This window comes from Oryza sativa, chromosome 9 (assembly GCF_034140825.1).
Source record: "Oryza sativa Japonica Group chromosome 9, ASM3414082v1".
Lineage (NCBI taxonomy): Eukaryota > Viridiplantae > Streptophyta > Magnoliopsida > Poales > Poaceae > Oryza > Oryza sativa.
In genome coordinates, this window is record NC_089043.1 from 24,055,724 (window position 1) to 24,177,619 (window position 121,896).

The 121,896-nt window shown below is 42.0% G+C and overlaps 17 protein-coding genes and 1 long non-coding RNA gene across 21 annotated transcripts in view; 8 read left to right on the plus strand and 10 right to left on the minus strand.

Annotated features, from left to right (window-relative positions):
- The window catches only part of LOC4347516 (squamosa promoter-binding-like protein 18), a 5,673-nt gene extending 2,015 nt beyond the window's left edge, over positions 1 to 3,658 (plus strand). The window contains exons 2-3 of one of the 2 annotated variants that reach the window (XM_015755387.3): positions 1,805 to 1,935; positions 2,626 to 3,658. In XM_015755387.3, the coding sequence (XP_015610873.1) occupies positions 1,805 to 1,935; positions 2,626 to 3,449 (955 nt within the window). In that variant the 3' untranslated portion in view covers positions 3,450 to 3,658. The remainder of the gene's footprint in view (positions 1 to 1,804; positions 1,936 to 2,625) is intronic. The other variant, XM_015755388.3, reaches the window with a different exon arrangement.
- A 4,939-nt stretch (positions 3,659 to 8,597) lies between these two features.
- Positions 8,598 to 14,981, plus strand: LOC4347517 (MADS-box transcription factor 8-like). Its single transcript, NM_001422804.1, has 8 exons — positions 8,598 to 8,898; positions 11,505 to 11,583; positions 12,228 to 12,298; positions 12,876 to 12,975; positions 13,047 to 13,088; positions 13,183 to 13,224; positions 13,920 to 14,083; positions 14,573 to 14,981. Exons 1-8 carry the CDS (start codon positions 8,714 to 8,716, stop codon positions 14,634 to 14,636), a joined length of 747 nt encoding a protein of 248 aa, NP_001409733.1. The 5' UTR covers positions 8,598 to 8,713; the 3' UTR covers positions 14,637 to 14,981.
- A 3,042-nt stretch (positions 14,982 to 18,023) lies between these two features.
- Positions 18,024 to 20,415, plus strand: LOC4347518 (L-ascorbate oxidase). Its single transcript, XM_015755566.3, has 3 exons — positions 18,024 to 18,414; positions 18,518 to 18,610; positions 18,922 to 20,415. The coding sequence occupies exons 1-3, from the start codon at positions 18,151 to 18,153 to the stop codon at positions 20,287 to 20,289; spliced, it is 1,725 nt and encodes a 574-aa protein (XP_015611052.1). The 5' UTR covers positions 18,024 to 18,150; the 3' UTR covers positions 20,290 to 20,415.
- A 6,112-nt stretch (positions 20,416 to 26,527) lies between these two features.
- LOC4347519 (uncharacterized) lies at positions 26,528 to 28,608 on the plus strand. The gene is made up of 2 exons (XM_015795806.3): positions 26,528 to 27,070; positions 28,323 to 28,608. The coding sequence occupies exons 1-2, from the start codon at positions 26,704 to 26,706 to the stop codon at positions 28,361 to 28,363; spliced, it is 408 nt and encodes a 135-aa protein (XP_015651292.1). The 5' UTR covers positions 26,528 to 26,703; the 3' UTR covers positions 28,364 to 28,608.
- A 1,219-nt stretch (positions 28,609 to 29,827) lies between these two features.
- On the minus strand, positions 29,828 to 32,346 carry LOC4347520 (peroxidase 73). Its single transcript, XM_015756488.3, has 3 exons — positions 31,953 to 32,346; positions 30,591 to 30,782; positions 29,828 to 30,496 (listed from the first exon to the last, which is right to left on the minus strand). Exons 1-3 carry the CDS (start codon positions 32,184 to 32,186, stop codon positions 29,927 to 29,929), a joined length of 996 nt encoding a protein of 331 aa, XP_015611974.1. The 5' UTR covers positions 32,187 to 32,346; the 3' UTR covers positions 29,828 to 29,926.
- A 496-nt stretch (positions 32,347 to 32,842) lies between these two features.
- Positions 32,843 to 33,520, minus strand: LOC136351761 (uncharacterized). Its single transcript, XR_010734897.1, has 2 exons — positions 33,404 to 33,520; positions 32,843 to 33,275 (listed from the first exon to the last, which is right to left on the minus strand). It is a non-coding gene; the product is annotated as an uncharacterized lncRNA (long non-coding RNA).
- Positions 33,521 to 33,780: 260 nt separating this feature from the next.
- LOC4347521 (transmembrane emp24 domain-containing protein p24beta2) lies at positions 33,781 to 36,604 on the minus strand. Its single transcript, XM_015756491.3, has 5 exons — positions 36,511 to 36,604; positions 35,148 to 35,361; positions 34,704 to 34,890; positions 34,519 to 34,626; positions 33,781 to 34,101 (listed from the first exon to the last, which is right to left on the minus strand). Exons 2-5 carry the CDS (start codon positions 35,352 to 35,354, stop codon positions 33,968 to 33,970), a joined length of 636 nt encoding a protein of 211 aa, XP_015611977.1. The 5' UTR covers positions 35,355 to 35,361; positions 36,511 to 36,604; the 3' UTR covers positions 33,781 to 33,967.
- Positions 36,605 to 38,879: 2,275 nt separating this feature from the next.
- On the minus strand, positions 38,880 to 41,088 carry LOC4347522 (60S ribosomal protein L7a-1-like). Its single transcript, NM_001422805.1, has 7 exons — positions 41,008 to 41,088; positions 40,787 to 40,834; positions 40,491 to 40,692; positions 39,770 to 39,939; positions 39,528 to 39,656; positions 39,335 to 39,427; positions 38,880 to 39,230 (listed from the first exon to the last, which is right to left on the minus strand). The coding sequence occupies exons 1-7, from the start codon at positions 41,008 to 41,010 to the stop codon at positions 39,099 to 39,101; spliced, it is 777 nt and encodes a 258-aa protein (NP_001409734.1). The 5' UTR covers positions 41,011 to 41,088; the 3' UTR covers positions 38,880 to 39,098.
- Positions 41,089 to 46,428: 5,340 nt separating this feature from the next.
- LOC9270862 (protein SMALL AUXIN UP-REGULATED RNA 9-like) lies at positions 46,429 to 47,398 on the minus strand. The gene has a single exon (XM_015756492.3). It carries the CDS (start codon positions 47,155 to 47,157, stop codon positions 46,741 to 46,743), a length of 417 nt encoding a protein of 138 aa, XP_015611978.1. The 5' UTR covers positions 47,158 to 47,398; the 3' UTR covers positions 46,429 to 46,740.
- Positions 47,399 to 48,624: 1,226 nt separating this feature from the next.
- LOC4347525 (uncharacterized) lies at positions 48,625 to 51,292 on the minus strand. The gene is made up of 2 exons (XM_015756489.2): positions 50,636 to 51,292; positions 48,625 to 49,514 (listed from the first exon to the last, which is right to left on the minus strand). The coding sequence occupies exons 1-2, from the start codon at positions 50,814 to 50,816 to the stop codon at positions 48,907 to 48,909; spliced, it is 789 nt and encodes a 262-aa protein (XP_015611975.1). The 5' UTR covers positions 50,817 to 51,292; the 3' UTR covers positions 48,625 to 48,906.
- Positions 51,293 to 51,501: 209 nt separating this feature from the next.
- Positions 51,502 to 54,049, minus strand: LOC107278067 (bidirectional sugar transporter SWEET11). The gene is made up of 5 exons (XM_015755897.3): positions 53,798 to 54,049; positions 53,596 to 53,632; positions 52,767 to 53,139; positions 52,141 to 52,260; positions 51,502 to 52,039 (listed from the first exon to the last, which is right to left on the minus strand). Exons 1-5 carry the CDS (start codon positions 53,832 to 53,834, stop codon positions 51,725 to 51,727), a joined length of 882 nt encoding a protein of 293 aa, XP_015611383.1. The 5' UTR covers positions 53,835 to 54,049; the 3' UTR covers positions 51,502 to 51,724.
- A 3,207-nt stretch (positions 54,050 to 57,256) lies between these two features.
- Positions 57,257 to 61,834, minus strand: LOC4347526 (probable protein S-acyltransferase 7). The gene is made up of 5 exons (NM_001403898.1): positions 61,388 to 61,834; positions 59,452 to 59,634; positions 58,684 to 58,983; positions 58,261 to 58,494; positions 57,257 to 58,159 (listed from the first exon to the last, which is right to left on the minus strand). Exons 1-5 carry the CDS (start codon positions 61,475 to 61,477, stop codon positions 57,641 to 57,643), a joined length of 1,326 nt encoding a protein of 441 aa, NP_001390827.1. The 5' UTR covers positions 61,478 to 61,834; the 3' UTR covers positions 57,257 to 57,640.
- Positions 61,835 to 66,169: 4,335 nt separating this feature from the next.
- Positions 66,170 to 68,072, plus strand: LOC4347527 (double-stranded RNA-binding protein 5-like). Of its 2 annotated transcripts, NM_001403899.1 has the most exons (3): positions 66,174 to 66,663; positions 66,748 to 66,967; positions 67,059 to 68,072. In NM_001403899.1, the coding sequence occupies exons 1-3, from the start codon at positions 66,418 to 66,420 to the stop codon at positions 67,664 to 67,666; spliced, it is 1,074 nt and encodes a 357-aa protein (NP_001390828.1). In that variant the 5' UTR covers positions 66,174 to 66,417; the 3' UTR covers positions 67,667 to 68,072. The 2 variants fall into 2 exon arrangements, with proteins under 2 accessions (XP_015610736.1, NP_001390828.1); XM_015755250.3 differs by having other exon boundaries at positions 66,170 to 66,663; positions 66,748 to 68,028.
- A 15,706-nt stretch (positions 68,073 to 83,778) lies between these two features.
- Positions 83,779 to 90,882, minus strand: LOC4347528 (peroxisomal nicotinamide adenine dinucleotide carrier). The gene is made up of 12 exons (XM_015795736.3): positions 90,689 to 90,882; positions 88,108 to 88,196; positions 87,920 to 88,015; positions 87,762 to 87,836; positions 87,483 to 87,613; positions 86,894 to 86,948; positions 86,263 to 86,418; positions 85,774 to 85,842; positions 85,580 to 85,687; positions 84,889 to 84,957; positions 84,304 to 84,358; positions 83,779 to 84,066 (listed from the first exon to the last, which is right to left on the minus strand). The coding sequence occupies exons 2-12, from the start codon at positions 88,186 to 88,188 to the stop codon at positions 83,870 to 83,872; spliced, it is 1,092 nt and encodes a 363-aa protein (XP_015651222.1). The 5' UTR covers positions 88,189 to 88,196; positions 90,689 to 90,882; the 3' UTR covers positions 83,779 to 83,869.
- A 1,621-nt stretch (positions 90,883 to 92,503) lies between these two features.
- LOC4347529 (multiple organellar RNA editing factor 8, chloroplastic/mitochondrial) lies at positions 92,504 to 95,579 on the minus strand. Its single transcript, XM_015756999.3, has 4 exons — positions 95,167 to 95,579; positions 94,315 to 94,412; positions 94,154 to 94,219; positions 92,504 to 93,370 (listed from the first exon to the last, which is right to left on the minus strand). Exons 1-4 carry the CDS (start codon positions 95,535 to 95,537, stop codon positions 92,715 to 92,717), a joined length of 1,191 nt encoding a protein of 396 aa, XP_015612485.1. The 5' UTR covers positions 95,538 to 95,579; the 3' UTR covers positions 92,504 to 92,714.
- An 8,444-nt stretch (positions 95,580 to 104,023) lies between these two features.
- LOC4347530 (NAC domain-containing protein 83) lies at positions 104,024 to 106,254 on the plus strand. The gene is made up of 3 exons (XM_015795918.3): positions 104,024 to 104,779; positions 104,880 to 105,199; positions 105,717 to 106,254. The coding sequence occupies exons 1-3, from the start codon at positions 104,614 to 104,616 to the stop codon at positions 105,972 to 105,974; spliced, it is 744 nt and encodes a 247-aa protein (XP_015651404.1). The 5' UTR covers positions 104,024 to 104,613; the 3' UTR covers positions 105,975 to 106,254.
- Positions 106,255 to 108,033: 1,779 nt separating this feature from the next.
- On the plus strand, positions 108,034 to 114,353 carry LOC4347531 (pyruvate dehydrogenase E1 component subunit beta-2, mitochondrial-like). The gene is made up of 14 exons (NM_001422807.1): positions 108,034 to 108,250; positions 108,401 to 108,487; positions 109,691 to 109,771; positions 109,843 to 109,869; positions 109,969 to 110,031; positions 110,148 to 110,234; positions 110,670 to 110,795; positions 111,207 to 111,340; positions 111,417 to 111,489; positions 111,687 to 111,752; positions 112,158 to 112,196; positions 112,307 to 112,431; positions 112,511 to 112,625; positions 113,905 to 114,353. Exons 1-14 carry the CDS (start codon positions 108,212 to 108,214, stop codon positions 113,971 to 113,973), a joined length of 1,131 nt encoding a protein of 376 aa, NP_001409736.1. The 5' UTR covers positions 108,034 to 108,211; the 3' UTR covers positions 113,974 to 114,353.
- A 1,472-nt stretch (positions 114,354 to 115,825) lies between these two features.
- On the plus strand, positions 115,826 to 121,677 carry LOC4347532 (uncharacterized protein At2g33490). Of its 2 annotated transcripts, none has more exons than XM_015756759.3 (10): positions 115,826 to 116,099; positions 117,111 to 117,183; positions 117,617 to 117,691; positions 117,953 to 118,024; positions 118,107 to 118,175; positions 118,827 to 118,855; positions 118,933 to 119,140; positions 119,247 to 119,480; positions 119,971 to 120,979; positions 121,454 to 121,677. In XM_015756759.3, the coding sequence occupies exons 2-9, from the start codon at positions 117,136 to 117,138 to the stop codon at positions 120,976 to 120,978; spliced, it is 1,743 nt and encodes a 580-aa protein (XP_015612245.1). In that variant the 5' UTR covers positions 115,826 to 116,099; positions 117,111 to 117,135; the 3' UTR covers position 120,979; positions 121,454 to 121,677. The 2 variants fall into 2 exon arrangements, with proteins under 2 accessions (XP_015612245.1, XP_015612244.1); XM_015756758.3 differs by having other exon boundaries at positions 117,963 to 118,024.
- Positions 121,678 to 121,896: the final 219 nt, after the last annotated feature.

The following is a 121,896-nucleotide window of genomic DNA, read 5'->3' on the forward strand; positions in this document are numbered from 1 at the left end:
TGTGGTCAGCTGCAAAATTTAAGAGTAAAAATGGAGTTCCAACACATTAGGTAGGTAGTTTAGGATCTATGTGATTTCTTTTTTTTTTTTTTTGCTTTGAGGAGTTTAAGAATCAGAATGTCTCTTAGTTAAGTAATACCCTGGTTGATTAGGCCCCATTTCTGACATGTTTGCCTAGCTCCCTTTTCTGCTTAGATCTTTCCTTTCTGAATCAGTGACCAGATCCATACAAGTTATTTCACTTTTTTCCGTGGATCCTTGTGCAACAGTATTTATTATGAGGGACTGTTGATTTGTAAAGATGATATTGAACATGCAACCTGCTTTATATTATGGCTTGCTTTGCTTCAGGTTATTAGCTATGCTCTTTATTTAAGTTGTTGGGACCAACAAGGTTGCTGTTTGAAAGCTAACTACAGTCTGTATAGTGCATTCAACCAGATAACCCTTACAAATACCAATGTCTACTCAATGGTTAACTAATTACAAATCAGATAAATACACCCAATAGGTTGCCTTACCCCTTTTTGTGTGTTTTGGGGTTGGTTTGTGTGCACCTTTTCAAATTCGATCAGTATTTTTTGGGTAAGATATCAGTGAAATTTTGACCGATTTGGCTGTACAGTAAAAGCTATATTTAATTTTCAAGAGTATATCTTGTTCCAGGAATATGAACATCATCCTTGTTATTTGACTACTGAACTGAAATAAAACAGTTGTTAAAGCATGGTCGTCCTTTTCCAGCTGAATCATTTGCTTCCACAAACAAAAAAAAAAAAGAAAATCCTTTTCCTTCAGGACATAACAACTACTGTAGCTGCTTTTCTAAATTAGTTCCAAGCATAATGCTTACTCTTACCAACTGAGTATAATGTGGTCCACTTTCTGCCGATATGAATCCTACTCTCTGGAGCTAATGCGCGCCTCCAATTTGTCAATTTTTTATTTTATAAAAATACTACGCAAGCCGAGATCTTGTATTAGGTTCATCTCTAGTTCAGTTGTGGACTTTTTGTGATGTCCTTTTACGTTGTTGAGCTATAATGAGCAAATTACCTCTGCATCATGTTACCTTTAACACAGTACAAATATTATCAGCCAATCATTCGCCACCTCCTGAAAAATTTATATCCTGTGGGGACTCCTTTGCAACGATTAATTGCCCTCTCCCAGATGCCCAGTGGAGCAAAATTAAAATGCCATATTGCTTGCCAGTCTTTATCAAGTATTCCTCAGTGCTCATTGCAAAAAAAAAAGGTGATCCTCATGAAGCAACAGGCTGGTGGGATGCATACTGCCATATACCTGCTGGAACCATTATACCGTGGTCCAAATGTCCCAGAGGCCAAAGTTGTACTGTTTTTTTTTCTCTTGTGCTTGACAGGCCAGTACAAAACTTTTATATAACTGAATCCCCATGCATTGAAATTATTAGCTGACACATTGAAATACGATTGGTCCAGCCGTGTACCATTTTATTTAATTGAAGCTGGGTGCTATTATTGAATATTCAGCAAATAAATACACGTATCATTCCTCTTCTTTTAAATAGCATCTGAGCCCCATTAATTTTGAAGTATTCGTATGTACTGTATTATTTATCTCTGAGATAAAACAAGTACATCTGAATATGTTTTTGCTTCAATTAGAACTCACACTACCTTTTCAGCATTAAAGCAGCTCTATTTTATTTTCCCTTTCACTTCCTAGTATAACAATCAAGCTTTGTTTTATAAAGATTTATTAAGTACTAAAAAAGGATTTTGATGTTTGGAATTCTCATCATAGCTTTTCATTTCTGTAGGTTTCACTTGCTTGGGGAGTTTGATGAGGCTAAGCGTAGTTGTAGAAAACGCTTGGATGGGCACAATCGACGCCGCAGGAAGCCACAGGCAGATAGCATGAGTTCTGGCAGCTTTATGACAAGTCAACAAGGTATTCTTGTTTAAAAACTGTTGTTTTGAAGAGTATGTTGAATGCTAATGACATAGTTGAAAATAAATTATGTAATGTCCTCTCTTGCTTAAACCAGAAATCTGAGCTGTAAAGCAAACAAAAAGTAATGTATATCTAGACTCCACCAATATGCCACTGCAAATTATACCCCAATTGCTCATAAAATGTAGCATGTAGAACCGAGGTTCAGTAATCTACCTGATACTTACGTATTCCGCAAGTTCTACTAGTTTCCTCCTGTGTAAATCGATGATAGGTTTGCCTATATATTACATGGAGCTTAGAGAGCACAATGCAACCCTTATGTTTCAGTTAAAACAGCAAAAAAAATTATATCTTGTTGTGCATAGTATTATGTTTCAATTGATATTTACCTTTCTGATACTATTGTCAGATTTATTATTATTATTATCATATATGAATGGGTTATTGTGTTTAGTGGGCATGGTGAGTTAATCACTCAAACTTAATTCAAGAATTGGAATCTGAGATGAAATTCCAGATACCCACATTAACTGGAGCTTTAAAGTTAAATCAACGGACTGAATTTCTTCTTCCACACCGAACAATTTAGTAGCTGTTCTAGGGCTTGTTTCATTCATTCATTTATTTATTTTACATAATGGAGATTTCATTTCGTCGGATTTGTTTTAATGACGGCCATTTTAGTTCTGTATTCAAATGTAGGGACAAGGTTCGCGTCCTTCACTCCTCCAAGACCAGAGCCAAGCTGGCCTGGGATCATCAAATCCGAGGAGACCCCATATTACAGCCATCATCACCACCCTCATCCGGTGATGACCAGCCGGCAGCCGCATTTCGTCGGCTCGCCGTCGTCGGCGACGACGGCGGCGTTCTCCCCCAAGGAAGGCCGGCGGTTCCCGTTCCTCCATGAGGGCGATCAGATAAGCTTCGGCGGCGGCGGTGGCGCGGCGGCGGCGGCGACGCTGGAGATCTCGGTGTGCCAGACCACCGTCGTCGCGCCGCCGCCACCGGAGAGCAGCAGCAGCAACAAGATGTTCTCCTCCGACGGGCTGACGACGGCGACGACGACGACGACCACCGCCCACCACCACCACCACCACCACCAAGTGCTCGACTCCGATTGTGCTCTCTCTCTTCTGTCATCCCCGGCCAACTCCTCCAGCGTCGACGTCAGCCGGATGGTCCAGCCGTCACCGGCGGCGGCGGCGGGAGCCGAGCACCACCACCACCACCAAATCCCCATGGCGCAGCCGTTGGTCCCCAACCTGCAGCAGCAGTTCGGCGGCAGCTCGCCGTGGTTCGCCAGCTCGCCCGCCGCCGCGGCCGTCGCCGGCGGCGGGTTCGCCTGCCCGAGCATGGACAGCGAGCAGCAGCAGCAGCAGCAGCTGAACGCCGTGCTGGTGCCGGGCTCCAACGAGAACGAGATGAACTACCACGGCATGTTTCACGTCGGCGGCGAGGGCTCCTCCGACGGCACGTCGCCGTCGCTCCCATTCTCGTGGCAGTAGCTTAATTAGTAGCCTTCCCCAGTAATTATCATTAAGAGTTAAGAGTATCAGTAGCTGTTCCTCCCGTAATTAGTAACTACTACTACTACCTGTGATGTGCAGTGTTATTCGATCTCTTCTTGTGGTGCTTCCGTTTTAGTTACCTTACCTCTCTGAGCAGCAGCAAAGTTTCACAGAAATTGGCAGAGAATGGAGATTGATTCTAATCATCGGGTGAACGTCCATCCATTAGTTGCATATCAACTATATCAACTAAATAGTTATAAATTTATTTTTAAAAAATTAACTAGATAGATTAATATGTAATATATCACTATACAAACATGTAATATTAAATTTAACTTTTACAAGCTGTAACAAAATTGAGAAATTTAACTGCAAATATATATACACTACTTTGAGTTTTATTTGTTGTTTATGTTACAATTTGTAGAAATTAAATTTTAATTTACATGTTTGTGTAGTGATATATTACATATCTTGTCAATTATTTTTTAAAAAAATAATAATAATTTAGATGACATGCAATAAACGGGTGGACATTCACCGGTGATTAAAAGAGAAATTAAATTTGAAAATGTACCGTTCATTCAATTTTTTCTAAGGAATATTTGGGATGCAAAAAATTATGCAGAAATATATCATCGGTGTCGCACTTCCGTTGCGCGAAAATGACGCGGGAATAACATCACGGATGGTATCGCGCGGCGAAAGCGCGAGACCGCACGGTCTCTCGCGGAATGGAAGAGTGAGACTGCAGAAGCCATCTGTGACATTGTCCAATGGGATCCATTTGATTAGTGATCAAGTACTTAATTAACAATTAACTAATAATAATTAGTGATTAATTATCATGATTAGTGATTAATTAATAATCAGTATAATTAACCGCTAATTAAATAGGCAAGGCACGATATCTCTCTTTGCTTGAGCGATAGCGTTGATTGTTTGAGCGGTATCGTTGTTTGCTTGAGCGAGACCGCACGGTCTCGCACTTTCACTGCACGATACCGGTCGTGAAATCATTTATGCGTCATTTTCGCACAATGGTTGTACGAGACCGATGGTATATTTGTGCTGTATCCTAAATATTTCTAACAAAAAATAATTGAATGAACACTATATTTTCAAATTTAATTCATTAAAAGAGTATAGCGGCAGAGAATTCCATGGAAATTCCTGTACAGAAACTTCACTGGCAGCACTGCAGCAGGAGGAGGAGCTCTGTTCCGTCTGGGCTTTTTCTCGGCCAGTGGTAATTAACTCGGCCCATCTGCAGCCCACGTTAGGTCGTCGTCTTGGGCCCATGTGACATGAGTCACATGACGCCAATGGAAATGGCGCACAACTGCACAAGCACAACACGACACGGTCGCTGCGTCGCATACACACACATAATACTGATTGAACTGATTGATCGTTGAGACGTTTGATTGATGGATTGATTGCAAGGCAGCAACAAGCAAGCGCGAGTAGTTTGTGGGCAGGCACCGGGCCGGACGGGACGCGCCGATAGATCAAGCATTCAAGCTGCCTACTACTCCCTCCGTTCCATAACGTTGTAACCTAATATATGGACTATATGGGAACTATATATGTCCAGATTCGTAATTCTAGGATAAATCATTATGAGACGGAGGGAGTAGTACTAGCAAGCTAGCCAAGCCATTTCGTGGCTTTTGCCGTCCAAAATCTACCGGGATTTTTTCACGCACACACGGCTCTCTCCCTGCTCTGGGTCCGCGTCCTCACGTCGATCGATCCATCCATGGATCAGCCGGCGGCCGGGATCGTTCGTCGCGCGTCCATGGCATTGGGTACGACGATACATCGAACGGACGAATACCATGGGCCCGGTACGTATCGACGATCGCGGCATGATGGCATCCGATCGATCGACCCGGTACGTGTCCGTCCGTCGTACGTACTCCGTCACGCCGGCCGGTCGCGATCACCGATCGATCAAGTCGCGCGCGAGATGGGACGATATATATATATATATAGCCCAGATTAAAATTGCCTGCAGATATCTCGTGAGCACCCGGTCCGGACCGTTGGGCTCGCAGGTGTGCCTGCCGACGACGCGATGACGGGGGCTTCAGGGTCTAGTCAAGCGCACCAACCATGTTGTTGCGTGCGGGGGATGGGTGTGGGTGGTGTAGCTTTTTAACACCCGCAATGGTAAAGTAAGTTGCTTTCTATAAAACAAAACATGTACATCTCAGTAATAGACTAGATTAATAGTAAACCACCTCAATATTATGTCTACATGGGTATCTATAGATCTCTCATCCATTACATCGTTTTTCTCTATAGACTATCTCCATGTTAGTAGAAAGCTTTACTCTCTCTCTTTCTCTTCATTTAACCTCTTCCAATTAGAAAAATATGATGACATGGATCTCTTGTATAGAGCCTATAGATAACCATTGCGGATGCCCTTATATCCTCAAGTTGGAGAGAAATTTTCTGCTCACTTGAAACGAGAAATTTCATTAGCATATAATTAATTAATATTAATAATTATAAACTTAAAAATGATTTTTCAAACAACATCTATATAGAATTTTTATTTTTTTTAAAAAAAAACACACCATTAAATAGTTTGAAAAAAGTGCTAATGAAATTGAGGAATTTGAAGAAAAGAACGGCTCAATTTGCTGAGCTATTATTCCGTATGTGATAGTCTTGCATACCCATGTTTAATTACCTTTTTTTTTTTGAAATAAAGAACCACCTTCCACTCGTTTACTGCAAACCGATCCATTGAGAACCGTTAAATACTGATGAATTTTGGTTAACACCGTACGAAAACCAACTAATATTGATCGGTTTTCACAAACCGATGACCAACCATTTTTTGCGAAATGCCAAATCCTGGCATGCCTAAGCTGACCTGAGCTTGTAGTTTTCAAACGAACCGTGTTAATTGTGGTATATAACACATTGGGTTGGCTACTGTATCGTACATAATTTTGTTGGGGTTATTTCTGCATGCGTATACGTACGGATTAGTTGTAATTAAGAGGAAAAACATGCATGTATAATATAGATATACCTAGCATGCACCATTATATACTTATTAATCTAAGCTTTAAAGTGCAAATGATACTACATATTGAACATTCAACTTTATTGTATTGATAAATTGAACCGGATATATCCACAAGCACAAAATTTGCAATGCACTTCAAAATTAATGTAATCTTTGCACGCTACTCCCTACATTTCATATTATAAGTTGATTTGACTTTTTTTTTCAAGTTTATAAAAAAAATTAGCAACATCTAAAATATCAAATTAGTTTCATTTAATCTAACATTGAATATATTTAGATACTACGTTTGTTTTATCTTAAAAATGTTAGTATGTTTTTTTTATAAACTTGGTCAGCCTTTGAAATGTTGGACTAGAAAAAAAGGTAAAAAAAATTATAATGCTGAATAAGCCACAATTTAAAAAGTTTACAGGGACGGTTTAATTCATTGACATTTCACATATACATAGCACATGTCAAATTCATATGTTAACTTTTCTTTTTATAAACTGGACACCCCGTGCCAACAGTCAACCCCTAATTAAATTAACCACAACATGAATACATCATTAATTTTATAACATATACTAGTTATTTTGCTTTTCATATATCTCCCCCTCTTGCTAATTTGAGTTCCCAGCATGCATGGATACTAATTAACTTAACCAAAATTAGTTAGCCTGCAGCCTAATTTGTCCATCTCTAGCTAGCTAGTTTGCACTTAACATCTGTGATACGTTACCACACCAAAGTTACATACACATTAATGATTAATCCTTTGATCAGTTCCTATATATCCCAGGTAGAATATATATCGATCTCTTCAGAATCACGACCAATTAGGTAAAATGAAAGAACATACACTCCTGCCTAGCCAAGACTTCAAACCTTACACACACATATATATCTACTACTGCAAGCACTGCAACGGCAAAGTTCTCTGCAGGCAAAGAGATATACCGATCGAAGAAGCCTCTCTCTATCCAAACCCAAACAGCTCCATTTTGTCTACACGAACTATGGCAACTTGGCAACCACATCGCTAGCTAGCTAGATATATACTATGCTACCTTGGTTCATTTTGCTGCTTTGATTTGCAACTGCAACCCAAGAGAAAAGTTGTAAGGGTCTGTATGGGGATTTTCTGACCGCTGTATCTTCTCTCAAAATCATATTAATCCTCTCTACATAGTCTAGTTTTTCATCCAAATTCTCAAAAGCTCTAATTATAGAATCTAAAAAATTAACTAGAAAACAGAAGCTGAGAAATCCACATTCTCCATATTCTCAGAAGCTTGATACTAACTAGCTATTTCCCAAAATCTTAGGCCTTATTTAGTTGGGGAAAATTTTTGGGTTTGTTTGTCACATTGGATATACGGACACACATTAGTATTAAATGTGGTACAATAACAAAACAAATTACAGATTCCGTCAAAAAACTGCAAGACAAATTTATTGAGCTCAATTAATCCGTCATTAGCAAATGTTTACTGCAGCACCACATTGTCAAATCAGGCGCAATTAGACTTAAAAGATTCGTCTCGTAATTTACACGCAAATTGTGTAACTGGTTTTTTTTCCACATTTAATACTCCATGCATGTATTTAAATATTCGATGTGATGGGTGAAAATTGTTTATTTTGGAAACTAAACAAAGCCTTAAGCTCTCCCAACAGATCACCCACCGGCTCCTAGTGGACACAAGAAGGGTATTTTTCCCGAAACCCGAAAACTCCGAGGTTTCAAGTGCAAAAGCGCCCAACTCTACTCACTTTTCCCCAGCTTTTCCGCGCTTAATTTCTCGACCTGTCGAATCCTCAGTCGCCACCGCTGCGTCGACGAGGAGAGAGAGAGAGAGAGAGAGAGAGAGAGAAAATCCAAAGCAATCAGTGAGAGACGCATTGAATTGGGTCGGAGATTAGTGCGAAATTAACCTAGATAGCTTTGCCTTTGCGTACGATGGATCGATCGAGGCCGCCTAGGGTTCCGCGTCGTTCCACCACCTTGCCGGAAATGGCAATGCCGGGTAGCCCCCACCGCCGCTGCCCACCCTCTCCCCCTTCCCTTTTTAAACCCCTCATCCCCTTCCCCCTCCTCCTCCTCCTCCTCGCCTTAGCTTTCCCCTCTCTTTCGCTTCGCGAGATTGGTTGATTCATCTCGCGATTGATCGAGCTCGAGCGGCGGTGAGGTGAGGTGGAGGAGGAGGAGGAGGAGGAGATCGGGATGGGGAGAGGGAGGGTGGAGCTGAAGAGGATCGAGAACAAGATCAACAGGCAGGTGACGTTCGCGAAGCGGAGGAATGGGCTGCTCAAGAAGGCGTACGAGCTCTCCGTGCTCTGCGACGCCGAGGTCGCCCTCATCATCTTCTCCAACCGCGGCAAGCTCTACGAGTTCTGCAGCGGCCAAAGGTATATATACATGGACGCACTGGGCGCGCGCCTCGATCTGCTATAGCTAGATCGGTAGCTGCTTGCAACGTAGCTAGCTAGGGTTTCTTGCGCGCGCCTGCGCCTCCAGATCTGGAGCGCACGATGGTTTTGTGAACTTCTTGGTGGCGATTTTGCGGGGATCTGGGGCTGCACATGGTGGATCTGCGAGTGTGCTCGTGTTTTGGTGAGTTTTGGGAGGGTTTGGGAGAAGGAAGTTGGTGGAATTCTGTGGGAATAATTAGGGTTTTTGTTCGTTCGATCGGGTGCTAGCTAGCGTAATAGGGAGTGGTGAAATACGTAGATCTGAGGGTTTCTGATCCCGTGGTAGTAGTGGTTTTGAGATGGCGCGCTTAATGGTTTTGAGTTTGGTTTAATTGCGATTAATTTATGTGCATGCATGGGATGGGACATTCAGGATTTAAGCCTGGATCAGCAAGTCGATTTTTACGGAGAAAATTAATCGTTGGAAGCTTCGAATCTTAATTTTATCGATCTCCTAATGGAGGGTATGCGAGTTTCGAATTCCCTTGGGATCTGTTTTTTTCCTCAATTTTTAGTTTTTTGAGGGGCAATTTTTTTTAGGGTATATATGATTTTTTTTTTTTGGGGGGGGGGGGTGTGTGAAGGGATCATGCATATCATTAGCCATGTACCGGATGTGTGTCTAAACAAACGTTCACTGCATGAATTCCACGGTTTGGAGGCAGCATACCTTACAAGATTTGGGGGTTTCACTTAAGATTTTGTCTCTTTGTTTTTTTAAGGGATGGCCGCGGGGGAGTATTGTTTTTCAAGTGAGTTATGGTTGCATCATTAAAGGCAACATCAATAAATATAAAGTCTGTTTCTCCTGAGATAAGTATATGAAAAATCATATACTACTATATATATAATTGTCTTTCAGAAACACAGAGCGTCTGATTGGCTAGGCATAATTCACAAGCCGCATATAAGCTAGTTGAATTGATTTTGAATTAGAAAACATTTTTTTTCGGGGGGAAGAAAACATTTGGTATTGTGTTTAGAGATAAACAATTAGTTAGGGTAGATAAGTCAGGCATTCATGAGCTTCATTTCATATTTGAATCATACATTTTCCAAACTTTAGAAGGTTAAATTTTCTTGCTCATTGTATTGCACTGATCATTTTAATAATATCTTCTATAGTGAATATTACATCATTATATATTTTAGATAATGATTACATTATTATATGCTCCGTTGCAGAAAAAACCAACTTTTTTGCCAAACCTGGACATATATAGGCTATGTCCAGATTTATAGCTAGAAGTTAGGGCCTCATCTTTTACCCTATGAATTATAAGCCAATATCAAATTTTGAATTTCGAAACTTGATTTAGAAGTTGATTTTTAATGTTTTGTCAATGTAGATTGTTTTTCAGCATTAACTTTTAATTCGCTAAAGACACATATACAATTTTACTCACAAATTATATTTTGGTTGCTAATAAGCCGTTATGGCTTATAATCAGCCGTAAGTATATGGGGACTTTAGCATTCTTTTTCTTTTTTTATGGAGGGAGTACATGCTTGCCAATTTTTATAGTTATGTTTAAATGGTTTCCATTATACCTAAGTTACTAAATTAAAATTAATACGCCTATAAAATTCTAACATTAAATATATTCACAAATAAGAGTACATGATTTCATTGACCAGGGAATTCAATTTGGATATGGGGTGAGTGAAACATCCCTCCTCTGCTCCTCGGAAGAAATCCTGCAAGGGAGTACACAATATTCCTAGGACTCACTTGAGTATCTGCAGGGTACAGTTAGTGACAGCTTTCGATTGTCATTCGATTGGTCTCCTCAGCTCTCGTAGCTGAGCTGTCAGTACAGAAGATTGGTCTTCATCAGATGTCTCTTCTAGTTCTAGCTAGAGCTAGTTCAGTGGAGTATTTTATGCCGACAAATTGATACTCAACGTGTACTGTAGATCCTTTTCAGAAATCTGAATTCACGACTTGTTTAAACAAAGGCTGTGTTTGGATCCAAACTTCAGTCCTTTTCCATTACATCAACCTGTCATATACACACAACATTTTAGTCATATCATCTCCAATTTCAACCAAAATCTAAACTTTGCGTTGAACTAAACACAGCCAAAAGGTCACTAAATTGACGCGGTAGAGGGGGGGGGGTGAGCATTATAGCTGTAGTAGTAGTCTGCGTGAAGTTATGCCATTTCATTGTGTGTCGTCTGAACTTGATATCTCTCTTTAAAGAGTGTACTCCATTTTCTTTACAAAAAGTGGCCTCTAGGTTGATATCATGGACATATATAAAATTATAAATCAACTTGAAACTACCGATGCAAGAATTAAGATAAAACGTTATTGTTTCTTAGAAATTGTCTCCAATTATGCAAGCACCTTCATCCGTGTCATGGAGCTAATGTTCATGTTTTGTGAGAAACAAGATTTTTCATCTACTAATTAATCGATGTGGTCCCCGGAAAAGAATGTGCCCTAGATTGTTAGTATTTAGTTATGGGCGAACTATATATGTTCCTTTATTTCGTTTTTCCATAAACATAGCCATTTGTGTTTTTGAAACTTGCAGCATGACCAGAACTTTGGAAAGATACCAAAAATTCAGTTATGGTGGGCCAGATACTGCAATACAGAACAAGGAAAATGAGGTTACTAGATTCTATTAATATATTTTAATTTTTAGTGAGTTATGACAAGCTTTTATGGATTTAAGTTGATGCATAGACTAGCTTTGTGTTCTGATTAATCGATCTGTGTCTCACTGGATAATACTTCAACAATTCGATTCATGCAGTTTAATTGATTGATCCTAGATATGCTGCTTTTAGTATTATCATTAATTACCAACTATATACACGTGTTGAATAGTACAATTAAAAATGAAGTCTTAATTTAATATATTCGCTGTGCTTCTTAATGTATGTGATGTTGCTACAAGACTCAAAATTTAATGAAAAATGAGAGCACTGCAAAAGGTTGCATATGAAAGAGTGCTATAACTAGAATGAGTATTGTTGTTGTGTTTCCACATGTAATAACACTGATTTACAACTCTAATTTGTGCTAGCTGAAATGTCTAGTATGTAGATCTGAATATAAAACAGAAAAGCTCCTAGTCACTGGTTATTGACCATGATATGATAGATGGATTCATGAATTAATATCACTGTTTTCTAATAAATTGTTCATTCATAAGCCTAATTTTGCATGTGAAATTATATTATTTTGTTTTCACATAGAATCTCTAAATTGTTTCCTATTTCTTTGTACTGAAGTTAAATTTATTTTTCAGTTAGTGCAAAGCAGCCGCAATGAGTACCTCAAACTGAAGGCACGGGTGGAAAATTTACAGAGGACCCAAAGGTAATATCAGGCTTCCACTTATGAGTTCAATTTTATCAAAGACGAAATGGAGCACAGTTAATTGGTTTCATTCATATATATGCAAAGTAGATAAATTATTGTGTATTGGGGCAAGAACAATTATGTGTACACTAGATACTTTTTGGCCATTTGGGTGAAAAAAAAAACTATATTGCATGGAAAAAACACATATGACTAGTGTTAACAAGAGTGAAGTAATATATGTGAACCAATGAAGGTCCTACCGCCGTCTCTATTATATAGGGTTTACAAGTGGTAAAACAGTAATCTCAGGGAGAACTAGCTTAGAGAATTAGATGCGTGCAGTAGTATATACTGAAGTTGCTTAGAGAATTAGATGCATGCATCAATCACAGTGTAAAATATACAGAACTAAGGCCCCGTTTAGATTCCAACTTTTTTTTCAAACTTTTAACTTTTTCGTCACATCGAATTTTCCTACACACACAAACTTCCAACTTTTTTGTTCACATCGTTCCAATTTCTTCAAACTTTCAATTTTAGTGTGGAACTAAATACAGCCTAACTTAGTAGATCTTTCTGTTGACAATTACAGGAATCTTCTTGGTGAAGATCTTGGGACACTTGGCATAAAAGAGCTAGAGCAGCTTGAGAAACAACTTGATTCATCCTTGAGGCACATTAGATCCACAAGGGTAATTTGTTAACTGTTTCTCACATATGTTTCAGAAATGTTGAAAAAAATTTAACTCTAATCTTGTTGCAGACACAGCATATGCTTGATCAGCTCACTGATCTCCAGAGGAGGGTACAAGCTTGACATAAAACTTACCAACTATGTATTTCAGGCAAGAAAATTTATTATTTCCAAAACTAACTTTATATACCTAAATCATTTTCAGGAACAAATGTTGTGTGAAGCAAATAAGTGCCTCAGAAGAAAAGTAAGTTTAATTCCTTGTCCCGTTTAAGTTTCATGCATTTACTTGATCTTAAGATTCTGCATGAACTAAGTATGTGGTTTTAAAAGTAATTTATACACTTCACTTTTATGTGTGCTTGTTCAAAATCAAAGCCCCGCATCCATGTAGTACTAAATTTAATCTGATCAGGAATTCAATGTGTAGATGTTAACATCAGTGTTTAGTTAGCACTTTATATATTCCTTCCACATAAACTTACAAACATGTGAACATATAAAATATGGTTTGTAAGGGCGTATAACAGAAACTGGACAAGTTTGTGTACGTTGATGCATATTAGTTTGTAGGATGAATTGTATATATTACAAAAGAACATTTGGTATTGGTTATTTCTACATAACGAATACGTACATGAAGCTTCGTAGACAGCATATTACTTCAACTGCGCATATTAATTAACATAAGGATCTCTCACACGTAAGCAATGCATATTAACAATTGATCAAGACGAGGTCACACTGTTTTCGGTTGCGATTTAGGCATTTAGGTCCGTTTTCCTGGCATCTCTTCCTCGGATATATATATATCTCCTGGCTAACGCCTGCTTACGTAGCTCTGTGAAATAACCAAAATGATGCTGTGAAATGAAAAAAAAAAACACAAGTGAGAAAAGAATAACGAGCACTACTAATGTTTGATTCGTTTGCGAGGAAAAGCTGGAGGAGAGCAACCAGTTGCATGGACAAGTGTGGGAGCACGGCGCCACCCTACTCGGCTACGAGCGGCAGTCGCCTCATGCCGTCCAGCAGGTGCCACCGCACGGTGGCAACGGATTCTTCCATTCCCTGGAAGCTGCCGCCGAGCCCACCTTGCAGATCGGGTATAAAATGCATGTTACTCATTTCAGCTTCATGATCGTTTCTCTGATCTCATTAGTTCTTGAAACCAATTGTGTATCCAGTTTAATTTTTTCATTATTACGGGAAAAGCTTGCACGTACACATATATACCACTACACACGCGCGTACACCCACTCACGCATACATCCGTGAGTAAGCTTTTTTAACACATGCTTAAGAGATATGAATGGTGTTTTTCTAGCCTTACTAGATTACTAAGGAGGTCCACTCAATCGTGCGTATCTATTTTATTCTGTGCTAAAAAAAGGTATGGAATGCTCTCTACACATGAACTTGGGCCGAGTTTAGTTCCAAAATTTTTCTTCAAACTTTCAACTTTTCTATCACATTAAAACTTTTCTACACATATAAACTTTCAACTTTTCTGTCACATCGTTCCAATTTCAACCAAACTTCTAATTTTGGCGTGAACTAAACACACCCTTAACACAATTTGATTCTCTTCGTAGGTTTACTCCAGAGCAGATGAACAACTCATGCGTGACTGCCTTCATGCCGACATGGCTACCCTGAACTCCTGAAGGCCGATGCGACAACCAATAAAAACGGATGTGACGACACAGATCAAGTCGCACCATTAGATTGATCTTCTCCTACAAGAGTGAGACTAGTAATTCCGTGTTTGTGTGCTAGCGTGTTGAAACTTTTCTGATGTGATGCACGCACTTTTAATTATTATTAAGCGTTCAAGGACTAGTATGTGGTATAAAAGGCCGTACGTGACAGCCTATGGTTATATGCTGCACAAAAACTACGTATGGTACAGTGCAGTGCCTGTACATTTCATAATTTGCGGTAAAGTTTATTGACTATATATCCAGTGTGTCAAATATAATAAAATGTCGAGGTTTAATTACCATGCTCATGTGCATTCTAGGTTCTTTATATATAGGAGTATTAGGTTAACTGATTAGTTGTTGTACATCATTGTCTAAAAAAATAGCTGTCGTTGTACATAAATTGAGCATGCTGGTCTGCATGAAAATTAAGGAAAAGAAACATGCAAGTAGCCCAGGTAGTTGGGCTGTCAAGCAGTCGTACTTGTCCGAGTCGCAGATAGTTAGTTGACCCGAAACTGTGATTGCGAACGTACGAGCGAAAATGTAGATGCAGGCATTTCAACTTGAGTGATTTGCTTTTTATTCATATATATGGTTCATTTTTTTTAAAGATGGCTTCGACTGGATCTCGTCTTCGTTAAGCATGCGTCCAGGACCAGGAGTACATGCATTTTGCATTCAGCCCTAACCAATACTTTTTACCAATTAAAGAGCAGAGCAGGCACGACACGCATAGACAACGGACATGGATCTTCGCAGTACTACATTTGCAGTAGCAGTGGCTGATAGGTGAACCCGATCCTACATGTCAGTGGCTGCTACTGTAGACAATCTCCACTGATAGACAACGGGTACAACTCGTAGTATTAATTCAAACGCCAAATGCATTAATGGTAGTTTGCTTATTAGTACTAGTTTGCATAACGAAGCGTGTATATATATTTATACTTCCTCCGTTTTATGTTTTAATTTGGACTTGTCGTTCCAGAAAATCGTACGAAGTCATAGCAAATTACATTGCAATTCTTCTTAATTACATATTAATCATGTTTTCAAAGTAAGAATTAGAATTCCTTATAAGAGACTACTACTAGCATGGTTGTGTTAGAGAAAGGTAAGAAGAAAAAAGCATTTAAAAAGTGATTTGGAATATGAGAATGACAAGTGTTTTGGCATAACTTTTAAATGGTAGAACGACAAGTAATTTAAAACATACAAAGTACTAGTCCCTTCATTTCATATTATAATTCGCTTCGACTTTTTCTAAGTCAAACATTGTTAAATTTGACTAGGTTTTATAGAAGAAAAGTAACATTTTAAACGTCAAATTAGTTTCATTAAATCTAGCATTTGAATATATTTTGATAATATGTTTGTTTTGTGGTAAAAATACTATTATATTTTTCTACAAATCTAGTCAAACGTAAAAAAAAAGTTTGACTAGGAAAAAAGTCAAAACGATTTATAATATAAAACATAAGAGCACCCGCAATAGTAAAGTAAGGTGCTCTCTGTAAAACATGTACATCTCAGCAATAGACTAGATTAATAGTAAACCACCTTAATAGTATGTCTACTTGGGTATCTATAGCTCTCTAATATATTGCCTCGTTTTTCTCTATAGACTATCTTCACATTAGTAGATAGCTTTGCTCTCTTTTTTCATCTCTTCCAAGTAGGAAAATATGCTGACATGGATCTCTTGTAGAGAGTTTATAGATAACCATTGTGGGTGCCCTAAGTAGTACTATCTTTTCTTCCTGTCCAAAAAATATAAAGCACTTTTGAGCTTCTATACGTAGATTTAAATGAGAAATGGCTATATTTGATTGAGATAAGTGAGTAGGTAAACGCTCTATTTAAGATAAATTGTAAAGTTAATATATTTTGACGGAGGGGAAGTAGCATTTATGAAACCCTAGTAGAGCTACGCTTCGTTGACCACACTCCTCGAAATAAACATGATATTTTGTCATGGAAATCATCACCGCGAATTAGTATATGGAAATGCTAGATACTACGCGTTGTTACGGAATATGCATCTTTGATCTATTATTAAGAACGGTAGAATAGTTGATCCAGATGATGTTGTTTATAAGAGACAAGAGACAATATGATCCATAGGTTGACCATGCTAAGTCTACAAATAATTGAGACGATGTATCTTTTGTAAAAAGAGGAACACAATTAAGATCATTAATTAATCATATAAGTATTAGAAACTAGTATTAAAGTAATGTGGCTTTATAAGAAAAAAGAGAAATAGTATTTATGAATTGCACTAAGTGAGCAACGTATATAAGTATAAAGAAATATATAGGATTACTACTAATTAATGTTCATTAGGACACGATATACTCACTCTAACTTCATCTGTCTAATAGAATAAGGGCCCATTTAATTTAGATATAAAACAGAGAAATTTTTTAAAAAATTAATCTTGTAGGAAAATTTCTTTGAAACAAATGATTGAATTATATCCTATCCTTCAAAAATCCTATGGAGTAAATAATGATTTTGGAGGAAATTTAGCAAGAGCTCCAACCTCTTGAAAACTTTCTTCGATTATATCTCTCTCATTCGATTCTTGTATTTCCTGCGGTCTAATCAAATGGTTATTTCTGTGTTTTTTCTACGTTCGGTAGTCCTTTGTTTTGCACTTATATTCTTATTAGAAACATGTGTTTTTTTTATTTCTCCGTTTTTTTCATTCCAGTGATTCAAGTGGAGCCTAAAGTTTATAAAACTACTAGTACTTAATATTCTGTTTAATTTTAAACGTATGCCAACGTTTATTGACAAACTATTAATTGACAAACTATTGATAGTCAATGTTTCAAGATCTTGATAAAATCTTATGCTAAATATCAGATACTCCCACTTGACTGTGTTCTTTCCCTCATGTTCCCAACTCCCCCTCTCCCGTTTTTCGCGCGCACGCTTTTCAAAATGCTAAATAGTGTGTTTTTCTTTTAAAAAAATTATATATGAAAGTTATTTTTAAAAACAAATTAATCCATTTTTTTAAAAAAATTACCAATACTTAATTAGTCACGCGCTTATGTACCGCTCCGTTTTCATGGGAGATGTTCCCAACTGAAACGAAACTAGCGAACACAGCCACGCACACGCTTATGATCTGACGAAGTACCATGCCCCCACACGCGCACACGAGCCACGGCCCGGCCCACCGTCGAACGCTTCAACCTGAGCTCTGTAGCTGCTTCATGCTTGACCTGGTAGTAAAGCCCCAGCCCCCAGTTATGAACGCGCGCGCAAAATCACACCCACTTTGACGCGCGTAAACTATATAAATCCACTCGATGCCTCGAGGCAGAGCAGTGCAAAGCACAAAGCGCGCACACACACACACCTCGCCGATTGCTCACGAAACCGATCATTTCCAAGCCTCTGATCCGTCGCAAAATCCCAATCCTTGAGCTCGATCGTCAGCTTTGTGCGCGGTGATGAGGACGTGGCGGCTCGCCGTGCTGGCGTGCCTGTGCGCCGCCGCGGCGGCGGCGCCGGCGGAGGCGAAGACGCACCACCACACGTGGAACATCACGTACCAGTACAAGTCGCCGGACTGCTTCAGGAAGCTCGCCGTGACCATCAACGGCGAGTCCCCCGGGCCGACCATCCGCGCCGCCCAGGGCGACACCCTCGTCGTCACCGTCCACAACATGCTCGACACCGAGAACACCGCCATCCACTGGCACGGCATCCGCCAGGTCATTCTTCATCTTCGTTCCATCCCCCTCGCCGTCGCCGGCTCGCCGGCGATCATGTGTTCGTCCGTGTGGGTATTGTTCTAACGGCAATGTGTCGTCGCAGATTGGCAGCCCGTGGGCTGACGGCACCGCCGGCGTCACGCAGTGCCCCATCCTCCCCGGCGAGACCTTCACCTACAGATTCGTCGTTGACAGGGTAAGCAGCTACTCCCTCAGTTTCAGATTACAAGATGTTTTAACTGCTTCAAATTTAACTAATTTTATAAGTAAATATAGTAATATTTACATTACCAAATTAGTTTTATGAAATTAATAATTAATTATATTTTATAATAAATTTATCTTGGTTTAAAATTATTACTATTTTTTTAATAAACTTGGTCAAACGTCTTATAATCTAAAACGGAGGGAGTACGTGCAATGATCGATCGATGCTTAGTTCTTTGCTTGGATGGTTGGATGAGCAAATTTTGATTGATTTTCTGGGTGTTTTTGTGATGGTTTCAGCCTGGAACGTACATGTACCACGCGCACTACGGCATGCAGCGCGTGGCGGGGCTGGACGGCATGCTCGTCGTGTCGGTGCCCGACGGCGTCGCCGAGCCCTTCGCCTACGACGGCGAGCACACCGTCCTCCTCATGGACTGGTGGCACCAGAGCGTGTACGAGCAAGCCGTCGGCCTCGCCTCCGTCCCCATGGTGTTCGTCGGCGAGCCCCAGTCGCTTCTGATCAACGGCAGAGGCGTGTTCAACTGCTCGCCGCCGGCGGCCAGCAATGGCGGTGGCGCGGCGTGCAATGCGTTTGGCGGCGAGTGCGGGTGGCCGACGCTGTTCACCGCCTCGCCGGGGAAGACGTACCGCCTCCGCATCGGCAGCCTGACGTCGCTGGCGTCGCTGAGCTTCGAGATCGAGGGGCACACGATGACGGTGGTGGAGGCCGACGGGTACTACGTCACGCCGGTGGTGGTCAAGAACCTCTTCATCTACTCCGGCGAGACCTACTCCGTGCTCGTCACCGCCGACCAGGACCCGTCCCGGAGCTACTGGGCGGCGTCGCACGTCGTCAGCCGCGACCCCACCAAGACGGCGCCGGGCAGGGCCGTCGTCAGGTACGCCTCCGCCGCCGTGGATCACCCGCGCACGCCGCCGCCGACCGGGCCACGGTGGAACGACACGGCGAGCAGGGTGGCGCAGAGCAGGTCGTTCGCCGCGCTGCCGGGGCACGTCGAGCCGCCGCCGGCGAGGCCCGACCGCGTTCTCCTCCTCCTCAACACGCAGAGCAAGATCGACAACCACACCAAGTGGGCCATCAACGGCGTCTCCCTCAGCTTCCCGGCGACGCCGTACCTCGTCGCCATGAAGCACGGCCTCCGCGGCGAGTTCGACCAGCGGCCGCCGCCGGACAGCTACGACCACGGGAGCCTCAACCTCTCCTCCCCGCCGGCGAGCCTCGCCGTGCGCCACGCCGCGTACCGCCTCGCCCTGGGCTCGGTGGTCGACGTGGTGCTGCAGAACACGGCGATCCCGCCGCCGAACGGGCGGAGCGAGACGCACCCGTGGCACCTCCACGGGCACGACTTCTGGGTGCTCGGCTACGGCGAGGGCAAGTTCGTGCCGGAGGTGGACGGGCCGGGTCTGAACGCGGCGAGCGCGAGGGGCGGCGCCGTGATGAAGAACACGGTGGCGCTGCACCCGATGGGGTGGACGGCGGTGAGGTTCAGGGCGAGCAACCCGGGCGTGTGGCTGTTCCACTGCCACCTGGAGGCCCACGTGTACATGGGCATGGGCGTGGTGTTCGAGGAGGGCGTCGACGTGCTGCCGCGGCTGCCGGCGTCCATCATGGGGTGCGGCCGCACCAAGGGCCATCACTACTAAAAACTTGTGTTATCCAAAAAAAAAAAACTACTAAAAACTTGTTGTTCTTATACTTCATGGTGACGAACGTCCAACAGCTTAGTCATCATGTGTCAAAACATTACTATAAGGGTTGGGATTTGGGAAGTTTGTTTTCATTAATTTTGTAAACATAGTGACCACATTGGTCAATTGTTTTAATATTGAATAAGAGCATCTTCAGTGTGAACATTAAATCAATTTTAATGTATATTGAACAATGTATATTTGTAGCTGTCGAATCGTATTTATCAGAGGACAAATTGAACTTCGAATTAGAATCGAATGGAACGAGTAAAAAATTATTTGTTGTGTATGCATGCATGAAGGACAGACTAGTGATTGGCCGATTCTTTTTTGCTGGTCCCACAAATCGATTGTAATACTGCAGTTACTAAACTGAAGTTTTGTTTGGCTGGTTGATCGGACTGGTCGAACCAAACACTACATATTATGCCCTAAGAATAAGGGATCTTCCGTTTGTTTAATATTCTTGCCAAAAAAAATCATGACTGATAAGTATAAGCATAAGCGAAAAAATTAAAACCGTAAGCATTCTCATTGATCTTTCGAAAATATAAGACACTGCTTCAAATTTCCCCAATGTTTATGGTGAAAACAGAGTGCAATCAGGATGTTACTCCCCGTGCGATTTCGAGGCAAAACTCCAACAGATAGACTTCATCTCCAAGCTGGATTGTGCATCGCTTCAGGTGGCTCGATGAAACAAATCTGAATCCAAGAATCATCCACTTCATCTGCACTAAAACTGCCATCAAAACGTAGGGCCAGCCCGTGCGTATTTTTGCAGTTAACCCCCTTTGATCTTCGCCGCACGATATATAGATCGGACGCAACTCGGGCCCATATGGGATTGCTAGCTTGGGCCGGGCCGATGGAGCAAACAGTAACTCGGGCCATACGGCCCATGTCGATTGGGCCGGCAGCCGGCTAATCATTAGTTGGGCCGGAACGGGATTGCGTGCGTGCGGCGGCCGACGACGACGACGGCTGCCTCGTCGTCTCCGACGAGCTCGCTCGCCATGGCACGCTTCGCGACAAGCACTAGAATCAGTTTGCACTTTCTCCGGCGGGAACCCACATGTCTGGAGACCGAGACCGGCGGCCGCGGCTTCAGAGTTCAGAGTTCAGACAACGAGACCATCACCAAACACTGACATCGATCTGCGGTTTTGGACGGCAGTTAATTCCTACAGACGGCAGCCTTCCCAAATTGGCAAGTTCGGCTGTGTCTGGGAGTCTAAGGTGGTGTTTGGTTGGAGGGGCTAAATTGGGACTAAACTTTAGTCCCTCTCACAAAAATATAAGTCGAGAGACTAAATTTAGTCCCTAGTTCCCAAACACCCCCTAAAGTCCCCTTGAATCATAAGAATTATAAAAAAAATAGGAATAAAAGAATATGATTCTAGTAGAAATGTAATTGTAAAATAGAGTATTATAAAAAAAATAAGAATAACCGTTTGATTGAACTACATAAAAAATTATAGGAATTGAATAAGAGACAAAGACTCAAAAGGAATTTTAAATGATATGATAGGATACAATCCTTTATTTAAATGCCTTTCATAAGAATTTTTTTCCATAGGATTAGAATTTTCCAAAAATCCTACATTATTCATGCAAATCTAAGAGGCACTAAGTTCTCAACTCTATTCTCTCGTTTATGCACACACGCTTTTCAAATTGCCAACCTTGTATTTTTTTTAAAAATATGTTTTAAAAAATTATATTAATCTATGTTTAAAAACAATTATCTAATACTTAATTAATCATAAACTAATGAGTTATTCCCTTTTACATGTGAGAGGAATTAATTAGTTCCCAACTCAAACTACCGAACACAACCGTCGTAAACGCACGCTTTCGTCACCAAGCTGATCAAAATGCAGGGTTGCCGCGAACGTAGTGTTCCTGATGAGTTGTACCAAATCGGTACGTTGAGGCTACAAGGCTACAAGCTGATCGAAATGCAGGGTTGGCATGAAAGTAGCGTTCCTGACGAGTTGTACCAAATCGGTACGTCGAGGATACAAGGCTACAAGCTGATCGAAATGCGGGGTTGGCGTGAACGTAGCGTTCCTGACGAGTTGTACCAAATCGGTACGTTGAGGCTATAAGTAGATTCACGGATCGACCCACTTATATGCTCTCAGTACGTGCAACCCGAGTTCAAAGTATGCCCATGTTATCACCATGTGCAAGCAACAACGACGTACACATCCAGCGCGGTTCACAGTTTGCGTTGCCCCGGATTGCCCGGAAACTAATCCTGTGGTGACTATTTGTACAACCTAAGAGCGAGTACAGTAGCAAGCTACAAGTCACCTGTAAGCACATGTGCAGTAGAGAAAGAAGGAAAGCGAGCTTCAGATTTGTAGCCAGCTGCAGCACAGACTCTAATACATTGTGTGTGTATGAGATGTGGGACCATATATTAATAGTGTAGTATATAACTATTGTATAAATAAGCTATTAAATTGGCTATAGATGAACTAGAGCTAATAGTTGGCTATACTATTAAACTTGCTCAATATATAGCACTATCTAGAACGATACTACTACTACTCCCTCTGTCCAAAAAAAGACAAACCTTAGGTTTCGGTGTCCAATGTTTGATTGTCCGTCTTATATGAAATTTTTTTTATAATTAGTATTTTTATTGTTGTTAGATGATAAAACATGATTAATACTTTATGCGTGATTTGTCTTTTTATTTTTTTTTCATAATTTTTTAAAATTAAACAGACGGTGAAACGTTGGACACGGAAACCCGGTTTTTTTTTTTTTGACGGAGGTAGTACAATATGTCGCAGCCATTAATGCACGGCGGCACCCGTACGTACGTCGTCGCCCACGATTTCCTCGCGTACCTGCTGCTACTGTCTCCTCTCATCATCGTTGTCTCAAACCGAATGGGACTTCCTCGCGTGTAACACGTTGCAACAAGGACAAGAGAATCAAGCTAGATCGGGGTACATTATATTATAAACAACGTACCTCGATCGCAATCAGTGCTCCAGCTTGCATTCTGTAACACTACCATAGATCGAGATGGTAACAACTCCAACCCTCGCGTTGCACGTTTAGATCATATATTAATTAGATTATATTAGACAAGGACGGTCCCTAAGTATATCATCTAGCTAGATGCTTAAACCTTCAGAATACATTTCCGAGTTTCTGAACTTGTCTTCGGTGCGACGTCGATATAGATTCAAACGAATTCCAACCCACTCTACTTCATGAGCTGACGTGATATACTAAACGTGACATATCAAAGTGATGCCTAGCTATGCGTTAATAGTATTTTCTTAATTTTATCTTTTCTCGCCTTAGCTTTCTCCTCTCCACCTTAATTTTTTTCAATATTTTTTTATTTTATCTTTTGTCCTCTCTACCTAAAAGGAGAAAAACATGTTTTTTTTTTAAAAAATACTAATGATCTGTAAAAGTCACCATGACATGCTACATCACCGTATGGAGTAGGATAAAGCTCATTTGATCATATATTATATCCAAAACAAGTTTGATAATTTGAAAATATATTTTAAGAATTTAGAGATCTAGATAATATATCTGCACACAAGTTTATAGCCCGTTCGTACACTTAACTCTTAGAATATATAAGTATTTTTTGTAAAAAAAAACAATGCACTTCGGCAGATCTTTGCTGTGTATTAGCTTATAATTCCTGTTACTTCATCCGTTATAATGCTAGATTTAAAAAAAAAATTGGAGGGAGTTGCGTACTGTCCGAAACACGAATGAGCAAGCCATCTCTGAAATGAAGAATAGAGACGATTGATAATAATGCACATGCACCATATCACCACGTGTTTTGTGCATAACACTGCGTCGTCAAAATTACCAAAGGGTGCAGAGAACAGGAGATACCACTAATTAATTAAGACCTGTGCCAGCATTTTCCTTGTAAACCGCGATCTACTTCTTCCGTCCCATAAAAAACAAATATAATATCCTTGATAGTGAGATTATGTCAAAAAAAAATCAATAATTTTAAACAGGAGGTAGTACCATACATAAGAGAGGTGGTTAAATTTATGATGCCTTGACATTCAATTTCATATCATAATAATTTTGCAGGTCCAAATAAATCTATATTATACTGCTGTAATATCTTGCAAGCCTCAAAATATCAATTAATTTGACACCGGAGAGAGTAGCATATCACAAATCATTCCTTGGTACGTGAGATTCTGTCGAAAACATCAATAACTTTAAAACCGGAGGGAGTACCATAAGAGAGGTGGTTGAATTTCTGACATTCAATTTCATATTTTAATAAATTCGCAAGTCCAATAAATCTATAGTACTATTAGAATGTTTTTTTCAAGCCTCCAACTTCAACTAAATTGACATCGGAGGTGTAGCATTACAATTAATCATTCCTTGGTATATGAGATTCTGTCCAAAATATCAAATAGTTTTGAAACTGGAGGGAGTACATATATAAGAGAGGTGATTAAATTTATGAAACCTTGACATTCAATTTCATATTATAATAAATTCGCATGTCCAATAAATCTATAGTACTATTATAATATATTTCAAGCCTCCAAACATCAACTAATTTGGCACCGGAGGGAGTAGCGTCACAATTAATCATTTCTTGATACGTGAGATTTTTGTCCAAAAATCTCAATAATTTTAAAACTGGAGGTGAGCACCATATATAGGAGAGTGGTATTCGCAGGTCCAATAAATCCACAATACTATTATAATATTTTTCAAGCCTCCAAACTTCAACTAATTTGACACCGAGTGAGTAGGATCACAATTAATCATTCCTTGGCATTGTGAGATTTTATCCAAAACATCAATAATTAGGGAGTACCATATATAAGAGAGGTGGTTAGATTTATGAACCTTGAGATTCAATTTCATTATAATAAATTTGGATGTCCAATAAATATATATAGTACTATTGAAATATATTTCAAGCCTTTAACTAATTTGACACCGGAGGGAGTAGCGTCACAATTAATCATTTCTTAATACGTGAGATTTTTGTCCCAGAACATCAATAATTTTAAAATCGGAGGGGGACACCATATATAGGAGAGTGGTATTCACAGGTTCAATAAATCTATAGTACTATTATAATATATTTCAAGCCTCCCAAGTCCAAACGTTAACTAATTTGACACCGGAGAGAAGCGTCACAATTAATCATTCCTTGATATGTGAGATTTCTGTCCCAAAACATCAATAATTTTAAAATCGGAGGGAGCACTATATATAGGAGAGTGGTATTCACATGTTCAATAAATCTATAGTACTATTATAATATTTTTAAGCCTCAAAACGTCAACTCATTTGGCACAGGAGGGAGTAGTACGTGATATTCTGTCCAAAACATCCATAAATTTTAAACCAAAGGGAGTACCATAAGAGAAGAGAGGTGGTTAAATTTCTGAAACCTCGACATTCAATTCATGTTATAATAAACTCGCAGATCCAATAAACCCATAGTACTATAATAATATTTTTCATGCCAAATCGGTTCATATCATTTTTTTTAAAAAATAGTGATTTAGAAACTAATGATCGTCAACGTTTTATCAAAAGTCCGACCGTGTCTTACTCCAAACATAAAATATTTATAATCGAAGATAGTATACTTCATTTGTCTTAAAATATTACAATAAACTTTGAAGTAGTTTTGGGACAGAGAAAGAAGTACTCCCTCCGTACTCATAAAGGAAGTCGTTTAGGACAATGTTTAAATCAAACCTTAGAAATATAAATCATGAATAACTCTCAAGTTGTTGAATTTGAAAATGTAAAAATTATATGTATAGATTTTTCTTGAAAAATACTTTTATAAAAGTATAAATATATCACTTTTTGAATAAATATTTTTATAGAAACAAAAAGTTAAAGTTGTGTTTTGAAGACCGTATTGCTGTTCTAAACGACTTCCTTTACGAGCATGGAGTACAAATTTTGAGGTGTTTTCCATAAACTTGAAACGTTGTGATTCAACAAGTGCTAGTGCAAATTTGACCGCCAACGCAACCAATCAGTTGCACAGTTATCCACGCCAACACCGGAAATAACTGCCGAATAAACAAATCCAGCCTACCATTATCCTCTCGTAGCGTAGACGTCTCCGCCCATTCCCAATTTCCCATTCCCCCCTCTATTTCAACATCTCCCCCCATGTCTCTCCTCCCCCATCTCGCCATTTCAATTCCACCAACGCGAGAGAGAGAGCGATCGAGAAGCAAACCCGACCCGACAACCAATTTCTCCGACCCAATTCGCCTCCTCCAAGATTCTTGCGCCACCGCCGAGGAGGCGATCGGTTCTTGATTTCTTGAATTCGATTCTTGAAGAATTCTTGGGGGTGGTATGAGGTCGTCGGCGACGGCGGCGGCGGAGGCGGCGGAGGCTGACCAGTCGAGGGCGATGTACGAGCTGTGCGCGCTGCTGCTGACGGTGCTCCGGGCGTGGCCGGAGGAAGGGGGCGGGCGGGGGGCGGCGGCGTGGCCGCGGCAGGTGACGGCGGCGGGGGTGGCGTCGATGCTGCTGGGGGCGTCGGTGGCGCTGATGCTGTGCGGGTCGGTGACCTTCATGCTGGGGTTCTTCCTCATGCCCTGGGTCATCGGCCTCGCCTGCGTCTTCCTCCTCGTCGGGTTCGTCACCAACCTGTCCGTGATCTGGAGGGCCATCCTCTGGCCCGCCTCGTGCTCCTCCTCGCCCAAGGTGGCCTCCACATGTACGTGATCTTGGCCGTTTAGGAGTAGGGCTCCTACATGTTTGGGGACAAAAGGGAAGAGGCTCCTCTTTTTACATGTTTGGGTTAGTCAGGATTGGGGAATTCACTGTGGATTCATGCGTAATTTGGGGGGTAAATATGATGATTGGTGGTGTTTCTTGGCTTTATCAGAGTTCAAAATGCGCTAAATTGAGCGCCTTTGCTTAAATTATGCCCAATTGTGAAGCATCTGTCATACTTTGGGTGCTTCTCTGAAAATTGAGATATGTGTAGCTTCTGTATTTAAATTGTGGTTTTATTAGGATTGTTGCGTTGATTTAGTTCGGGAGGACATCATTCCAAATAATGTGAGCAGCTTGTTGTCGTAGTTAAAATAAAATTGACGCGATGGTAAGAAGTGGAAAGGGTCAGAATTGGTGGTTGTCGATGCAATCCAGATGATTCTCAAATGTTTTGGATCTCTAATTTGATGTAGAGAGGCTGGCTATAGCTTCAGGTTGATGAAATTCGATATTGAAAGGGCGTAAGGGACTAAATTGCGTCGGTGAGCACCGACCATATGAACTGAAAGGGGGAAAGGAGCTGTAAACATATAGAGTCAAAAAGGGCCATATAACAATGAAATGGATGCCTGAGCGCTTTCGTGCTTGCTAAGTAGGAGACCAGAAAGCTTAAGTTTATAACTTTGTTCGTTTCGACGGGATACAAGCTGAGTTTCTTAGGAACAAAGGAGCTTGAGAGGAACTAAATGCAACTAGTGACAATCGAGAAGAAGAGCTTTCTTAGATTCCCAGGAAGAATAGAATAGCCTAGTTAAGCTTGACCTAGTGTATTCCTTTCACCTTTCAAGATTTCACTGTCAATGCATCTAGAAAAATTGATATAGCTAGTTAATTGTTGAAATTAGAAAATACTTTATATGGGTGTAATACAGGTGAAGCTGAACCTCAATTTCCCTGCCAACCTTGATGTGCTTGTTCCTCACAAACGAACAGTATTCTACATCAATTTTCTGTGGTAAATTAATGCGGATGTATTAAGTTCACCATCAAGATCAGCTATTACAACCCAAATAAGTTCAAATATGATATCAGTGCAATTCCTTTCTTGGTCCTACTGACTGTAAACAGTATCATGCCTATATCACTATTATCATCACTATCATGCTTTTAAGAGTTGTTGTCTTTATTGCATTCATACCTATTTCCAACGTTATCGTATAACAAGAGCTTTGGATTGTATCTTCTGGCAGGGTATATATTTTCCAAGCCTCCATTCATGTCCTACATGTGAAGTTGAATGAGAAGTAGGTTCTCATGGAGGTGTATACAAGCAGAAGAGTTTGGGCGGCATTACGTTGTTGCCATCCTATCTTTTCCTTCCCGGACAACATTTTTACCATGTAACGCCGCAACAAGCTTAGATGGTTTTATATATTATAATTAGGATGGCAAGCTTTAACAGAAAACTTTGTACATATGGAAAAAGAACGGTTTGGTTTTATTATTTATTACATCTATCCTATAATTGTTTCAGAATTGGAGAGTTCTTTTCCTTCAAGGTTTGTATCTTGTTTTTGCTCAACTGGCACTGTCAGACTGATTGTCTCCAATCTTATGGAGCTGCTCTGTTGCCTCTGTTTTGGTTAGGATGGTTACTCTGTCTCAAGGGCTCTGTTTTGGGAACCAGGATTTTTCTTGATTCATGCCATAATTGAACTATTCGGTAATATAAAGGGATTTTGGCAATGTATTTGCACTTTCAAGATCTCTTATATTTTAGAACGGGATAGTATTTCGGTATGAATTCAGGCATTCTGGACATGACCTAACACCTGGATCCTTGTTAAGACAGCAAGATCTGAAAGCTCTGTATATCTTCTGATATCTGAACCTGAAAATGGTTAGTAGCATCTGATTGCTACTGGCAACTGTCCATGCATGCTGGAAGCGTTGAGTAGGTCCCAAGATGGCCCGTGTTCAGACAACAGCAAGGAAAGGTTTGGGTGATTAGGTCAAAAGTATGGGTCTTGAAAGCAAGAGGAGAGCAACCCCAGGAAGCAAGCAGTGGCCATTGCCCTACCACCACAAGAAAGCTCTGCCAGTTTTGTTTTCTGAAGCTACACGTATCAACGTCAGGCAAGCGGCTGCGAACGTCAGATTTGCGCATGCCGTTGCGCAGACAGAAAGAGAGAGAGAGAGACTGTTGTTAACTTATTAACCGTAGCTAACATTTAAATTTTAAAACTAAAATATTTTAGTGTTGATTCAGATATTTGCATCGAAGTTTATCTTTGGGTATTGGCTTTTCAAACTATTAAGAATGGTAATAAAAGGTTTTATCCATAAATTGTTTTTACCATCCGTTTTAAATTGCTTGGTTTGTTCTAAGTCAAGAATTTTTATATTTAATCATTAATTTCTATAAACTCGTATAGTTTAACATCTCAATATTTATATTTTTAGATTCACCATGAGAAATATTTTCATAATATATAATTCATGTATTGTTAACTTATACGGTTTTCTAAAAATTTGTAGTCAAATATAGATATGTTTGGTTTAGAACAAACCTAAAACGACAAATAATTTGAAACAACAAGAGTAGCTTATCATCCGTGGCTTAAACGATCAAAAATTATTTTCGGTTGTTTTCAGCTGTGGCTATTTTGAATTTTAATTTAATTGTAGAGTTAACTTAAGAGGCATTTTGTCGCTTTCATCACTCAGCCATGACTTCTGGACCGAAAACAGAAAGTATGAAATTCTTACCTTGAAATGATTTCATTTTTAATATACGATCAAATCCCCAATTGCTACAACTTACAAATGTCGCAGTGCAGCTATGCAACTATGTTCAGTTGAAAGCTGTGCAGTCTCTTCTGATCTCTCCATGCTTCCCGGACTTGACTCCGACCCTGCCAAGCTTGACCATGGCCTCCTTGAACGCCTCGAAGAAGAGCGTCTGGTTCTTGGCGAAGCCGGTCACCGCCGGCCGCGACGCGGCGTCGGTGTAGAGCTCCTGGTCGGAGGTGAACAGGCCGAGGCCGCCGGCGAGGTTGGCGTAGTAGGCGTTGTCGAAGGCGGCCGGGGTGATGGGGTCCATGTTGACGGCGATGGTCGGCGCGACGTCGCGCGGGCACGCCGCCATCAGCTGCCGCGCGTACGCCGGGTCGTAGGACGGGTCCACGCCGCCGCCGACGCGGCCGTACAGCCGGCCGGCGAAGCGCGTGCAGTGCGCGAAGCCGACGGTGTGCGCGCCGGAGAGCGCCACCATGTCGAGCACGGTGAGGTTGTTCTTGGCGAATATGGCGGCGAGGTCCTTGACGCGCATGTCCGGGCCTGGCAGCTTGCCGGCGACGCCGCCGGACTTGGAGACGAGGCCGTCTAGCCGGCCAAGCTCGACGGTCCAGCGTGGGCCGGACGACTGCAACGCCATTGATTGATTGATTGATCGACCTTGTTAGAGGCAGCAAAGCTTTCGCCATGGCAGGAGGAGGAGGATTGATGGGATGGTTTACCATGGCGACGACGTCCCTGGCGGCGATGGCGAGGATGTCGGCGCAGGAGACCACGCCGGGGCACTTCTTCTCGACCGCCGCCTTGGCGCGCACCACCGTGTCGAAGCCGTCGCCGGCGAGCGACAGGTTGTCCGGCGAGTCCTTCTCGGCGTCGTTGCCCCGCGACGCGATCATGACCGACGCGTCACACCCCTGTCAGAAAAGGTTAAAATTCCCCCAAAATAATTTCAGTGCCAATTGAAAACGTACGTAACTTCAATTTTCAAAGTGATCAAAGCATTTGCACACCTATCAAAAATTTAAAGGTCTGTTTAAACTGAAGCCAAAATAAACCTTACCAAATTTTAACAATATTATCAAATTTTTGTATGATTTCTTATGTATTTACTGGAGTTTGATAAAGAAATAAATGGAAGTATATATTTAACAACTTTATAAAAAAATATGGTTTGAAATGACATCGATCTAAATAACCCGGAGTATGAAATCATCATGAAATGGGAGGAATGATGACGTGGACGGCACGGAATTCCGTGTCCGCCACATCGGATACGACAACGTGGCGCCTGGTATTCCAGCAGGGATTCAGAGAAGCATCTGTCGTGAGCATTTGATTACGCAGCCCAGTTGACAGAAAAGGGTCGTGCAGTCACATGGCAGAAGCGACGAGTGCGTGATTTGGAGCTAATCCAGTTGCCATTTCGTACCATTAATCTACTGTTAATCTCTCATTATCTCGTACTACTACTCCCTCCGTTTCATAATGCAAGTCATTCTATCATTTCCTACATTTATATTGATATTAATGAATCTAGACATATATATATTTATCTAGATTCATTAACATGAATATGAATATGAGGAAAGTTAAAATGACTTATATTGTGAAACGGAGGAAGTAGCTTTTCTCTCCTTTCCCTGAGACTAACAAACCAAATTTTGACATGATCTCTGATGCAATTAAATGTAGATTAATGCTGAAAATTCAGAGACCCTCATGCTGCTCATGCTGCTAAGCTGAATCCTGAATGCATCAGGAAAGCAGCTGAAAAGTTTGTAAGCTTTGCAAGTATGCAAATGCCTAATGCAGAGTAATGCTGAAAAATTCAGTGCATCACAAGCAGCTCTGAAGCTGCAAAAGCTGCGAAAATTTTGCAAGGATTTTCAAATGCCAAATGCAAAGCTAACTACTCGCCGAAATCAAACCGAGGCTATCAATTACGAAAGAAATCAAGAAACCTAGAACCAGAAAATCTGAGGGTGCAAGTGCGACTCTGAAACTCTGACGCCTCCAATTCCGGTTTGAAATCTGAATCAAGAACACGAGGGTTGGTTGGGTCAGTGCCAGCCGCCGCTGCTCACCTCGACGAAGCAGTCGTGGAAGAAGAGGCGGAGCGTGGCCGGGACGGTGACGAAGGTCTCCTTCACCTTCCTCGCCACCACCGACCGCACGACGGACTCCACGCCGGGGCACGTCGACCGGTAGTGCTCCGGCGACAGCCTCGCCGCCTCGCCGCCGGCCGCCGCCGCCATTGCCACCACCACCACCACCGCCGCCGCCGCCGCGACGCCGTACAGGCTACCACGTCGCTCCATGGAGGAGGAGCTCCTCGAGCTTGTCCTTCCTTCCAATGGGGGAGGAGGGATTAAGCTAGTGGCCAAATGGGGGAGAGGAGTGGAGTGGAGTGGAGTGGAGTGAAGAAGAGAAGAGACAGGAATGGTGGGGGTACAGTACAGTGGTGGGCAGTGGGGAAGAGTGAAAGGTGGAAGAGCTTTTTGTTGATGATAATTGTATAGTATTAATTAAATTGCAAGGTGGTGTTAGCTAACTACTTCCTCCGATATAAGGCTGTGTTTAGTTCCACGTTAAAATTGGAAGTTTGAAGAAATTAGAACGATGTGATGGAAAAGTTAAAAGTTTGTGTGCGTAATAAAGTTCGATGTGACAGAAAAGTTAAAAGTTTGAAGAAAAAAATTAGAATCTAAACAGGCCTAAATATTTGATGTTTATGATATGATTGTTTAGGATATGATTCAATCGAAATATTTATAATTCCAACCATCAATTTTATATCAGAATAAGTTTATAAAATCTAATAACAAGTTTGTAATATTTATGAATTTGTGTACATTTTGGTAGGATTTGTTCTGTAAAAGCTAAGATTTAAACTGAACAAACAATGGCATTCGTTTCTCTTGAACCATGACAAAACTTGACCCGGTTTTCAGCCTCAGATTCATCCAGAGACTGATGGCCTTGTCCCTTGAAACTATGCAATCATCACTGCATCAAGGTTTTTGTTGAGCTTAATAACAGCAGCATGAACTGTGGATGAACAGTGAGGTAGTGTTCTGGTGGAGCTCACACACTCATGAAAAGGTTTCACAGGTTTAGAACTGATTCAAAGAACAAATGCTGATGCCTGATTTCGTGTATCTGAAATGCAACTTTACAAAGTACAGGGCTTCAGGCTACTAAATTACTGACAAAGTTACAACTGATTCAGAGAACAAGTGCTGATATCTGAAATGCAACTTTACAAAGTACAGTGCTTCAGGCAGAATTTACTGAAAAATTCAAGATTATTGGTTATCATCCTTGATGTTGATACGTGTCACGGGCGGCTGTTATGTTTGGTCAGAGATTCCAAACTCGATTGTCAGTGACTCCATGTACCAACCAAACTGGACATTGAAATGCGAATACCAGAGTTGTTATGCTTATCGGCTCAAGCAGTAGTGCCAATCATTATTTGTGAAATCATTATCCATAACACGAAAAAATCCAGTCAGCAAAAGAATTTAGGACCAACCAGACTGCACATGGCTTCCAACTGTATCCTAATCAGATGGTGTGATGTTAGCAAGAAACCAATTTGGTGTCATCTCCTTGGATTTGGTATCGTCTGAGCTTTTCTACCTCCAGACAGCTAAATACAGAAATAATACAGGCTCAATAAACGTTGAATACTTCATACTAAATGGTTATCATCGAAATATGGATTCTGAAATTGTGAAACTAAAGTAGAATGCTGATGAGCTGAAGTTTAGGAGTCTTTGTCAGAAAAGGAATTCTTTCTTCATTTTCTTTCTCAATACTAGCACTCCTGTACCTTGATCGCAAAAAAGGTTTTAAAGCAGTGCGTACCGTGGAAATACTTAGGACCTAATATACATGTGACGATAGATATAATGCGCTGAAATGAATCTGATGAGGCGGCAAGTTACTGCAGCACAGTACTGTAAATAACTGAATTACAAAATTCTGAACAAAAATGCTAAATATCTGAGCAGGATGTAACAGATATTGTAAACACATTTTGCAGCATTGAAATACAGTTGGGTTGGTGAGTCTAAGGAGACCTACTATCAGAGAATTAGACCCTCGATGTTCCCAGCTTTCGCTCAAAGAGGCGATGCAGTAGGTAGACCTGCACAACACTGGCTGCAATGAGAGCAGCTGATTCAAAGAATGCCTTGTGAACTGCCCTCCTACTCATGTTCTCGTTTACTGCATCAGATAGACAAATATAGTATTACAGTTTTAGCATCAAAACACGTTTATGAGATACTGTAAATTTTGCTTTTGACAGAACATGATATTTACAAAAAAAAAGGGAAAAAAAAGAAAAAGAAAAGAAGATGGTGTGTGTTCTCATGTTGTTCATCAATGTAACAAATATTTATCAATTTCAAGATGTTTGGTAATGTGGCATGTGTGGCGGTCTGGTCCAAAGGTTGACATAAAAGGCTGGAGCTCCTAAGGCAGGACAGTTTGTCGGTAGTACAGAAACAGAAAAGTTGAGCATTTGCTACAACTCATAAGTTCTATTTATTACAAGATAAAAGAAAACAAGAGATCTTCACATATTACAATTTCGAAAAAGTACTAGTATTTAAAGGAGAGAGTAAGACACGAGGAACATACATATTGCTTGCCGGTCTGTTTGGGCCTCCAACCAGTGCTGTTCAAACTGAATGTTGTAGAGGGCTTCATCCAACTTTGCAATTTGCTCAAACAAGGCGCTGAAATGTTCTACATATTTCCAGAGTAAAGGAATCAACCACATGCTCCTTGCTAGACAAATTTAACAAAACCAGAAAAATGCTTACCATCTTTGGCATGCTGGTCATAATACGAAAAGTGACTAACAAGTACATCAAAATCTACAGTTTCATGGTATGGGGATTTATTGGTGAAGCAGAAGCGGTGAACGCCTCTCCTATGAACTATGAATTCAAACTTATCGCTGATCTTGTCACGGGAATCATGGATTTGATTACCATTGGGATCTCTAACCTGCCATATATCAAAGTTGAATCAGTTTTGGATGCGGCATAACTGGAAAGTTCTCAAGGGCTCATGCAAGCATCAAACAAAACATGGAGTCCATATGCAATCCTCCATGCCCATTATCAGACTACAAGAACGGAAATATCTAGCCAGCTATTGTTCCTTATTAAAAAATGAAAGCAAGAATCTCACCACACTCTACAATTGTGGAGTATTTACATGGATGAAGATTGGACGTAAGAAAAAGAAAAACAAGATCATACCACAAGATCCACGCCATCCTCGGTATAATGCCATGGCGTCTCTGCCTTGATCACAACAAAGGATACATGAACTGTATCTCCTTCATAATCAACATTATGAGAGAAGCACTCTTCCCTATCGATCACGAAGCGAATAGCTGCAGCAGGGCGCAAGAAGGCCAAGATACATAGAACCAACAGAAACCCCAATCTCAAACTCCCCTCCATTGTCCTACTGCAAGAAACACAAAGCCATAGAATTTAGACAGTATCAACATAGGATTACAGAACTACTATCAAATAGCTGTAACATTCTACCCAAAAAAAGACGAGTGAGGTTATTAGCTTAAGAGAAATAAGAACACACAACTGCAGTCTCCCAAATTCACATACTATATACTCCCTCTATCCCATAATATAAGGCATGGTCAAAGTTAACTTATAATTTCTCATATCCTAGAAGGTTTGTAGCAACAAAATTATAACCATATGAAAGTAATTTAAATCTCAATCTAATGATATATTTTTTAACAAATAAAATTCATTTAATATTATACTAAGTGTAGCAACAAAATTATAACCATATGAAAGTAATTTAAATTTCAATCTAATGATATATTTTTTAACAAATAAAATTCATTTAATATTATACTAAGTGTTGGTTAAATGTTTTAAATGTTGAATCTTGAAATGTGTATGCGCCTTATATTATGGGATAGAGGGAGTAGTTATTAAAGGGTTCAAATTCAAGCAGCAGGTAGATAGTGCGGTATTCAAGAAATAGCTCACTGACTCACTCCCTACGACAATGCAGAGACAAAATACAAAGGTAGAATTACTAAAAATCACGTGAATTAGCACATACACACAAATTATTTGTCTCATTCTCACTATTAGACGCACAAGTAAAATTCCCACATCACTGAAGAAGTACGCACTTCCCATGACCTAACTGTAGCAGGCAACAGATGCACAAATCCTCCTAGGGTAAGAGCTAAAACCTCCCATCTAATTGGGGCATAAGAGCAGTGGCAAATCAAGGAGCCGAGCATTCCCGCCAGATCTAGAGAACTCTCCAAGAATCGGCGCGATATGCCCTTTGTCCGCCATCCACGGAAGCAAAATCCAGTAACGAACACGCGAATCACAAACGGCGCATCGAACCGCAGTAACAGAAACAAACAACGAGCAATCTCCCAGCAAGCCTGAGTAGCTCCGCCTCCTCCCAAGAACACAAATCTTAAACAAGAAACCAAACTAGTAAGTCGTAATCTTTCCACCCAAAAAACCGGCTGATTCGACCAGCGACACGCGCCCGGCGCAATCCAGAAGTAGCGAGATCGAACCGAGCAGGCATTGATGGGGATGGATCGAGCTTGCTCACCTTGGGTCCGTCCGTGGAATCTCTGGCGATCTTGTCCCGCCGCTTCTCTTTTCCCGGGGATTTCTTGTTTGCGAGATCAGAAGAAGAGGAAATTAGAGAGCACGGGAACTTGTCTTTACGTTGGATTAACGGCTTGATCTCGTGGGCTTTTTGGACTTTGTGGCGAGAAGCGAGTGAGGAGCACGTGGGGACACGGGACCCAGGCCCACCTGCCGGTGACAAGCTGATGCGTATAATGGGCCGGGAAATAATTGAGGGAATAAGTTCATCGGCCGTCCCTCAACTTTACACCGAGATTTTTTAAAGTCCCTTAACCACAAAACCAGAAATCTCCACCCCTAAACTATACAAAACCGTTCACTCAAGGTCCCTAGGCAGTATATACGGGTGGTTTTACTGACGTGGCATCCTAGCCAGCAAAAAAAAATTAAAATTAATATGTGTGGCCCACATGTAAGTGAGACAATGGTGTGGGTCTCACATTTCTTTGTTTTTTTTTCTTTTTCTCTTCTCTTCTCTCCGAGTTCTCTCGAGTCTCGAGCAAGCGCGGCGACCGGGGGGAGAGAGGTGGTCGGCGGCGGAGCGGGGACGGCGGCGGCGGAGAGGAAGAGAGAGGTGGTCGATGCGATGGCGGCGGCGGGAGCGGAAGAGAGATGGCGGTCGGCGCAACGGTGAGCTCGGCGGCGGAGATGTTCGAATGTGCTGGGTGCTCGACCACGGGCCCCGCCGCCGCCCGACGAGCGGCGCGCTCTCCCTGTCGACCCTCTCTCCCTCCCCAAGGCGATGGTGCTGCTCCGCTGCCGAAAGAGTTGCTGCCTCCACTGGATGAACTACCTTAGCCCCGACCTCAAGTGCAGCAACTTTCATCGACGACGACTACGAGCTCACCATCAAGCTCCATGCCCTTCTCGGCAACAAGTAAGCAAAACAAATTTCAATGTGTTGTCATCTGCTCCGGTTAGCTCTTCTTGTGTTCTTGGTGCTGATTGATTGGTTCTGCAGGTGGAACAGCACATCAAGCGCAAGCTCATGAGCCAGGGCATCGATCCGCAGACGCATCAGCCGGTTAGCGCCGGGACCAGCGTTGCCGCGGCAAGCGAGCTGACCACGACGACCAGCACTGTTAGCTTCCCATCCCTGCGTGGGCGCCGGCGTGAGGGAGCTCGAGGAGGAAGGAGGGAAGGCTGGGAGGGGTCTTCCTCGAAGTCGTCGTCTCCGGCGGAGGTCGAGTCAGCGGCGGAGGTGAGCTTGAGCTCCGCGTCGAGGAGCACCGCGAAGTCATCGCTGCCGCTCGACGACGACGAGGAGGACGGCGACGGCGACTTGGCGGCGGGGCTTATGGCCGAGGGCAAAGGGTGTGCTTTGGTCGGTTGGGGTGGGCTGGATGCGCCTCCGTGCTCGCCCACCTCCGCTCCGCTGCCATGCTCGCCCTCCACCGCTCCACCCGCCGCCGCGCTCGCCCTCCGCTTCTCTGCCCGCGGTCGTGCTCGCGCTCCACTGCTCGGCCTGCCGCGCTTGCGCCCGCCGCCGCTCCGCTGGCGCTTGCCCTCTGCTGCGCCACCCGCATCTGCGTGCGTTGCTCCGCCTGCCACCGGCCTCCCTCACTGAAGAAGAGAAATAGAGAAGAGAGAAAAGAGAAGAGAAGGAGAAGCGCGCCTGCCGCTGGCCTCTCTCACTAAAGAAGAGAAATAGAGAAGAGAGAAAAGAGAAGGAGAAGAAAAGAGAAGAAAAAAATTTTTTTGGCTAACTAGGATGCCACGTCAGCGAAACCACTCATATATACTGCCTAGGGACCTTGAGTGAACGGTTTTGTATAGTTTAGAGGTGAAGATTTCTGGTTTTGTGGTTAAGAGATCTCAAAAAATCTCGCTGTTAAGTTGAGGGATCTCCGGTGAACTTATTCCATAATTGAGCTCCAAGTAAAATCTTGGGCCAACTGTCCAAATTGGGCTAGGCCTAATCTAGAGTTACTACTAGCCCAATATAAACTTACGGTTTCGGAATTTTTTGCGAGCTCGCATCTTAGATTTATGTATATCCATCAAAATTGACATTTTTCGTATGACTTTGACTTTCAACTAATGCAAAACTACCAAGAACTTTCGACATTACAAAAAATTAAAAAAATAACATGTTAGCTTTCATAATTTTGCTTAAATTAAATGGCTGTAAGGCTGTGAAATGAACTTTATGGGGCTATTTACTTTGATGAAAAAAAACCTTACCAAAATTTAACATTACCAAAATTAGGCAGCAAACTAAATATATCCACTTTTTTTTAGGTAACTTTACCAAAATTTGATAAGGCTGAAAATGGCATCAAAGTGATCAAGCCCTATGTTCAGGTTCAGCCAAGGCAAACAAACGAGTAGCAAAACACACAGCATAAACTGCGTAGAAACCAAACATTGTAAAGCTCTGATATCTTGCATAGTTTCCCAACATGGTCCGGTGAACAGAAAATATATGAAACTAGACTTCAGAAAACCACAGCACTGTCGCATGGTGCTAACTGAGTTCCTCGTCAAAATCATTACACTGAAAAATGAAACTACAGGGCGAGCTCAACGGCGGGGGGCGAATATAATTTAGGTCATCCGCTGGGCGGCCTCCTTAGCGAGAAGCTTTTCCCTGGCCTTGGTCTTCGCCTGCGACTTGGAGCCCATGACGCCGCCTCCCCACTTCTTCCTGACCTCGTCGAACTTGTCGTTGAAGTTCGCCTACAAAGTTATGGTTCACCGAGTTAGCAATGAGGCTAAAGAGCAGAGCACTGGATAACATGATGATCATGAATGAGAGAACAAGGGATGCCGTGGTTTCTTACCTTGATGGCCTCCAAGATCTTGCTGAACTCAAGCTTGTCCTCGTTCTTGACAGTGGTCAAGCACAGAACAGATGCAGTCTTCTTGTGAACAATCTGCATATGATCATTTGCGAAGGTTGAGCTCCGCTTTCTACTAGCATCTATACTTTCAATAAGTACATTCAATTTGAGTATGGAGAGTCAGGAAATATACCGATCCAAGGCGAGCTTTGCCCTTAACGATGCAGTAAGGGACCTCCATCTTCCTACACAGGGCTGGAAGCCACACAACCAGCTCAATTGGATCAACATCATGAGCGATGACAACCAGCTGGGCCTTGCTCTGCGCGAGAAGCATTCAAATTATCAGTAAAGTGCTTGATTATATGTTCCCATGAATAAGTCTCCTTGATGAGTGACTAACAAAGAAATGAACACATTAACAAGCTCCTGTACCTGCTCAATGAGGTAAGTCACGTGGTTAAGACCATACTTCACAACAATTGGCTTCTTGGCCTCAACGGTTTTCCCTTCAGCCTCAGCCTGGGCCCTCTTCAAAAGCCTCTCCTTCTTGGCAGCCTTGTCCTCAGGGCGGTACTTGAGAAGCATCTTAAACAGGTTGGTTGCTGCAAATAAAGATTTACATCAGATATTTTTTATGCCATTAATTCCTCAACACAAATTAACAATTTAACAGATGAGTTTCCTTGCTTCATTTTTGAAATGGTAACAACTAAGAAATTGATAACACGATCCTACATAACAATGGTGTTGAAGAGACAGCGTTGAGTCTAATCATAGTGATAAACAAACAGAAACATGATAAAAACTGACAACCACCATATACTGCAGCAAAACTTCAATAGTCTGCTTTAGCAATTTTCCATTCTTAAAAGCACCACTTTTGACACAGGGTTAACATTCTATCCTAGAATAAAATTTGGACAGAGAGCTACCATGCCAACAAGAATACCGACACAGCCAGCATTAATTTGAGATAACTATGTTCGACTAGAACACCCAAAAGGTCATCATAAACTGAAGACACATTCATCAGCTAGTCACTACAATTACAAACCTAACAAGGAAATGACATTTGTAACACCTAACCAGTTCGGCCAATTAGCGTTCCAGGTGCAATCCGACATGATGAACGAACTGAGATGTAGATATATACCGAGGTTCTTGTCGAGGGTGCGGGTGAACTGGTTGAGCGCCGGGGGAACCTTGAGGCGCTGCTTGAGGATGCGGCGCTGGCGCTGGATGCGCACCACCTTGGGCCACTTCACGAACCTGTGCAGATCCTTCTTGGGTGGCAGCGCGCCGCCGATGCCGAACTGCTTCGGCCTCTTCTCGAACAGCGGGTTGGTCACCTTCTCCTGCAAGAACCACCAAGCAAAACATCCAAGTAAATCACAAGCCCCCCAACAACGAAACAACGTAGATTTCGAGCAGAGAGACGGCGAGCATTACCGTCTTCTTCTTCGCCGGCACCGGCGCCCTGCCGCCTCGCTTCGGTGCCTGCAAGATTCGCCATCCAAAATCTTACTTAGAGCATCCCAATATTCACACACAAAATACAAAGCTACAAATCGACGCTGCAACTGAAGAAAAAAAAAATCTAAGCCGGCGGATCGCAAGATCCACGGGAAGAGAACCGCGGGGGGCAACTGGCACCGGAGACGGGAGCTTACCATTTCGCCGGAGGCGAGGGTGGAGCTCTCGGGAGGCGGCGAGGCGGGCGGCGGAGGAGGAGGAGGAAGAAGGCGGCGACTGGTGGTGCGAGGAGGAGGTGGTGGTTTTATAAAGCAATCGTCGGGGAGACGTGGACGCTTCGTGAGCGTCGGATGCGGCGTGGGGGGAGGAGGTGGGCTGTATCCGCCGTCCGTTGCCAGGATTAGGGTTTAGGAGGCGTCACTTGGGCCGTGGGCCTCGCGAATGGAGTGTGAGGTGGTGGTATCTACTGGGCCGGGCCGTAATTGATTGTGAGTCCAGCCCATTTGTTTGGTACTTTTCCACGTAGACCCCTCGTGTACTTTGATATTGCGTGTTTGCCCTTCCGGTAAACCCAATGGCGACGGCGGCGGAGCGAGGCGGCGACGGCGAGCCGCCGGGGAGAGCGATTCGCAGTCTTCCACCGCGCGGGGATTCCCAGGTGAATCTCCCTCGCTCTGTTCGTTCTCTTCGCAGATCTCAAGTCATCAACAACTAGCCTTCCATACTCGTGCTCTGTGTACTGGTAGGATCATAGCGCGCTAGTATTCATGCGATGCGATTTTTGTGCGGTTTGCTTGGGGATTCCGACAGTTATGTCTTGCGATGCATTGCATCTCCCCTGGTGGTCAGTAGGATTACTTGGTTTCGGGGAGAAACTGTAATCGCCTGGTTTTTATTGCAAGTTGTAGATTGGGACTTTGGGAATGGAGGTTCCAGTAAATATTGGTATTTTTACCTATTTTCAAAGTTTGTTGAGGCAATCGTCCAAAATTCTGAATAAAGTTCTATGCCTGGGAACCTGTCAGGGACTATTGAATTTAGAGCTTGATCAAATATCTTCCTATGGGCCTCACTGAGTCACTGTTTCTTTTTTCTCGAACGCGCAAAAGAATTGCACGTCAATATATCAGAAGAATAGAATGTTTGTTACATGACGCAATCAGTCAGACCGACTTATACCAAGAAAGGGGAGAAAAAAGACTAAAATAAAGAAGAGACAAAAGACTACTGTGACGGCTACACACAACTCCAAATAGCTTGGAGGGGGCAGAGCCACTACCTTCCCAGGAGAACCCCAAAATTAGCGATACCAGCTAAAGACCAAAGGTGGCCCTCAGAGAGGATGGACTCAAGGACCTCCGAGACCGATGACAATGCAGAGTCGAAAACTCTGGAGTTCCGCTCTTTCCACAGTTGCCAAGAGACTAGGAGGACCATAGAATCGAAACTGGCCCGGAGATGCCCCGGCAAGCAAACCCTAGAAGAAGGCCACCAATCTTGGAGACAGCTACCCCAGAGAGCAGAGAGGCAGTCCAACCAAGAGGCGACAGCACACGGAGCCAAACTTGCAGAGCGAACACGCAATCGAGGAGGATGTGGTTCGCTGTCTCAAGCTCTTGACCGCAGAAGGGGCAGGCCGAATGACTATCCAAGCTGCGCTTTAGGAGGAGGTCGGCCATCCAGCAGCGCCGCTAAAATGCAAACCAGAGGAAGAACTTGCATTTAGCAGGGCCCTTCGCGTGCCAGAGAAGATCGGCACAGGCAAAGGAGTGCTGGCCAAAAAAGAAGGCCTGGTACGCTGAACGCGCAGAGTAGCGCTGGTCGCTCGTCCAACGCCAAACAAGACGGTCTCTGACACCCGGCAAGAGCTGAATTCGGAGCGCAGCATCCCAGATAAGAAGAAACTGGGAGATGACAGGGACAGTGAGGGCCCCGCGGATGTCCGAAACCCAGGAGTTGTTCGCCAGACCAGAAGCAACCGTGCGCGAACGGAGGCGCTGTGGCACAGCGAAGAGGAGGTCAGGAGCCAAGGAGGCCACTGAGTGGCCTCCATCAATCCAATGGTCAGTCCAGAAGAGCATAGATTCACCATCCTCCGGCACGAAGAAGGTGGACGCCTCGAACATGTCGGAGACAGACTGCTCGACCGGGGCCTTCAAGCCATCCCAATAGGGATGCCCGGAACGCTGAAGCCAAAGCCAGCGAACGCGCAAGGCGAACCCTGCCAACCTGAGGTTAGGAATTCCTAACCCACCGAAGGCCTTAGGACGACAGACATTCGTCCAGGACACCCGGCACTATCCCCCATGAACCGAATCTGTACCTGTCCACAAGAAGGCGCGTCGCTTCTTGTCAATGGCCTTAACAACCCAGGCAGGAAGGCCGATTGCCATAGACACATGGACTGGAATGGAGGAGAGAACAGACTGGACCAACATGGAGCGACCAGCAAGAGTAGTGAGACGCCCCTTCCAAGGTGGTAGGCGATGAGCGACCCTGTCCACCAGTGGCTGAAGAGCCGCCTTCGGCAACTTGCGAACGGACAGCGGAATGCCGAGGTAGGTGCAAGGAAAATCAGAAATCGAGCAGGGGAAGCAAGAGTGAACCAGCTCCAGGTCCTCATCCGAGGAGCGGATCGGAGTAATCGAGCATTTGGCAAAATTGGTGCGCAACCCGGATGCCGCACCAAAGACCGAGAGAATGCCCTGGATGAACTCGAGATCCTGCCGAACCGGGGAGAGGAAGAGGACCAAGTCATCAGCGTAGAGGGAGGCGCGGTGTCGCAAAGCGCGATCATTAAGCGGAAGGAACCCGCCCGAATCAGAGGCTTTACGAAGCATCGCATTGAGCACTTCCATGACTAGAATGAAAAGCATAGGAGAAAGAGGGTCTCCTTGCCGAAGACCCCTCCGGTGAAGGAAGCGCGGACCCGGCACCCCATTGATCAGCACCCGGGAAGAGGAGGCGCTAATAATGAGGGAGATCCAATCACGCCAGCATTGACTGAACCCTAGATGGGCAAGCACCTCAAGCAAGAACGGCCAGCTGACCGTGTCAAAAGCCTTCGCAATGTCCACCTTGAGAAGAAGGCGGGGAGTGCGTCTGGCATGGAGAGCCCTTGCCGCGAGCTGGACATAGCGAAAGTTGTCATGAAGAGATCGGCCTTTGACGAAGGCACTCTGATTGGCCTCCACAAGCCCGTCGAGGAGAGGAGAAAGACGGGAGGCCAAAATCTTAGAGAACAACTTCCCAAAGCTGTGAATGAGGCTAATCGGACGGAAATCTTGAACGTCAACGGCCTCATCTTTCTTAGGAAGGAGAGAGATGAGGGCATCATTGAGGGAGGAGAAACCCTGGCCGTAAGCCAAGAAGAGGGAGTTGAGAGCCGCCAAAACCACTGACTTGATCACTGGCTAGCAAGTCTTGTAGAACCGACCCGTGAACCCATCGGGACCAAGCGCCTTGTCAGAAGGCAAAGACTTAACCACCGCCCACACCTCCTGAAGGGGCCGTCCAGCTCCCCAAGCTGCGCCGGACAGAGGCCGAGGGAGTGGAGATCAAGAGCGAGCTCGCGCTCAACGCACGTCCCCATGATGGCGCCAAAGTGAGAAGAGGCGAGCTCTTGAAGCTCATCATGGGTGACGGCAAGCTAGTCCCCGTCTCTAAGACGTGAGATGAAGTTCTTCCGTCTTCGGGCTCTGGCGTGAAGGTGGAAAAACTTGGTGTTGGCGTCACCCTCCTTGAGCCAAAGCAGACGCGAACGCTGACGGGCGATGGTGCGCTCAAGAGAGGCAAGCCCAAGGGACTTCAACTTTAGGTCTCGTTGCAACCAGGTCTCCAGGGGGGAGAGAGACCGGTTCTCCTGCGCGACATCGAGACGGAAGATGAGCTCCTTCGCCATCTGCAGCTGGAGGCGGACGCTACCGACGTGACGATCACTCCAGCTCTGAAGGCGCTTAGCCGTGTTAGAGAAACACCAGGCAAGCGCGGGGAGGGGGGGAAGGTTAGCAGGAGGTTGCCAGGCGTCCTGCACAACTTGGAGGAATCCCTCAAACTTAGGCCAAAAGGCCTCAAAGCGAAAGCGCTGCGCCCTTGGCGAGTCAACGCAGGAATGAAGAAGGAGAGCACAGTGGTCAGAGGCAACAGAGGAGGCCGCCTGAAGGAGGTTGAGAGTCACTGTTTCTCAATGAGTATTGAATAAGTGAACTCAGTTTCAGGAGTTGCAAGGGTGTGTACTTTGTGTTTCTTCACCAGAACTTCTGTAATTGCGATATCTTTGTAGAGCAGAAACCACGCAACCGCAGTCTTGGTATGCCTAATCTGAATTACTGCACATGCTTTAAAAGTATGCGACCATGTAACTGCATTCTTCTTGTAATTTGGTTACAAATTGACGGCTTCAGAATCCATATTCTGAAGACATTCTAGTGGTGAGGCAAGTATTGAAAACCAGGACTCTATGAATTTGAGGTAAAGATCCAAAAAACTCATCTAAAGAGTGAATATTTTACCCACACCTTGCTTAAGATCACATACATGACACAACCAGCAGCCTGTTTGATTTGCCAGATTTTGTTATGCCAGATTGTATAATTTTCACAACCATTTTCGCCTCCAATCGAGTATAAGAAAAAAACTTCTCGCCTCCAACACTTGTTCTTTGAAAGGTCAGCCCGTTTCATGTAACAAGACATTTTCTTCTTGCTGCTTGATTTTATTTACCGAGTCTTAGACTGAGTTGTAGCTTTTCGGATGATACTAGGGCTAGCGAAACAATGTGGCCCCTGTCATTTGACTCTACAGATGTCAAAAGTACAGGGAACCTAGCCATTTTAAATTCTATGCTGTTGTTTTCGTTATCCAAGTTAACACTGAAACATTAGTTGTGCCCAGGCTTTTTTCCTTTTAGGGACATCAGTTTGCTGCTTTCGTGGTTGGCTGTTTGCCCTTTTCAACAGTTTAATGTCGTTTTGTAACCTGAACTCTCTCTTTTCTTCTTAATACAATTCGGTTGGTTGATTTTCGGCCGACCCAGCAAAAAAGAAAAGTTAATCATTAACTGCATATCATATTACATTGAAATTTTCAGATTTGGATTTTTTGACAAAATGTCCCTCAAGTGCTGCTGAAAATAACAGCATAGGTGCTGCCTCAGTAGATGTTAATTGCTGAATACTTGTAGTCCCTTATGTTGATTCAACCTTCTAGCAAGCCAAGCAAAGCACCAGGAGGTATGTGCAGTGATTCACTAGATTTTTTTTCCTTTTTTTGAATTCAATCTTCTGTACATGCTGGTTAGTACTGGTTCTTTGTCCATTGTTGACCCATTTTTCCACTCGTCACCGTGTTTCTGCTGTGTTGCTTGCTAATTGCTATCTTGACTTATTATTTGGTTTTTGAAGCATTGAGTCTTTTTAATATTATATGTATTGAATAGTAGACTTAAAGAAGCTTGGTATAAAAAAATAATGAATACATGCATGACAATTGACAAGTGAACTGCAGGAGGCCAAAAACTACAAACTTATCAATGTGAGATGCATTCAAATATGCAACCTATTTATAATTCTAAGCATCATTCCACCATAAAACATTCCAAGTTAGGGAGATTTGTATCATAAACATTCAAAGCTTGGGAAATCTGTATCATAAATATCCAAAGCTAGGGAATTTGAATATATAACATTTGCATCAACTGATCAACAGTTACTGCGACCTAAGAGATACACATATCTTCTGTGAATATGAGCTCAACAAAAGAAAAACTCAAGCCCAAGATCTGATCAACTACTAGTACTAAGCACTAACCTCTTGTTGCAATATTCATGATTTGCAGATACATTAATTGATTTAGGTGGATTTATCATCAGAGCCACAAGCTCAAGATAAGTCGATGGACAAGAAACACTCCACTGCATGTCTGCACCGTCCTACGACCGGCCGGCGAGGGCAGGCCGGCCGCCGGGGACGAGCAGCCGGTAGGCGGAGTGCCCTCTGGCGGCGAGGCCGCACCTCCTCGCCGCCACGTCGCCGGCGGCCGCCGTCTCCTCCTCCTCCTCCTCGATCTGCTCCAGCACCCTGGCGAACACGGCGGCGTCGCACGGCAGCTGCAGCGGCCCCGCCGCCGCGTACCCGAACGCCTCCTCGGCCTCCTCCAGCAGCGGCCGGAACAGCGGGTGGTTCACGCTCGCCGTCCGGACGACGAACCGCTGCCGCGCCGCGCCGACGTACACCGAGAGGCACCCCTCCGCCGGCCTCCTCCACGCCGGCGGCCGGCACCGGTCCAGCGTCTTCATGATCAGGCCCCTCCGCCCTCTCTCCGCCATTGCCAGCTTCTTCTCGGCCATGCCCACGCTCACGTACGTATACAACAGCTTCCTCTTTTTAGTTAGCTAGTGATTACAAAGTTGCAAATGCTCCTTCTAATGGTGGCACATCGACAACTTGTTTACACATTTAGTGAAAGGATTAAGCAAGAACATGTGGGAAGGTGAAAGGAGAGGTGGTGAATGATATATATAGATGGACCAAGCAAGGTTCTTGGTCCAAAGGCCATCTTTTGGATTGGGGGCAGATATCCATGGTTCTTGCACAATTAATGATTTCATATATAGAATTTAATTACAATTAAAGAGTAGATATATTGAATTGAAGTACAATTGAAGATTGCATATATATAGAATTTAAGTACAACTGAAGATTGCATATATAGCATTTAAGTACTTGGTCCATGGATGCAGTGATTTAGTAGTATACATGAGGTACGGCAGCACCGGAAGGTTAATAACTGGAGCAGGAGTTGCAAGTGTGCAAAGAGTGACGCCATGGCCGACTTGGAGAGGCCAGTGGCGTCATGTCAATAATGCATTAGATTTAGCTATAAACACCTCTTGACCTGTGTGCATGATTGTACTTAGAATGGAGGTGTCCAACTCCCCAGCCACAAGGGTTGTTTAGCCTAAACAGGATTCTTTGTTCTTTTTCTCACCCAATGCAACGCTCCAAATGGTCGGTTGTTTTGTTATGGATTCAGTCTTGGTCGCCTAGTCCTTGTCAACTCTCCTCAATTTGACACATCTGCTCCTGGGTCTAAGAATATACTCCGTATAAGTTTAACCATTTGTTATTGGTTGAGAATATTTATTCAGATTAACAGAGCTAGATTTGTGTATGTTGGAACCGATTGCTGAATAGTTGAATCAAACTGAACTTTGAAATGTCATCACTGCGAAGTGTTTCCAGGAGCCAAATTACTTCTGAACCATGCATTTTTACATGATGAAACAGACCGTGTCCTATCTTGTGTCTGCTTCCCCTTTTCCTTGTCAAACTGCACTGTCAGTTCCACTGGAAGAAATCAAAAAACCATTGGGCTTGGCAAAAAACATACCATGTTCCATGCCAGTAAAATCCGCGAGACAAGACGAAGCAATCAATTCTGATGAACTCTACTTTCAGCAGTCGGTTAGAGACATATGTGTACCTGTTCCTCGTGCCATATGCAAATTGGGTAGTTACTCTGCTGGTACACGCAGACGAAGAAACTTTTCCTTGGTTCATGTCTGGACTGAATCAGGCATATACCTTCATGAGTTCACCCAACTGACAAGTTTTACTATTTTGTATCTGTCAATTACTCTCTCGGTTTCAAAATAGTTGTCCAGTTTATTTCCTTTAGGAATGAAGTTTAAATTGTGAGAAAAACGGTATCAGGATTTCTCCCTCTATTCAATGAAATTGGCACATTCTAAGTGCCGGTTCGTAAAAAAAAAGAGTACCAAGATAGTGTTAGCGGCTGCAATATCATTCATCAGTATATAAATATGATTGAAAAATTAGCTGCAGCGAGGAAATATTTTAAGACAATATACCGAATACTACTAACAAGTTGCCATCACTACATTATAATTATCACTTCCACATATTCATCAGCCCGATGAACACGGTGGCAATTCCTGAACTAGCTCCAGCTACACGTGTGATGCAGGGAGAATCATCACCTACAACAATGTCACAATCACACAACCTCTCTTGCTGCTAAACATGAAGAATCTAGGATTAATCTTGGCAAGTTTTTTTTTTGTACTTTTTCAGGTCTAAGGCTGAGATGGTGATGCTTCTTGGGAAGGCGGGAAGCGGTAGAACGGCGGCGGCGCGGAGCCCGCCGGCGCCGGCTGGTACAGCGTGAATGGCAAGAACGGCGGCCGCAGGAATGGCACCAGCCAGTCCGGCACGGGGAACGGCCACGGGAACGACACCGTCCCGCCGCCGCCGCCCGGGAGCCGGTACGGCGGCCAGAAGAGCGGCAAGAACGGCCAGAAGAAGAGCGACGAGCCGAACGCAGCGCCGCCGCCGGCGCCGGCGCCATCGCCGCCGTGGCAGAGCGCGGCGTCGCGCTTGGCGGGGCGGAAGTTGAGCGCGTTGAGGTTGAGGAAGCAGGCGTTGGTGGCGCGGGAGCGGAGGGCGATGTGCTGCGTGGATCCCCGGAGGCCCGGGACGTTGCAGGCGGCGGAGGAGCTCCGGACGAGCGTGGCGCGGCACGCCGACCGGAGGTCGTGGCCCTCCCGGCAGTCGAAGCCGCCGGCGGCCGGCACGTCGAGCTTGTACACGCCGTTCTGGTCCGTGGTGCGCTCCGCCTCCAGGGACAGCTCCTCGGCCATGGTGGAGTTCACCTTGAAGCTGCACTGGATCAGCACCCTGGCCCCTGCACAGCATCCATCACCATGGTGGCCATTAGTGGTGTGGCTTCAGCATCTCAGTTCTTGCCAAAGATGAAGACAATTTCATATCTGGTAAGTTACTGATTTTTACTTGTTCAGATTTCAGATTGAATGCAATGATGAAATCTATGAAACCAGCTGCTCTTGTGAATGATCTTAGCTTTAGTTTTAGTGGCAATGTAGAATGAGGCATTGGTAATATAGTGCAATGTCATACTTTGGCAACTCATAGACACTATGTTCTATTAGGATAATGAAATCGTTATTTTTAGAACAAAGCCAAAAACATGGAAATTTCTAGCTTGAGGCAGCATTGTAATTTGCATAGCATTATGAGATTTAGAGGTATATCCCGCTCAAAATAACCGACAGAAACATTTTTTTTCCATTTAAAAAAAAGATCAAAACTCTGAATTGAAACTGTGTAACAAGCACATCTCAGAGCCAGTTAAAACTTCTGTTTGCAATGCCAGAGCCCAGATGGGTAGTAGAAGCTGGATGATACTGCATTTATGCAATTGAAGGCACAATGTAGTAATTGTCAGTTGTATTTCAACTTCAGTTAGTGTATGCCAAGCTTTAAGTGGGCCTAAGAAACTTGAGTTATATTGTGTGAGGCATCTTGTCTTTCATGGTAGCATTAACTAAAACTAAACAACAATTACAATTGGACCAAGAAAATTGACCAGACCAATTATAAATCCAGAACAAGCCACAGACACATTTATGTGCAATTGTGCATATGTCAACTTTTCTCTGTCTCCTTTAGATTCATAGGGAATCAATGTACTCAAAAAGAAGTCTTGTCACGCTTGCCTATTAGTTTTCACTTTTCAGTGACATCTTCCTAGAACAGAAAAAAAAAACCTAATACTTCTAAGACATCCTACATGTGGTTGTACTGTGCAATGAGCAAGAGATTTACAGCATCTTGTAAATCTATCTCAGAAACAAAGAATAACCTGCTGTAAAAACACTCCATGTTTATCCACCATATTTCAGAACAAACCATTGATTGACCACAATGCAGAATGACACATTGATCAAAACTAACTCTAATGCAGCTGAGCTACTGTGTAACAGGTATACTACCATTTCTACTCACCCTTCAAGAAGAAGCTGTGCTTGGAGAAAGTGTTGTTGGAGCAGGCATCACAGTAGACAGAGCCAACCACAGTGATGTTGTTGGACAGGAACCTGGCCTCAGTGCCACTCAACACCAGCGCCATTGCCAAGAACACGGCCATGGCTGCTGCTGCTGCTCCTGAGCTCGCCATTGTCGCCATTGAGATCAGCTAAGCTACTAGGAAGGTGAGCAATGGAGATCAGATTGGAGTAAGAGAGAAAGAGAGAGAAGATGAGAAATGGGGAGGAGAGGAGAGGAGAGGAGAGGAGGAAGAGGAAGCATACATGCAACAGAACAAATGCATGTGAATCGGCTTGGACTGGAGTGGAGACATGGGAGAGAGGCTGGTCAAGCACTAGCTGCTGCTGTGTGGTCTCGTCTTTCTTTCTCTTTTTTTTTCCCTTTTAAAATTTTATGTGTAGAAATAAATTGGGAAGTCTAAAATAGTGCATGTGATTTTTTTTTTCTGGGGCCTCATGGTCATAAGATTATTAGCAAACAGTCTGCTTGGATAGAATACTGCCTCCCCCTGCAAGATCACTGGAGTACTTATTGTTTCTGATTTGTTTGAATCACTTGTTGTTTTGTGACTTGTGAGCTATGGCTCAAACATAAGAGTTGGTTTTAATTTGATCTTGTCAGGCCAGCGTCCATTTCAGTTATGCACATATTCACTAGAGGAGTTTATCAAAGAAAGAAAAAAAAATGCAAAAATGTTGCAGAGAGATACTGGGCCTAATGAGCTTGGGCTGACTGGACCGCGAAGTTCAGATGGGCTGTCTCACCTTTGGATTGGAGACCCAATGGCTAGGAAGAAAAAAGATAGTCTCGACTTGCAACTATGCTTGATAGGATACGAATTAATTTAATTAATCATAACCAATACATGCACATTTCTTTTTTCTTGGGATAATTGCACAATACAAACTCAATTCAAACACACAAATGGAACGCAAACAAACAGCTGAAATTAAGAAATTTACTACTGGGTATGATGCATTTTGCCCATATATATAATAATCACGATGATGACATGGCACTCGACAACCAATGGAGGCGAGCCACGTGTCAGACGGTCTTGGTGGCGCCCTTGCGCGGCGTCCCGATCTCCTGCTCCATCTTGTGCAGCTCGGCCAGCACGGGCAGCGCGCTCGCCGGCAGCACGGCCACCGCGTGCGCGCCTGCGGCCGCGAGCTCCATTTCCAGCTCCTCCGCCAGCTGCTGCGCCGCCGCCGCAGGCTCAGCCACGGCGCCGTCGACCGCCGCCGCAGCCGCCGTCGTCGGCAGGATCATCACGCCGCCGGCAGCCGTATTGGGCTTCCGGTATTTGAAGTAGAGCGCCATCTGGACGCAGCCGAAGAAGAAGCCTCCCACGTTCGGAAGCTACACGCAAATTAAACAATTCAAACTTTGATTGAAATTCATGAATTGGTCGAGAGAATTGATCAAGATTTGATGTGATATCGATCGAGATGTTTAATTACCGTGACGTAGAGGTCGTTGGTGAAGAGGCCGTAGAAGAACCAGGCGACGGCGCTGAGCGTGAGGAAGAAGGAGAGCGAGAACGGCATGAACTCCGCGCTTTTCGTCTTGATCACCACCATCTGCAAAACCATCCATCCATCGATCGATTGATCAGCAAACATGTCTCAACAAGTACGATGCAAGATCATCACTAGCTGATGATCTGAGTTCATGTTGAAAGTGTTCTCAGTAGTACGATCGTATCATCTGATGTAATCGGCTCAGTCCAATAAAACTTCCATTATCTTAAAAAAGATAAAGCTAATGAGCTGAGTTCAAGCTAATGATCGTATCATCTGATGTAATCGGCTGAGTTCAATAAAGCTTCCATCATCTTAAAAAAAAACTGATGAAATGAGTTCATGTTGAAAGTGTTCTTAGCACGGTTGTATCATCTGACGTAATATTGGCTGAGTTCAATAAAAGCTTTCATTATATTAAAAAAAACTGATGAGTTGAGTTCAAGTTGGGGAATGTTCTTACTACAGTTATAATATCATATGATGTAATTGGCTGAGTTCAATAAAAACTTTCATTATATATCTTTAAAAGAAAAGAGCTGATCGATGAGGTGAGAGCTTCTTACGATGACGCTCATGGGGGCGACGAAGACGGCCATGGAGAAGGCGAGGCAGATGGAGCCGAGCACCCTGACGCGGTGGGGCTGGGCGACGGCGGCGACGGTGACGACGACGACGAGGGAGAAGGCGGCGACGTTGAGGAGGAGGAAGGAGGTGAGCGCCCTGAGCCTGGCCGGCCTGGGGGCGTAGACGAGGTAGACGGCGATGTAGGCGGCCTCGACGACGCAGCCGAAGGCGTTGATGGTGAGGAGGGGGCTGGAGTTGGTCTTCACCATGGCGTACAGTATCCACAGCGTGCAGCTGAAGAGCGCCACCACGTACGGCACCGAGCTGAACCCCTCCGTCGACTTCTTCCTGTACACCCTCAGGAACGTCGGCCTGCACCATCCATTGGTTTGAAATTTCGGTTCGAAAATTTCGGGCCCCACCGGCAAGCACAAAGTCTCCCCGAAATTTTCGGTTTTTGTCAAATATTTGTAAATTTATTCAGATTTAATCAAAATATGTTGAAAATTCAAAAAAAATCCGAAATTACCAAAATTTCGGTGATTTCAGTTCTTTCAGTCCCCACTGGCAAAAAGACATGTTTTGAAATTCAAAACTCTGGCACAATCCCCACAACGCGTAGTTATTGAGATTTTTTTCTTCTTTTGTTTTTTTTAAGAACAAGACAAAGCTTAACTACACGCGTGTCAGGAGTCAGGACGTGCGCGTAGTTAAGTTTTTTAGTAAAAAATAAAATTTAATTGTGCACTTGTCAGAACGCGTAATTAAGTTTAGGTGAATGAATGATTTGGAAAAGAAAAAATCAGGGCGTAAATGAGCAAAACTCACATCGGTGCGAGGAAAACCAGGAATGAGACGATGTTTCCTGTGGAGAAGAAAAGTGCATTTTTCATGCATGTCAGTAAGAATAATATATCTTGAGGTCATACATATAATTAAACAAAATCATGATTTGGGAGACCATGCCATGCCATATGCTACCATATGGATGCATGTATAGATGGTGAACTAGCATGCATGAGATGCTTACCAAGAATCCCAAAGACAGAGGCCCAAAGGTGATCCATGGAGAAGAGGAAGAGGCCTCCTACTGCCTGTTCTTGATCTCCTTCTCAAAAGAAGATAAAAACACCTAATTTATATATGCTAAAAGCAAGCTATAGTTTTCTGAACTTCTGAAGAGGATTCACTACTGCACCCAATGTTTGTGTGCTTGGCATTGGGGGTAGAAGCCTTGTATATATAGTAGTAGAGCTTCTCTTCTTCTCATATGTTACATATGTACGTATCTACATGGTGCCTAAGTGCCTAAGTGGTCCAGAGATATTATACTCCTACTGTTTGCTATAACCTGAAGTCTTACTGAATAATTGAACATTTGTCAGATAATAATCCTTCCATTAACTAAATTCAGGAATGTATTCAAAAAGTTAGTACATAGGAGAGACATATTTAGATATTGTAGAGTGTAATCAAATTATGTCTTCTCCAGTTGCATCTGAGGTTTCATGTGTTGTCAGTCTGTCAGATCATCAGTATCAGAATCTGCACATGAATTACCTGCATGGACCCCAAAACTATGGGAAGAAAAGGGCATGTTTTTGTTACTACTATACTGTGCATTTTAATTGCAAAGACGCATTACATAATGTACTACTACTGTTAATACACATCCATGACCAGCACTGACAAGAGAGATGCATGCATGCAGACAACAGTACAGCACTATAGCAATGTGGCCGGTTCAGTCAAGGTTAGGCCTTTTCTCTTTCCATCCATTGATCGGCGCTCATATCTGATTTTTTCTGAACTGATCAGCATTCAGGTTCAGCAATGCTGCTAGCTAGCTGCATGCCAATTCTCATGAACACAAAGAGTAAATGTAAGTATGTGGATACATGATGCACCACACACAAGAGTCACAGAAACACAACACAATTAAGCTAGTTGCATCTATCAGAGATGGCCAAAGTTAATTACCAGCTGAAACTAGCTTTGCATCTGGTTGATCAGTAAGTTACATTTCACCATCAAACCATGGACAATTATACCTTTTTTTTACTTGCTTTACAGCTGCAAATCACATTTGCCTGCCACTTGTCGGATCAAAGCTTGGTGGTAATACATTATGTGCATGCAGCGACGAGGCCTTTTCTGCATCGCGGCAATGAGGAGGCGATGAAACGGAAATGTTTCAGTGCTTGTTTCACTGGCACCTTCTCTGCTTCTACTAGCTACTGAACAGCTGAATAATTTTCAGCATGCTGGTGAATAGCTGAACCATTCAATAATGCAGCTGCCCAACTGTGCCTTTACTTTCTCCAAGAACGGCAAGTTTTATCGAGATGGCGACGAAGAAGATGAACAAGAAGAAGTAGTGTTGCTAGTAAGTGCTTGGCATGCATGCATGCATTATTACTGATCAAGTGGAGTTCCTGCTGTGGCTGAAGACAAGCCTGAGAAAATCTTTTCTGCGGAGAGTACTGAGCTGATGTGTATTCGTGCACGTTTCTTGGGTCTAGTTAAGCAGATGCATAAATGTGTTCTTTTCTCAGATCAGCACAAGAAAAAGGAGGGCAAAATGCAGAGTTTGTCACAGTCTTATCCAGCTATTCGGTACATGGTTACCTACCTATACCTACCCAGGGTTTCCCTTACCGTCGGTAACTGCGCGGTTACCGGACTTACCGCGGGGTACGGTAATATAAATACCACGGTAACCTCCTTAAATTCAAATAAATTTAAAAAATAATTTAAATTTTTGATAAATTTTGCATGGTTTTTCACGGTTACCTACCGCCGGGGCGTGGTAACCCCGGCCCCGGTGGTTTGGGAAACCCTGCCGGTACCATGTGTATCAATGAGAAGACAGAAGCTTCCCTTGAGCTAATTGAAGAACTAGATAGTTAACTCTTAATCATTTATAATGTTCTGATGAATTATGAACATTTCAATTATTGGAAAGGAAGATTAAATTCAAAAAGAAGAAGATAAGAGGAGACCAAAGATACGATTCATCTCCTCCTCACCTCCTCATTGATCTCCACTTGCCTACAAGCCACTAACCTGATCATATCATCTCCTTTTGCCACTCAATGGAATCTGCTCTAGTTAATTATTTGGATTGTGTGCCAAATATACACCATTGCTTGTATCCACAGGATCTTCAGGTGCAGGCACTTAGGAGTATGAATTTTCCATGTATGACATGCCAGTTTCTGAACTTTGATTTGTTGGAAAATTTGATGTTTCTGGATCAGTTCTAGTGCTGCACTGCTGCTCGAGCTGGAGGCCACTACTACTACGTACTTACTGGCTTCATCTGCTTGCATCAGGAACTCCTGGCAGGGGAATCAAACATGCATTTTCCTGCTTGATTCTGCTTGATTCTTAGTGATGATTATTTATTCACTCTCACATGAATCCATTCAGATTTTCTGTACTTAACTGTGGTTGGAACGGTTTTGATTTGGTGACTGATGTGTCACAACGATCCAACTTGACCTAACACAATGGCTTATGGATTATCGTGGGCACGCTTTCCAGCCTCCTAAATATTACATTTTTTTTGCCAAAAAAAAACTTCAACATTTCTTAGAAAACTTTTATAAAACAACTTTTCGACTTTCTAATATATAATTAATTGTTTTTGTCCTTGAATAATCGTCATAAACCCGAGTTTGTTTTATAGGACTCTAACTTATAAACCTAACTTTAGGAGCGGAGTCTAAAGTGTAGCTGTGGAGTGGCCCGAGACTCGCTTCACCCTTCTAGTTTAATTTTTTAAGATCACTTTAGCCCACTCTGCTCTCTTTTTTAGCGGAACTGAAGCTCTGTGAAACATGTAAGAACATGCCTCACTGAACATATGATCATGACACACAGAAGAACACTCAAAATACAAAGTTTCTTATGATGATTTTTCTCTGGTATGAGCAAGAAAATGGTGGTACAAAATATACTTGAATGCTTGGCACTGGCGATGCCACAGAATTTTCATGGGAGCACCAAAAGCGACGCTGCTTCTGCATTGCATTGCTGCGAGAGCAGGAGAGTGCAGCTCAGCATGTGCCCTTTTTGCGTTGGAAAGCATGCCAAACACACAAGCCCACTGTTGCAACTGTTGCAGGTTGAGTGATTGGTCGGCGCGAGCCAGATGCTGCACACGCTTCAGTGGCATCTGTATTAAAATAACCCAGCAGAACACCCCCGTTGCAATTGCAACTGGGCTTTTGTTTTTCTGGATAAATTACATGGAGTATATGCTAATGAAAGTTTTCGAGCAAATTGAATTTGAAGTTAATTTTTACACCGAATTCATAGTACCAATGAGCAGCTCAGTATGCAAAGGAATACAAAAGGTTGAGCAGATAACACAAGAATCAAATAAGGAGCAGCTCAGCATGCAGAAGAATGCGAAGCAGATGGTATACCATGTCCCAAAAAGAAAAAAAAAACAATCCAATTAGAGACTTGAAGAAAAAGAATTGCATTAGAAAAAGAGGATGATTTGGGTAGTAGTATTTCTTGAGTAAGAGTCGAGCAGCATGGTACAGTTACAGAACGTCGAAAACCAAACCAAACCAAACACGACAACCTTGCTTACAGACTCGATATATACAGATAGATAATCCAAGCCACGCATTGAGTTAAAGATCTTCTGTTATTTTTGCTTAAAGACACTAGAACAGGATGTGCATCAATAGATGCCCATTCCAGGATGGAACAACAACAGAGGACGGGAGGAAGAAAGCACTGTGTATATATCCTAAGGTGAAAAGCAGCACAGGAGAAGAGAGTACACACATGGTTCTTCATTCATGAGATGGATCCAATAGATGCAGATGCAGCGTCAGAAATGCAGTGATGTGTGCTAGTGAGTTGAACTGGTGGTACCATGGCCGCTGCTGATTGAACCCCAGTTAGCTTCGGTTCCCATTTGCACAGCGATGCTGTCCATCGACTCTGAGGTTCCGCTTCTGTGACCCCAACTTGATCGTCTCGAATGCATACCAGCCCTACCTTCCACAAGCTCACCCGGAAGAGAAAGATCTGGGGATGCATGGGCTATTCTACCCTCTTTCTCATCCAAAAGACCCCCAAGGCCAACTTCCAAATCTCTGATATCTGCTGCTGACCGAGGCTCATCCCATGATACGGGTTTCCTACCCAATTCAAGATCTCCAACTGGTTTACCCATGTTCGGGCTCATGAAACCCCTAGCAGGCGTGCGTGTTTGTTGTAAACCTTGATCCACTGGGACCCTAGCTCGAAAATTGTTCTTGGAAGGAGGAATTGCAGTGCAGAAGATCTCCAGAAAGTTGTTCACCATACCTCTGTTATATGGGTTAGCCCGCCGATCGTACCGATACCTAAAGTTCTCATAGGTTGTCTGATACACACAAGTAAAGAAAAGGACGGTTAACAAGTCATTAAGCTATGCTTGAAAGATTTATTTGTAAAAACTTAAAAAAAAACCGAAAGGATACCAACCTGATTGGTGCTCATCAGGTAGAAATGAAAGACAGACAGACCACCAACGAACCACACGCAAATAAAGCAGTAGATGATCAGGACAATTGATGCCGGTGTCTTTAACATTGCTTTCCATATCGTTGAATTTTCAGCATCTCTTATTTTAACAATGTACACCCAACAGAAGCCAAAGACATAGAGGCACAGCAATGTGGTTGAGAATACAAACATGTAGAAGAATCGGTAATTTCGCTGCAGCAGATAAGTTGATAATTAGCGCTGACTTGTTAAAACTTTAAAGTAGTAACTAACAATCTACTAATATCTAATATAGAAAATCCAACAAGAGGTATACAGACCACAACACCGCACATGATATCAAATCTTCAAGCTAATTGCAATAAGGATATCTTAAACCTTCCAACACATCAAGATACTTACCCTTCCAATGCATTGCCCAACCCAAGGGCAGTGATGATCAAAACGCTCCACACAGTTATTACATATAGAACAGTGAGAGCATCGAGGTGGCCGGTACAGCATGCAGGTATCACAGTATTTGACCTTCACAATTACTCCATTAACGAAAACATCCTTCGTGCGTGGTAAACGTAGTTGTTGTGGAGTCTGTCCATTTCCCATATCACTGCCTCCATCAATCGATTCAGGCTCAGGTGGGTGAGTATTACGTGGTACTATACCAGGATCTCTACCAGAGGTAAGAAGCAGCAATGTCAAATCCTGGAAAATTAAATGAAGCTTCAGTTAATTGCACACACTGCAGCAGTGCATATTCACTCGGGAAATAAATGCAGCAAACAACCAAACATAATAAATTACACTGTCAAAGTAATTTATTCACTCGGCACATAACTCCCTTTCATATGGATAACAATGTTTGAGTAGCCAATCACATTTTTATGTGTTTCCCATACACATTATACTATGTTACTCTTTACACATGAATGTGCATCACTTTTGACAGATTTATCCGATTTTGATAATCATCTAACTAAAATAAAAACCCTTGGCATAATAGTTTTATTCATGGCCAGAAATTTTACTGATCATGCAAGCGCTAGGAGATAAAGAGAACATGGTTGAACTGTCATATGAACCAAATTCAGAGTAGCAGAACTAAGACAGCCTTCAATCAATTTAGAGGGAACAAGAAAAAAAAATGAGAAGCAGCAAATTAGCAATACTTACATATATTGTGAAGACGACCACTACGACCATAACTGAAACTCCCCAGTGATCAGGGAAGTCATTGATCAGATGTCTAGCCACAAATATACAGAAGACTAATACTGGTGCAAGAATGAGGAATATAGTGAGAAACAAAGATCTCACATCTGGTCCAAAAATGAACCGGCCTTGCAAGAAAAACTCCTGAAAAAAAGATCCATAATTGTTATCAATGAATCCAATGCGTGAAACTAGAAGAAATAATTGCAAATATATAAGTGAATTTATAAAAAAAACGGTCAGCATGCTATTTTTTAAAACAGAGTCGATTAGCCAAAAAAGTGGCACTTTATGGCATTAAATAGTGATGTCTCAATATAGCAAGGTTAAAAGCTGCTAACACTAATAGTGAGAAGGGCAAAAGAAAACTAAAATCTCATGAAAACAACCAAATAATCAGAAACAGGAAATGATATCTAAAAATGTAACTCAGCGGCTTTGTAATATGAAACATTCCTAGCTGTTTCTCCCAAGCACGGAATGTGTACCATATCAAGAACTTCTCTAGCTTGTTAAAATTAGGTGGATGGACAATTATATCCACAAGCTAAGAAATTTTTTAATAAGAAAACAGCCTCACTCTTGCCAAAAAAATAAAGTACATCCAAACTCCCAGAAAGATTTCCTAATCCTTGCTTCTTTATAAGGCCACAAGATTATTCATCATCCCACATCGTTGGCTAATCACAACCTTAAGCACACTACTATGCAGATGACAGATGTTTGAATGGATTGTTTGTTCTAGTTGCACGCTGTCCCAATTGGAGAATCTAGTGAAACGGAGATGCCAGGAACGAGATGGTAATATGAGGTAATCTCCATACACAAATGCCTCATTCACCTCTTGTTCAACAGACGAAGCGTGCACTAATTTATTGACGGTACACCTGCCAGAATGTGATTGAATCATGTACAAAGGTCGCTGTGCATAGACCACTCTGTAGATGAGCTAAAGCATGACACTATCCTGGAATAAATTCTTCTACTTAAAAAAATGCCTCCAAGTATCCCATCAAAGGAATAAAAAGGATCAAAGAAGCTATCATTGAATAAATTCTTCTACTTAAAAATGCATCCAAGTACCCCATCAAAGGAATCAAAAGGATCATTTAGACAATTAGACCAAAATTACCATTGTCTCGGTATGTTTCAGTTCTACGAGAAATATAGAGCATAACACATTTCCAACCAAAGCATTTTACGGTCCAATATATAATGTGTTTCTCGCCAAAACTAATCACTGCACAACAGATATAAAACATTTTACTTTCTGTATCAAACATTCCCAACATATTGTACTACCAAAAGCTGCAGTCCCCATTCCATGATCCTCATAATCATGTAAGAGTCATTAAAAGTTCATATTCTGAAAATTGAAGTAGCTTCCCCAACAAACTAATGAACTAGCATTCCCCAGTCCCCACCCAACCTGATAAATAAACTGAAGCACTGAACATAAATATAAAACATTTTCTGCTGTGTATTCTCGTAACAATAGAAAGCACACACTTTCCCCTAGCTGTATCAACATTTCATGATTCGAATATGAACTGATTTCCACCCATCCAGAGCTATATTTCCCAACCATAAACAACTAGAACACGAACAGTCTACAGTAAGCATCAAATACGGCTCAAATTTCTGTCACACCAAGCCCCTAAACTCGCATTTCGAACATAAGCATCACACAAATCGCGAACACGTGAAACCGAAAACATCTCATTTCCTCCCACGCCTGCGCCCAGTCACATAATAAAACGGCTAAAAATCCTCCCTAAAAGCTGCAGCTAATCTCGCGCGCGCGCGCCCAGATCCAGATCCACCGTTCACAGGCAAACAAAATCGAATTGCTCCATGAAGCTAGACAGAAAGAGACAGAGAGCTAGAGAGCGCTTACGTTGCTTCCCCGCCAAACTTGGTAAACCCTAGGCTGCTCGCCGCCGCCAGCCGCGCCTCCCCCGCCGCCGCGGGACGGGGGCACGTACATCCTCCCCACCTGCCCGACGACCACCACCTCCCCACCCCCCTCCTCCTCCCCCTCCGCTTACTCCAAGCCCCACCCCACCTCGCCAACCACAGCAACCTCCTCCTCCTCCTCAACTGCCACCACCTCAAGCAGCAAGCAGCAAACCCCACCGAGATCTCCCCCCCGAAGCACCTCCTGCAGCACCGGCAACGCAGCCGCGACCACGAGCAGGAGGCGGCGGCGGCGGCGGGTGATGCGGAGGCGGGATGGCGAAGCAAGCGTGGTGAGGAGGAGGAGACGAATTGGAGAGGAGAGGAGAAGAGGGAGTGCACGTTGTCGGGGGACGCGTAGCAACGGCAGCGGCAGCGGCGGTAGCCCGGGGGGGTGGTGGTGGGCCCGGGGGAGAAGCTTTTTCGCGGCGGTGTGCGGGGGTGGGGCCCGCGTGGCAGTCTCCGTAGGCGTGGAGGCGGGTTGGCGGGTCGAGTCGCCGCCCGGTAAGCCGGCGCGGTTTTTGAAAATGAAATAAAATCGTGGGAGGATTATCCCTGTCGTTGAATAAGCCATAGGACATATATTCACAAACTGAAAATTGTTTGTGAATATAAATTTTATATGCGTATTTTTAGCGATCTAAAAATAAAGACTGAAAAATAAATTTCGGTAAAAATTCTTAGAATTAACTCCAAATTTAAAGTTAAAAGTTTAAATTTTGGCTGATATGCATAATTATAAGCGACAAGATTGGGTTGTAAAAGTGAGGGAATTATTTTGACTTTTCCTAGTGACACGTTGACATTTGTGGCTTTTTTTTTTCTTTTCATTGTTTGGTTGGTGAGAACGGCTGAACGATCGTCCCCTGTACTTGATGATTTTGATCGTTTTTTTGACCGGGTTAGCAGCCAAAGGGGCTGGACTGGCTGGTGATAGGGTAGTCTCGTCAGGTAGCTATCAATCGATGTGTTTTAAATTGTGGTAAAAAAAATTGCAAGTTGTTTGACATTTGTCTATCCTTTGCAATTTGCTAAGTAAATCCGTTACGATTTTACTATAAATATTCTAAGACAGACTAATGTTAAGTTCGTTTGTGATGGTTCTCAACCTTCAATCTCTCGTTTTCCACACGCACACTTAAAAATGTTAAACAATATTTAAAAAATTCTATATAAAGGTTGTTTTAAAAATCGTATTAATCCATTTGTTAAGTTTTTAGTTTATACTTAATTAATCATGTGATAATATGTCACTCTGTTTTCTGTGAACATAGATTAGTTGTCAACTCACATCAAAGAACACAGCCAAAAATAAGATAGTGTCATCCAAATACAATATAAAATAAGTATAAATGATAGTACTGATTAGCTCAATCTCATGTTTCTATGCACATTTGTTTTCTTCCAAATGATTCTGCCTTTTACCTCTTAAAGTCTAACCAAAGAAATTGTCAAGTTCATGGGTAGTATAAAATATGATCTTCTACATGAGCTTTCTAAAAAATACTAAAAAATTAGTAAGGAAGATCAAGTGGAACTAAAAGAGGCGGCTTTAATTTCTTTCTTGGTTATTTCCCTTTGAATATTTTAAGTTTACACTAGCGAGATGTAAGACCATTAGGATGTCCATTCAATCCAATGCCAGAAGTCCAGGTAAATACTCTAAATGGAAATAAAACTATCATGCTAGTTACAGCTAGATTTCGTTTCTTTAATTTCTTCCCAAAATCTCAAGAGGAACTGAGCTAAATTCAACCAATAATCCATTTCTTTCAAACATATATACATTAATATCTACCAGTCAAATTGTGGGTGCTAATAAGAAACCAATATTTAGCCTTTTTCAACATAAGTTTACACATTCGAAGAATGCTTCTATGCAATTCAACCCTTGTTGCCACTTCCAAATAATGGCCATATGGGATGGTCGAGTTTGACATGGTAGAGCATACTTAGGTCTCATGGGGCAAGTCGGCACAATGATATGCATTAGGCAAAGTAGCAATATCAACTAATTAAACTTTTTGTTGCAATAGTGATTAAAGGACCATTCATTGTTCATCCCATTAGTGTGTTTCACTCTAACTTATATTCTCTTTTTTAAATAACCGCACAAATGCATAATGAGAAACAAAATCAGCTAGATACCTCTAAAGCCTGCGAAAGGATATGTAGCTTAGTGGTTGCAGTAACCTTAGTAGCACTTCAATATCCTAAATTCAAATCTCAATGTGATCGAATTTCAGATTGAGTTATTTGAGGACTATGTTTTCAATTTAAAAAGGCTGCATACATCCGGTTGGATACCATTCTCTTAAAAAAAACTCAAAAGTCTAACCTAGGAAATTTCTAGTTTATGAATAGGGGTAATGTAAAGCGAGATCGTTAAGAAATATCAAGTGGAACTAAAAGAGTGGATACCCTTCTCTTAAAAAAACCCCCTCTAAAATCTAACCAGGGAAATTTCTAGTTTATGAATATGGGTAATGTAAAACGAAATCCTCTACATTGGCCCTGTTTAGTTCCCCAAAACTTTTCGTAAAAACATCACATCGAATCTTTGTACACATGTATGAAGCATTAAATATATATAAAAAGAAAAACTAATTACACATTTTGCATGTAAATCGCGAGACGAATCTTTTGAGCCTAATTAGTCAATGATTAGCCATTAAGTGCTACAGTAGCCCACGTGTGCTAATGACGGCTTAATTAGGCTCAAAAGATTCGTCTCGCGGTTTTCAGGCGAGTTATGAAATTAGTTTTTTTCATTCGTGTCCGAAAATCCCTTCCGACATCCGGTCAAACATCCGATGTAACATCCAAAAATTTTCATTTCACCAACTAAACAGGCTCATAGGATTAGGAAAAAATACGTAGAAATTAAGAAAGATCAAGTGGAACTAAAGGAGGAATATTTGATAGATGTAGACTATTGGAACGATTATTTAATCCAATGCCAAATGTCAAGGTATGTAGTATTATTGTAAATGGGGAAAAAAACGTCATGGCAGTTACGCACTAGCATTGCTTTTTTCTTTTCCAAAACATCGTTAAGGGACTAAGCTAATTAAATTAAACTCTATAATCCATTTCTTTCAAATACGCCTTATATCTAGCAGTCAAACCATGAGTGCTAATTGAGGAACAAATTTATACATTTGAAGACAACCATAAGCATCAAGGGCTCAAGGTGGATCTAGGCTGATCGGGTAAGACGATTCCGATAGCTTTTAGCAAAACGTAGAGGATAATACTATGGTTTAAATATAATTAATAAGTCATGATACTAATAAATATGTTATGGCACATATACCTCAATTTTTGGATCTGATAAGATGTATGTGTAATAAACTTTCATCTGACCATTGTGTTTAACTCTTAAACTTATATACTTTCTCTTGTAAGTAGGCATGCGAATGTGTATCGGTGTATGGTTACAACTTCACCTCAATGGGACAAGTCACAACCTTGTTTCGTTAAATCATGGTCATTGTTGGTTGTTTAGCCACCACCGGCCACCACCTATACACGAGCGGTACTGGTATACTACCTCCGTTTTTTAATAGATGATGTCGTTAACTTGGTTACACAATTAACCATTCGTCGTCTTATTATTATTATTATTATTATTATTATTATTATTATTATTATTATTATTATTATTTAATTGAAATTTATTTTGTTGTTAGTTATTTTATCACTTAAAATATTTTAAACATGTTTTATATCTTATACATTTATATAAAAATTTTGAATAAAACGAATGATCATATATTCAGAAGTCATCAGCACCATTTATTAAAAAACAAAGAGATTATTTTCTCAAGATCAAAGAATGATTTGATCTTGCGAGCCTGTAAAATTAGACCAAGGCTTGATTTAGTTTCCAATTTTATCTTAAAAAGCTTTCAACTTTTCCATCACATCGAAACTTTGCTACACACAAACTTTTAACTTTTCCGTCACATCGTTCCAATTTCAATCAAATTTCTAATTTTGGTATGAACTAAACACACCCTAGGCTTTATTTAGTTCCCAACTTTTTTTCTTCAAACTTTCAACTTTCCGTTACATCAAACTTTCCTACACACATAAACTTTCAATTTTTCCGTCATATCGTTCTAATTTCTTCAAATTTTCATTTTTTACGTGGAACTAAACAAAGCCCAAAGGTAAAATTTTCATTTTACCAACCGAGATAAAATGATCTTTTGACCTATACTCCTATACACATTCAACAAACCGTTGGGTCGTTGGGATCACGTGGTGGCGAGAGTGAAGACGACGATGATCACATCTCGATGAAAAAACAACAGCGGTAGAAAACGAAAACCCTTCTGATCATCACGACCGTCGATTCGGTTCGCTAGAGAGAAGAGAGAGAGATCTCGATCCATGTCTGCACAACACATGCATTGCACTGCGAGATGATGAAGACGACTCTAGGTAAGTGTGTTGTGTGTGTGAGGATGCAGCATGCTTACAAAACACCATAAATGCTCTCCCCCCAATTAATACCAGAAGGTGTCTCTGCCCCCCATCTCACCCTCCCCACTCTGCCCTACTTTCTCTCTCTACACCCATACCACAACCATAGTATTGTCTAGAGAGAGAAACAAACAACAATGGCCAGTAGTGAGAGAGTGAAGCTAGAGTGAGAAAGAGAGGGAGATGAGCAACAAGAAGAAGAAATAAAGAAGAGGGGAGAGCAAAGCAATGCACCATTTGGTACTCCTCCTACTAGAGTAGTAGTAGTACCACTACCACTAGTAAACACACTCTCACCTTCATCTTCTTCTCCTTCCTCCATCTCCCAATCTCCCCAAGAACACCTAATCTAATCTCTCTCCCTCCTCTCTCTCTATTGTCCATCAATGGAGATGATGATGCCATGATCAAATGATGAGAGAAGAAGAGGAGTAGAGAGGGAGGGGGTGGGGAGGAGAGAGAGACGAAGGAGGAGGATCGATGTACAAGAACCAGCTGCAGGAGCTGGCGCAGAGGAGCTGCTTCAGCCTGCCGTCGTACGTGTGCACGAGGGAAGGGCCCGACCACGCGCCGCGGTTCAAGGCCACCGTCACCTTCAATGGCGAGACCTTCGACGGGCCATCCAACTGCACCACGCTCCGGCAGGCCGAGCACGCCGCCGCCGAGGTCGCCCTCGCCCGCCTCTCCCTCCGCGGCCCCTCCTCCTCCCTCACCGCCCGCGTGCTCGTAAGATTGTTCCGTTCTTGTTCGTCGTCGTCGTCGTGGTTGATGAAGATGATTTGTGATGTGGTGTGTGATTTTGTGGTGTAGGATGAGACGGGGGTGTACAAGAATTTGCTGCAGGAGACGGCGCACAGGGCGGGGCTGAAGCTGCCGGTGTACACGACGGTGAGGTCGGGGCCCGGGCACTCGCCGGTGTTCTCGTCGACGGTGGAGCTCGCCGGGATGAGCTTCGCCGGTGACCCTGCGAAGACCAAGAAGCACGCCGAGAAGAACGCCGCCATGGCCGCATGGTCCTCGCTCAAGCAGAGTAATATCAGAACGACTGTATCGCCATTGGTGTTTGATCTTGTTTGGATCGTGTGTCATGGAGGAGACGTGTTCGTGGTTGTTTGGTGCAGTGCCGGAGGCGCGCAAGGAGCCCGGCGGCGGCGGCGGCGAGGAGCAGGAGCATGTGGTCGTCGCCAGGGTGCTCGCCGCGCTGAAGCCGCGGGACGATTGCGGCGGCGGCGGTGGCGAAGGGAAGGCGGCGGCGGCGTCTCTACCGAAGAAGCATCTCGCCGGCGCGTCTTGTTCGTCCGCCACGTCGCTGTACAGACATCAATGGGGGCGTCCGTCGCCGCCGCCGCCGGCGGCCGGACCCAAGATACTGCCTCCCCTGCACCTGCTGCAGCAGCAGCAAGCGGCGGCGTCCGGCTCCCGAGCCGCCGCCGCCGAGCTGGAGCAAGAGCGGAGGAAGGCCGCCGAGCTGGTGCACATGCTGCACGCCGTCATGCTGCGCGACAGGGCGGCCGACGCAATGCCGCCGCCGATGCCGTGCTACTACGCGCCGTACTACCACCACGGCGGCGGCGTCGCCCCGACGAGGCCCTTCGCCGGCGCCGCCGGGTTCCACGCGCCGCCGGCGGTGAGCGTCCGTTCAGTGATCCCGGTCTGCGCCGCGCCACCGTCGCCGCGGCCGCCGCCGCGCAAGGAGGACGATCCAGCGACCTCATCCAAGAGGGCGTAGTAGTAGTAAAAACTAGTATCCAATCAATCGCGCAGCCTGCTCCGATCTGAAGACGACGACGAGGAAGACGATGAGAGATCGATGGGTAGCCATGAACTCTGCTTCTTGCAGGGGAATTTTGATCACAAGTCTCCCTGTATATCTAAATCGTTGCAAAGTGATCAGCATTTCTTCTTCTTCTCATCTCTTTGCTGCTGAAATCTTCAGAAAAGAAGCAGACCATGAAGGATTGAAGATAGTTGAATATAGCTCGATCGATCGATCTCCTAGGGCTTCATTAGAAGCCATCCATCCATGCTTTGTCGCATGAAAAATTTTAAGCTCATGAGAATGCACATTACATTTCTTTCCCTTGTTCTTAATCTGCTCATTATTCCTCTTTTATTTACTACTTTATAATCGATTAAAATCGCATCACTAACACAAATCCAATCAGATGTAACCATGCTGCTGACGATCGATGCAGTAGTAATTACATGTATATATAATCCGGTACGGCGAGATCAGAGATCAACTGTGAGCAGGGTAAAAACGAACGAATTATTACTATCATCTCATGAAGAGGAGGTTGGCGAGGAGACAACCAATCAAGGAAGAAGAAGGGTACGCATCTCATACGCTGCGTTTTATGGCGATCTTGACTGCTGAGCGAACCTGCACATGCCAACCCCCCGCAATCAAACGCACAACACGTCCAAATCATCAACCCATCCATCCCTAAACCCAAATTAATCGATCTCACAAAAGCCCTAATTAATTATTCTCTCCTCTCTTCTTCAACCAACAACCAGAGTTGTTATTACAGCAGTAGATACACTCAGGTCTAGTTTAGTTCTCTACTTTTTTTTAAACCTTCAATTTTTCCATCACATCGAGACTTTCTTATACACAAAAACTTCTAACTTTTTCATCACGTCGTTCCAATTTTAATCAAACTTTCAATTTTAACGTGAACACACCCTCATCCATGCTACTCCAAACCAAGAAAGCAAGCAAATGTTGCAAGAACACAGAGATGCTGATGCAGATGCAACGGCAGCAAAGAATCAAGATTCAAGAATCAATCCGATGAGGAGGAGAAGAGAGAGAGAGAGGACATGTCTTGACATTAATGGGCGTAGCGCAGACAATAAATGGGGGTTCAGAGGGGGGAGGCCGGCACGGAGAGGGGGGAGAGAGATGGCAGGCAGGCATGCTTTAATGGCGGCCTGTGCCCATTCAGTGGGCACTGTCTTCCTCCTCCATCTCCCCTCCCCCCATCACCACACTAGTTGTTGTTGCTCATCACCACACTAGAGAGAGATTGAGAGTCATGAGAGACGATGCAGGCACAACGATGGGGATGGATAGCCACCATAGCCAAAGCAATACCCCAATGCTAGCTAGATACAGTAGATACAGAGATCAATCAGAGCAAGGGCTCGTTTGAATCAAAGAATTTATACAAATCATATGAAATTCCTATGCAATAACTCATTGCATATAGATTTTGAAGAAAACTTAGCAAGAGTTTCAACCTCTTACAAAATTTCCTTTGAGTATATTTCTCTACTGATTCCTACTCCCCCCGGTTTCATTTTAATTGACGTTTTGGATAATGACACGGTCTACAAAATATATCTTTGACCTTATTTTTCTATTATAATATACACAATAAATAAATGCATGTTTAATTTTATTATAGTGTTTTGAAAGACAAATCTATATATATTGTTCCAGTTTCTTTAAACTAAATATTTTTAAAGTTATTGATGGTCAAATTTATAAAAACTTGATTTCAACCTTGTCCAAAACGTCAATTCAAAGTGGTCTAATCAAATATGTTTTGCAATCCTCTATTCTCACTTGTATTTCTGTCTGAATCATGTGCTTTTCCTATTGCTTCTTTTTTTCAATCATGCAATTCAAAACAACCCTAAACCTTAAGCCCCTTTGAATCGCATGATTGAAAAAAAAAGAGAAATAGGAAAAAATACAGAATTTTGACAGGAATGCAAGTGTAAAATAGAGAATTGCAAAACATAGGAATGACTGTTTAATTGGATCGCAGGAAAAACACAGGAATCAAATGAGAAAAATAGACACAAAAGGAAATTTTCTCATAGATTGGAGCTCTTGCTAAGTTTCCTCCAAAATCTATATGCAATGAGCCATTTCATGGGAATTTCATAGGATTTAAAAAACTTCAATCATTTGAATCAAATGGCAACATAGGAAAATTCCTATAGGATATGAATCCTATGAAATTTCTACATAAAATCATTTGATTCAAAAGAGCCTTAAACGACTAAACAGTGTATTTCGTGCTAAAACTTTTTTCTATATATAAGTTACTTTAAAATATCAAATAAACATAATTTTCAAATTTGTAATAATTATAAGTCAATTAATCGTGTGCTAATGATTTTCTTGTTTTACGTGCCTTAACTTTATCTTCATCAATTTTAAGCACCCCTCTCCCACACAACACATATAAATGGAAGATGGAAGAAACAAACCAAGAAAGAAAAGTTGGTTTTAGTTGTCTTCGAATTGTTAATTGGAGTATCGAAATAGATTATTTGCTTCACATTTAGAAAAAAATAACTCTTTTCTTAAGAAAAAAACTTGGTTAGACCATTTGTTTTGAACTTATTTTTAGCAAAATATTTAATTTATCCTTATAATTAAGTATATACCTTTAGCAATAATTTGTACAACAGTCCGTTTTTAAACAAAACATTAGCCGTGTGTTCTACGGTTCCTTTTTATTGAATGACTGAACATATGAATGATTTGTGATAATTGTTTAAGAGTACTACTGTTTCTGTAAAAAAAAAAAACTCAATCTCGTACTATGATAGGTTGGTTTTTTTAAGGATGAAGGGAGTACATATGAATGAATTAACTTATCATAAAGTTTAAGAATTGGATTTGAAACAATATATAGAAAGGTTTTATGAAAATTGTACTACCTATTCATCAATCCATGCAGAAAAGAACGGGAATCAAGCTGAACTGTTTATCTGCGAAAGAAGTGTCTGAATTGATTATCTGTACAACACAAGGAGTAAAAAAAATCGCGGTAAAATTCTCGTGAGACGATAGAACGGAGTAGAAGGAACTGGAGCATGAAAGGACGAGTGAAAACGAACGGAACTGAGATCAAATGTCAAGTAAAATGGACGCACTGGCTGTACGTGCTCGGTCTAGCTTGATTTTAATTTTAGAATTTGGTTTTAATGTTCATTTCAGGTAGGCAAAGTCATATGTACAGTATTTTTCATGCAAATATTGAATGCTGCCATCGGTTGGCTTATTAGCAAAATAAAAATAATTTATGGATAAAAATATAATTTAAAAACCAATCTATGCAGAAAAGAACACATATAAATGCAGAAAAGCCTTATTTTTATATGTCTGTATTTAGCAATTTAAAAACCAATGCTGAAAAATAATTTTGATAAAAATTATAAAAGATGTGAATATTATGGAATTACCTAATATCAAATAATTAAAAGAGATGAGGTTTCAAATCTAGATCGTCTAGCCCACTACCTTGTGAAGCTAGTCGAAAGACTCATATGCGTTTCTCATTTCGATAAAAATATCAAAATTAAGTTTTAAAATTTAAATTTTGGAAGCGTTTAAAATTCAACTAAATATGCCGACGAATGGAGTTTTAGATCTTTTGCTTGTACTGAGTACTCTGGAGTAGTACGTAATCTGTTTGTGAGGATATTTTAAGCAAGCATATGATTGCTCTTTTCTCAAGATAATGACCATCAATTCTCCTTTTGGCATTGATCCCTCCCTCGTATCCTGAACCACAACACATGGCACCATCTGCTTGGAGTAATCTACAAGAGGCGATCGAGGCTGCGACCTACAAATCGGCGCGCCATTTTTAACCACTTGTTAATTTTACTCTTCCTATGCACCCACGCTTAATTTTAGTTGACTACTGCCTCCATTTCAAAAAGGCACAGTCACCCTTAACCTGGTTAAGACAAAAAAAAATAATTATTATCATCTCATAGTTTGGATTACCCTAATAATAGAATGCATGCACCCAATATAATTAAAGATCTTAATGGTAGAGGATTTAAATAATACGGAGTAATATTTTAGTGAAAAAGAGGTAATAATTAATAATATGCATGCATAGACGTCTTATATTATGAAACAACTTTAAAAAGTAGTTGTTTCTTATATTATGTAATGGAGGGAGTACTGAAGTACTCCATTCGTTCCTACACCTAGTATAGTATAATAACGGATCAGGTGCCACATTTTGTAGTACTCCATCCTTCCAAAAGTATTTTGGAAGCCCTTTTTCTTTTTAACCAAGATCTAGTTAACTATAAAACCAATGAACATGCAACCTATAACTACTAAAATGGTTTTTTGGGTTTCGATAAAATATTTAACATAGCACATAGTAACTATAAATATGACTTAGACTTTTGGAAAAACTAAAGAATGAAATATGACTTAGACTTTTGGAATGAGAGAGTATAGTACTAACGAATATGGCATTTCGTAGTACAACAAATCTGGACAACTACCTATTCATATTCATTTTATTATGAAATATCGCATCCGATTCTAGGTACACTTATATTGGGACGGATGGAGTATTAACCGTTATACTCTGTATTCTTTTGAAGGGATTGGAAAACCCCTACCCTCCACACATAAAACGGAACGATGAATTATGATTAATTAAGTATTAGCTAAAAAATTTAAAAAATATATCATCAATATGATTTTTATAGAAACTTTTCTATAGATTTTTTTTTGTAAAAAACCCCGTCGTTTAATAGTTTGGGAAACGTGTGTGCTAGGAAGGAGGAAGCGGAGGTTGGAACCAGTTAAGAACACAGCCAATTCGTCCGTTTCTACATTTCGACTTAGCTCTCTCCACAATTATCATAAACAGTTTTTCTAACTGCATTGCTTTCTATTTAAAAGCTTATTTAAATAATCAAATAAATATTTTTTTAAGTTTGTAATAATTAGTATTTGATTAATTATGTACTAATAATGGCTCATCTTGTTTCACATGTCGCCAAAAAATCTCATCCCACGAGCTGACCTGAACTCAACATTAATGCGCTTGGAGCTAACAAGTAGCTATAAGAGGAAGGCTAATAATACAGTCGACTTATTGCATGTAAGGTTCTTTGCAGCCTTCTCTCAGGCCACTTAAATTATAGTTAGCTCTTTACCATTAATGTAGGACTCACTTATCTCTCTCACAGAGTTTATTGTTTCTTGTGCCAAGCTGGCTGTAAATTTATAGCCCGCTTCTCCTCTTTCTCCTCTCTTCTCCTCTCTACCTCAGTACTCCTTCCATCTACTTTTGATAGGCATATTTCTAAATCTGAAAATTTTATTTTTGATAGGCATATTTCAATCCAACAACATATCATCTTAATGACTTTCTCAGATTTAATGTGCGACTCTCCGTTCTTTCACACAAAATTGGTTACATGGGCATCGAGAAATGTAAATATTAATGAATTGTTTATTTACAAGGAATGACTAGTAGCATGTTTAAATAGATGATAAGTAAAATTACTTATCCTTTGTCTGTGTGCCAAGATAAAATATAACTATCAAAAGTAGATGGAGGGAGTATTGCTCTAAGCCCGTATTAAAGCTAAAAAGTAGTATAATACTTAGGGTAGCTTCAATTTTTTCTCTCTTTCACTATGAACTTAACAATGCATCTATTTGAAGCATGTGTAAAGTTAATTTTTGCATAAGAGCCAACATTTCATATTTTTCTTTATCTTCTCACTCACATAAGCTCATAATTGGCTTATAGTCAACTATTACTAGTTGAAACCCCGTGTATTGCAGTGGGATATTTTGTTAAGATTGGTGATTGGGATGAAAAAAATCCCTCATTATTGAATTGGGCGACGATCAAATTAGATGGGCCTCCCATGGTGACTGTGTGAGGTGGATTAGGATGTGTTTTTTCATCCAACGGTTCAGAGATGATCAAATCTACTGATCCAACGGCTGAGAATTAACGATAATGTAGCACATCGAGGTTTGAACTTTAGAATCTTAATTGCAGTTAGTGGGTCATAACTTTACAGTAAGAAGGGGTTCTTGCAACAACAACATGATCTCCAAAACACAATTCTTTATAATTTTTAGAAAATAAGTAAATATTTAATTTTATAAAAGTTTTCTTCAAACTAAATATTTTAAACATTATTAATAGTCAAGGTATTACTCCCTCCATTTTTAATAATTGATAGCTATAATTTGTTCCCATTTAAACTTGGACCACTAGTTACAATTTAAGAACGAAGTGAGCAAATAAAATGTTTATTTTTAGGGTAATAACATGGCTTAAATATTAGAAGAAGAAGACAAGCGGTCTTAGTTTGAAAGTGAATATTCCAAAAAAAATTATATAAAAACGGATCTTTTAACCTCAATCTTATTCAACACAATAATAGTTATTGTCGATTCTATAAATCGGTAATGAGAAAAGTGAGTAGCGCACGACATCTAAAATGGATGAGTAAAGAGACGGATTTAAACAGGTTGAGAAATAATACCTTACTCCCGATTTCGGGATTGTATCCGCCGAATATTATATTGATATGATGATATTGGTGTTCCTATGCTCTATACTTTTTATGTAGGTTCGAGGGCAAAGTTACAAAGGGATGGATTTTCTTATTAAGTTATTCAACCGTATAAGACTAATACTACGGGCTATGCCTTCGAATATAAGGTAATACAATGTCTAAATTCTAATCTATTTACATACTTCAGTCGGATAAGCTTTCCGTGGGTATATATACAATGTCTAAATTCTAATCTATTTACATACTTCAGTCGGATAAGCTTTCTGTGGGTATATATGTAACCCGAAGGTGGCCTTGTTTAGTTCTAAATTTTTTCTTCAAACTTCCAACTTTTCCATCACATCAAAACTTTTCTACACACATAAACTTTTAACTTTTCCATCACTACGAAACGAATTTATTAAGCCTAATTAATATGTCATTAGCAAATATTTACGGTAGCACCACATTGTCAAATCATGGTGCAATTAGACTTAAACGATTCGTCTCACAATTTACACATTCGATGTGATGGTTGAAAAGTTTTTGTCTTGGGAACTAAAGCAGGCCTATGTATACCAAGTGATGTTCACTTGTTTGTCAGCCATCACCAAAAGAACATTTACGGCAGTTGAACCAGCTTCAGAATCTCTGCAGTTAAATATTTAATTTTATAAATATTTCTTCAAACTAAATATTTTAAACATTATTAATAGTCAAGGTTGTACTCCCTCCATTTTTAATAATTGATAGCTATAATTTGTTTCCATTTAAACTTGGACCACTAGATACAATTTAACAACGAAATGAGCAAAAAATATTTTTATATTTAGGGTAATAACATGGCTTTATATCTAGTTTTTGTAAATATTAGAAGAAGAAGACAAGTGGTCTTAGTTTGAAAGTGAATATTCCAAAAAAAACAATTTTATAAAAATGGATCTTTTAACCTTAATCTTATTCAAAACAACAATAGTTATTGTCGATTCTAGAAATCGACACCGAGAAAAAGGGTAGCATATGAGATCTAAAGTGGATGAGTACAAAGACAAAGATTTCGACATATTCAGACCTTCCCGATGAGAAATAATACATTATTTTTATTTCGGGGATTGTATCCACCGGATGTTGTATTGGTCTGATAATCTTGGTGTTCCTATGCCCTCAGGGGACTCCCTCCCTAGGTTCGGGGGCAAGGTTACAGAGGGGAAAACCTAGTCAGACATGATATGGATTTTCTTATTCAGTTATTCAATTGCATAAGACTAATACTACGGACTATGCCTTAAAACAACTTTTAACACTCAGGACTTATCCTAAAATATAATAACTTCTCCACCAACATTCTGTTCCAACCAATCACCACTATCCATCATTCGCTTTTTCCACCTACCTCCATTTCTTAACCAATCACGACCTCTCCCTATTTAATTCTACCTACTTTCTTAAAAATCATGTCTAACTCTAAAACTTCTTATATTCTGGGACGGATGTAGTAATATACAAATCTGGTCCACCTCCTACCTTCAGTCGGATAAGCTGTCCGTGTAGATATATATTACCCAAAATCTCCACAGCTATGTAACCCGAGGGAGAACTAGCATACAGCTGCGTGTGTTGTCTCGTCATCTAGGTGGTGTTTGGTTGCAAGGATGGGATGGGACGAACCCACTTTGAGGAGTATTTGGTTTATGGGTTAGTGGGTTGGGTTGGTCCCTAAAGAGGAATATTCCTCTCAAAATCTAGGACCAAGCCATCCGGTAAAATCAACCGGACGAGCTCGTCCTACCTAGACGGAGTACACGACGTCAGCTTGTCTCTACATCCGCTGGCGCTCATCCGTGCTGTCTGCCACCTCCGCAACTGCCGACGCCTCTCTGCAAGCGGCCGCCACCTCTCCTCCACGACCCTCCGCCACCTCTCCTCCACGAGCGGTCGACGACCCTCCGCGACCCACTGCTGCCGACCCTCCGCGACCTGTTGCCGCTTCTCCTCTGCGAGAGGCCGACGATCCTCCGCGACCCGTCGTCACCTTGTCTCCGCCGCCTCTCCTCCGCGAGCGGCCGCCTCGCCTCTCCTCCACGACTGGTCATCTGCCTTCTCGCTCGTCCGCCCGTCTGCCTGTTGGTCGCCACCACTCCTCCTTCCGCCTGCTCGCTCGTGCGCTCGTCGAGTCATCGGCCACGCCGTCCCTCCTCCGCTTGCTCGCTCGCCGAGTTGCTGGCCGCACCGCTCCCACCAGCTTGCCGCCGGGATCGAACGTGGGTTGACGGTAGCCACAAATGGCGTCCATCCCATACCTCCCTCATCCTTTCTACCAAACAAAGAACTGGGATGGTCTCATCCTATGAACCAAACATGCGAGTAGAATCATCCCATCCTAAAAATCAGGGATGGTTTCATCCCACCCCATCTAATCCCAGAACCAAACAAGTGTTGTTCTTGGCTTTGATGATGTGCCGATTAATTTTCCAACGACTTTCGGTACTCCAAATACTCCATCAATGCACTGGCACGCCATATCGGGGGTGTTTAGATCCAGGGGTGTAAAGTTTTGGCGTGTCACATCGGGTATTATATAGGGTGTCGTATGGGGTGCTCGGACACTAATAAAAAAACTAATTACAGAATCCATTAGTAAACCGCGAGACGAATTTATTAAGCCTAATTAATCCGTCATTAGCATATGTTTACTGTAGCACCACATTGTCAAATCATGAAGCAATTAGGCTTAAAATATTCGTCTCGCAAATTAATCGCAATCTATGCAATTAGTTATTTTTTTAGCCTATATTTAATACTTCATGCAGGTATTAAAATGTTCGATGTGTCAGGGTAAAAAATTTTGGGTGGGATATAAACAGGGCCAAAGCCAAAGTCTGAACTTTCGAAATCTTCTCTCCTGCATCTGCACAAATGTGACAGTTTTTAATTATACATGCTTTGACTATGACTGGTACTAGCCGGGAGAAGAAAGGAGAAGAGAAGATGAGAGCAAGAACTGAACTGTTCCAATCCAAGGCCACTTGGACCCTGCCTTCTCCAGTCGTATCTGGCGCAGGTGGCGATCCTTGATGATGATGAATCGGTGACAACCTTGTGGAGATTTGCAGTTTGCAGATTTGCAGATTTGTGATGATGATGATGATGAATGTGAGCTTGAGTAAGTTGAGTTTGCAGAGCAGCATAGCATACGGCCATGGCAGCTGCATACTCCACTATGCACAAGTTCAATGCATGCATTTACAAACTCCTCGTACCCCCTGTGAGTGTGACAGAAGAAGAGAGAAAAAAAGGATGCCATCTTGCATTCTTGCCTCTTGTCCTGGTCCAGGTCCAGGTGCAGTGTTCCATCAGATTTAAGACAATTTGTTACCATTATCATACTAGATGACATATCATTAATTTCATGAAATTACTCCAAGCAGATGCAACTCGTAGTATGGCCTTGTTTAGTTGGAGAAAATTTTTGGCTTTGATTATCATATCGGATATACGGACACACATTTGAAGTATTAAACATAGTGTAATAACAAAACAAATTATAGATTCCACCAGGAAACTACGAAACGAATTTATTAAGCCTAATTAATATGTCATTAGCAAATATTTACGGTAGCACCACATTGTCAAATCATGGTGCAATTAGACTTAAACGATTCGTCTCACAATTTACACATTCGATGTGATGGTTGAAAAGTTTTTGTCTTGGGACCTAAAGCAGTCCTATGTATACTAAGTGATGTTCACTTGTTTGTTAGCCATCACCAAAAGAACATTTACGGCAGTTGAACCAGCTTCAGAATCTCTGCAGTTAAATATTTAATTTTATAAATATTTCTTCAAACTAAATATTTTAAACATTATTAATAGTCAAGGTTGTACTCCCTCCATTTTTAATAATTGATAGCTATAATTTGTTTCCATTTAAACTTGGACCACTAGATACAATTTAACAACGAAATGAGCAAAAAATATTTTTATATTTAGGGTAATAACATGGCTTTATATCTAGTTTTTGTAAATATTAGAAGAAGAAGACAAGTGGTCTTAGTTTGAAAGTGAATATTCCAAAAAAAACAATTTTATAAAAATGGATCTTTTAACCTTAATCTTATTCAAAACAACAATAGTTATTGTCGATTCTAGAAATCGACACCGAGAAAAAGGGTAGCATATGAGATCTAAAGTGGATGAGTACAAAGACAAAGATTTCGACATATTCAGACCTTCTCGATGAGAAATAATACATTATTTTTATTTTGGGGATTGTATCCACCGGATGTTGTATTGGTCTGATAATCTTGGTGTTCCTATGCCCTCAGGGGACTCCCTCCCTAGGTTCGGGGGCAAGGTTACAAAGGGGAAAACCTAGTCAGACACGATATGGATTTTCTTATTCAGTTATTCAATTGCATAAGACTAATACTACGGACTATGCCTTAAAACAACTTTTAACACTCAAGACTTATCCTAAAATATAATAACTTCTCCACCAACATTCTGTTCCAACCAATCACCACTATCCATCATTCGCTTTTTCCACCTACCTCCATTTCTTAACCAATCACGACCTCTCCCTATTTAATTCTACCTACTTTCTTAATAATCATGTCTAACTCTAAAACTTCTTATATTCTGGGACGGATGTAGTAATATACAAATCTGGTCCACCTCCTACCTTCAGTCGGATAAGCTGTCCGTGTAGATATATATTACCCAAAATCTCCACAGCTATGTAACCCGAGGGAGAACTAGCATACAGCTGCGTGTGTTGTCTCGTCATCTAGGTGGTGTTTGGTTGCAAGGATGGGATGGGACGAACCCACTTTGAGGAGTATTTGGTTTATGAGTTAGTGGGTTGGGTTGGTCCCTGAAGAGGAATATTCCTCTCAAAATCTAGGACCAACCCATCCGGTAAAATCAACCGGACGAGCTCGTCCTACCTAGACGGAGTACACGACGTCAGCTTGTCTCTACATCCGCTGGCGCTCATCCGTGATGTCTGCCACCTCCGCAACTGCCGACGCCTCTCTGCAAGCGGCTGCCACCTCTCCTCCACGACCCTCCGCCACCTCTCCTCCACGAGCGGTCGACGACCCTCCGCGACCCACTGCTGCCGACCCTCCGCGACATGTTGCCGCTTCTCCTCTGCGAGAGGCCAACGCTCCTCCGCGACCCGTCGTCACCTTGTCTCCGCCGCCTCTCCTCCGCGAGCGGCCGCCTCGCCTCTCCTCCACGACTGGTCATCTGCCTTCTCGCTCGTCCGCCCGTCTGCCTGTTGGTCGCCACCACTCCTCCTTCCGCCTGCTCGCTCGTGCGCTCGTCGAGTCATCGGCCACGCCGTCCCTCCTCCGCTTGCTCGCTCGCCGAGTTGCTGGCCGCACCGCTCCCACCAGCTTGCCGCCGGGATCGAACGTGGGTTGACGGTAGCCACAAATGGCGTCCATCCCATACCTCCCTCATCCTTTCTACCAAACAAAGAACTGGGATGGTCTCATCCTATGAACCAAACATGCGAGTAGAATCATCCCATCCTAAAAATCAGGGATGGTTTCATCCCACCCCATCTAATCCCAGAACCAAACAAGTGTTGTTCTTGGCTTTGATGATGTGCCGATTAATTTTCCAACGACTTTCGGTACTCCAAATACTCCATCAATGCACTGGCACGCCATATCGGGGGTGTTTAGATCCAGGGGTGTAAAGTTTTGGCGTGTCACATCGGGTATTATATAGGGTGTCGTATGGGGTGCTCGGACACTAATAAAAAAACTAATTACAGAATCCATTAGTAAACCGCGAGACGAATTTATTAAGCCTAATTAATCCGTCATTAGCATATGTTTACTGTAGCACCACATTGTCAAATCATGAAGCAATTAGGCTTAAAATATTCGTCTCGCAAATTAATCGCAATCTATGCAATTAGTTATTTTTTTAGCCTATATTTAATACTTCATGCAGGTATTAAAATGTTCGATGTGTCAGGGTAAAAAATTTTGGGTGGGATATAAACAGGGCCAAAGCCAAAGTCTGAACTTTCGAAATCTTCTCTCCTGCATCTGCACAAATGTGACAGTTTTTAATTATACATGCTTTGACTATGACTGGTACTAGCCGGGAGAAGAAAGGAGAAGAGAAGATGAGAGCAAGAACTGAACTGTTCCAATCCAAGGCCACTTGGACCCTGCCTTCTCCAGTCGTATCTGGCGCAGGTGGCGATCCTTGATGATGATGAATCGGTGACAACCTTGTGGAGATTTGCAGTTTGCAGATTTGCAGATTTGTGATGATGATGATGATGAATGTGAGCTTGAGTAAGTTGAGTTTGCAGAGCAGCATAGCATACGGCCATGGCAGCTGCATACTCCACTATGCACAAGTTCAATGCATGCATTTACAAACTCCTCGTACCCCCTGTGAGTGTGACAGAAGAAGAGGGAAAAAACAAGGATGCAATCTTGCATTCTTGCTTCTTGTCCTTGTCCAGGTCCAGGTCCAGGTGCAGTGATCCATCAGATTTAAGACATTTTGTTACCATTATCATACTAGATGCCATACCATTGTTTTCATGAAATTACTCCAAGCAGATGCAACTAGTACTAGACTACTAGTATGTATACCAAGTGATGTTCACTTGTTCGTCAGCCATCTCCAACAACATTTACGGCAGTTGAACCAGCTTCAGAATCACTACTCCTACCTGCAGTAGATGCCATTTCAGATAGATTGGCAATCAATTAAGATGGCCTTTTGGCCGCTCAAGAAACTGTGTACTACCAATGAATTGAATGCAGATGGAATTTCTCGCAAGATCTTCAGGGATATGTTCAGTCTGCATCGGAGGGGAGCTGATCCTGCACAGTTTCTCAATTCTTGGCATATTAGTAGAAGTAGATTACTAGCAGCGGCATCGACGATCAATGCCTTTGTTGGCTTTTTTTTTTAATACGCAAGGAGCGCATCTTTGTATTAAGAAGGAATAAATATATGTACAAAGCGGGAAAAAAAACAAAGCGAAGGGGACAGGGTACAGGAGGAGAACCAAGAAATAAAAGCCTAATCTCCAACTAAATTTTGCGACCCTTCTCCACTAACATGAGCTACCAAAACGGGGATTGCAGCTCTAGCTAGCCGCCACAGCTCCGCTTCACCCGTCATAACCCTTGCAACCTCCGCCCAAGTTCTGCTCTTCTGGTTGAAGACTCGATTGTTTCTTTCCTTCCAGATCGTCCATGCAACCAACGTCACGATGGTGTCGAAACCCCGGCAATGTTCCTTGACCATCTTCTTGCGACAGTCGCACAACCATGAGAGGAAAGAGTGTTCATTGAGCGGTAAGCACTCTGAATGCCCGATAGCTCTGAGCGCAACCCACCACAGTTGCCACGACTCCGGGCATGCGACCAAGAGATGATCAATTGTCTCTTCGCATTGATCACACAAAACACATCGATCCGGGTGCGACAAACCACGACTCCGGAGACGGTCTGCTGTCCAGCAACGGTTAAGAGCTACTTCCTCCGTTTCATAATGTAAGTCATTCTAGCATTTCTCACATTCATATTGATGTTAATGAATATATATATATATATATATATATATATATATATATATATATATATATATATATATATATATATATATATATATATATATATATATATATATATATATATATATATATATATATATATATATATATATATATATATGTCTAGATTCATTAACATCAATATGAATGTGGAAAATGCTAGAATGACTTACATTGTGAAACGGAGGGAGTACCAACCAAAGGAAGTAGCGACAGCGAGGGGGTGCCAAAGATTGCCAAATTAGCTTGTGCTGGAGACGAGTTCTTCCAAAAAAGAGAACACGAGAAGCCGAGCGGGAAGAGTATTCTCCTGAGGTCTCCCACCGCCAAGATAGAGAGTCCGGCTCTTCGGAAAGCCGCACTGACCGAAGGCAATCCCAAAGCTTGAAATACTCCAGGATCGCTTGAATACCCAACGCCGAACTGATGTCCTGGATCCATCTTCTGTTAGTCATTGCCTCGGCCACCGTGCGTCGATTCCGGAGATGGGCAGGGATTGCAGCATAGACAGCCGGCGCTAGCAACCGAATGGAGGAACCCTGCAGCCAGCAATCCTCCCAGAACAGCACCGAATTCCCATCCCCTACCAAGCATACCATAGAAATCGATACTAGATTGCGCTCCTTCTGCGAGACCAGAATACTAAGCCCTTGCCACGGCTTTTCCGGTGAAGTTCTCTGCTGCCAGAGCCATCGCGACCTCAAGGCGATTCCCAACCTCTCTAGATCAGGAATCCCCAAACCACCATACTCCTTGGGCGAGCAAACTCGAGCCCATGCGACCCGACAGACGCCGCCGTTTGCATAAGCTTTGCCAGCCCAAAGAAAGCTGTGGCGGATCTTGTCAGCCTTTGTTGGCTTTTCACCATCTGCTCATGAACTGGTCAAGAAGCGAGCACTGGTTGGCACATCATCTCTGAACTCTCTGAATCTTCTCTCCCGCATAATCGAAACATCAAATAATTGAGTTCACCCTAACCTCAAAAGGCTTAAAAAGGTGGTCTGACCGTAAAACTGAAGACTGCTTCGATAACGTTTCTGTAGAAACTCGTTTTGTCCAAAACCAACCGTTAGATCAAGTTTACTTTATTAGAATAAATTAGATAAACTAAGAAGCAACTTCACCAGATGAATTTGTTCATAATGTGCAACCACAACACCCCTCATGAGTTTCTTATAAGACCATAATACAAAGAGATCCAAACTCTCGAATTTCTCGATTGTGGCTTACCCTCAGGGGTTAACCTCTCTCGCTATTTATATCCATGGATGTGATGTCCAAAGTCACGAATTTAACTAGTACTACTAGGAATCCTAATCACAAAGTTGGGAGTGCACCAGCAGGAAGAGAAGCATAAGCAATGAGTCATCTGTATTCTGTCTTGTAAAAGAAAATGATAAGTGTGATATCTGAGAAACTGGTTTCATAATCGAACCTGCCCACATATTTCACCTACGCTACTGCAGTTTTTGGCAATCTTGCACTTTTCTCCTTCTGTCACTGAATTGTGGGTCCTTAGCCTCACGTGTCAATGAGACAGACAAGAAGTGCAAATAAAGGATTAAGGGTGTGTTTGAGAAGAAGGGGATTGAGGAGATTGAGAAGATACGCAAAACGAGGTGAGCCATTAGCTCATGATTAATTGAGTATTAATTATTTTAAATTTTAAAAATGGATTAATATGATTTTTTTAAAGCAACTTTCCTATAGAAAATTTTTACAAAAAATACACCGTTTAGTAGTTTGGAAAGCGTGCGTGCGGAAAACGAGGTGCTCTCCCTCAATGTCCTCCAAACGAACGCTGCCTAAATTGTTGTAGTGTAAAACAAGGAAATTCTTCAGCATGTTGAAATTTTGGTTGATGTTTGTGCTATTGGCTGTTAATGTTTCTTTTTGAAGATGGAAAGTACAACGCACCATCAAGAAGAGAAGCATTAGTATTTGGAGACATTTTGGGTTTCCTATCTTGTAAATAATCGATATATAGTCTCGAAGAGGTCGTTGCAAATTGTTTCGATATATATAAACTGCCTATCGTTTCTTAGAGCTAGGACCGAGCACAGTCCTACTCCTAGCAATTAACATAACTACGAATTTTACCAACTCTTCTTTTACCATAAAAAGAACTGAGGCGGCAAAGACGCTCTGTACAATCTTCGTACCCATTCCTTTGTAAAACCCGTGCAATCCTTCATACCGGATCATCTTTATGATCGCGTCAATCGTACCTGGAGAAAACAGGCAGTCAGCATTATATTACTTGCACAATGAGTAGCAAATATTCCCTCCGTCCCAAAATATCTATATCCGTAGCTAAAAGTAGCTACATTTTATAACGGAAGAGGTATAGCTAAATGTCTGACACACAAGACATAGGAGCAGCGCGGAAAAACAATGATCCCAACAAATATGGAAATGAAACAGTGTTTTCTGCTAGTAAGTTAAAATGGTAGGAAATGATTTACCTGTGTATCTGGACATCACATTCCTGCCAATTTCTTGTTTTGCTTGCAACCTAGACTGCATTAGTTCAATACAACAATCAGGATAGCACAAACAAACATGACACTATTTTGATAATGTAAACCATTCATACACTCAACCCAGATAGACTGGCATTGCCTGCAACTACTTGCACCCGTGGCAGGTCTAGATATTGTCGTTGTTGAGTAAAGTCTCACAAGATTAAATTATATTCTGAAGGAGAGCAAAAATGTGGTGCAGCATATTCATGGGGTTGTTGTATGCAACAATGCAGGACAGCTATTAGTACTGTAGTTGTTTTGCTGAAAGCATTTGTTTTAACAACATCAGAGAAACAGAGTAGAGAAATGGAAAAGAAATCTCTAGCATCGATGTGGACTTCCGGGTTTCTATTCAGGCCTATTTTGGCAATCCTGAGTGGCCCATCACTGGCTGATCTGACAAGCCAGTAATTCCTCATTTCTTAAAAAAAATTGAGCTTAAACAGATGTACAAGTGAGAAATGCATCAGTTTTAACACTTTGCACAAGATAAGATGATTTACATGTATATAATATTAAGTTTACCTTAACCACTAGCAATGGGTATGTCACAACAGTAGCTCCGAGCTTTGCTATTGCACCTAATAAGAATACCTGCTCAAAGAGAAAATGGTAAGGATAGGACATATAAATGCATCAAAGGAAATTTCAAAGAGCTTAAGATGTTATTTAGCTCTGGATCTGAAGAATAAAGAAACAAATATATGGTCTGTGCTATGGACATAATTAAACAAAGGGAAGTAATAATGATGAATATTCTTTAGTGCATTCATAGAATCATAAATTGACTGCATAGCTAATTGTAGTATGAAATTACTCTGTCCTGGCGCTTTATGTGGCCAAATTATCTGGTTTGCTCAAATAACCGTAGCATGCATCTTTAAATATAATAATTTATGGAGTACAAGAATTATAGACGAATGATTTGAAGGTAATTATAGCAATCCCAACGATGATTCTTTTTACATTGAACCAAATATTATTGATCATGATCAATGTAGCTTTATTTGCATCAAAGCGGATAAACGGTGAACAGGTTTATAGGATTGAAAGATACAATACAAATTTCTAGAAATAAAAAAGAAACATGAAGTTCCTAGGAAGGCAGCACATGCAAATAGCTGATGCCATCTAACTGTTAAAAACTCATATATCCACAGACACAGATACATGCAAATTTCTAATGCAGAGCTAAATCGAAAAAACAAATCCATACCTCCATAGCAGTAAGGTTCTTTTTTGGGAGTTCCTTTCCAGATCTCTTTGACCGGAGACGCTTTGCCAATGTTTCATAGATCATAAATTGAATTGATGGATTACATACCTAACAATTTAAATGGTTCATTCTCTATAGTCACTCTTACATAACCACTAATTTCAGCTCAAATGTTTTGAGAAACATAAACTAACCATAATTAGTGTTGGAATAAGTCCTTTCCAGAATCCTCTTATGCCTGATTCACGGTAGACCTCCCGGACCTACATACTACTGATAAAAGTAAGAAAAATCATGTCTGACCAGTGACAAATACATTTGATTAGTTAAAAGCAAGTTTGTAGAGCCCAAAACTTGAAATGCAATTGCAGCTACTATTCATTGTAGTTTTTTGCAAACAGAATTTTAAAATCTGTAAGTGCAGCAATTAGTTCTAGAAGGAAGAAAGCAATTCGATAAAAAAATCAAGAATTCTTGTACTATCTAAATAGTACAAGTGAGAAATCTATCTAAATATCTAGATGTGGTCACAACTCTCAACAAAAAATAGAGAGGAGCAGGGTTGGGTGTGGGGGATTCACGTACTATCTTATTTTATGTGCTGCATAATTGTTAAGAAATGGATTATATATACAAAATAATGTATAGCAACTTAAGGAATGTGAGTGTGCTCAATTACTCACCGCTTGAATTGTCCCATATGGACGAGGCTTTTCAGAATCAAGTTTATACAACCTGTCCTTAAGAATTGAGACCTCTATTGAATTGGCCCTAGCAACATCCTTCAGCAAAAGCTCCTTTTTAGACTCCATGATCTTCTTTTCTGCTTGTGTATGTGTCTGAAAAATGGAATAAAGTTAATTTCCAAACTGATGATAAAAAAACTTACAGATATTTTGAATAATATTAGAATGTTCCAATTTAATAGTAGTTGCATAGTTAATACAAGCTTGGTTACAACCGACCATGGTCTTCCAACTAATTTCACAAAGGATGTCATGGACCAATAATCCTTGTGATTCGGCGCCTCCTGAAGTTTCATGGATCATTGTCATCATAAAAACAAAGCTAATGCTTGGAGTCAGGCAGGTACAAAGAAGGTAAGTATGCTACCAGAAAGTGGGGGCAAAAGCAACAGTAATTAAATTCAATGGGTGCAATACCAATGTTAATATTCTAACATATTAGAAGATTTCTTCTCTTTTTTTGAATTTTGACAGGACATACAGTATAGTAACTCATTAACCCCATCATCGACGATCTTTTTTGGTGTTATATGTCATTTTAAAATATAGACTGTTAAACAAAATTTACCTGCATACGAGTCACGAGAACCCATATTGGATTGGTAAGAAGAACATTGATTGACCTGCAGCAGAGAAAAGTGTCCATCAGAATGCCTGAGGATCAATGTTGCAATATTACATTCAAAGTGCAATCTTCGCCATACTGGTGACTCTATTTCACAGCGCTATGGTTTTCCAGAACAAAAACCATCTTAACTGGAAAGGATTACACGCTTCAAATTCAAAGTTAATCACCGCCTTCAGTCAGTTCTAAGGAGGCAAGGCCATACGAACAATCATGGCAACCATACATTACCATGAATTACATTTTCTTATCTCCCTTTCCGAAACAATTTAAGGTTTCAACGCTCTGTTAGCCTTTGCAAGCTCAGTCAAATTCATCAGAACTCTATTACAATTCGTTTGACAGGATACTATGGAGATGCCCTATTGGACCACTACCAACTGATAATGTCCCGGTTGTCCAGACTGAATTGTTCATTCCAGCATTAAATGGAGACAAGCATTCGATTTGTTTTGGGTGAATGTTGGGGCTCCAGGTTGACTTGACATATAAATGATGTTTAGCAATTTCAGTGCGAGAGTAGATGGCTTACCCAGCAACAGCTGCAATACCAAGCCAGGAGAACATCCCAACAGTACCATCCCCTAGACCCTTCTTACCGCGAGCAACTGCTAGATCTTCCACCTTGTTTTTGAGAATCTGGTAAAAGTAGTAATAGATTCCCTACAACCACAAACAGGATGAACCATAAATCCTGAATACCACCGTACAGACTCATCCAAGTATCATCACATTGACAAACAGGGAAATACAATTGTTACAGAAAAAAATGATGTGAGTAGCACCAAATTACTAAACCAGTGGAATTTACCTGTGAAGCAGCGGTGCCAATAAGAGAGGGTTTAAGGCCGCTATACAACCCTCCCCATCCTTCTGTTTGGAACAGCTGCAGTAACTCGATTCCACACTTGGCCATTATAACATTAGAGGAGGCAATTCCAAATAAACTAAAAGTCCAGGAGGAACTACCTGGAGCATCTGGAAGAGGGTGGAAGTATTGGCGATGGCTGCGCCATTGGCCTTCTTCTTTTTTGCTGACCTCTCTGTCTGCTGCCGGGTGTTCACCTGCTCAGGCCATCATCATGATGAGGAAGGATTGAGCAGACTATAAAGGAACAGCAGAGCTACATAAGATGGTAGGGGGAGAATGATTGTACAGTCTGGAGGGGGTAGGTGATGATCTGGGCGATGATGCCACCACCGGCACCAGCCAATCCATTCACCGCCGCACTCGACATGCGCCAACCTGAAAAACCCATGCGCAATCAGAAAGCAACGCAATGAATTCCTATAAGCTACTTGTTTGGTGGAGCAGCATGAGGAAGACGGACGTGTGCGTTGATGCAGAGGCAATGGACACATGGTGCCGAGGCAAGGTCCGCACGCGCCATGCAGAGGCCACTAGGTATTGCCACTAAGAAGCTACTAAAATACATTTCATAATGTAAAAGCCTTTCCTTTCGCATTCATCTAATGATGTCAATTTGAATCAAATTAGCAACTAACAATTCAATTGGACTATTTTGATCAACGAAATAACCCAATATCGTTATTTGCTTTGTTTCAGCCACTGGTAGTTGATCATGAAGACCGGCCTAGAGAAAGCCATACTTGGCCTATGAGGTTGTGAGTTGTGACTCCTTACGTCGTTGCGAGAGATACATAGGTAGTGTTTGGTTTGAAAGCAAGCTTGGATGGGTTTTAGGCATCCATGTTTTTGGGGGATGATCCAAGTTGCCTGTCTGGTTGGATGGATTGGATGAACCGATTTTTTGTTTGGGATACATGTTGGATGGGATTGGACGACAACTAAAAAGTTTACAAATGCGAAAGGAGGAGGCTCTATTAAGTAGGGGTGAAAACGGTACGGAAACTTTCCGGATTCCGGGCCTGTTTTCGGAAACGGAATCAGCCGGTCGGAATTTCTCGGAAACAGAATCGAAAACGGAAACATTTTCTCGGAAACGGAATCGAATATGATAATAGCAGTTTCTGTCGGAACTCGGAATCGGTCGGAAAAATTCCGGAAAAAATATCGGAATTTCCGAAGTTAAAAAGGCCCATAGAATCAATAGTCTATAACTCGTCCCCAAGTTTTAAGCCCAACCCAAATCGCGGCATCTACCCAAATAGTGGCTAACCCTAGAGGAGAGAGACAGCCACACGGCATCGCAACTTTGCGAGACCGCGAGCCGGCGGCGGAGCATCGCGCTCCGCCCACCGCTAGCGCCCACCGCCCGGCGCCCGCGCCACCGCTGGTCCGCCATCCTCGGCTCCTCGCAACCTCACCCCCACCGTCTTCGCCGTCTCGTACCGCCGCCATCTCGCGACGCTGTCCCGCCGTTTCGCAGCGCCGTCTCGCGGCCGCGGCGCCGTCCCGCCGTTTCACCGCCGCTACCACCACTGACGACGACGCCACAGCCACACCAAGGAGCCGACGACGCCTCGCCTCGCAGTCGCAGCAGCCAGCAGCCCAGCGGCAGTAGCCAACAGCCCAGCGGCAGCAGCCAGCAGCCCAGCTACGAGCCGACGAGCCTAAACCATTGATTTGATTTCTTTTGTGCTGTAGATTTATGATGGAATCATCAAATGCAAGTAGCTGTTTTGTGATTGATCCAAGTACTGTACTGATGGATTGATGTGTGCTGCTGTTGTGTGATGACCGAAACAATTGATGAACTATGTACTGATGATGGAGTGATAGCTCATAGCAGATTAGCAGTAGCTCATAGCAGATTAGCACTATAGCACTGAATAATAGTGTATACTATATATCTTATACAAGGGTGTTTTGCTGTAATTTTTTTTAAATATTTGTTATGCAAATTATATGAAGTTATAGAAGAATATATTTTGCTGTTGAGACGATTTCATATAATTGTGTTTTATGATGAATTGTTGACTGTTGAGACTTGAGAATTGGACTTGACAAAAGTTTGAAGCTCAGTTTGAGGGGTTGTTGTATTCCGATAAATTTTCGTTACCGTATCCGCGCCGGTTCGTTTTTGCTCCGTTTTCGGTTTCGATAATATTCGTTTCCGTTTTCGTTTCCGGGGTTTCCGATTCCGAAAAAAATATGAAAACGAAAACGATAAAGGTTGTTTCCGTCCGTTTCCGTACCGTTTTCACCCCTACTATTAAGTCCAAGCATGTTTACACAAGTTCAATCATTCTTACATATTTTAGTGTTTAGATAATTCCCATCCTATCCCTTTCATTCATTGACCTATTTCTAATGGCTTGCCTCATCGCATCCTTTTCCTTTTTCTAGACGCATATGCCCTGCAGCCCTATAATACAAAAAAGCTTGGTCCTCTTGTCCATCTATAACATAGCGAGGCAAACAAGAACACACTACAGTGTCATACAACATAGCGGGCCATCGACACCGTCTCCAATGCACATGTTTCATCCTTATTTTTTTTCAAACTACATATTTAAAGGAAATATTAAAAGTATAACCATATGAACGTGTTTTTTCACGACAAATCTATCAATAATTCAATATCGTTTTCCTGTCAAATCCTAATATTTTTTAGTTTGTTTAATTAGTTAATTAACCAGTTATTAATATCTTCGCATTTCCATTCCAGGAACGAACGACAACTTCACAAGTAAATAAATAAGCAGTTCAGATTTATGTAAGGGCACAAATACCAAATAGATCATGTACAAATTCACGAGCATGAAAAATCATCACTAATAAACAACATCGCTCCATGAAGACTCGATCCTCACCTGCCCGAGGTTGCGGTGCGTGGAAGGAGGAGGGACGACGCGGCCGCCCGCCGCCCGCCGCCGGCTGTGAGCGCCGCCCTCGCCGCGCCTCCTGATTTCGTGGATAAGGAGGAGGGAAGTGAGTGAAGGGATGAACGGGAGATGTGGAGTGGAAATTTTCGACAGATTAAAAATGTTTTTCTGACTTTCGGTTTATTTAATCTGTTACGTGAAGCCTCGGTTTTCAGAAAATATCAGTTCTGTAAGAAAAAGCCGAATTAACCGGACCGGTTTTTCAGACCTGTTTTTTTTTTCTTCACATCAAAATTGAAAGTTTGATTGAAATTGGAACGATATGATAGGAAAGTTAGAAGTTTATATGTGTAAAAAAAAGTTTTAATGGAACGGAAAAGTCGGATGTTTGGTGAAAAATTTTGCAACTGAACAGGGCCAGAAGCGGAGCACCTGCACGAGGCGAGGACAGAGGAATGGCCGGAGGTGCGCCTGCTTGCACCGCCGATGTGGTCGCCGCCGCAGTTCGCTGGGCATTGGGTTGGGTTGGGACACGTAAAAGTCACTTCGGTGTCTCCTCCACAAGCCCTAATGTAGGTGAGAAATTTGGGATTATACCATCCCACAGTTCGTCCAAATGCGTTTCCCTCCGGTTTCATAATTATTTATTTTATGGTTTGAACATCAATACGGTCTTCGAAATATATATATATATAGTTTTCGCACTAAACGCACCGTTTAGCAGTTTAAAAAGCGTGTCACGAAAATTTTAATCTTCATCAAACTCTTATTGGAGAAAAGAACGGGACCTAGATACTACACGTCAGAGTGCTTAATAACTAGGATAAAATACAATTTGTGCTTGCTTGCGCCGAGCTCATGGAGGAGGGAGGGCGATCAAGCTCGAGGCGACATAGGTGAATGGTGAGCAACTGAGCACAGGGCAGGCAGCAGGGTTCACAATTATGGTCTAACTCGATTTGCAAAATCTTTCTGAACCGGGGCAAAAACACAAACCACACGGTTATTGGGTCAAGCTAAAAAAAACAAACTGAATTTAAAAATTTGGACAAAATTTATCAGGATCTTATCGGTTTTTGTGGTTTATCAATGTATTCCATAAAATCCGATGATATTGCTCGTGAGCGGATTATAGTTGAGTTGGGTAATTCGTATGTTTTATAAATATAGTAGCATAGATAAGTAAGAGAGAAATTAGACTAAACATAAACTCAATCGTATAAAAAGAACTACTCCCTATATCTAGATATAGATGTATTTAACATTGAAATATTGTGAATATTCCTCACCTTAGCCAATCAAACTATCCGTGTATTTAACATTGAAATATTGTCAATATTCCTCACCTTAGCCAATCAAACTATCCTTGTATTTAACATTGAAATATTGTCAATATTCCTCACCTTAGCCAATCAAACTATCCTTTATTTAAATTGTATCTGAACCTTAATCCCTCCAAAAAAAAACCTATTATTTAAATTGTATCTGAACCTTAATCCCTCCAAAAAAAACCTATTATATTTTGGGGTATATGTATCATTCACTCCTCCAGCCATGAATATAGCCAAAACCAGCCATGAACATAGCCAAACCAATCTCAACGAACAGTACTGCACAACGGCGTGGCTGCATATGCAATTGTTTGGTTCCACTTCCACTCAGACGTAATCAAGCAACATCAGACAGGAGACGAGGACGTTGCCGCATATACAATTGAACCATTGCGCACAGATGGCAGAACAATAGAAATGGAATTAACAGAGCAGCTTCCGAGCTCCGTACAAGAACACAGTTAGCAGTGTATTTATTTGGACAAAATGCACTAGTTGACCAAACATTTATAATGTTTTAAGTGCTTCAAACAACCGCTAGTTCCAGACACATTGAAGTGATTGCTCGACACATACGAAACCGAGTTCACAAAGCAGCATAAGAGTATACATGCGATAACAACAGGAAACAAATGAAGTTACGCTCGTACTAGATTCTACATATCGTTTATTCTAGCAGTGTTCTACTGGTAATTCCTCCCTTGTCCGTCCCTCTCATAAGCCGGCACACCGGCATTGTAGTTATCGCCGCCTTGCTGGTAGCTAGGGTTGCCTCCTTGGCCATGGTAGCCTGGTGCATAGCCAGGGTTGCCACCTTGGTAAGGAGGCGGGTTGCCGCCCTGGTAACCTGGCCCTCCTCCCTGGTATCCAGGGTTGTTGCCTTGGTAAGCAGATGGTGGGGGTGGGGGTGGACCTTGGTAGCCCTGGTTGCTACCTTGATAGCCAGGGGGTCCACCTTGGTAGCCAGGCGCACCGCCCTGCTGATAGTTTGTATAGCCTTGCGGATTTGGTGCATGGGGCTGGTAGTTTGGAGGACCTGCATTTGGTGGTGGAGGTGGAGGAACATTACCCTGAGCATGGTGCATCGGAGGAGCATCACGAGGCGGGACTGGGCCCTGACCTGGTGGGGGAGGGCTGTTGAATCCCTGGCCAGGAGGCACATCTCTGTTCTGGAAGTTCTGCATGTTCTCCCTTCTCCTCTCAAAATTCCTTGACCTGTCAAAGTTTCTAGGCCTATCATTGCGCCGGCTTCTTTCATTGGCACGCGCATTGTTTCTCACCCACTCCTCGTGGTACTTAGGGTCATAAGGAACGGCTTCCCCATTTATAAAAGGTTCTCCTGCAATAAAAGACAAGGTGTCAAATACACACCAAATGCTCATAGATCACATCTCTATGATTCCATCACATGGATAAAGACATTACAAAACAGATAAAAATAACTATGAACTCATAAAACTCTGCTAGATATAATTATGAACTAAGCAACAAACAGCACACTAAAAATAACATATGTATTCAAATTCTCAACCACAGAAGATGGTAACTGCCACGGACAGTCCGCAATCACTACCACTACCATGACATATATACAACTACAAACAGAAGGTCCAAGTTACCATTTACTCCCTCAAAACTAGATAACTAAATAGATATTACTGACTCAAGTTTATAAAGTTTGCTTGAACTAGTTGATTTCACTGCGATGACTACTGATAATCAAGCAATCCAACTTATCAGATGGTCTAGGGAAGAAATAGCAAACTAAATTTCAAGATATCCTAGTACTAGGAGATTTCACAGGATACAGACTCCAAATAAAAAGTTCAGTGGTATGCTAGAATACAAGGTGACACCAGAGCAATCAGCAGAAGAGTTCCATGGTAAAACATATACTTGACGCAGAAAAAACATAACCTCTATAAAACAAGAGCCAGAAATTATCAGTTCAAAGCATTGCACAGGGACATTAGAATTAATCAGTTTGATCATAATATGGCATCATACACATAGAGAGCAATTATCACAGAGGATCTATATAACTAACACGGAAATGATATAAAAACAGTTCAGAAAAGAAAGTGATGATATGTAATTCAATAGGAAGAGAATGAACATTTACCTCCGTAGTCCTTATTTCTGACATCCAGGTATGAGTCTGGAAGAACCCAGCGGACCTTGGGCAACTCTGGCAAAATAATTTAATAGCACAGCGTTAAAGCAAGAACACAAGTGACCCCCATAAAACATCCCCTACAAAGAATTTCATACAACCATAAATACCTTTGAGTTTGTAGGAGAGTTCCTCAGATACAAGAGCTCCAAAAGCAAAGTAATGCCGAGTTGACACTGAGTAGATCTTATGCCTTGCTTCTTCCTCACTGGAAGAAAGGACACATTTGGTTAAAAAGAATTATGAGCAATTTATATAATGGCCAATACCCAGGGCATATATCAAGAAAATAAATGAATAAACTAAGCAAATAAATTGTTATACAGTAGGACTTACATGATGCGATAATTAAAGAGAAACCAGAAAAACTAGCACATGCTACCATGAAGATGGACGCCTAAATATGTCAGTGGTTGACAGAATTAATAGAACACAATCAATTTTCAAAACAGGGCATGAAGCATGATTAAAAAACATCGTGTTGATAACAGGAGGGCATGACCTCCCTTCTAATTTACAAATCATCCCCATAGAAATACCAATTTATTCCCCCATAATAACTAACTACATGCAACACCATGAGACCAGATTAATATGGAAACCGTAGCGAATCAAAAGAAAATGACAAATACATGTGGAATCTATAAATAAAATCCCAGTCACATTTGTGAAAATAAAATAAAATATGCATCAACAGTACAGAATACACTATCACTGAAACAGGTATTTATCAGCCAATCCACCACAGATGAAGTTAACAAATAATACCATGGAAAAACTTCACATATCACCTAACTATAAATATCCCCAAATCCACTTCCTCCGTCCCATTTCCTCACCCCCAATCACGACCCAATCACGAACTAACAGATTAAATCGAGTGTTTCCACGAAATCCCACGGATGCGAGATGCGCGTGAGAGGGAGAAGGGGGGGAGGATCGTTCAAGACGGCCATATATACCTCCCAACCACCTGTGCGAGGGTTTTGATGTAGCCGTCGATAATCTCGTCGCGGGTGGGCTCCGGGTTGGAGGGATCGCCGGGGGGCGGCTCCACGACGACCAGCCAGTGCTCGAAGTCGCACCCGTCGAGGAGGATCGTCTCCTTGGGGGGCCGGTTGCTCCAGTTCGGCGACGAGTCCCGCAGCGAGGAGGTCGCGGGCTGCGTGGCGAAGCACCTCGCCGCCGCCGCCGCCGCGCGCGGGGCGGAGGGGGCGAGCGCCGCCGGGAGGAGGCTCCCCGCGGCGGAGAGCGGGCGGAGGAGGCGGGAGGTGGAGGAGGCGGCGGCGGCGGGGAGCCTGGAGAGGAGGAGGAAGCGCGACGCCGACGCCATGGGGGAAAACCCTAGATTGGGAATGAGGGGGGCTGAGGGTTTAAGCCTAATCCGGGCAATCGGCTCCCATTTTTATAGCCGCATATTATATATTCCTCGGGTTGATAATATTTTTAGTTTTGGATTAGGGATAATTTCCAAAACATTTGCTTTACACACTTTTCGGTTAATTAATCACTCTACTATTTAGAGAATGAGAGATGTTCGAAAAGGATTTATTAAAGATGTTCAAAAAGAATTTATTAAGTGAATTATGTATGATGATGATTTAATATGTTTGTATTTAAATCTCTTAAATTTACAATCTAATAAATTATAGAATCATAGATAATATAACATGCTTTGCCTCTAGACCGCCTCCGGCAGCATGCCCCGCCGGACCTTGTCGGTGGCGGCGTGGAGGTAGGTGATCCCATCAGCGTCGGCGGGGCGGAGCCCGATGTTCTCCCAGATCGAGATCTAGCCGCGCGGCCGGAAGCGGGGGTCGGCCAGCGTGGGGTCCCGCGGGTCGGCGGTGGATGCGCTCCAGCGGGAGCACACGGCGTGGAACGCTTTGTACTCCCTCACGCCGGCGGCGAGCAGCCGCTCCGCGATGTGGTTAGCGACCTCGTCGTGGAGCGACGTCCAGTCCCGCTCCTCCACCTCCACGACGGCCGCCGCTTCCCGCCGCCACCGAGGCAACACGCACCCGCCTTGCGCTTGCCTTGTACGTTCATCCCCCCTCTTCCTCCGCTGTCATCGCCTCCCGCCCCGCCGGAACAAAACAAGGGTTTATATAGCAACTCCGGGGAACCCGCCTCCGATCCAACACTCGATGCAACTCAATCGATCTCCGAATCCGATTCATAATACAACAGTGAGCTTGGAGGACAAGGGTGTGTAGGAGGAGGGAAAGGCGGTGGTCGCCAATCTCGCCGCTCGCCGGGGTCTACCACAACCGGCGGCCATGGATGACGGCGTGGTAGGGAATGAAGTGGAGACGAGAGAGTGCTGGACTGGTGTATTATATGTTTTTAGTTTTGGACTATGAATAATTTTCAAAATATTTGCTTTATTACACCTTGTTCAGTTAATCCCTCTCACAAAAGAATTAAGAGATATTTCAAAATGATTTATTCCACACCTATTATAGTGTGGAATTATGCTCCTCAATCTTCTTCAATCCCTCTAGTTTGATTGTTAACTGAACAAGACTTTAGAAATATGAACCATAGGATATAGGCATAGATTAATCTTAAAAAGTAATATAATAAAATTATATATTTTTGATAATTCTATATAGAAAATTATATAATGGTTAAAGTTGCTTTTTAAAAACATGTTATTGTCTGAAATAACGAGTATTATTAAGAGAGTAATCTTTTTTTATGGAAATATCTCTACCAAATAATAGTCCTTTTAGCGAAAATAAGTGCTCCTAATTTTAGGGATAGAGTACCCACAGATGTTGGTCACCTTACTAATCTTGAGAAAATTGCAAAATTTTCAAATGAATATTTTGCTGATAATAATCCATATTTGATGCTTTGGTTTATATTTAACTCCAAGAGACAAATTATTCTGTTCAGAATAAGCATCACACAAAAATCGGCCCCTTACACCATTAAGTCAAGTCAGGCATGGGCTTTGGCCCAGACAAGTCAAGAAAACGGTCCACTAGTCTCTGGCCCAAATGAAGAAAATACCGCAGCTCGTTTCAGTAGGAATAAGTTCATCTGAGGCCCTTAACTTGTTAACGGATCCGATTTTCATCCTTCAACCGAAAAACCAAATCCAACGAGTCCTTCTACTGTTAAAATCGGTGCAAAATAAGTCTCAAAGCGGTTTGGACGGCGGTTTCAGATGACGTGGCACCTACATGACTAAACTCAGTCTTCATTTGACGTGACACATGAATCAAAATTTAACAATTAGAAAAAGAAAACAAAATAAAGTCTCACCCGCTTCTGTAACAGTAGCCATCATGTTGCTGATGCTGTGTTGCAAGATCAAAGGGATTTATGACTTGTGAGGAAGAAAAGAGTAAGTTCGTCGTCTCTCTCAAGGGCATGATAATGAGATGGTGTTCACCTATGATCCTCAGTTTAAAATTATGAGTACTAGCTTATTCTGAATTTGCATCGTATGAATATAGTAATTCACAAGAATTTTCTTAAAATATCTTGCATTTAGCAGATGATCTAGAGTATTGTCTTGTCTTGCAGAAGAAATATTACTACTACTACTTATGGCTAGTGCAGATGAGGAACTTGTGATCCAAGTTAGCAATGGTCGGGAGTGAAGCTAATCATTCTGTTTTATACTTCCTACTCTCTCTTAAGACCCAAGGGATTACTGTGCTCCAGATCTGCATTTGCGTGCTGCAATACAATGTGCAGCCAGCAGCAGCAGCAGCCTTCAGCACATGGAGTTCAGTAGTACTGTACTTCATGCTCATGGCCCTCAGCTGCTGCCAAACAAACAGCTGAAGGAGCAAGCAACTTAGAATGAAAGCTAACCCTGGTTTACCATCATCATAATCATCATCATCAAGAGCTTGCACGCATGCATTGCATGGACATGTGCCATGCATGTGACCAAGCAAAGACCTTAATCTTCTCCTGGAAACAAGTCCCTCCAAAAGTGAGACACATCACATCAATGTTATCAAGCAATGCAACAATGTTTTGTTACCCTGATCAAACAATGCAACAATTAAAGCTAACATCTCTGCATTTAGGACAGGAATCACAGGCAGGATGTTTCAGTGCTAATCTCTGAAAACTTCTGAAACTTTAGACCAGTGGGAGACCTGCTGGATTGAAAGGAGAATCACTGAATAGGTCAGCAGCTTTCTGACCAGTAAAAGGAGTGAGAATGTTCAGGCTTTGGCCAAAACTAAGATGAGAAAGAAAGCTAATTTAAGGCCACTTGCACACAAATCAACTTATCAAGGCAAAAGAAACCCTGCCTAACCTGCCAAACATACTGTCAAAGTTGAGTAATTTATACTCAATACATGTTCAGAAAATAACCTACTACTAATTGAAAAATAATTACCTCTAGCTTTGAGAAGTTTACATGTCCTGATCACTAAAAGTGACTAGGTCCTAACTCCTAATTAACCAAGCCGAGCTTGAGGCGGCCAAAGCGGATGAAATCATTGGGCATGCAGTTTCCGGGGTCCTAGCTGCTTATCTGGGGACAGAAGGCATCAACCCAAGCAAGATCATTTCCTTTTCTTCAATAATATTTGCCTACTAGATGCTATGACCCTAGCCATCTTTTCAGGCCAAGATAGTACTAGTAATCAACTCAAAGATCAGTATTAATTAAGGTTGGCAATTGCAGTGTTTGCTTCAGTTCATGGGCAAGGGTCTCACCACGCACAAGTCAGAGGCACCCGCACTCCAAAGGCATTGACAATCTGCCACACAAGGAGAAAGCAACCCCCAAGTACCCAACCACAATATGATTTAGAGATCGTTCAGTAGCAGTAGCAGTAGTGTATTAATTAGTCTTAAGCTTTCAGAAATAACTCCAGAAAACGAGCGATGAACACACCACTGTTCACACCTGCACACACACGACATGATCGATCATGATCATGGCGACATGGATCGATCGATCGATCGGTTCATCGATATGCCGGTTTCCGGGTTCCTAAGTTAACACCGGGAGAAATGGAAATGGCTTGTGTTAGAGGAAATGTAGGACACTCTAGCTGATTGATCTGTCTCTGCTTACTGCTACTACTCATATGATTGGTCTGTACCTACTGCTGATAGATAGCTTTTTCTGGCTTGCTCTCTGCAGCTATCTAACTCTAAGCCTCAGTTTAAAACAAATTATTGAGTGGATTGTTACTACGAATTATCTACTTGATAAATAAACTTGGTCTAAACAATACAGCAACACAAGGTTTTTTAAGAAAATTTATTTTTCGGAGCAGAACAAATAATCCGTTTCAATGTTCCGGTAAAAAATCTGAAAAGATAAGCCTAAACTAGCAGTACCTGAAACTGCACTTGCTGTTTGTTTAAGGAAATGGGAGCAATGACATCAGGTGAGACAGACAATTGTGTGAGTTGCAAATTGCATTGCTCTCTCTCTCCCCTGAGCCACACTGATCCAGCTAGATAGGTCTGAACCCTGAAAGAACCCTCAGGACACACTCAATGTTTCATGGAATTCGGTCGGGATTCGCTCGAGGACGATGCCGACTCGCGACAGCAAGTCGACGAATGAGGGTCGTGGAGAGAAATGAGATTGGTGGGGGGTGTTCTCATCAGGATTCCTATTTCTGGTCCAGCATCACCTGCTCTCCTGGTGCCCAGCCATGTGTTGTTTGTGGCCATTCTGTCAACAATTTGCATTATTGAAAGATATAGTGCTTGGAGGAGTTGAAGGGGACCTGTTGCTTGGGCACTTCAACTTGAGCCTAATTTCTGTCCCCATTTCTCCTCAAGTGTAATCCTGAATAATAAAGATTCGTACTAGTCTCCCTCTCATGCACTTGGTTTGGTTTCATGTGCTACTTAGTTACATGCACCGAAACATCGTCGATAATTCATGAATGGTGGAACATAGGTAAATTGTGCACGAGAGAAGGTGATTCCACGCCACTAACTTAGAGCCAGTAAGGTCCCTGCGCCAAGAAAAGCTTAGATGACTGGTTTGGAAAATTTCTGAAATAGTTGCATGTTTATGCCTAACAACGTTATAGAGACAAGGATATTGTTCTCTTAAACAGGCATTCCCCAACCATTTATCTTCCCAAAACCGAACTTGAGAGCCATCTTTGATGTTGGAGGAGCCAAACCTGAGAAAATCAGGCTTGGACTTCATTAGACTAGCCCAAAAGTGTGAGTCTCCTGCTTTCCACTGAGCTTGAGACAAAGGTTGTGACCTCAAATATTTGTTCCTTAGCATTTGTTGTCACACACCATCTGTAGTGAGTAGTTTATGCAACCACTTTCTAAGGAGAGCCTTGTTCTTAATTTTAAGATCTTGAATTCCCAACCCCCCTTGGTCTTTAGGACGACATATGATGTCCCACCTTGCTAGTCTATATTTCCTTTTGTGTCCATCCCCTTGCCAAAAGAACCTTGATCAGAAATAATCAATCTTCTTGATCACTCCTTTAGGTATTTCCAAAAAGGACATCATATATATTGGTAGGCTGGTAAGCACTGAATTGATTAGTGTTAGTCGCCCTCCAAGTGATAAAAGTTTGTCTTTCCAACTTGCCAACCGTTTTTCAAGCCGTTCAATCACTTCCTTCCACTCCAAATTACGAAGTCTCCTATGATGTATAGGAATGCCAAGGTAACGGAATGGAAAAGAACCAACCTCACATTGAAAAAGGTTAGTATATTGATCATGAGCTGTTTGGGCTTCACCAAAGCAGTAAAGCTCGCTCTTATGAAAATTAATCTTTAAGCCAGATAATTCTTCGAAAACGTTCAACAACATTTTCAGATTACAAGCTTTCTCTAGATCATGTTCCATAAAGAGTACAGTATCATCAGCATATTGGAGGATGGACAATCCACCATCAATGAGATGAGGCACCACTCCAACAAGCTGTCATGCATTATTTGCTCTCTGGATCATAACCACTAGCATGTCCAGATTATATTATCTCACGACCAAGATGAGTTTAAATGGAATCTAACCACTGATGGCAGATTCTCGGTTAAATCTCTTTATCTTGCGTTGGTGCAGACCGATGTTCCCAATATAAACAAAAGAATCTGGAAGATCAAAGCCCTCCTAAAGATTAAGATCTTCTTATGGTACTTACGTCGTGGAGTAGTCTTAACAAAAGATAATCTTATTAAAAGGAATTGGAGAGGAAACAAGTCTTGTTCTTTCTGCCACAAAGATGAAACTATTAATCATTTGTTCTTTGATTGTCGTTTTGCCCATGCAGTTTGGTCTTTAATCCAGTTTGCTTCGAATATTAGTTTACCTAATAGTACAACTCATATGTTTGGGCATTGGATAAGAAGACAACCACGCAATTTGAGATCTTTGGTCTTATTAGGGGCAACAACCACTATTTGGTCTATTTGGCTTTGCAAAAATGATGTGGTTTTTGAAAGAAAAAACATATCTTCTCCTTTGCAGGTTATCTTTTTGATTACACATTGGCTCCGCTCATGGGCTATCCTTCAGAAGGTCAATTTGCGGGGAACTATCGTTGTGGCTTGTCAACAATTGGAGCTAGTGGCCATGGAGTTTTCTACCCCGGCGCATGGGTGGCGTTCTAGGCTACGGTTAGAGGGCTCCTGAAGTTCTTTTTGTCCCTGCTATTTGGATGATGAGTTTATCTTTTGTTTCTTTCTTGTTGGCTGTGTGCACTCTTTGAGTGCAGAAGCCGGAGGTGCTCTCAGAATAATTGTATCACTTGATAGAATTTTACTGAGATTAATAAAGCTTCCATTATCTAAAAAAGGTAAATTGTGCGCGCTTCCTCATCGTCTTATGCTTTTAGGTTGAACTGGTTGGTTGTAACTAAGTATGGTATAAAAGCCAGAGCTTTTAAGTTCAAAAACCTCATTTTTCTCACCGGTTTAAGCTTTTGGGTAATTGGGTTGAACTGGTTAGTGCATGAAATTCGATAATAAAAGACACGTAGTTATCGTTGTTGACGTCATAGGTTCGAAACCCGGGTTTGACAGCGTTGGCAACATTGCATCGTCACATAGACTGGTAGACATCTAGATGCAATGAAAGGTAATAACACTGAGCAAGTTACCTCTTGGGGGGTAAAAATGATCCCCTTTTGGCACACCAAAAAGTCGCCGAATTTGATTGGAGCAAGGCAAGCAATTCCATTCCACAAGCCTCTCCTCCCGCTGGAGTTATTCCAATCCAAGCCTGCTGTATTTGTCACGGTAATGGCGACAGGGGAGCCCGGAGTTTTTCACCCTGTTGCTTGCACGGAGTTGCTCTGTGAGCTATGCTTGGACGTCATCTTCCCCGGCATGGTGCGATGCTGTGACGTCACCAACTCACCATTCTGTTTAACCTGCTGTTGTTAAATACTCCATCCGTTTCAGGTTATAAGATGGTTTAACTTTGGTCAAAATCAAACTACTTTAAATTTGACTAAGTTTATAAACAAATATAATAATATTTATAATACCAAATTAGTTTCATTAGATCAATAATTAAATATATTCTTATAATAAATTTATCTTGGTTGAAAATGTTATTATTTTTTCTATAAACTTAGTCAAACTTAAAACAGTTTGACTTTGACCAAAGTCAAGATATCTTATAACCTAAAACGGATGTAGTATTTAAATGTGGCTTTGCGGTTAATATTCTCACTTTTTTTTGAAGAGAAAAATAGCATGAGAGTGTGTCTTTTTCATTAAATATAGCGGAAGAACAATACAATCCTAAGAGCGAAGAAATATAAAAGGCCAAGAAATTATGACACTATACGAGGTGCGATTAATATTCTCACTCGTTTCGTGTAGATTATGCCCTGCTAATGCTGATGAATTGAGAGGAGAAAAAAGAGTGTGTCTGAACCAATGGGCATTGGATGAGACTTCATGAGACAGTTATTTCTTCCTGTGCATAATCACACAAAGAAAAAAAATATCCATTTCTTCAGAAAATTCAAAGAGAAACCAGTACAAGTTACTTCCTCTGTCCCAGTTTACTAGTCGTTCTAGGAAAGAGATGACAAAATATGGTGTTGGAAAAATGACCAACGTGCCCCTACATTAATCATTTCAATGCTTAAAAATTAACACAAAACTAGTACTGCGTCTGTTATTCCGATATATCTGCAACCAGCATGGGGAAGAAAATTAATAGAAGTACTCATAATAGTGGCTAGCCTGCTAGCTGCCCTACGCCTAAACGACCTTCTTTCTGGGACAATAACTCTACACCCCAATGACAACTAAACCGGAACGGAGGGAGTAGTTATACTAGGAAGTCAGATGCTGATGCAGATGAATCTTAAGTCAGATAAAATGTTTTTTTTACAGTGCCCTTGAAATATCTGCCAGGTGTGTGGGCCCAGGAGGCCCTAAGATTCAGACATTGGAGATGCTTGGTTGCTTGGAAGGAGGGGGCAGGAAGCAACTCGGCATATTAAGCAACGGCCAAAAGAGTGACATGATTACAATTAGAAGCAAGAAAAGGCGCTAATGATTCCTCCTAATCCACACGAAGTACCACGGAAGCACGCACAACACATGGCGATAATCAGCTCTGCCAATTAAGCCAGTTGATTAGCTCACAAGGCAATCACTGACAAGAACATCTGCACCTGTGTGCGTGTGTTCCTCCTGTCAGTCACTTGCAAGCTGCAGTTTGCATAGGGCACATCAGGGTCGAATCCGATGTGCAAAAACGAGCAAAGTGCCAATCCTGAAGTTTGCTTCATGATTTTTATCAGAAAAAATGTTTTTAAAATGAATAACCAGACAAAAATGTCCCTAAAAACATGGAATCATATAGCAATCATAGAAACAATAGTACTCAATTTTTTTTGTGCAATGGCCAATGGGCATATAAATCCAAGCCATCGAGTCAAGTGAATTGCTTACATGGCATGATTAACAATTGACCATAAACCCTCTAGTCTATCTTAAAACCAAAATAAACAATTAATTAAATCTCTGTCAAGCGCTACTTGGATTTTTTTTCTCCACTTTCTGAAAAAAGAGGGAGGAGAAGAAAAAGTTTTTGTATCAATCAGAATTTAGGAGACATGTTTAGGGTGAAACAAGATTGGATCATGTCAAATCGGAGAAGGAATCATACTATTTAAGCAACAATGGTGGCAGGATTGGAGTCTGCTCCACGCCACATGGATCCTATAAATTCCCCGCCCTTTTCTTCTCCACTCCACTCATCATCAAACTCTCTCTCTCTCTCTCTCTCTCTCTGAATCTCTGGATCTCTGAAAACTCTGAACATTCCAAGAACTCATAAGTTACCTGTGATCTGTGAAGCTTGAGCTGAAGCTGTGACAGTGTCTCACTGATCGTTGATCACTCAGCTTGGCTGCTACTGTGCATTCACTGCGTGGTTAGCTAGCTAACTGAGCAGAAGAGCTTTAGCAATGGCGACGCCGGGGCAGCAGCTGCCGCCGGGGTTCAGGTTCCACCCGACGGACGAGGAGCTGGTGGTGCAGTACCTCCGGCGGAGGGCGCTGTGCCGGCCGCTCCCCGCCGCCGTCATCCCGGACGTCCACGACGCCACCGTGCTCGACCCCTGGGACCTCCCCGGTGCGGTTTTCTTGATCCGTTTTGGTTTCGAGGAGGTGCGGCGCCATTGCCAAGCTCGACCGAGCGGGAGACTGATCGTGAACTCTCTCCTTCTGTGCAGGCGCCGGCGATGGTGAGGCCTACTTCTTCAGCTTCCGGCAGCTCGCGGCGGCGAGCGGCGGCGGCGGGTGGCGGAGGAGGAGGGCGGGGAGTGGGTACTGGAAGGCGACGGGGGCGGAGAAGCCGGTGTTCCTGCGTGGCTTCGGGTGCGGCGGCGGCGGCGGCGGCGGCGGCCAGCACCTCGTCGGCGTCAAGACGACGCTGCTCTTCCTCCGCGCGAAGCCGCCGTCGCGCACCCACTGGGTCATGCACGAGTACCGCCTCGCCGCCGCCGGCGCTGTCGCCGTCGCCGCCGCCGGACAGACAAAGCGCGGGAACCATGTGAGTCTGAATTCTCCAATTCTTCAGTAATAACACTAATAGTACTGATACATGTGATTAAGTCTAATGTCATTCTGAATCATCATTAGGTTTTGCTTCAAAGGTTCAAATTAATTAACCCCAGTTTTAGTTCAAACTTTTATTAGAACAAACTTAGCATATGTATGTGAAATTTTTGGGTAAATTAACTGAAGAGAAGTTTGCAGCTTTTGCAAAAGGCTTTCCACAGCGCACGGCAGCATCTCAATCATGCAGACATGAGAGAATCTTTGCCTCCTTTCAAAGTAACTTAACCTGCTTGGCTACGTGGATTAGGACACTTCACTGTGTGCGGCCACTTGTCTTGCATTGTGTTCCATCAAAAAATTTAATTGAACCTCTTTGTCACTCACATCTCATCTACTAGCATGCACCCGTCGCTGTAAATTTAAACACGAATTCAGTTCAGTTCAGACTTGAGAGCTCAATTTGATCATCTGGAATCTGATGAATGGTATCATTATGTTTTTCTTTGCAGAGTTGCATGGCTCAGCCAGGAGAATGGGTGGTGTGCCGGATTTTTCTGAAGAACAACAGGTCATCAAGAAGGCGAGCCGGCGACGCCGACGGCGAAACGCCGGTCACCGGTGTCCACGGTCACCGTCGGCGGCAGCCGTCGCCGTCGCCGTCGTCGTCGAGCTGTGTCACGGCTGAGGTTTCAGACGGAGAAGGAGAAGAAGAAGTCAGCAGTGGCAGCATCAATGGTGCTCCATCTGCCTCTCAAAGAGAGGCCTAGACATGCTGAAAATCTCCTTAATTAATTACTAGTACTAGTGATTTTTTTTCTTCTTCTTCTTGTTCTCTTTTGTCCCTCCATTGCTTTTCCTGTACTTCTCCTTGTACCATAATGATTAGTAGGAGTTTAAGTTTAAGCAGCAGGTTGAAGAGAGAAGCCCCAGCTTAAGAAAGCTCCTAAGTAAAGATTACTGAGCAGCAGCTGTGACATCTGTATCAATTGTAACTTGTAAGTTTCTCTTGATCATTTATTAAGATAAGGAACCTCAATTAAGCAGGAACATCAGATCGATCACCAGTTGCTAGCTACCACCAGCTACCATTATTCAGCTGTCATTTCTGCAGCAGTCAGATTAACTTTAGTCCAAAATTTTTCTCTGCCTCCTCTAGCTCCCAACAAAAGCCTGTCAACTCTCTGTTTGAAGAAAAAACGCATGTATACACTGTTTTAGATCAGCTGAAAATTAACTTCTCTACAGAAATGAAATCATATATCTGTGTACCAAAAGGTGTGTTTAGTTCACGCTAAAATTGAAAGTTTAATTGAAATTGGAACGATGTGACGGAAAAGTTGGAAGTATATGTAGAAATTTTTTTTTTGATGTGATGGAAAAGTTGGAAGTTTGAAGAAAAAGTTGGGAACTAAACCAAACCAAAATGGTCAAATGCCTCCTCCACGATATGAGCCCGATCGGTTGACCAATGATGGATTATATGCTAGAATGGCTTTAGTAGCGATACAAAATAATTTATGAGTAAAACTTTTATATGTGTCTCTAGCGACTTAAAGATCAATGCTGAAAAGAAAACAAAGTCCAAAATACCTTAAAATCAACTCCACAATCAAGCTTTAAATTTTAAATTTTGGCCGCGACTGATTCGTTGTAAGATAAACGATGATGCTTGAGACAAATGGCCTCCCTGAACTGGAGAGAGAGAAAAAAAACTTTTGCAGCTTTCAAGAGGCGAAATGAGAAGTTTGATCAGCGGAAGGAAGGAAGGGAGGAAAGAAGGACGGGTCCCCCTGGCTCGAGCGAGTCAAGTGAGAGTGAGTGACAGACACCTGCGAATCCACCGCGAGATCCTGGCGTTGAATCGCGGGGCGCTCTGCCGATCACGTCGCCAACAGTGTGACAGTTCAGCAAAGATGGCGATCTTTCTTTTGCTCTCGAGTGGCCTCGGTACTCTGAACTCTTCTGAAGTCTGAAGTCTGAACTCCTTCAAGTGGCGATCTGCATATAGATACTAGAGGTTGTCTCATTATTTATTTGCTCCCGATTACTGTGAATAGTAACAAGAAGTAGTATTATAGTAGTATGAATATATTTTTCTGAAGAATTGTGACATCTAGTATAGAAAAGAACGCAGTAAAAGTTGAGAAACCAGAAGTTTGCAGGCATTATTTTTTATCCAGAGGCAAATGCATATAAGGAAGTGAGGGAGAAGGTTTGGTCTGTACAGTTAAACTGATTCCGCTCCCTTTGTCGTGAAAATACAATCTCAAAGACATGTTTATGTTCTTACATTAAAAAAAACCTCAAAAACTTGTTTATGTTCTTAAGACAAAAATTACTCGTCCCTACACAAAAGTCAATCCACGAATTACTCCTTTAAATATTCCTTATGGTGGTTTTCTAAATGTATAGTTGTAGCGGTAGAGTCACGAGTGCATGATTCTACTCACCAGAGTTTAATTCCTTGTGTCCATAAATATGGTTATGTTCATCCTCGTTGATGTAGAGATGGGAGTTATACATTTTTCCCCTTTTTTTTTGGGATATACAGTTCCCCTCGCAAAATTCAGGTCGTTAATTGGAAAAACATTTATGCTAAACAGGCCGTCATTACGGTGATAGCAATACGAAAGCCCATCACAGCAGTCTCCCCTTTGACGGGCCGGCCCAATTACTCCCACAAACCAGGCTGGGCCTTTGGGCCAATATGTAATTACAGTAATTATTCCTTATACTAATAATAAATGCGCATTAAGCTGGGGGGCTTTCCTGCAAAAGAGCGCGGAAAATAAAAATCTCGCACAGAGGCGTATCCACGCTTTCCTTCTCCCCTCCCACCAACTAATCGATCTCCTCTCTCTCTCTCTCTCTCCCTCTCTATCCCATTCGCGAGGCGGCGTCTCCTCCTCCTCCCCGTCTCTCTCGCTTCCCCCCCAAATCCGGCGGCGAATCCAGGGCCCCGCGCCGCGCCGACGACCACCGCCGATCGCGACCAGGAGGGAGGATGCTGGGCGCCGCGAGGAGGCAGCTCGGATCCGGCCCCGTGAGTGCCGACGACCTCCTCGGTTTTTTTTCCTCGCTCGCTCGCCCGCCCGCCATCCCTCGGATTTCCCGGGGTTTGGTGCGGTTGGGTTTCGATCTGTGATTTGGGGGGTCGCTGACGGGTAATGGATGGCGTGTGTGGGGGTTGCAGATGCTGGGGCAGGTGCTGCGGAGGCTCCGGCCGGCGACGGCGGCTGCAGCGGATGCGGCGAGGGCGTACTCCGCGGCGGCGAAGGAGGTGAGGGCCTGGGTGAACCCTAGTTTTTTTTTAATTATTTTCATTCGTGCTCGCTGCATTGGTGTGGAATGAATAATGATCTGGTCTGGCCCGCGGAATTGCGTTGTTCTGTTTGTTGACGGGAAATTGGGTTTTGGTGGTTGGTTGTATCATTGATGTCGTGTATTTTGTTGTTTCGGTAGTATTAACGGAGCGAATTGTTTCTAGTTTGGTGTTGAGGTGGTTGGGGATGGTTATTGGAAGTGGCTGACGGTTCATGGAGATAATGTGATGTTTTAATGTGTACCTATTTTTTTGGTTGAGATCAACTTAGGATTGGTTTTGATGTCAGTTCTTATGTATAGCACAATGGAATTAGGTTATCCCGATTGAAGAATAGAATGTTGTCATGTTTTGATGACTGCTGATTTGTAGCCACATGTAGACTCGATGTCGGAGTGAACTGATATCTAAACTGCCTATAGATGTGGGTCGCGTGTCCAAATTTCCCACAGACAGTCAGGCTACAGGGTTAACAGTTTGTATTGATTCATTTGGCAGTCACTATACTAGACGTGGAGATACAGTCTCTTCGGATGGTATTGTGCGGTTTTTCTTTAGATGTATCGTTGTGGAGATGTAGACAGTTGACTTCAAAACTGGTGACTACTATATCTGCATAGTTCGATTACTTCCTTTGGGGCGTACTGTACTGTACTTGTGTTGGTGGTTTGTGGTGATTTAATTTGTATATGCTGGAAGGTCCTATTTATATTCCTAATTATTTTGTTGGTAAGCCGGTAATGATTTTTCTTTGTTTGATAAAGATGTATTGTTGTCTGGTAATCATGTCTAACATGTTTGATCTACATTGCTTGCTCACCTTGGTTGTTATGGCGCACTAGGCGGCCATGGCCCATGGCACTTGCTAAATGAAGCAATTTCTATCGCATCATATATCTACATGCTTATTCCTTTGCATTGTTCTTGCCCTTCTCATTGGCGTTTATTTTTTCCTCAATTACTTATCAAGTTAGTAGCACAGTGAATGAATGCAATAAGTGAAGTATCTGCTGGCTTGCTCTTTGCACTGAAAGGATCTTCATAGTTTGTTGAGTGGGCAAAGGGGAAAAATGACATTTCTATATTAAAATTTGTTTTTCTTTGTTGGGCACCTTGATATGGCAATTGGCAAGTTATCTGCAACATATTTTACTTATTCAGATGACTGTCCGTGAAGCGCTGAACTCTGCACTCGATGAAGAAATGTCTGCTGATCCTTCTGTTTTTCTGATGGGTGAAGAGGTACACTTGGAACTCACTCACTTTCTCTCCCTGATTTGTGTGTTTTTCTAAGGCCTTCTCTTTCGTGGCAGGTGGGAGAGTATCAAGGTGCATACAAGGTGTGTGAAGTTAAAAAATATTAGTAGTTGTGCCTTTCCTCAGGTCCGCTGTAAACGTATTAGCTCTTATCGTTGTTCATGAAGTGTATTCTGTTGCAGATTTCAAAGGGCTTGCTTGACAAGTATGGTCCTGAGAGGGTTCTGGATACACCAATCACAGAGGTGATTCTAAAAACCTTCTTACCTACCTTTCTTTTCTGCCCATTCACATTTTTTTCACACTAAGGTATCATGCGTTCATGTTCTAGTACTTATCTGCTTCAGTTCTGCTTTTCCAGGCTGGGTTTACTGGCATTGCTGTTGGTGCAGCGTATCAAGGTCTTCGACCTGTTGTAGAGTTCATGACATTCAATTTCTCAATGCAGGTTGGTAATGCACGAATTATCAATATGCTACTATGATAGTGGAATCAGTTTATATTGTTGCTTGCAGCAACGGATTGCTGTTGAATTTTATATTAGTTTTTGTCTATGTAAAGCAATGTAACACTTAGGTAAGTATGTTGTACAACTAGTTTGTTAATTTGCTAGTATAGATTATCTTTCCTGCATTTTAGTTAAACCATACTCTAATCCATATTGTACACATGCTTGATAAAGTGTTCGTCACTCAGGATCTAGTGTTCGGAGGTCCACCTTCTTTGATAAGAAACCCTCTTTTTTTTTTCTGAAGCTTAATAATTGACATATATTTATCAGGTGTACCTCATTAGTGTTTACTTCTGCATTATTTGTACCAATGACATATTTCAGTTTTTGTATGCTGTGATTTCGTTTTAATTATTTATATTACACATTCAGGCAATTGATCATATCATCAATTCAGCTGCCAAGTCAAACTACATGTCAGCGGGTCAGATATCTGTCCCTATTGTTTTCAGAGGACCTAATGGAGCTGCTGCTGGAGTTGGCGCTCAACACTCGCAGGTTTGTGATCAGGGAATGGCTTATGAATTAGTTTATCATCCTAGGACCCCATTGAACTTTGTAAAAGTTCATTGTTTCCTTTTGTTGTGTTGTTCTACCCAGAAACTGTCCTGGATGATCTGGCAACCTCTTTGCTAATGCTGAAATACTTAATATCCCCCTCTCCCCAAAATGCTGGTCTTTAGGTGTAGAAAAGAAACCAAAGATTAATTATGAGAGTTCTTTACAGCATGTGAAGCTGCAGTGAGCTGAGCAGGAAGTTTGACTGTTTAAGATCAGTTTGCCACTAGCTTTTATATTCTGGCTTTTTAGGCATCACTTGTTTTTGATAAATCATGGTAGAATTATTTTGCCACTTAAATATGTCATTATAATTGCAATTATTCATTTACAAACTGAATTGGTTTGCAGTGTTATGCGGCTTGGTATGCACATGTTCCGGGTCTTAAGGTTCTGGTTCCATATTCTGCAGAAGATGCTCGTGGCTTGCTCAAAGCTGCGATTAGGGATCCGGACCCTGTTGTTTTCTTGGAAAATGAACTGCTGTATGGAACATGATCTTGTTATGCTATACTGACTAGCCGTCATTTCCCCAAGATGCTGATATACTATTTTCTGCAGCTATGGAGAATCATTCCCTATTTCTGCTGAAGTGCTTGATTCTAGTTTCGCTCTGCCAATTGGCAAAGCAAAGGTATGTTGTACTAGCTGTGTACACATGTTTGGGAAAGAAACATACTTGCATAGAATTACCTTGATTATTTCACAGGAGTCCCTTTTAATGAACACCTTGTTTTCTAGATAAGTGTATACCAGATACATGCTGATATATATTTCTGTTATACAGTCAGTGAAGTTTGATGTACTTACCTGTGGGTCTTCTCTCTGTAGATAGAGCGTGAGGGTAAAGATGTTACAATTACTGCATACTCCAAGATGGTTGGATATGCTCTTCAGGTGCGTCATTTTGTAATTGGTAAACAATATGGATGATGAGTATGTTACGTCGATAACTTTATATGTTTTGGCTCATCATTTGCGCAGTTTTCTATGGTGTGGCATATCATATCTCTGTAAATTCTGATTACTGTATGTCTGTAGCGGCACTTGTGAGCTATGCCTTTTGGGAATAGCAATTTATTTTTCATTTTGTGCGGATAGAGGGATCGTTTATCAAACAGATGGTTGGTACGTCCATAAGTCTGATAGTTAAATTGATCTGCCATATTGTTCCTCAGAAAGTGTATGTTTCTTTCAGTTTATGCTATTTGAGGTTTTAAGTAGTACCAGCGGTACTTAAAATCTTTCACATTTATGATTGCAATATTACTTTTCTATGTTCTTATGCTCAATTTTTTTCAGGCCGCAGATATATTGTCCAAAGAAGGAATCAGTGCTGAGGTGATCACTTGTTAAACAATTTATGTTCAGTATAATAATCTATAATGCATCAATCTTTTCAACCACATACTGCAAAAGTTTCCTTATTTTTTACTGCTATTTGCCAATAGGTGATAAACCTTCGTTCAATTAGACCACTTGATAGAGCTACTATCAATGCATCTGTTAGAAAAACAAATAGATTGGTGACCATTGAGGAAAGCTTCCCACAGCATGGGATTGGTGCTGAGATATGGTACGCTCTCTCTCCACATGCATTGGCACACCTGTGTGTGGATAAGGACTTTTAGTTCTGACACTCGTTTTCTTTGCAGCATGTCTGTTGTTGAGGAAAGCTTTGAATATCTTGATGCACCAGTTGAGAGAATTGCTGGAGCTGATGTACCCATGCCCTATGCTGCCAATCTTGAGAGGATGGCTGTCCCACAGGTCCTTTTCTGTTTCTATCCAAAATTTTATGTTGTGTCTTGTACACATGTTTTGTTTATGATTCTTTTCTCCACCGATGCATTTTGTGCCAAGGACTTGCACAGAGTAGCACTGTTTGGGTGGAATTCCTAGTTTTATTGGTTGCATATATTTATTTCTGTTGACATAATTGAGTAGTAGTTACTTCCATTCAACCTTTACATTGTGGGGTGGACATGTGCTCCTATTTCGTGAAGTTGTGCTGAATTTAATGGGAGTGATGATTTGTTTTCTTCAAGTTGCTCTGTTTTTATTTATGCCTAAAGCCATTTGATTGGTGCTTCTGAAGGGAATGAATATAGTGAATCTGATATTAGCAGGGAATAAAGAAATATCAGTTCTATTTCGTAGTTGTAGTGGCGGTGTTGAACAGGATAGTGTGCATATAGTGTTGATTACTGGCTGACCTTGAGGGTCATTCCGATCCAGGAGACTCTGAATTATGAAGATGGAACCTTTTTTTAATAAACAGTTACCATCATTGTCATAACCTTATTTGTTAAAACAAATCGATTTGTGTGGGCCATCCTATGTGTCTGGATTACAAAAATATTTGCAGGAGCAATGTTTCAGTAGAGTAAGGAAAAAAGTGTGGGGCTATTGACCTATTGTAGTTTTTATAGTGTATAATGTAGAGGTTGCTATACGTGCATACACACTCATAAATAGAAGTATTTCCTTGATTGCCCTTTCCACTCAACAACTTGAGCAATAGATATTTGATCATAAGCTGGAAAGCATATGGCACACTTGTCATGGGATATTACCTAACTGTACTATGGCTTTTAGTTAAGACTTTCTGGTGGATGTTGTCTGCCACCCAGTTATCCCTGGAGGTGCTCACTATTAAGAAGTTGGTAATTCTGTCCTATTGTCGGTTTGTGTGTTCCGGGTGACCACTGTGATCAGGGTGGTCATCAGCATTTCTTCGACTCTTTATGGTTTGCAGAATGGTGGAAGTACTTGCGGTACTCTTTAGACACTGGTTCAGAATCACATTTGATTTCTGCACTAGCAATATTATTAAATATACCTTTAATGTAAATGAAATGTGAAGTCTAAACTCCGCTTGCATGTTTTTTTGTTTTTAGCTGTACCTACAGTTTTAAACTGGATCTACGAGGCTATGCAATTGTGAAATGCATGGACCTGCATCATTTATTATCCCTTATATGGATCAACTATGCTGATCATTTCTTTATCTTCATTTATATTAACGACGTTATTGTTGTGCTTGCAGGTTGACGATATTGTCCGTGCAGCGAAGCGTGCGTGCTACAGAGCGGTGCCCATGGCAGCAACTGCCTGATAGGAGAGACCTCTTTTACATCATCTTTCTTTTCCCGTCCGGCCAACATATGATTCATAATGGTGTCCAACAATTGCCCAAACTCAAAGCGAGCTAATTTTGCAAGATATTTCCATGACCCCCACCTATTCTTTTAGCTGCAGTTGCATCACTGCGTTCGTTGGTGGTGACCCAAATTTCCCTCTTTTTTTTTGGTGTGTATGCGAGAATTATGCAGCTTATGGTGATTGGTTCACAGTACACACTGGCGCTAGTTACATAAATGAAAGAAAAATCTGAGCTCTTGATGGACACATTTGTTGCAAAAGACAACGAGGGCAATGAATAATCCCAACTTAAGACAACGATTGCGCATGTCGCATGTTGCTATTCGCCCAAAATCCGGGGTCTAAACTCTCACGATAGTCAACATTTTGAACTGTCTAAAACCTCTCGCTGTTGATGTCGATGCCTCTCTCTGATCAATTAGTTTTCAAGTTTTTTTTTAATCTTTTCCCAAAATCGACTTAATTAGCCGTTATCTCCAATCCAATCTTGTATCGCCGCAATTACTAACGATGTGATCCCCACCGAATTGCTGGTATAATAGTGACAACCTTTTCTTTTTAGTACAACGGTACAGCTAACTAGGAAGACCTAAATGATTTTTTGGTCAAACGGTCCGTGCTAATTGATCACGGATCTGGTGCACGTAACCATCAATCGCTATAACAATTATTGTAACATCTCTCATCACCTAACAGAAAATCACGTTCCATTACATTATACTCCCTCCGTTTTTAAATATTTGGCAATGTTGATTTTTAGCACATGTTTGACTGTTCGTCTTATCTGTGAAATATGTAAAACTATATGTATACATATAAGTATATTTAACAATGAATCAAATGATAAGAAAATAATTAATAATTACTTATTTTTTTAATAAGACGAACGGTCAAACATATTTTAAAAAGTCAACGGCGTCGAATATTTAGAAACGGAGGGAGTATTAAATAAGAAAACAGCAATAAAATTCAGCTGGAAAAAGGTACTTGGTTGATCCACGCACACTTGCGGTCGTGCAGAAAATGTATTTTTCTTAGTAGTACTATCTCATCTTTTTTGCCCTTTTTTCCAAATCTCTCCCTTTGACTGGACCATGGACTGCAACAAGCAACAACTAAAGAAAGAAAAGACATTAATAAAGCAGCAAAGAAAAGAACAGTCCAATTAGAAAAAAGATTAAAGTGCAAATACCAAAGCCAAATCATCCCTATTATTATATATAAAAAGGATTAGAAATATTATTATTTGTACTACCAAACCGAGCAGGAATGTGTGCAAGCAAGGCATAACCAAAACCAACCGCTTTCCTTTTGTCCACCGATTGCTCTCTCTTTGACCAAACAAAGACCGGGGCAGCTTAAATAAACAGACAAAGCAATCGAAAATACTAAAATAAAAAAAAACGAGGCACTAATTAATGTCCTGTTCACATCTAAGAATTTCCAAAGCTAGATATTCCTCGCTTCACAAATTCATGAATATAAAATTTGCAATCACTTGATAACATTTGTATCAATCATTTTATTTCTACTTTAAATAAAATACATATTTAAATCACTATAATTAAACAAACAAACTTCAAATTCAAATTCAGCGTGAATCTAAAATCTAAAGCTGTGCCAAGCATGGTTTGGCAGTCTTGCCTACAATTACTCCTTAATTAAGTCACCATAAACACGGCGCGCCATTAGGGGATTAAAGAAAGCGCAACAGTACGCCACTCGCACTCGAGCCCGGAAAGAAAGAGGCAAAAAAAAAAAAAAGAATTCCCCATTTCCTTCTCTCTCTCTCTCTCATCTCTCTCAGTGAGGAGTGGTGGTGTAGCTAAGCTAGGGTTTCGCTCGGAATCAGGGTTCGGTTTCCTCCACCGGAATTGGCGGCGATCTGGAGCTCGGCACGGCGGCGCGCGGCGTGATCCGGACGCTCGGGTAGGTGAGGGAGGGAGGGAGGAGATGAAGTCGTCGCTGCGGAAGCTGCGGGGCTTCGCGCTGCAGCGCCACGAGCAGCGGGTGGACCGCCGCGGGGGCCACTCCCCGGCCGCCGCCGCCGCCGCGAACGAGCTCCTCGCCGCCTCGCAGGTGAGGGGGCACCTGCTCCGTACCTCCCGTTCTCCGTGTGGGCGCGTGGGTGAGCGTGCGTGTGAGTGAGTGAGACTTGGCGTGTGGAGATCTCTCTCTGCGGGAGCGGTTCTCCGCTTCTCTGTGCGTGTGGTTGGCTGGCTCTTGGGAGTCCGCGAAATCGGTTCCCGAATCCCGATTGGTTGTTTGTTTGTGCAAATTGTTTTTGGGAATTTTCGTTGCCGATGGAGTACTATGGGATGATGTGTTCGGATCTGTGCTCCATGTTCTGTAGGGAGATTGTTGAGGAGGCAGACGTATGGAGTAAGTTCCATGGCGCGGTGTGCTTGAACTGTTTGTTTCCTGGGTGGACACTGGGAACACTCGAATTTCGCAGTCTTATCTGCTCACATTTGCCTTAACGAGCAGAGTTTCATGTAATTTGAGAGAAACATTCCTTTGATCTTCTACTCTTGAGTATGGAGTTAGCAAAAAAAAAGAAAGATCAAAACAATTTAGAAGTTTAGTTGCACTACCATCGTAGCCGCCGACATAATTCACGGCTAAGCTGAATGCCTTGTAGTAATGATGGCCTTGTCAATTCTAGTTGGATCTGACAAGGTAGTGCCCCATTACCTAGTGGCGATTGCTTCATTAGTGTTTGATACTAGTTGAAAACCAAAATGCTGAATGAGGGAGGTTGTCTGAATAGGTGGAAACATTGATGACATATGAGAAAGCATGTGGTACATTTTTTTTTACTACAGTTTAGTCTTATCAAATCTAATTGGATATGACAAGGGAGTCGCTGCTCACCATTACCTAGTGTCCTTTTCTAATTGTTGAAAATCAAAATGCTGGAGGAGGGTGGTTTTTGGAATAGGTGCAAACAGTGGTGACATATGAGAAGCATGCTTTTTTTTTAACCAACAGTAGAGCTTAATCCAGATTCCACCAAGTTTCCTCTGTTAAAACTTTCCCTTGTTAGGTTCTTACTAAATTTGTTTTAAACTGCAATTTCACTTTCAACAGGATATGGCAGATATGAGGAGCTGTTATGACAATCTGCTTTCTGTTGCAGCAGCGATTGCAAATAGTGCATATGGTATGTTTATTCCCCAATAGTACATTTTGTCTTTTGAGATCAGTTAAGTATGTGTTCAATCCTGTAAAAATATTTTTTTGTGTATTGTTGCCATTTCATTTTACACATGCCCTGCAATAGAACTAACAACTGCCCATTTTCAAATGGATAAAAAACCTCAATGTTTCTTGGTTAATCGAGAAAGCATTTAAGACGAATATTTCATAGTTTTAATCTAAAGTACAGACTACAGAGGGTGCAGAAACTTAGGTGTTTTATGAGTTGTTCACCAATTCTTCTCGTGTATAGCCTCAGTTCATTTGCTCTTTTTTCATATGCTAGCAGCTTTATTAGTTCTTATGCTAATTGTTTATAAGGTTATAGCAGCTAGAAATATAGGTGTCTTGACTCTTTTTTGCATATCAATGATCATTTTATCCTTTCATGCATGCAGAGTTCTCAGAAGCACTGCAGGAAATGGGGACTTGTTTACTTAAAAGAGTCACACCAAACAAGGACGGGATTAATGGTAATTATGTTCTGTTGTGATTAATGGTTCTCACTCCCTTGCATAAACACATATCTTGCAAATTAAGCTCTTCATGAAAACGACAAATTGAGCCAAGGGAAGTTGTTTGTGCCCATTCTCATCTGCTAGTTGATAGTCACTATCTCAAATTGTGAGGAAAATGAATAAAAATAGGATAATGAGGCCATCTTAATGTTATTGATCATTCCATGTAACTTTTGCCTATTATACACTTTGCTGCTTAATGCTTACATTGAACAGTATCCCCCAGATAAAGTTTTGCTGTTGCTTGGAAAGGCCCAGTTTGAACTGCGGAAGCTTGTAGATAGTTATGTAAGTTTTAAGTTGTTTATCGGTGGAGTCACTTATTTACCATAATCTTCTACTGCTAATCAAGTCACTATATTTTTCCCAGCGTGTGCATGTTCTTAATACCATCACCACTCCATCACAGTCCCTTCTCAATGAACTTCAAACTGTAGAGGTATGTTCTCCCATTCTAATAATTTTAGCCATTATGTACAATTTTTTGTGCATATTCCCTCTTATGCTCATGCTCTTTTCTCTGGGGCCTATTCCTTCCTTGTTCTATGTCGTTTTACTATTTCCCCCCCTGCCCTTTTTACCCTGCTGATCATATGTACAATACATGAACTCGCTAAAAACAAAAGTTTGGCTAGTAAACACTGGTCTGTGGCATGAAGGAACTCAAATCAACTCTGTAGTCCACTTCATTAATTTGGGTTACATTTTATTATAAAGTGTATTGCTGATCATTCAAATGTGGTTTTACATAAACTCATTGCAACTCCAATGGATATACATGATAATCTGAAATTGTGTGTGTGCGTGTGTGTTTTTTTCCTTTTGCCATTCAGTACAATCCCTGTTTAAAGGGAGCATTCATTTACTTAAAATATAGTATACATATTTTTTTTGTTTTGTCTACTCCTATGCAGATTAACACTTCACAGCTTTGTTTTGTCATGTTCTTCTTGTTGCATTTGTTCTTATTTTTTGAGTATTTATTATGTATTTGATGCTTGATTACCTAATCGTAGTGAACTGTTCAATAGATAACTATGATTTATTCCACTCAGAACTGCAATTAAGCAATAGTGTTTTTTTATTACAGGAAATGAAGCACCAGTGTGATGAAAAAAGGTATGCTGACTGTACAGAATGTGGCTTATATTTTTCCCTGTTGACACAATTTTTGAGTTTCCAAATGCTTCTTTCAGAGAGTTGTTCGAATTTCTGCTGAATGCACAGAAAGAAAAGGGAAGATCTAAGAATGCCAAAAGTGACATTGGTGCGTCAGAGCAATTGAAACAAGCTCAGGACGATTATCAAGAAGAAGCAACTCTTTTTCTATTCCGGTTAAAGTCATTGAAGCAAGGACAGTTCAGAAGTCTTTTCACACAAGCTGCTCGGCACCATGCTGCTCAGGTGCACATTCTGTCATTTGGAAATACCCCACTTCCTTTTTTTTTTCTGTGGCAATCTGTACAAAAGCTAATTTTGTGTAAATTTGTTTATATTTTACTCCAACCAGCTAAATTTATTCAGAAAGGGGCTCAAATCTCTTGAGGCTGTAGAGCCACATGTTAGGCTTGCTGCTGAGCAGCAACACATTGACCATCAGTTCAGTGCACTTGACGAGGAGGATTACTCTGTGGATGAAGAAAATGAGGATGATTACAATGACAGTCATGAAGATTTATCCTTTGATTATGGAGAAAATAAGGAAGGCACAGAAGCTGGTCATGCTTCCAGGAGCCCTACAGAGGTAACAATGTGGATTTTAATTTGAGCATAATTAACTATCCTACAGAAGGATACTCTAGAATTTTGCATGGTCTCTTACTATTAGCAATCATAGTTCACCGCGCAGGTGTAAAGTTGCATTGCTTTAATGAGTTTAATGCATGACTTTGTATTTCTCACCTTTTTAAGAAATGATGTTACATTTTCAAAATTCCATAGCTACTACAAAGTACAAACTGAATAATTATGATGACATAACCAGTAAGAATGGTATATCGTTATTCCATCTGTTAGGAAAGAAAGATCTAAGCAGATAAATGGCATTCCATATGTTCAATTACAAGACATTGTGCTTCCATGTACTTAATTTGTTAAGTTGAATTTGTATACGGCTACGCATTTCTTTTCCTTTTTTAGTTGGCTTCCTTTTCTTGTCCCAAAATATACCTGTTTCTTTACAATCATGTTTTTCTTTTCATGTCTTTGGAGGCCTTAATTTTCTGGATTTGCAGGAACTTCTTGACAGAAGCAAAGCAGAGTATTCCTCTTTTCCTGGTGAAAGGCAGAGATCTGGAAGTCAGTCAGCCCCACTTTTTCCTGAAAAAAAACTTGAGGCAGCAGAGAGAATAAAAGAGTTGCGGCGTTCTGCTACGAGGAAGCTATATACTTATGTTTTGCCTACTCCAAATGATGTTAGAGACACCTCTCAGACAGTTACAGCAAATCCTACTAGTGGATCTCCTCTTGGAAACAAAGGTGCATTCTATTCATCTCCACTCCAGCCAAGTACAAATGTGGGAGATTTGAGAGACAATAAGCTACCAAGTCCTACCAGATTATCTAATGCACATTCAGTTTTGAAAGAGAGCAATACCAATACTACAGACACCAGGACAATGCTTGTGCTCCCTTTGGGTGATCTCTCTTTACCTGGTTATCATGACTCGAAGGCTTCTGACAACAAAAAGGTGAAGAGAGGATCCTTTTCTGGTCCTATTGTTCCCAGGTCAAGGTCAACAGAGAATATTGATGTTGTTTCTGTACCACCTAGGCACAGCTCTTCACATCAGCCGTCAATACATGTCAGAGTTTCTCCCAATACCTCGCCACCACTGTTGTCCTCACCTAAAATCAAGGAGCTTCATGAGCTTCCTCGGCCACCTGCTAATGCATCAAAACATACAACATTTCCCAGTTTAGTCGCCCACTCTGCACCGTTGGTGCCAAATTCTGCTCCTTTGGCACCCAGAGGCCAGGATCATTTTAGGCCGAGGCAAACACCACCAAGTGCTCCCCAAACTGCATCACCTTTACCGACACCACCTGGGCCTATATCCCGCAGTTTTTCGATACCTTCTAGGGGCATGAGAACATCAGGTATTTCAGATGGTAAAGAGACAGAAGATCTTCAGGATAAAGGGCCTGCCAGAATGAGCCTTTCTAGTCTTCCTTCAGCACAAACATCGTTGGAGGATCATCGGCCATTGTCAGGAGCTACCGAGTCAGTTAGCAAAACATAGGGTGAGTCTAGTTTTCTGTAATACAACGCCAATTTTGGTAGAAACTTCCTTATAAGCAATTTATTGTTTTTAGTCCATCCTTAGTAGTTCATGTAAGAACATCAAGTTTGGGTTACCCCTTGAAGATTTTTTTTTTCTGTGTTAGTTCGGAGCTTACTATCATACATGAGGGCGAAAACATCAGTGATGCTGTTTGGACTATAGAAGTTTTTTCATTTGCATTTATTTGGTTGCCATCACTACTGGCCGCATAACACAATATGGATGTATATGCACACATACATTAATAGATGTGGATACAAATGTATTATGGCATTATTTCAAGTGATTTTAGTTCCTTTTGAGAGTTAAGATGAACTAGAACAGGTCCAAGTAGAAGGTAGTTTGTCAAGCACCTTCATTTTATTGTTGTGACATGTAATACAATGGCTCTATATCAGACTAATCCTTTTTCTCAATTACCTTCCCTTGGCAGAATATTTGGTGTTGAGGTGAAAGTTTATTTATCAAGGGGCTCAGCTATCTCGCCATGGAAGAATATTGTACATATTAGTATGTGAACTCGGCCAATATTGCAAATTAGTTGGTGTTTCGTTTGTATCCCCCATGGTTAAGATGTAATTGTGCAAATAACGAGTTGTGGAATAAAATCTCCATTTTTCTCTCCGATTAATTGATGTAAGATTTGTTTGTTGTGCCCTTGAGATGACTTGAATGCCACCTGTTTTCCACTGCTCATGTAAGCATCCTCCATCTTAATTTTTAACATGAGGGAGTCAATTTTGCCAAAAAAGAAAAACACTAGTGCTGTTATTCATGGAATCTGCATGTATCATTTATCACCTTATGACAATCTTTACCATCTGTGTGAACTGCTGGGCAATAATTGGCTGTGGCAAGAGAATGAAGATGTTTCAT

What these genes read in the sequence shown, in the direction of transcription:
- LOC4347517 (NM_001422804.1), top strand. Translation starts at nt 8,714, where the DNA reads ATGGGGAGAGGGAGGGTGGAGCTGAAGAGGATCGAGAACAAGATCAAC. An exon ending in GGCACATTAGATCCACAAGG is followed by an intron (nt 12,976 to 13,046) that starts GTAATTTGTTAA and finishes ATCTTGTTGCAG; the next exon opens with ACACAGCATATGCTTGATCA. An exon ending in TCACTGATCTCCAGAGGAGG is followed by an intron (nt 13,089 to 13,182) that starts GTACAAGCTTGA and finishes AATCATTTTCAG; the next exon opens with GAACAAATGTTGTGTGAAGC.
- LOC4347518 (XM_015755566.3), top strand. Translation starts at nt 18,151, where the DNA reads ATGAGGACGTGGCGGCTCGCCGTGCTGGCGTGCCTGTGCGCCGCCGCG. An exon ending in ACTGGCACGGCATCCGCCAG is followed by an intron (nt 18,415 to 18,517) that starts GTCATTCTTCAT and finishes GTGTCGTCGCAG; the next exon opens with ATTGGCAGCCCGTGGGCTGA. An exon ending in ACAGATTCGTCGTTGACAGG is followed by an intron (nt 18,611 to 18,921) that starts GTAAGCAGCTAC and finishes TGATGGTTTCAG; the next exon opens with CCTGGAACGTACATGTACCA.
- LOC4347519 (XM_015795806.3), top strand. Translation starts at nt 26,704, where the DNA reads ATGAGGTCGTCGGCGACGGCGGCGGCGGAGGCGGCGGAGGCTGACCAG. An exon ending in GCCCAAGGTGGCCTCCACAT is followed by an intron (nt 27,071 to 28,322) that starts GTACGTGATCTT and finishes ATCTTCTGGCAG; the next exon opens with GGTATATATTTTCCAAGCCT.
- LOC4347520 (XM_015756488.3), bottom strand. Translation starts at nt 32,186, where the DNA reads ATGGAGCGACGTGGTAGCCTGTACGGCGTCGCGGCGGCGGCGGCGGTG. An exon ending in TCCACGACTGCTTCGTCGAG is followed by an intron (nt 30,783 to 31,952) that starts GTGAGCAGCGGC and finishes CTTTTCTGACAG; the next exon opens with GGGTGTGACGCGTCGGTCAT. An exon ending in CCAGGGACGTCGTCGCCATG is followed by an intron (nt 30,497 to 30,590) that starts GTAAACCATCCC and finishes ATGGCGTTGCAG; the next exon opens with TCGTCCGGCCCACGCTGGAC.
- LOC4347521 (XM_015756491.3), bottom strand. Translation starts at nt 35,354, where the DNA reads ATGGAGGGGAGTTTGAGATTGGGGTTTCTGTTGGTTCTATGTATCTTG. An exon ending in AGGATGGCGTGGATCTTGTG is followed by an intron (nt 34,891 to 35,147) that starts GTATGATCTTGT and finishes GATATATGGCAG; the next exon opens with GTTAGAGATCCCAATGGTAA. An exon ending in TGACCAGCATGCCAAAGATG is followed by an intron (nt 34,627 to 34,703) that starts GTAAGCATTTTT and finishes GGAAATATGTAG; the next exon opens with AACATTTCAGCGCCTTGTTT.
- LOC4347522 (NM_001422805.1), bottom strand. An exon ending in TGACTTACCTCATTGAGCAG is followed by an intron (nt 39,657 to 39,769) that starts GTACAGGAGCTT and finishes CTTCTCGCGCAG; the next exon opens with AGCAAGGCCCAGCTGGTTGT. An exon ending in AGATCTTGGAGGCCATCAAG is followed by an intron (nt 39,231 to 39,334) that starts GTAAGAAACCAC and finishes ATAACTTTGTAG; the next exon opens with GCGAACTTCAACGACAAGTT.
- LOC9270862 (XM_015756492.3), bottom strand. Translation starts at nt 47,157, where the DNA reads ATGGCCGAGAAGAAGCTGGCAATGGCGGAGAGAGGGCGGAGGGGCCTG.
- LOC4347525 (XM_015756489.2), bottom strand. Translation starts at nt 50,816, where the DNA reads ATGGCGACAATGGCGAGCTCAGGAGCAGCAGCAGCAGCCATGGCCGTG. An exon ending in GCACAGCTTCTTCTTGAAGG is followed by an intron (nt 49,515 to 50,635) that starts GTGAGTAGAAAT and finishes GATGCTGTGCAG; the next exon opens with GGGCCAGGGTGCTGATCCAG.
- LOC107278067 (XM_015755897.3), bottom strand. Translation starts at nt 53,834, where the DNA reads ATGGATCACCTTTGGGCCTCTGTCTTTGGGATTCTTG. An exon ending in CTGGTTTTCCTCGCACCGAT is followed by an intron (nt 53,140 to 53,595) that starts GTGAGTTTTGCT and finishes TGGATGGTGCAG; the next exon opens with GCCGACGTTCCTGAGGGTGT. An exon ending in TCGCCCCCATGAGCGTCATC is followed by an intron (nt 52,261 to 52,766) that starts GTAAGAAGCTCT and finishes ATGGTTTTGCAG; the next exon opens with ATGGTGGTGATCAAGACGAA.
- LOC4347526 (NM_001403898.1), bottom strand. Translation starts at nt 61,477, where the DNA reads ATGTACGTGCCCCCGTCCCGCGGCGGCGGGGGAGGCGCGGCTGGCGGC. An exon ending in AAGTTTGGCGGGGAAGCAAC is followed by an intron (nt 59,635 to 61,387) that starts GTAAGCGCTCTC and finishes TCTTTTTTTCAG; the next exon opens with GAGTTTTTCTTGCAAGGCCG. An exon ending in TTGGGCAATGCATTGGAAGG is followed by an intron (nt 58,495 to 58,683) that starts GTAAGTATCTTG and finishes TATCTGCTGCAG; the next exon opens with CGAAATTACCGATTCTTCTA.
- LOC4347527 (XM_015755250.3), top strand. Translation starts at nt 66,418, where the DNA reads ATGTACAAGAACCAGCTGCAGGAGCTGGCGCAGAGGAGCTGCTTCAGC. An exon ending in CCCTCACCGCCCGCGTGCTC is followed by an intron (nt 66,664 to 66,747) that starts GTAAGATTGTTC and finishes TTTGTGGTGTAG; the next exon opens with GATGAGACGGGGGTGTACAA.
- LOC4347528 (XM_015795736.3), bottom strand. Translation starts at nt 88,188, where the DNA reads ATGTCGAGTGCGGCGGTGAATGGATTGGCTGGTGCCGGTGGTGGCATC. An exon ending in GGTATTGCAGCTGTTGCTGG is followed by an intron (nt 86,949 to 87,482) that starts GTAAGCCATCTA and finishes TCTCTGCTGCAG; the next exon opens with GTCAATCAATGTTCTTCTTA. An exon ending in CATATGGGACAATTCAAGCG is followed by an intron (nt 85,843 to 86,262) that starts GTGAGTAATTGA and finishes AGTAGTATGTAG; the next exon opens with GTCCGGGAGGTCTACCGTGA.
- LOC4347529 (XM_015756999.3), bottom strand. Translation starts at nt 95,537, where the DNA reads ATGGCGTCGGCGTCGCGCTTCCTCCTCCTCTCCAGGCTCCCCGCCGCC. An exon ending in ACTCTCCTACAAACTCAAAG is followed by an intron (nt 94,220 to 94,314) that starts GTATTTATGGTT and finishes TTATTTTGCCAG; the next exon opens with AGTTGCCCAAGGTCCGCTGG. An exon ending in CAGAAATAAGGACTACGGAG is followed by an intron (nt 93,371 to 94,153) that starts GTAAATGTTCAT and finishes CTTTTATTGCAG; the next exon opens with GAGAACCTTTTATAAATGGG.
- LOC4347530 (XM_015795918.3), top strand. Translation starts at nt 104,614, where the DNA reads ATGGCGACGCCGGGGCAGCAGCTGCCGCCGGGGTTCAGGTTCCACCCG. An exon ending in CGACCCCTGGGACCTCCCCG is followed by an intron (nt 104,780 to 104,879) that starts GTGCGGTTTTCT and finishes CCTTCTGTGCAG; the next exon opens with GCGCCGGCGATGGTGAGGCC. An exon ending in AGACAAAGCGCGGGAACCAT is followed by an intron (nt 105,200 to 105,716) that starts GTGAGTCTGAAT and finishes TTTTCTTTGCAG; the next exon opens with AGTTGCATGGCTCAGCCAGG.
- LOC4347531 (NM_001422807.1), top strand. Translation starts at nt 108,212, where the DNA reads ATGCTGGGCGCCGCGAGGAGGCAGCTCGGATCCGGCCCC. An exon ending in ACTCCGCGGCGGCGAAGGAG is followed by an intron (nt 108,488 to 109,690) that starts GTGAGGGCCTGG and finishes TTACTTATTCAG; the next exon opens with ATGACTGTCCGTGAAGCGCT. An exon ending in AGAGGATGGCTGTCCCACAG is followed by an intron (nt 112,626 to 113,904) that starts GTCCTTTTCTGT and finishes TTGTGCTTGCAG; the next exon opens with GTTGACGATATTGTCCGTGC.
- LOC4347532 (XM_015756758.3), top strand. Translation starts at nt 115,974, where the DNA reads ATGAAGTCGTCGCTGCGGAAGCTGCGGGGCTTCGCGCTGCAGCGCCAC. An exon ending in AGCTCCTCGCCGCCTCGCAG is followed by an intron (nt 116,100 to 117,110) that starts GTGAGGGGGCAC and finishes CACTTTCAACAG; the next exon opens with GATATGGCAGATATGAGGAG. An exon ending in ATGAACTTCAAACTGTAGAG is followed by an intron (nt 118,176 to 118,826) that starts GTATGTTCTCCC and finishes TTTTTATTACAG; the next exon opens with GAAATGAAGCACCAGTGTGA.